This window comes from Temnothorax longispinosus, chromosome 8, assembly GCF_030848805.1.
Source record: "Temnothorax longispinosus isolate EJ_2023e chromosome 8, Tlon_JGU_v1, whole genome shotgun sequence".
NCBI classification, from domain to species: domain Eukaryota; kingdom Metazoa; phylum Arthropoda; class Insecta; order Hymenoptera; family Formicidae; genus Temnothorax; species Temnothorax longispinosus.
Window position 1 is genome coordinate 11,346,364 of NC_092365.1, and position 144,179 is coordinate 11,490,542.

General features: G+C 41.1%; 4 protein-coding genes and 2 pseudogenes across 4 annotated transcripts; 1 reads left to right on the forward strand and 5 right to left on the reverse strand.

The window, feature by feature from the left end:
- Positions 1–2,422: 2,422 nt before the first annotated feature.
- On the reverse strand, positions 2,423–3,236 carry LOC139818282 (uncharacterized; annotated as a pseudogene).
- Positions 3,237–17,412: 14,176 nt separating this feature from the next.
- On the forward strand, positions 17,413–80,548 carry LOC139818283 (putative macrophage stimulating 1-like protein). The gene is made up of 5 exons (XM_071786903.1): positions 17,413–17,569; positions 17,678–17,872; positions 79,751–79,981; positions 80,073–80,303; positions 80,385–80,548. Exons 1-5 carry the CDS (start codon positions 17,413–17,415, stop codon positions 80,546–80,548), a joined length of 978 nt encoding a protein of 325 aa, XP_071643004.1.
- On the reverse strand, positions 67,618–73,624 carry LOC139817375 (uncharacterized). Its single transcript, XM_071785414.1, has one exon. It carries the CDS (start codon positions 72,634–72,636, stop codon positions 71,386–71,388), a length of 1,251 nt encoding a protein of 416 aa, XP_071641515.1. The 5' UTR covers positions 72,637–73,624; the 3' UTR covers positions 67,618–71,385.
- On the reverse strand, positions 74,100–75,003 carry LOC139817755 (uncharacterized; annotated as a pseudogene).
- Positions 80,549–95,284: 14,736 nt separating the features above from the next.
- LOC139818284 (uncharacterized) lies at positions 95,285–96,109 on the reverse strand. Its single transcript, XM_071786905.1, has one exon. The coding sequence runs from the start codon at positions 96,107–96,109 to the stop codon at positions 95,285–95,287; it is 825 nt and encodes a 274-aa protein (XP_071643006.1).
- A 15,212-nt stretch (positions 96,110–111,321) lies between these two features.
- On the reverse strand, positions 111,322–112,758 carry LOC139818285 (uncharacterized). The gene is made up of 2 exons (XM_071786906.1): positions 112,663–112,758; positions 111,322–112,365 (listed from the first exon to the last, which is right to left on the reverse strand). Exons 1-2 carry the CDS (start codon positions 112,756–112,758, stop codon positions 111,322–111,324), a joined length of 1,140 nt encoding a protein of 379 aa, XP_071643007.1.
- Between the last annotated feature and the right edge of the window lie 31,421 nt (positions 112,759–144,179).

The following is a 144,179-nucleotide window of genomic DNA, read 5'->3' on the forward strand; positions in this document are numbered from 1 at the left end:
TTATGTCGAGTGTATGAGAATCGTGAGCGTTTTGCGTATAAGAATCGCCGTGCGTTCGGGATCCGGGGATTAAGGCGTGGGCGGATTGGCGTTATTGCGGGGTCGCGCTTAGAATCGAGATTGCGGGGCTCGCTTGAGAGCTTCGCTCGCGAAGGGAGCCTCGCGGGCGTGAACATCACGCACTTCACGCGTGCTGTAACGGCCGATCCGAGTACCGCGGTGATACCGGCCATTTGAGCGAGATCCGGCCTTGGTTTCCCGATACGATTTGTTCGTTACTGAATGAAATATATCTCGTTAATATTGTTTATCGTCGGGCTTTATTTTTGTGTGTTGCTTGCATCACGCTCCTTCTCCACCTCCATCCCTTTTACGCGGAGCTACGCCCTGAGCTTGTGGCGAGACTAAGGAGGAGAACGCTATCGAGACGTGGTGCGCGTCTATAATCGCAACTGGCGCCCAATCGAATGGTATCGCCCAAGACCTCAGATACGGGAATTACGGTAAGAGAAGTGACTTTGTTATCCCCTTGGAGCTATCGTCCGGTGGTCCGCGGATTAATTTGCAGCCGCGCCCCTTCGGCCAGCGAGACCGAGGGAAATCGGGTTGCAAGCTTATACGGAGTTTATACGAGAGCAACACAGCGGCCGTCCGAGTAAATCAGACAACGTCCAGCAATTTGAAAGCAGAAGCCGGCACGAGGCATGGATGTGTTCTCTCATCTATCCTCTTCAACAGTTACACGGAGTATATAATGAGAAAAATACTGGAGGAGTGGAAAAGAGAAATCTCCGTAGGGGGAAGGAAGATCAGCAACCTGAGGTACGCCGATGACACGCTGATCCTAGGTGCTAGTAAGCAAGAATTGGAGATCTTCATGGAGAAGCTTACACTGACAAGCAGGGAATACGGCCTGGAGATCAACAGACCTAAGACGAAAGTGATGATCATCGACAGGCAGAGAAACAATCAGCCCAATGTGAGGGAGGTAGCAGGCTTTGAGGTCGTTGAGAAATTCGTCTACTTGGGCTCCATAATATCCAATAAAAAAAATGTTCTGACGAAATTAGGAGAAGAGTGACCAGATCAGCCACCACAAAGCTTAGTCGAATATGGATCGGACCATCACCAAGAACATCAAGATAAAACTTGTCAACGCCCTCATCTTTCCCATTGCGACCTACGCAGCCGAAACCTGGACCATCCAACAGGCTGACAGGAAGAAAGTAGAGAGCCTCGAAATGTGGGTGTAAAGGCGCATCCTAAGGATCTCCTGGACTGAACACCGCACCAACATCTAGGTGCTGGAAGAATTGGGAATAAGAAAAAGACTTAGCACGTCTTTCCCCCAACCCCCTCTTCTCAGCTCGTCATCAATATCCGCCAACAGCAGCGTAAACACACTCGGGCTTAACGGGCACCCCTGTCTAACTCCCTTTCCTGTCCAAAACCTCTCTTCCCGCTCCTCTCCCACTCTCACCTTGCATACCGTCTCCCCCAATAGCTTCTTATATCTCCTTACTAAGCCTTCCCTCACTCTCCTTTTCCTAATCGCTTCCACCAGTATCTTCCTGTCCACTGAGTCAAACGCTGCCTTCAAGTCCACGAACAACACCACCATCTTCTCCTTCTTCCCATTTACCTGCCTTTTTATTAAGTAGTTCAATACATAGATGTTGTCCGTGGTCCCTACTCTTCTCCTAAATCCTGTCTGACTCGGCAGTAGCAAGCCCTTCCCTTTCACCTTCTTCATCAGTCTTTCCGCCAAAACAGCAGCGTACATCTTGTACGCTGTTTCTGCTAAAGTCACTCCTCTGTAGTCCTCCACTTTCTACCCCTTCCCCTTCTTTCCTATGGGCACTATAATTCCCTTCCTCCAATCTTCCGGCCAATCCTTTCCTTTCCACACCCTATTACACACCTTTCACAACCATTTCTTCACCACCTCTCCTCCAAATTTCCATACTTTATTTGGAATCCCACTACTTCCCACACCTTCTCTCACCTTATTTCCTCCTTCTCCTTCTCCTTCCCCCCTTCTTTCTTTGATTCCATCATCACTCTCCCTTCCACTCCTCCCAACAAATCTCTAAAATACCTATCCCATCTTGCATACTAACTCCCTCGTTCAATCTTCTTCTCCTCTTCCTTTCTCTATTCACCACCTTCCATACCTGCCCCTCTGTCCTGATTTTCTTTACCTCCAGTTCCCATCCTTCTACTTCCCTTCTTTTCTTCTCCTCACACAACTTGTTTTTTTTCCCTATAACTGTCCTCATATTCCCCCCTTTCCTTCTCCATTTTCTTAACATGAGTCTAACCTTTCTCTTCCCTTCCTTACATTCCTCATCTCACCAGCTCCTTTCTCCTCCCTTCTTTTCCTTCCCATTTACTTCCCCTAATGCCTTCCCTATCCTCCCTTTCAGCCCCTGCCACTTCTCTTCCACTCCTCCCCCCCCTGAAACGGATACAAATTTTTTGCGATCCTATCTCGTAATGCATGACCTTCTCTTCCCAATTCTTGTGCATTCATATCGTAATTAGCTGCTTCATGATTAACATTGCCAGCATGATCCATCACTGCTTGAAGCCCTTTATCTATAAACATGTCTCATATTTCTTGATTTTCTTTGTTATTTAAACATATGTTATGTAAAACGCATGCAGCAATTATTGTTGGTGCTATGAAGTTTGTTCGAGTCATGTCTAGATATTTTAGTTGCCTAAATCTTCCAAATAAAAGAGCAAAACAACGTTAAACTACTTGGCGAGACTTGGCATGGCAAGTATTGAAATGTTTTTGCCTTTTGGTAACATTTCTTCTCTCGATGTAGGGAGGTATACACCATTGCAAAACGGGATATGCTTTATCCCCCGATAATAAATTGCCTTTCATTAAAATAATTATTCGAATAATTCATTAATGCTTCGTATATTGGCGAATTTCGAAAAATCTTTATATCTGATACTCTGCTAGGATAACCCGCAAAGCAATCAAAAATTGACATTTTATTATCGCATATTACTTACAGAGTTATGGCATGAAAACATTTTCTGTTAATGTAAACATCCGGATTTACACTTGAAACCTTGATAGCAATATACGTTCCATCGATAGCATCGATTATGCCTTCTATTTCAGCAGAAGCTTGAAAAGATAGTGCGATGCGTTGTTCAACATTTGGCCAAAATATAATTTCTGGAAAAATCTCATTTAAAGCAGTCACAACCCGCATAAAAATAGCAGATAGTGTAAACTTTCCTGGGTCAAAACGACTGTGTTGAGTATTACGACGAAAAATAGAACCGCTAGGGCGAGATATATTGAAATGTATCGAGAACAACAGATCGCGTAGAATATCAATAGATCGCGGGATTTATGACTCCCCACCATTAGGGCCGCGTTTCTGTGGCGTCACGCACTTCTCATCTATCCACAAAAGCACACACTGCCTTTCAAGCGTGTCTCGAGGAAGGTCGTATTTCCGTTCTCGCAAGTATTCCACGTATTATTCTACAGCGCGCTCGCTGTCTTTTCTTGATTGTAATAAAGTACGATATTAATACACACGAGTGTCGTGATCTTTGCAATAAACCTTAGCCCCAAAAGACTGCCGACTGATCTGCAGAATAACAAAAATGTTAAACTACAAAATGAATATTTTGTATTTTTTATAACTTGTTTACTTACCGAAAACGGTCTGATGTTGCTAATAACCACAAAAAAAAACGAGTAATTGTCGTTTCGGATCTGTAGTTTGGTGTCCAGCTGCTCGAGCACTTTCTAATAGAGGAGCTATTCGATTTGGGAGCCATTGAAAACTTGTCACGGTTATTCTGAAGTGATTCTTTGAAATTCGGAAGCGATAAACATATCAACAATGCGATGAGGCCTGGTTGCCGGATTATTAATGCGGACTTTCAATCTGTGCAAATATAATACCATTTCTTCGTTGCTATCTTCTTCATCATTGCTGTCACTTACATCATAGAATATTAATTTGCTTAAATGACTGATCACAATTAAACCAGCGGCTTTTAAATTATCAAAGACATCATCAGCGAATAAATATATAAATATTTTTATTATTGCTAATATCAGTATTATCACATTATTAGTAATGTCACGTGAATCGCAATATTCGCAATCGACAATCGTTGCGTGACTTGCCGGGACTGCCGAGTGCCGACACTGCCGACTTGCCGTCTTGCCGAGTGACCCGAAAAACAAAACAAAATCAAACAGGCAGCGGCTGCCGACTTGTCACTCACCCGCGCTCCCTTGCCGCGGAGTGCGCACGCGTCATTCAACTTTTGACTTTGGGAAAACCTTCGGCCTAATGTTGGGCGAAGCCAAAGTCGAAGCCGAATGTTCGGTCAGACACTAGAATTATACTTTGGTGGTCCTTTGTGGATATTGTGGTGCCCCACTTTTTTGAAAAGCTCAGGAACATTTGGAAAATATAATTCTTTAAACAATTAATAAATTTTCTAATTGATAAATCTAATTTAAAAAACTAAGTTTTTTTTATAAAATTTTGTTCTATTTTTTTTATTAATAAATAATAAAATAGAAACAAAAAATGGGTCAATTTTCAAAAGTTGATTTTACACCTTTAGAGTGAATTCGGGCAGTAAAAAAAATCCACTAAAAAAAGACATTAAAAATGTAAAAACAATCCTCCACAAGTATATTTTACGCACGCACGCACGCACGCACGCACGCCAACACCTTGTTACGGCTCAATGCTCCATTTTTTTTCGTTTGTATATTATGTTTTTGTTGAGAAATAAAAACTTATTTGAACTGTACTTTCTAATTCTTTCTTTAGCTATTCAATAATTAATTGAAAAATAGAAACTTATTGAATAAGCCGCAGTTAAAATGTAGCTTAAGCTGAATTATTTCTATGTTTAGTATAATAATTATTATTATCTTTACAGAAAAAACACTCAAATTTGAGTATAAACACTCAATATTTGAGTGTTTTTTCCGTAAGGGTATAAATTCAACAATAATGAAAATCTCCACGGTAACTTGTGTTTAAAATTTATGGTTTGTTGTAACTTGCGTTTATAAGATTTGAATCCGAGATTTGGTTAACAATCAAATAATTAAATCGGAAATTTAGACAGCGTCAAACAAATTCGGATCCGAAGAAGATCCGGATCCGAACAAGAACTGAATCCAAACAAAATCTGGATTCGAACGAGATCCGGATCCGAACAAGAACCGAATCCGAACAAGATTCGGATCCGAACAAGTTCCGGATATTTGGACTTTCACTTGAATCGAATATTTTATCTCGGATCTATCTCTATCTTGGATATCCGGATATCCGAATATTTATATATCCGGGCATGATCGTCAGCCATAATGGAAACCGAATTATATGTGAGCCACTCTATTTTGTTTACATACCACCATCGAGAAATGCCCTTGAGTCGTTGCCTTTGTGAACGCGTCGCGCTTTGATCTGGTACCAATATGGCCGCTATTTTTCTCTCTGCGTTCCCGACAAACTACCAAGCTGCGTGCTGCTCTATGCGCAATTCGCCGATGTCGGGCCGAATTGTCAATGCCGCTGCTGTGTGATTCTCTCAATGCTGTATCAGATCTTTTGTTGTGTATCGCCACCGATTACTCGTTCTGCTGCTCGCTGATATGCAATGTCCAATGCAAAGCCGTGTTGTATGCTCGTTTCTTAAAATGCGCGTGTACTCTCGCTTCACACGACGCACGTAAATGCTGCGCCGCTGCTTCGTTGTATGAGTTCGCTTACGTGGATTTTTCGATGCTTCCATGCGACGCCATGTCCGACTTCGGTGCTTGCACGATTTTGTTCCTTGCTAAGTGCCGGAGATTCCGCTGAATCCAGCTCGAAGGATCATGTAATGTTTAGTGATCTGGATTGCCTGGAGATTGGTATTTTCTCTTGACGTTATCCATGCGGTTGTAAGTGACAACGCTTTTAAACAAGAAACAACCTTTATTGTAGTGTGCACGAGCGATGTGATCCACGCGAGAGCTTTACAGAATCTGAGGTCGATAATAAAGTCTACGCGACAAAAAATTAATTACGCCATTTATTGGGATTGCGCGAATTAAGAATTTCGCAATCACAATTATTCAGGCGACCGCGACATACAAGCTTACGAACTACAAGTTCAGAACAGTTAGTTAAGAATCATTTATCTAACTTTAGTTAGCTTTATGAAAATCAGAGATTTTTGAATAATTATTTTTTTTTAAATAACTCGATATTTTTAAGTTTTATATTAATAATTACGTGTTAAGGAAGTAATGGACCTTACCGACCTCGATAATTCTGAAAACTAAAACGTCGATAAGTTTCAAAATTAACGATAGCGCTGGTCTCGAGGAGGCGCTGTTAATGCTCGGTGGAGGTGCCGCTTTCTTCTCACTGGATACTATTGGATGTGTGTTTACGTACAAATCTTCTAAGGATTGAAGATTCGCTTTGCGTATATATTTGAGTTTACGGGAGGATCTTGACGATAGATAGAAAGACGGTGATACCGAGCTAGCATCTAGGCAGTGGAAAGTCTCGTTCCCAGCTATTATTGTATTGTACTGTATTGTATTGTATTGTATAGGCTTTATTTCGTATCCCCTCAGGGTTTGAAAGTTTTTCTCGAGGAACGGTCCCAAACCTCTTACACAATATCATACCTCCTCATACAAATACATGTGGCGTTTTTAAGGGACGTACCCAACCCTTTACATACATCCTTCCTGACCCGACCTGACCATTACGGCCCTTTACACTCTTTTTCTTTCCCTCCCTTCCTCACCCTCTACCCTTTTCCTTTTTTCTCTTAACTGCCCCCTTCCCCGCTCCTTCCATCCTATCTCATCTCCCATTCCTCCCTCTCCTCGCTCCATCTCCACTCTCTGTCGTTATCCGCTCTTTCCTCGCTCGACAGGCTCTCTGACTCCTAGCTGGATTCCTTCCTGCTCAGTCGCCTCTCAAACTTCTTCCTTCGCTTCCTGTCCAACTCCGCTTCGCCTCCTGCCAACTCCTCACCCTGCTCCAATTTACAAAATATTTATCAATCCTCTCCTTGCAACCCACTGTCCTCACCCCTTCCTTACTCCCTTTCCTTGCCCCCTTCTTTTTTATTCCTCTAGTTACATTTTTGCCTCCTCCCGCCACAAACCCCTTTAAAAAACTCTTCCTTCCCGTTCAGATTCCCTCCCAACCCCCGTCTCCTCTCCCCTCTGTCATTTCATCTTTAACCTGATCAACCAGCTCTTTCCAGTGCTATTCCTCTCAACGCCGCCTCGACGTCCCGCCGAGATGCCACCCCGCTTGGCACCTGATACCCGGCGCCGTCTCGGTCCTCCGCCACTCTTCCCGCCAAAGCTCATGTCTTTTATCACTTAACTTCCCCTCTCCCCTCCTCTCTACTTCTCCTCTACCCTCTGTGCGAGCGAGTGCATGTGTGTGACCCCTGCCTCTATCCTCCTTCTTCCCTGCTCTTCTCCTCTTCCCCCTCTCTTACTCTCTTCTCTCTATCCTTCATAATCGTTCTTATCCTTTCCAATTCCTCCCCCATCTCTCTCATCCCCCTTGCCAACTTCTCTATCCCTTCCATGTCCCCCTTCTATTCTACCGCTCGCCTTCCTTCTCTTTCTCCTTCTTCCTCGCTCCTTCCACCTTCACTTTCTTCCGCCTTTTCTTCGCTACCCTTCCCTCGTCCTCGCGCTCTCTGTTCTCACTGTCCACTACCTCGGTGCCCGACTATCTCTGCCTCGCCTCGTCAGTCTTCTTATCTCGTCCCTCTGCTCTCAGCTTCTGCCCTCGAGCCGCTTCTCCGTCCAAACTGTCCTTAGCCCCTGTCTCTTCACCTCCTTCCTCTCTACCACTTTACGTCTCCTCCACCCTCCGTATGCCTTTGAGTGCGTGTGTGCGTGCAACTCCTGCCTCTCTTCACCCTCTCTACCGCTCTTCTCCTCCTCCTCCCGCCTTCATATGTGTGTGCGTGCGTGTGTATGACTCCTGCCTTTCTCCTCCTTCTCCCCTACTTGCCTCTTTTCACCCTTTGCCTTCGCTCTGCTCTTGCCTGCTCCTTCGTTCCCTCTTCCTCTAGCCCTTTTCTTACTCTCCTTCGACTTCTACGATGCTTCATTCTGCTTTCGTTATACGCTATACTGCCACCATATGCTTTTGATCGACCCACCTCTTCGATCAATTAATCTCTGTCTCTCGCTTCACAAACATTTTCATGGTGGCGCGCGTTGTGTATCCGCCTTAATGCCGATCCGTTCCGTACGCCAGCCCCGTACTCACATCTCGCCGCTCCGCAGTGGTGCCAATATACTCTTTTGGAGCAGCTGACACTCCGCGCCGGCTCAGACCAAATCCGGATCTCTCCTCAGCCGATCTTCCTTCCGGTCACTGGGCCAACCACCACTCCACGCGTCACCACTCTGTTCCACCACCTTGCTCCGTGCCCTCGCTCCCGTTCCACCACCTTACCCTCTCTCTTCCCTGCCCTTTCATCTTCTTACTTGTGATCCTAACCTCAACGCACACTCTTGTTTTCTTCCGTCACCACTCTCCAATCCCTCCGTCCTCGGCTTCTCCACTTTCTCAGCTTCGTCCGCGCCTCCTCTACCTAATCCGCCACACTGCTTCATTTTCTCCTCCTTTGCATCCTCTCAAAGCCCCTTTCTCCTTCCTCTAACACTTCGAGCCAACCATCCACTTTCTTGTTATCTTTTACCTCCCCCCCGTTCCCAGCTAATAACGAGGCCCTTTTGGGTATTTCGCTACCCCCCCTCCCCTAGACATCTTTTCGAGGTTACAAAGGGGGTCTTCTCCCAGTTTGGGACGGAAGTAAGTATGTTACAATAAGATCTCGGCCCTGATCAAGCCGAAGCCTTTCTAAAGGCACGCTGCAAGGTAATAGAGTCTTGATTCGACTTTTTTCTCTTACATTACGCCGCAAGGTGATAGAGTCTTGATTCGACTCTTTTTTTCTTACATTTCGCCGCAAGATGATAGAGTCTTGATTCGACTCTTTTTCTCTTACATTTCGCCGCAAGGTAATAGAGTCTTTCATTCGACTATTTTTCTCTTACATTACGCCGCAAGGTGATAGAGTCTTGATTTGACTCACTTCTTCTTTTACATTACGCCGCAAGGCTCTAATTTGACTCTTTTTCTCTTACATTATGCCCAAAGGCTTGCCATTGACCTCCTTAACTGGAGCGAGGTGACAAAGTAATTGGACTTCTAACTTAATTTTCTTTTCAGCGAATTACTACGATATAGATATTGGACAACAGCGATATGTACAACAGCGATTATTTGTGTTAGAAATTCGTGAAGAAAAGGTTCCACGACGCGAAAACCAGAATTCAATTACTGTGTACTACACTCAGAGAATTAAATAATCGTACAATTTGTTCGAAAATTAACAAACGGGTAATTCGATGCTTTCAATCGGAATTATAAGAAGCTGGTCAAGATCAGAATAATGTCCAATTAATGATATCCGGATATCATTGATAACACAGGCCCACAAAGAAAGAAAAGTTGTCTGCGCCATAAACTAGACCATAGTATTCTCATGTATTTTTGTCTGCTAAAACCGATATATGACCTCTGTTTTGCCCCTATACGTCAGGATTTTTTTCTACAGCCAAAATACCTTAAAAAATCCATTAAATCGTAGATCCCACAACTTAACATCAAACTCCGTAGCTCACTCAACTCCAAACAGCCAAACTAAGAATGCCATAATCTTTTCATACTAATCTCGTAACCCTAGAACCCAATACCTGCAAGCCCCATAACCTCATGACCCTATAACACCATAACCCTGGGACAGAACGAGGGATATACGAACAAAATGATGAGTTTTACTCATTCGAATCAGAAGTCCTGAATCATATCCATGGAGTACCATTGAATTTATATATATGTGGCTATCCCATATATATTGTGCCTGGATGTCTAAGGGTGCCGGCCCCTGGAGGACGGAATTTCGGAAAACGGAATCTCGGAATCATTCTGATTAGTTAGTACTGTGCCCCATGGGGCTAACCAATCAGAATGATTCCGAGATTCCGTTTTCCGAAATTCCGTCCTGCATGGGACAGCACCCTAAGAATCCAAACAATATGTTTCTTCTTCTAATAACGGAATATCTGATTCCGTTATTGGAATTAAAAATCCTGCTGCCTCAGAGGATGCTGGAGATGGTGACAACTGCCTCAATCAAGGATGTGTAGAATGATCCATTTTCCGATCCTCTGAGTTAACGAAACCGGCAAACGCGCGCTGCCTTGTAGGGGGGCGTTAGGGTGTGAGGATGAAGTCGTAGTGTGTCTGACAACGAGTTGACTTTGTTCTCGTCAAAGTCGGAAAGCCCTTATACTTAGACCTAGGGAGGTATGAGGGTTATCACCCCTAGGACGACGGACTCACCTGCGATCGGAACAGGATCCCTAACGTGCTACACTTCCTCCATTTACATCTTGATTACTTCCCAGAAAATCTTGCGGATTACAGCGAAGAGCAAGGAGAACGATTTTATCAAGATATGAAAAAAATGGATCGTCGTTATCAGGGTAGATAGGATATAAATATGATGGCTGACTTCTGTTGGATGTTGAAGAAAGAAAGTGTTGTAAAAGGGAGGAAGCGTAAACGGAACCCACTCTACAGATCATTTGAAGATAAAAAGGTATGAAAACAGACGATCATGAGTTGTGCTGTCTAAAAGCTTTCCGAAATAGAATATTTGTTGCTCAAGGATTCCAGAGTTATGAATTTATAAAGTTATATTATGTATGTTATTGTATATCCTTCCTTCTGTCCGCATAACTCCCAGGGTCATGTGATTTTTGGGAGCCTGCTGTCTTGGCTCTCTCCTCCCCCAAGTCATGTAGTTATCGGGAGTCTGCTAGATTTCTAGATTTATGGAGTTATGGAGTTATGGAGTTGTGGGTTATAGGGTTACGGGTTTATGGGTTATGGGTTATGGGTTATAGGGTTTGCTGTTCAAGGATAACGGGGTTATAGAATTATAAAGTTTCCTGGTTCAAGGTTTAATGAAATTTCCAAGGTGTTTTTGGCGGTAGAAAAAAATCCTGACGTGTAGGGGCAAAGCTGAAGTCATATTTGGTTTCAGCAGGCGAAAATACATGGTCTAGTCCGTGGCGCAGACAACTTTTCTTTTTTTGTGGGCCTGTGAATTGGATATCATTGATCGGGCATTTTTATAATTTTAATTGAAAATATCGGATTAGCCGTTTGTTAATTTTCGAACAAATTATTTGATCATTTAGACCTGAATTTTTTTCTCAGTGTACGATTTTCTCTACATTATATTACCGAGATAATTTTTATTTTTATTCCATACATCCATACACACACGCATGCTCATTCCCACACTTAGAAATCTTAAATGTAAATTTATTTAATTTATTAAATGTATTTCTGGCAGGCAGGATATTGATTTGCCGTAGATTCTTCTCCATAAAAATTCTGCCCGAACATCTCCAAATTCTTGTAACACCCGCGGATCAAATCCTATTTATACAAACACTCACACTACAGTCTTCTAATGTATAAAATATTGTTTTTTTTTTATTATAATAAATGTATAATAATCTCAAAAGGATATCGACCTCTTATTAATTAATTTAAGACCTCACTCCTTATACCTAACTCTTTAAATTGCACAAGGTCCGATCACCAGTAATAGAGATTATATTCTTGACCGAAAACAGGACCACGAATGCATAAAAACTTACAGTAGGCATAATAGCATCCCTTCTGGACGTTGACTCACGACTTGAGTTTTCCCGAAAAGTGCAATCGACTCGAGGCACGCGCTCTTCCAGCATGCACCCGAGATAACATAAAATCTTGTTACGTTTTTTCCCCTCCTCTGGGTAGCTTTTCCTTCGCTATCCTTTAACCTTGTATTCCATAAATTCGGGTAACCTCCATTTAGACATGTAACAATTGGACACTGCTCGATTAGACACATAATATTGGACACGTAGTATTGGACACGTAGTATTGGATACGTAGTATTGGACACGTAGTATTGGACACGTAGTATTGGACACGTAGTATTGGACACGTAGTATTGGACATGTAACGATTGGACACGTTTTATTGGACATTGCACAATTGAACACTGCACGATTGGATACAGAACGACTGGACACCGTACGATTCGACACCGCACGATTGGACATCGCACGATTTGACACCGCACGATTGGACATCGCACGATTGGATATCGCACGATTGGACATCGCACGATTGAACACCGCACGATTGAACACCGCACGATTGAACACAGCTCTAACATTGTACGGTTCGCGTGATATTTGTGTATAGACAGTACACACGTAGGTGGGGGAGGGGCTACGCCTCTGCAAGCACTGGTGGGTGGGGGTAAACCTCGGTTCGCGTGATAAGTTGAAAACTCATGTGGAACCGATTGTGCGGTGTCCAATAAAACGTGTCCAATATTACGTTTCTAATCGAGCAGTGTCTAATCGTTATGTGTTCGTATGGGATACGCCCCATAAATTCCGGAGTTTTGGCGTAACAAACTTTTGAACAGACAATGACCGCCGACTAAAACCTTTTGAAGGTTACTCAGGGTTATGTTCTTGATAACATATGTTAAGATCAAAATCATCGGCGTGGTGTCTTCTAAAGTAAATAATTACCATTTTTAGTAAAGTACTCATAAGAATCGAACATATTAGATTCAGATTCAAATCCACATAAAAGTAATGCTCTTGATAGTCTTGATTTTTGAGGTATTTTTAAAGGGTTTGAATTTATTTTGTCTAGATGCGAGTCTACTTAAAAGTACCAATACTTGTAGTACTCGGAAGTACTCGAAATACTAACAAAGAAAAAACAAGGGCTAATAATCGAGCATATAGTAGATGTCAAATTTAAAAGTTTATTTTAATCTCAATAATACATATTACATTGGGACGTTTCGAAGTACACAGAGTCTTCTTCAGCCGACAAACAATGTTAGTTAAATAAATGAATATAAGTTTAAATATAATAAATTTAAAATAATATTAAAAAATAAACATAATAAATTAAAGATAATATTGTTGCGCCCGTGCTGGGACACCCGTTTGTGGGCTGAATTTGGCTCCGGAGAAGCTTTAAGCCGAAGCGCGATTCCTAACGACGGGATGTATTGTATGTATGTATGTTTTTATTTCATATCCCCTTAGGGTTCGAAAGGCGTTTTTGCTAAGGAACGTTCCCAAACCTTTTACAATTTCTCTACAACATCCTCTTCACCTACTTATTCTGACTTATACTAGTTAACCTAATGGTGTGGATGCGGGCTTCTGCCTCTGCGTCCGCCCACACCCACACCCGCCACTCGCACACACACACACCCTCTCCGCAAAAAGGGACTTCCGTTTCCTCTTGCTTCCGATTTTCAGATCAACCCGCTCCCATTTCCTTCTAATCGGCTTATCACACATTCTCTCCCTCATTTTCCTTCACCTCAATCACACTCCTCACCCTCCAGCCCTTCTATGTATTCCCTTCTGTTTCTGTCTTTCTCGATCTCCCTCATCCACCATTCTCCTTCCCCCCTCTCTCCCACTACCCATCTCCTTGCCTCCTGTCAACCCCTCCCTCGTCCCACTCCCTACACCGTTCCCATGTATGTTCCCATGTCTCCTCCTCTCCTTCGCACAATCTGCATATCCTTTTCTCCTCCTCCTCCCAGTGCCTTCCCTCCCTCATTTCATTCCCCAGTCTAAATCTCGCCACTCTGTTCCACCTGCTTTCCCCCCACCCTTTTTTTAAATACTCCGGTATCCCTTCCTCTTTCACTTCCTTGTACCATTTACTGTATCTGGACTCCTTTATTCTCTCCCATCTCTCCGCTCTTTGTACCTCTCTTTCCCACTTCACCATCTCCTCCAATCTTGCCTCTTCCCCACCCTTTCTTTCCCCCTCTCCTTCCTCCCACAAGCCTCTGTTGCTCAGATACTTCTTCCTGCCCTCTTCCCAATCCGAGAGCCTCCCTCTTCTCCTTGATCTCTCCTTCACTTCCTCCCAGCACCGTCTCGCCAGCTTACTTCCTCCACCCTCCTCCAGCTTTCTTCCAAACCCCCACACCCTCCTGCCTGCCCTGCCTCTTAGTTTTTCTCTCTGTAGCTCCTCCCTCACCAGGTACCCCGGCGTCCTCCTGTCTACTCCCAACACCCATCTCAAGTATCTTTCTTCCAGTCTCTCCATCCCCTCCCTTTCTTCCTCCCATATCCCATTACCGTCCAAACCAACTTGTTAAACAGCCAAAGCCTTCTTCCCCAATCCTTTCCGAATCTCCTCTTCCCTATCCCCCAGACTTGCCCCATAACCGCCGCCGCCTTCTTGACCCTTTCTTTCACGTGTGCCTCTTGCCCTCCATTCCTTTGCAACGTATATCCTAAGTATCGGCACTCTTTCACCTCCTCCACTTTTCTTCCTTTCCACCACCAGTCTCTTTTCACCATTCTTCCTCCTCCTTTTCTAAACCTCATGATCTTGGTTTTCTCCGCATTAAGCTCCAACCTCTTCTTATCCAGGTATCTCTCCAGCCTCTCCATCATACTTCTTATTTCATCCTCTCCCTCCGCCAGTAGCACCATGTCATCCGCATACTCTAAATCATACACTTTTCCTTCTCCCAACTTGATTCCTCCCCACTTGACCTTCTTCATCTCCTCCTCCAAGTCCGCCAACAATATAATAAACAGTAGCGGACTCAGCGGGCACCCCTGTCTTACCCCTCTTGCTGTCCAGAAACTCTCACCCAGTTCCTTACCCACTCTAACCCTACTTCTCGTCTCTCTCAGCACTTTCTCTATCCTTTCTACCAGACGCTTCCTAACCCCCCTCTCCCTCAACGCCCCAATCAACACCTCCCTATCCACCGAGTCAAAGGCCGCCTTTAGATCCACAAACAACGCCACCACCTTTCCCCCTTTTTTCTCCAGTTGTTTGTTCACTAGATAATTAAGCACATAAATGTTGTCCACCGTCCCCATTCCCTTCCTGAATCCCGTTTGACTCGGCGGAATGATCCCCTTACCCTCCACTTCCTCCCTCAGTCTTTCCGCTAACACCGCCACGTATATCTTATATAGGGTGGATAACAGGGTGACCCCTCTGTACTCTTCTACCCTCACCCCCTCTCCCTTCTTCGCTATGGGCACAATCACTCCCTCCTTCCAGCTCTCCGGCCACCCCCCTCCCCTCCAGACTTTATTGCAAAACCCTCTCACCCAATCCTCCAACTCTTCCCCCCCGTGCTTCCACACCTCACTCAGCATACCATCCACCCCTGCCGCCTTCTCCTCTTTCAATTTCTTTAGGGTCCTTCTCACTTCCCCCTTACTTATTTCCTCCTCGCCTCCTTCACCCTCCCGCCTCATTTCCCTTCCTCCTTTTGACAACCCTGCTTTCCACCCCCCCGAGCAGCCTCATGAAATGTTCCTTCCACTCCGCCATCTCTATCCCTTCCATCACTTTCCTCCTCTTCCTCCTCTCTCTATTAACTATCTCCCACACTTCACTTTCTCTGCTCACTTCCGCCGCCCTTTTTTCCCACCTTTTGTTCTCCTCCTTCTTTTTCCTCTTGCACAGCTCTCTGAACTCTTGCTTCGTTCTTTTGTATTCTTCTGCCCTCCCACCCTTCCTTCTCTACCTCCTCAATTCCCCTCTTGCCTCTCTCTTTTTCTCCAAACACTCTATATCCCACCAGCCCATTTTTCTCTTTTCCTTCTTATTCAGCTCCTCCTCTGTCTCTTTCATTGCTCCCTTCACCCTCCCCTCCACCTCCTCCCATTTTTTTTCTAGCCCCCTCTCCCCCAGCTTCACCCCCCCTAGCTTCCGCTTGAACATTTCTCTCCCTTCTTCGTTCCATACCCCCCTCCATACTCTTTCTCCACCTTTGTGCCCTTTCCCGCTTCTCCACTTTCCTTTCAGCCATACTTCCACCGGTTGGTGGTTGGAGTCCACCCTGTCCCCTATCCTCATCTTTTCTACTCTGTCCTTTGTCTCTCCCTCCCCAATTATATAATCAATCACTGTGCTCCCCCTTCCCCCAATATATGCAAACTCTCCCTCTTCGTCTCCTCTTATGTTCCCGTTGAAGATGCACCACCCTCTTTCCCCCAGAAAGTCCAGCATCAGCCTACCCTCCCTATTAATAATCCGGTTGTGATTGCGGAGCGCAGCGCAACATTTTGGGGGTTCGTCCGATTTGTTCGATCCGTCCGATCCGTGCGATCCCGGACGAGCCCCCAAAATGTTGCGCTGCGTTTCGCAATCACAAGACACTCGCGTTCGCGCCGCGCACTCTCGGACTCGCGTAAAAGAAACAACGCTTGATTACAAAAGGAACTCAAGGGTTTATTAAGAACTTTGTACAAGAATGCGACTCAGGTGGAAGACACGTCCGAACAATCGGAGTCTCCCCGTAAATCTAACGGTCGTTGTTGTTATCAACCGATCAATACATCTCATCGTTAGAAATCGCGCTTCGGCTTGAAGCTTTTCCGGAGCCAAATTCAGCCCACAAACGGGTGTCCCAGCACGGGCGCAACAATATAATAAAATATTAGAATTTGTATCGATGGCAAATAACAAAATCAATTGGAGTTACATCAAACATGAGAGCAGTAAACTAGTAAAATGTACACGATGTACATGTAAATATCTATTAGCAAAGTCAAATATAAAATTAATTGGTAAATCCGAAGCTGAAGTTATATCCATGATTTATTCTTTGTTTGATAGCGACAAAGACTCAAGTCAGTCGTGTTAACGACGCGTCAAGTTTTATTAATTTTATATTTCACTTCGCTCATAGATATTTACATATATACATCGTGTACATTTTACTAGTTTACTGCTCTCATGTTTGATGTGACTCCAATTGACTTTGTTATTTACCATTGATACAAATCCTATAAATTCTAATATTTTATTATACAATATTATCTTTAATTAATTATGTAACTTATATTCATTTATTTAATTGACATTGTTTGTTGGCTGAAGAAGGCTCTATGTTGTTCGAAACGTCCCGACATAGTATGTATTATTCAGATTAAAATAAACTTTTTTTGACATATACTATTACTCGATTATTGGCTGTTGTTGTTTTTTTCGTGGTTTAGACACACGAGTGAGATTTTTTATATTACTCGATATTTAATACTGCTTTTATTTTTCGAAGTAATCATAGAGAGTTTGAAACTACATATATCAATATGCAGTTTAAACTTACTTGTAAGGTCTTAATCCTATTATTAATAATATATTTTATTAAACTTGATTTGAGCTTAAATAAATTTTTACTTCTTTCACAGAATGTCGAATGGCAGGAACTGCTAATGATTACATAGGCACATTATCAACGACTCGCTCGGGCCGAACTTGTGCCAAATGGTTGAACAATTATGATTCTGAACAGATACAACGATCGAACACGTCATTGAAAAGAAGACTTCCTCTTAGGACTTTAAGATCGTTTCGTGCAAACTCTCGCTGGAAACATCATTTGACGACGAAACAACATATTTTATCAATACCATCGCAATCATTTATGAAACCATTATTATCAAATTTATTATCACGATCAGAATTTATAGTTGTCAAACCTGTTCATTTTGTCGACCGAGCCTATTTAAATGACAGTCTTTACCCCGAACGTAGTGTACGAGATGCCAATAATTATTGTAGAGATCCTTCGCGCAATATCGCTGGCACATGGTGTTATACAACTGATCCATTGGTACCGCAGGACCTATGTGATGTAAGGGATTGTGAAAAACCAGGTGAGGCTTTAATTATCGCGCAGCATAAGATTGTTTAGATTAAGAACAATGAAATATTTCTTTTTAATTGTAATAGATATACTCAAAAAAGAGAGGAGTATTCTAACAATAAGTATCAAGAGACACGGTAGAGTCTCGTGCCAAGTACGCGCGCAGCGCAAGACCGCCCGCCCATGTATCTTTATGACGAGTTGCGAGTATTCGATATTATCAGATCTCAATAACCGCTTAACCGATCAAGTAGACCCAACTGATAGCTTGAATTATGTGATAAAGGGTTTGAATTATGTGATAAAAGTGTTTTTTATTTTTTCTCTACGTGCCCTACGAGTAAAGATATTACGACGCAGTCTGAAGTGTTAAATTTTACACTTCAGATACGTCGTCATCGCCGTACGATTGCTTTTGCATCGATAGATGGTGTTTGAGAATATCTCGAGTGTCTTCTCCAATGACGTAATAGGGTAACAAAAAGGTTGTCCGCTACTTTAAAAGTGAATGGTATACATCAAAATAATAAAAAAAGTTCTTATTAACATAGGTCCACAAATGATTTCCTACCGAGTTATGGAAATTACAACTTTTTAGCTTAAATTCGATTTATTAATGAAAAGAATACGTTTCAAGTAATACGTACAAAAATTAAATAAAATGTTTAAAATGATATCCTTGCATGACAATAGGGAAGACCGCGGCTCGTTGGCACAGTTTTCGCAATTTCGGCATTTGAGTTTTTAAACAACTAATTTTCATGATTAAACAGTACGGTAAAAGTGCACAATAACGGACCCAGCCCCAATGACCTTGAACTTGACATATGTTGTCAAGGGCATGATCCTGATGAGTAACTTTTCCTTGTAACTTAATCGTCGCTCATTGTTTATTTAAAAATTGTGGACAAAAAAAGTTTGAGAAATTTCAAGTTTGTGTCAGTGCTAAAGGAAGTAATTTGCTGACATATACTGGCATAAATAGTACACATGTAAGCGGGGAAGGGGCTACAGAATTTTTTATCCCGAATTGCATAAGCCTCCTTATCTATTTGTGAATACTTTTGCTGTGTCGCTGATAATGATTGAGATGCGTGTTGCAACACTCGCTCCGTGCCGTCCGGATATTTATGCAATAAAACCGCATTTACGCCATATGTACTCGCATCCGTTGCTAGGATTAATAGTAATTTTCAAAATGTGCCAAAACGTTATCGCTTTTAAAGTTTTCCCTTGCTCGATTAAAAGCCTGTTTGCAGTCCTACTTCGTCCACTTGAATTTAATGCCGTTCTTTAAAAGCTCGTATAGTGGCTTAAAAATTGCGCTTGGCCCTTTTATAAATTGTCCGTAATAGTTTACTATACCCACGAAAACACGTACTTTGCTCACGCGTTTAAGTCTAGGCACATGTTTAATCGCTTGTATTATACTTGTGGGGTGCGTTCTGTTTCACGCATTGAGCGTATAAATCGCATTCAATGTGCTGCGCGCATTGATATCGTTCCGTTTCGTTAATGCGCATGATGCGCTCTTGAAAACGGAACGGCTTTTCATGCGTTTGATGCAAATAAAAAAATGTGCAAGTAGAAACTTGTGTGTGCACATTGCTTTCTTATAGTTTTTAAGTGTGCAAGTAGAAACTTGCACATTGCTTCTCATAATTTTTGAGTGTACAATTTATAAATGTGAACATTACTTCCTTACAATTTTCAAGTATGCAGATTATAAATTTGCACGTTGCTTAATCAACATTTTATTTCGCTCATGAAGCTTCCTCTTATGAGGAAGCCTATTTTTTATGTATAATTAATTTAGATATTTATTAATTTGGGTTCCTCATAAAGTACGTTTCGAGAACGTGTACTCGAAATCGCTGCAACAACCAAAATACCAATATCTGGAAAATTTATTGACATCGATCGACGAAATACACCTTCTTCAATAACAGTGACGTCATTCCACCGAGCGACGCGTGTCCAAACTCGATTTTCGTCTTCGATCACGTGGCGTGCGATAAGCAAGACGCTGTGAGAGAGTATTTCTCGATGGGCAGACACTCAAGCGTCGATTGCTTTTATCTCTGTCAGACGTACGCGAGAATACCTAAACATCTGATACATAACAACGCAAATCTGCTGATCCTGTTCAAACAGGATGGCACTAATTTAAAACACGTGTATAACGATCACGTAAATACCGACATGTACGATGAATTTTGCTCGTTGTGCCACGATTGTTGGCAATGTAAGTACGGATTCGTAGTGATAGACAAGGACAGTGCGCTTTCGAATGGCCGATACAGAAAAGGATTTAACATGTTCGCGATACCGCAAAAGCGGTCAGTCGTCGCCAATACCTCGTCGAAGGTGAAACATTAGCGTTAGAAATCGACACTCTGCTTTTTTTTTGCCCGTGATGACTGCGACCGTGATGATCGACAGGAGCGACAATATTTGTGAACGCGAGAAGATCGTAAAAGAGATTGCGAAAACGAGTGATACGATTTGCAAGCAACTTCGCGCTTTGAAGACCGGTAAGATCGAGAAGGACATTGAGTTGGACACGCACTTTAAGCCTCTTATCGGACCGCTGAAAGAGATCGTCGACAACTCGAGCTTGATCGCGGTGAAAAAAGAGGAGCCGACGGAAAGCGACGCTGACGCGGGAATCGAAACGCTATCCGTTCAACAGCGCGGGGAGGAGGAGGAGGAGGAAAAAGAAAACGATTAGACTCCTGGTGGGATCGCTTACCGACACCGCGTAAATTTACTAAGGCGAAACGATCGAAAACTCCACTGAATGAACTACCGATAACCTCTACACTGTCCGCGACGACGCGAACCGTACAACCTACAATGTCGGTGTTGTGTATTGAGGTGAGGCAGTAAGAGTAAGAATAACCAGTAGAACTTATTGTTAGTATAGACTTAACAACTTGAAAGTTTATTATAAAAAGACTTGTTACATTCGACACATGTGGTCGCCTGTGTAGTCGGAGCACCAGTAACGCACGGCTCGCTTGCAGGCACGCTCACGTATCGCGTGTACTACCCTTCTCGCTTACATCGTTCTATTTTGAATATACTAACCAAAATACACTATAATTCCTCTCTTTTTAGTTTTCGAGTTGGGGATTTTTCTTGCGCCGATTTTCTAATTTTTTTGAACGTCGTGGTTCGTTACCATCGTCAAGTTTTCGCTTTTTATTGATCGGAACATTTTTGGAATTATTAGATACCATCAGAGATGAGGGGAGAGATGACCAACGCTTCGAAAAATCCCGTCCACAAAGCTTAAGCCGCACTGCGCCATCTGTCTGAACTCAATACTTGCATGAAGCAATGTTAATAAAACAGACTACTGTGTTATCCGAATCGTGGATGTCAATTATATAATATATATTTTATATATAGATATATAGATTATGATTATAATTTATAATACTAATATTAAACAATAATAATAATAATAATATTATATTATTATATATTATTCTTTTTATAATTTGTATGATTCTAATAAGATAAGCTTATCGAAAAATGAATATCACATACGAGATTATATATTTCTTGCTTCCTCATAGAGGAACCTTTGATTGCGTATAAAGTTGGCTCTAATCAATCAAATTTAAAAAAATTATATATAAAATAGGGGTAGAAAAAACCGAAGAAAAGATTGTTTTTTGAGTTTTTGATGTCAATATGTTCAGAGTGTTTTAAAACGTCGAAAAATCGCTATTTTAAAAATGTCGGTATGTGTGTATGTATGTATGTGTGTATGTATGTGCCAAATTTACCAAATTTCTTATATCTCTATGGTTAAGCTTCGTGGACGGGATTTTTCGGAGCGTTGGTTATCTCTCCCCTCATCTCTGATACCATTTCCCCTTTTTTTGGGTGCGATACTGTATAGTCCAGTCAAAATACGGAAAAAGGGGGGGTATCTAGAAAAAATTGCAACACAAGGTTTTATTACGTCATTGTGTTCAGAAAAATATACTGAACAACATATTCAAATTCCGCCATTTTCCGCTATCCCTAAGTATGTTTTTTATTAACAATTTATAAACAAATTCGTTTTTCTCCACAAATACGATGAATTTTGAAATTTTTGTAGAGATCAAAGTTGTAGAACAGACAAATATCTACAAAAAATGTTCTTATGAATTTTTTGAAATATCTCATATTATTTGAGATATTTGCAACAAGAGCTACTAGGCTACGCGCGGAGCGGAGCGGAGAGTTCTAACAAACACACGGCAGTCTCTATATATATATATATCTAGTCTCTACTATTATATAAAGGGGAAAAGTTTGTACTGTTGTTCGGAGTAATCTTAGAAACTATTGGACCGATTTTGAAAGTATTGTATATGAAGTAGGGGTAGAATTTCCCAGGGAGTGCTATAGGGTGTATATTTTTTCGTTACCGATCTTCTGGAAACCGGTTTTTCTAATTTCTTCAATTTTTCGGGAAATAATTGATGGAACCTCAAAGAATTATATATGAAACAGGGGTAGAATTTTCCGGGGAGTGATATGAAGTGTATAATTTTTTGTTACCGATCTTTTTTGGAACCGGTATCCGAAATTTTTCCAATTTTTCGGGAAATAATTGACCGAATCTTAAAGAATTTTATATAAAACAGGGGTAGAATTTCCTAATAAAAAGGTTACCAATTTCTGTCTAAAAAAAATCTACGTAATTGTTCTGATTTCTGCAAATTTTGAGATTTTGAGCTAAATTTTTTTTTATGGATAGAATATTATTATATTGAATTTAGCGAGAATCGGTAAAAGGGTTGCCGATTTTTGCTCAAAAATTGTGTAAGTTATATATCGGGATTTAATAACGGATACTGATATTTCTAAATTTTATATTAAATATTGAGAATTGAGAATTGAGAATTGTTTACCCAGGCGTTTTTTCGGGAATTTTGAGATTGCTCGCTCGCGATGTACACAGAACCTCGATTTTTTAATTAAAAAACCAAGGAATAAAATCGGTAATCGGTAAGTGAAATATCGAGGTTCTGTATTGTTCGGGCGTCGCTTTACGACGGTCGCCCTGAATCTGGATTCCGCTCAGAGTTGAGCGAGAAGCGTGGATAACGCGAGTTGTAAATTCGCGGGAGGAATGAGGATTAAAGCACTCGTAACACAGATTGCACAAAGAAATATATAGTCTTTATTTCAAGAACGGAAAAGACTCGAGGGGGAACAACGGATCGTGCGCCGCGGATTCGGAAATCTTCTGAGTCGTTCGTACTTTTCTGCCAGATATCGCGAACGGAAATCTTGTCTCAGCTTCTCGCATCGAAGCCTCTCGCGTAGCGGAGATCTTGTACGCGTCGAACGGAAATCTTGAGCGCGCGGCAGACGAACGATCGCGAGCGGAGCACGACCGGAAGTTTTCGGACCCCTCGATAAGTAGCACACTTAAATTATAAGTAACTTTGATCAGCACTTTAGACGAAACGAGCGAGTAGCGATTCAAGTCGCGATTTAAGAGGAAGAGAGCCGTGCTGTCTTTAGACGAGGATTGATACGCGACGACTTTTGGCTATGAGTTCTAGCTCAAGACTTGAGGCTAGGAATCCTCAGCAACGACTGACTGTCCGGCGAGCGAATTCGCCGTTTACTCAAAAGGGTTGTTTTTCAGGAACGAACGCGCGATGAGAGCTGAATCGCTATTCGTCCGTATGGTCACATCACGCGTCAAAACAGCCGTTTCCGTGCTTCGACACAGAAGGGAGCACTCTCGTAACGCGTGATCGCGATCGATGGGCTTCGAGGGCGCGGGGATCGCGGGGAACGTATATTTCGCACAAGTTCGACCGAGCTCGAGCAACATAAACATCGGCATTTCTCGATGTTAAATATAATAATGTTTTCGAGCCGATGTTTCGCGTAGAAAAGTTCGACGGATCTCGAACATGTATACATCGCGAACGAGCAATCTCAAAATTCCCGAAAACACGCCCGGGTAAACCAAGGGATGATGTCGCTGATCGGTAAATGAAATATTGGAAAAGCGGAATTGACTCAATAGTGTGAAACTCGAGTAGAAAAAGACCGGTTACGATTTGAAATTAGAGGCATTTAGTTATAATTTAAATTACGAATATCAATTTCATCCGAGTGTAATAATTGGGAAAATGGATGTAATATGTGATCATTGTCAAGTAAAAAAGTTTAAAACCTAAGCACCTAAGATGTGTTATTCATGCAGGAAAGTTAAACTACCGTCTTTAAATCAACCGGCACACTCCTTATGTTTGTCCACAATAAGGATATTGAAACACAAATGAAGTCGTTTCAAGAAAAACGACTCTCGGGCGAAGCCCGGGTAACCAGCTAGTATACATATATGGGACAATCTACGTCACTTTTACCTCCACTCTGTCCAAAATTGGTATGGACGGATTTTAATGACTAAGGGCGGAAAATGTTCGTCTTGAAAAGAGCTTTCGAAAGCCGTGGCATATATGCGCAATTCAACATGGCGTCATGTTGAATCTGAAATTTTGAATTTATCCCTTTAAGCAGCCATAATTATGACGCCATGTTGAATTGTGCATATATGCCACACGCTTTTCGAAAGCTCTTTTCAAGACGAACATTTTCCGCCCTTAGTCATTATTTATCCGTCCATACCAATTTTGGACAGAGGGGGGGGGGGGTTAATGTGACGTGGATTGTCCCATATATGTATATATATATATGTGTGTGTGTGTGTGTGTGTGTGTGTGTGTGTGTGTGTGTGTGTGTGTGTGTGTGCGCGCGTGCGTGCGTGCGTGCGTGTGTGTGTGTGTGTGTGTGTGTGTGTGTGCGCGCGTGTGTACATAGACACATACTAGTATCGAGAACCAACTCAAGTTTCTTGTAGAACCTAGAGAACTAGCAGCGACCGGTAGAGACTGCCGTGTGCTTGTTAGAACTCTCCGCTCCGCTCCGCGCGTAGCCTAGTAGCTCTTGTTGCAAATATCTCAAATAATATAAAATATTTCAAAAAATTCATAAGAACATTTTTTGTAAATATTTGTCTGTTCTACAACTTTGATCTCTACAAAAATTTCAAAATTCATCGTATTTGTGGAGAAAAACGAATTTGTTTATAAATTGTTAATAAAAAACATACTTAGGGATAGCGGAAAATGGCGGAATTTGAATATGTTGTTCAGTATATTTTTCTGAACACAATGACGTAATAAAACCTTGTGTTGCAATTTTTTCTAGGTCTAATCGTATTTTGACTGGACTAGTACCTGCGCGTACCATTTGATTTACATGTCTTTTAGTTATATATTCGTCTTTCAATTTTACAGTGTAAGTCACAGGTAAAAGCTTCTTTTGATCTGCGCTTTCGTTCTATTTTCCGTGTCTCTACGAAAATCTTTTACGTAAGCAGTGTCTCTTTGATTGAAACTACACGTTTTAGATTTGCAACCTTTTTGATTAAATTGATTTTTCTCTACAGTACCTGTTACATCTGGTTTAAGTAAATCAAAACGTGTGTGCAGCTTTCTTTTGAACATTAACCATGCGGGAGTTTTACTAGTTGTACAATGTTCTGTATTCCTGTAATTGTTTAAAAATCTACTTATTGCAAATTGTAATTCGTGACCGTCTTTTACCATTTTATTAACTTTATCCTTGAAAGTATGTACGAAGTTTTCTGCAGCACCATTCGTTGCTGGATGGTATGGCGGAGTAAATGTGTGAGTTATTTTATGCCTTTTTAGAAAACCTTTGAATTCTACACTTGTCAATTGTGGACCATTATCACTAACTAAATGTTTTGGTAAACCGAATCTAAATTAGTTTACGAGAAGTCGTGTCTTTCTTCACGTTGATTATTTCTGGCCACTTCGAATGAGCATCTATAACTACCAAAAAATCAACATGAATACGCGTCCAAGGTGTACTTGGCCACTGCCATGGAGTTAATGTAGATTTCATAGGTTCCGGTCTTAATTCTAAACATACTTTGCATGTGTTTACCATCGATTCGATGTCTGAGTCTAAGTTTGGCCACCAAAAATAATTTCTTGCCAATTGTTTTATCTTGACCATGCCCATATGTGATGAATGTAGTTCTTTAAGTACATCGTCTTGTTTTTCTGGTATGATTACTCTGTATCCCCAGATCAAACACCCTTTCTCTACACTTAATTTGTTTCGTTTGTTATACAAATTTTTTTCTTTTGAAGATAATACGTCCGGTTTTAGCCATTCGTTTTTTAAAAACTTAACCACTTTTTTTAACAATGAATCTGTGGCTGTGTGAGATGCTACTAATGAAAAATCTATGGTTCGTGTACCATCTTTAATATAATTTATACAAGTAAATTCTGTCTCAAAAACTGACGTATTGTCTTTGATAGGTAATTTTGACAGCGCATCGAAATTGCCATTAGCTTTCGATTTCACTACTTTGATAGTATAGGTATAACCCAATAAAAAATACGTCTTTGTAATCTACTATGTAACATATTTGACATGTTCTTATTTCCAAAAATGAACTTTAGGGGCTCATGATCGGTCTTTAAGATAATGGAATTACTATAAATGTATTGGTAGAATTTTTTAAAACCAAAAATTATTGCACTTGCTTCTTTATCAATTATTATTGCCCTGTGCAGTTCACTTTTAGGAATTATTTTCGATGCAAACGCTATTGAGCGTTCAGTATTGTTCTCATAACGATGAGATAATATCGCAGATAGCCCGTATTGGCTCGCATCGCACGCCAATACAAGCTGCTTATCCGGATCGTAAATATCTAATACTCTGTCAGAAGAAATTTGCTTTTTTAGCCAATTAAAACCTTTTTCGCATGCTTCTGTCCAGTTCCATTTTCCGCTATTACAAAGATCGTATAAAAGTTTTACGTATTCTGATCTATTTGGTAAGAATTTCTCGTAAAATGTAACTAAACCCAAAAATGCTTTTAATTTTTTTTGTTTTTGCGGTCTTGTCGCTTTAGTAATTGCTTCTACTTTTGATGGACTTGTCCTTAAGTCTGATTCGTCGATTACATAGCCCAGTATTTTGATTTTATTTATGAAAAAATCGCATTTTGCTAAATTTACACGTAAATCCGCTTTTTCTAATCTGTCAAAAATTTCGTTTAACGTAGTAACGTAGTAACTTGTTCTTTGCCTGTACGTTCCGTGCAATATATGTTGTCTATGTAAATTTCAGTATTCTTAACTCCTCTTAAAATTTCTTCCAGTATGTCCTGACATTCAGCTGGACTAGATGCTACTCCTTCCCCTAATCTTGTGTACCTGTACAACCCGGTTTCAGTTATAATAGTTAATGCGTCCCTAGATTCTTCGTCTAATTCAAATTGCATGAATGCATGTTTTAAATCGATTTGCGACCATTTATTTTTTACTTTAAGTGTTGTAAAAATTTTTTCTTTAAGTGGTATTGGATGTCTTTTAATAATTAATTGTGGATTAACTGTCAACTTGAAATTTCCACAAATTCTTACTTCACCGTTTTTCTTTAATACCGGAAAAATGGGAGTTGCCCATTTGCTTACTGATACTGGTTCGAGGTTTCTTGCTTTTATTAATCGTTTGATTTCTGCTGATATTTTTGCTTCTAATGTGAATGGCACATGATAAGGCTTTGAATTGTCTTTAAAATATAGGCGAATTTTTCTACCTTTGTAACAGTCTTGTGTATCAGAAAACAAAGTAGGAAACTTTTCATTATTTGATTTTTAACATCATTACTTGTGATATTTAATACTGTACTCTCGATAGAGTTAAGATTAAATTTTAATGGCCATAAATCAAATGCCTTAAGCCACTGTCTGCCTATAAGTAAAGGACCTGGACCTTTCATAATGTAAATGTCAAGTATTCTTTCTTTACCTAAAAATTTTACTTCTAAATTTTTCAGCATCCCGATTGGATTTAATGAAATGTTGCCATAACTTGTAAGATCTACATCGCTTTTCCATAAGGGTACATTTGGAAAATGTTTTTCTTTAACATCATTCAGCATTGCTGCTACGTATGAGCCTGTATCAACTTCCAATCTGAAGTTTTTTTTATTGATTTGTACGTCCGCAAACATTGGTTCTGCGACCATTTTCAAACATTGCTTTATTAAAGATAGGATAAAAATCAGATGTGCTATCTGATTCCTCGTCGGAATTGGAAGAATTATTATTATTGTTACTCTTCATTAAATGAAATTTGTTTTTGTTGCTTTTGTTTAGCTCGTTATTTTTTGAAAAAATATTTTTGCCATGTTTAGAAATGCATGCTTTTTCCAAGTGACCCTGTTTTTTGCAAAAGTTACAAACTTTGTCTTTAAATTTACAATCATAAGTTATATGACTATTTCGCATACCGCAACAATAACATATACAACTTTTAATTTTACGTTGATTATAATTTTATCATTATTAATCATTATTCGCGCCCTTCGTCGTCTTCGTACCTTCTGCGATCGCTTGGTTACCTTTATTTGGTTGACGCTTTTTACCTCGTGGTTGCCTCTGGTTCTGCTGTCGCATCAGCTTAACTTCCGAGGAATTCGAAGGATTCGGCTTCTGTGCACTGGCTGCATTTTCCAACGCTGCTTCTCTTGTTAAGGCAATCTGCACTGCCTTCTCATAAGTCAGGTTTGTTTCGCTGAATAGTGCCACTCTTGTACCGTGCTCCGTGACTCCGCAAACCAGCGGATCACGAAGCGCATCGTTAAGCTCCGTGAAATTACAATTGATGGACAGTTCTTTGAGTCTCGCGACAAATTTGCTTATTGACTCCGTGTGAAGCTGCTTGGTTTGTTGAAACTTGCATCTTTTCATAGCAAAACTTTTCTTCGGGCACAAATGTTCTGTCATCATTTTTATTAATTTGTTAAACTTTTTGTCCTTTGGTTTAGCCGGTGCGCTCAATTCGCGAATTAATTTATATGTTTTGGCACCGCACTTAGTCAACAGTATTGCCACTTTCTTTGGCTCGGATGTTATATCGTTAGCGATGAAGAATAGTTCCAGCCGTTCGATGTATTTCTTCCAGCTGTCTTTATTCTTGTGGAATTCAAACTTCTTGTTCATATCGAGTTCTGTTTTGTTCATATCGTGTTATTGTATTGATGTAATACTGCTTCAGTATCTTCGCTTTTCGCCGTCTCGTTTTCTGATGACCTTACGTCTTCGTAGTGGTCTTGCACGGTCGTGTTGTCGTTTTTATTATCCGGCACTTTCGTTAGATTTTCCTTTAATTTTTTAGCTTTCACGTTTTGCTCCTTTCGTATCCGTGTTAGTTGTAAACTGCGTAGTTTACGTACAATTTCCCTAAGTTTTTCGATTCCAAGTAAAGGAATTGTTTCAGTCGCTTCAAAGTTGCACAGTATCTCGATTAATTCAACTTTTGATAAGCTCTGCACTGTTATTCTCGTCAAATCCATATAACTTGTATAAGTCCGACCAACTTATTTTGCATGTATGAAGTGGCAGAATATTTTTGTAACAAAGAGCTGTACTGCACGTTCCTTACGACGGTGCAATAAAACTGTAATGCATGCTCTTTTCGGCGATGGGAATGTGATTGGCATGCACTGTATAGCTGAAGAATGTGTCAAAGCTTAAGCGCGTCTCGTCCGAGCGTGCGAACTGCCACTTACGTAGTAGAGTCGTTCCGCTCCAAACACGTTTTTGCTTTTCGGCACTCCCTTTTACTTGCGGAAACTGCTCCGTGCCTTTCGACTTTTCCTCGTCGCCAGTTGTTGTGTATTGAGGTGGGGCAGTAAAAGTAAGAATGACCAGTAGAACTTAGTATAAACTTAACAACTTGAAAGTTTATTATAAAGAGACTTGTTACATTCGACACGTGTGGTCGCCTGTGTAGTCGGAGCACCAGTAACGCACGGCTCGCTTGCCGGCACGCTCACGTATCGCGTGTACTACCCTTCTCGTTCTATTTTGAATATACTAACCAAAATACACTACAAGTCGGAATTACCCGATGATGTTTTTAAAACCACGGACGATTCGACCGCGACGTCCGTTTGAAAGCAGTTGTAAACACCGGAAGGTCAGAAAACATTTTTTGAAACGTTGCAAGATCTTTTGGGTCCACTGGGCCGAGAGTACATCAGGGCTTTTCTGAGCGTCGATCGAAACATAGACACCGTATGTGGCGTTTATTTTAACAAGAATGGAATGATGCTCGGTAATAAACGTTTTGACGTGGACAACGTGGATAGCATAATTATCGACGGCGTACGATATATCGGCACACCCGGTCTTTACGAGTTGATCTTCAAGAAAATACCCGATGACGAGATCTACACGGAGGACACGATAAGCAAAAGTACAAAAACCTGCTATTGGCAACGAGTGCTCATAAATTCAGGCATGATCCTCGCGAGCGAGTACTGGCCAACAGGGAATACAAGTATAGATATGTAATCGCACCGTTGATACCTATCAAATCTAAGAAGAAAAAATCTGAAAAGGGATTATTCGCGCCTCGCGCGATGACGCTAACCGACAATAAGATCGACTATGTGCACTGGGACAACTTTAACGAGCTGGTGGATCGTCTGCGATTGCTCGACGCTTCGCGTCACGCTGGGAACAATGTCCACGACAATGAGATCATGTGATCAAGGAACTTTGCGAGGCTGGGTTTATTTATTATAAATTAAACGGCGCGACAGCGATCCGTTCAATCAGTGTCGAAATGACGATCAAAATGCGCCCGTACTCGCGTTTCAACAGAGGCTACCACTACATACTCACCGTCATCGATGTGCTGAGCAAGCACGCGTGGGCCGTGCCGCTCAAGGGTAAAAGCGGCAACGAGACAGCTGATGCTATCGCTGAGATAATTCGAGATAGCGTGAGGTGCCTTAGTAACTTACAAACCAATATGGGGAAAAAATTTTACAACACCGACGTGCAACGTCTCGTGAGAAAACACGGCATCAATCATTATTCCACGTATTCGGTGATGAAGGCATCGGTCGTCGAGCGATTCAATCGCACGTTAAAGAACGATATGTGGAAGATGTTTACGCTCAACGGAAATTACAAGTGGGTCGACGCGTTATCGCGACTCGTGTCGGATTACAACGCGCGCAAGCATCGAACGATCGGCATGCGACTTGTCGACGTTACCCCCGCGATCGCCGAAAGACTCTTGGCTACGGTGTACAGCGCGATAAAGATCGCGGATCCAGCAAAGTTCAAAGCAGGCGACTCGGTACGTGTCAGCAAATACAAGACAATTTTCGAGAAGGGTTACACGCCGAATTAGACCACCGAGATGTTTAAGATCGTTAAAGTGCAGCGTACCAATCCTGTAACCTATCTACTCGAGGACTATCATGGACAATCCGTCGCTGGAGCGTTCTACGAGCACGAGTTGCATCGCGCGACTTATCCTGACGTGTATCTCGTGGAGAAAGTACTGCGCAGGAAAAGTGACGAGGTTTACGTGAAATGGCTGGAATTCGATGGATTGCACAACTCTTGGATACACAAGGACAATGTGATTTAATTCGTGCAGATTGTATTTTTAAAACATATGAAAAAACTAAACTATGTAAAAAAATATTAAATACAAAATATCCAATATATAAAAATATATAATAAAAAAATATTTAAAATATAAAATACAAAAATGTGTGATTAATATTCCTTCCATTAATATATTCCTTCCATTAATATCTATATATATAAGTCACGTCTGTCTGTCTGTCTGTCTGTCTGTACGCGAACTACTCATTCGTTAGTAGACCGAATTTTTACCAAAAGTATATGACGTAGGGGTAGAATTTTCCGGGGATGAAAATGTTGCGGCCATTTTTTTGCTACCAATTTTCTGGAAACCGATTTTTCTAATTTTTCTAATTTTTTGGGAAATAATTGACCAAATTTAAAAGAATTATATATGAAACAGCGGTAGAATTTTTTGGGGAGTGCTATAAAGTGTACAATTTTTCGTTACCGATCTTTTTGGAAGCCGGTTACAAAATTTTTCCAATTTTTCGGAAATTAATTGACCGAATCTTAAAGAATTATATGAAGTAGGGGTAGAATTTTCCGGGGATTGCCATAAAGTGTATAATTTTTCGTTACCGATCTTTGGGAAAATCGGTATCAGAAAATTTTCCAATTTTTCGGAAATTAATTGACCGAATCTCAAACAATTGTATATGCTGATTTTTTTGAAACCGCGAGTTTAATTTTTCATTAGTGTACTGATTTTCTTGAAACGTTTCCGATTTTTGTTTAAAAAAATTACGTGATGTAAAAAAAATGTATATTAGAAGACGGTCAGGATGATCTATTCTAAGAGCAGCACTAAATTATGAAATAGAGGAAGCTGCAAAGGCAAAAAAAAAATAAATTTTTTTTTTATAATTTTTGGGAATTAAATCGTTCATAGGTCGATTAGTTTTAAATGAAATATGTTGTATGTAGGATTACCGATTTTCTGGAAACCAGTTTTTCTAATTTTTCGGGAAATAATTAACCGAATTTTAAAGAGTTATATATGAAACAGGGGTAGAATTTTCCGGGGAGTGCTATAAAGTGTATAATTTTTTGTTACCGATCTTTTTGGAAGCCGATATCAGAAATTTTTTAATTTTGTGGGGAATTAACCACAGTTACTTCAATTCGTGACTGTCGCGAGCAATTAAGATCGGTTTTTGGAAACCGGTTACGAAATTTTTTCAATTTCTCGGAAAATAATAAGTAGTTTGCGTCAGACAGACAGACATACAGACGTCAGGTACTTATATATATAGATAGGGGTAGAAAGAACTAAGGAATGTAATAGAATTAGAAAAATTGCTAATAATAAAGTGGTTTACGATTTCTGTTAAAAAAAAAATATATATATATACGTGATTGCTCCAATTTCCGCAAACTTTGAGATATCAAGCTGAATTCTTTTATGGATAATTTTTTTTAATGGATAATTTTTATGGATAATTTTTTGTTACCAATTTTTAGAAACTGGTTTGGAAGTTATTAAAATTTTGAGAAATAATAAGTATTAATTGACTAATTTTTTTTAAACCAATGCCAAAATTTTTAAAATTTTTAAAGGATTAGTTTAATTTTTTATTAATGGATAATTTTTTATTAATGGATCGATTTTCTTAAAACCGGTGCCAAAATTTTTCTAATTTTTTGTTGATGATTTTGATGAAATTGGTACCAAAAGATTACTAATTTTATGGAGATGGCTACTATGGGATTGAAAATTGGGTTTTATGAGGTTCTATTGGTGCTCCTAATTAATGAGTGAGTTTGGGGAGAGGGGAATAGATTTTGAGCCCGCGCGAGGCGCGGGCGAAAAATCTAGTCTATATATATAAGTCACGTCTGTCCGTCTGTCTGTCTGTACGCGAACTACTCATTCGTTAGTGGACCGAATTTTTACCAAAAGTATATGAAACAGGGGTAGAATTTTCCGGGGATGAAAATGTCGCGGCCATTTTTTTGCTACCAATTTTCTGAAAACCGATTTTTCTAATTCTTTTAATTTTTTGTAGAATTTTTCGGGGAGTGCTATAAAGTGTATAATTTTTCGTTACCGATCTTTTTGGAAGTCGGTTACAAAATGTTTTCAATTTTTCGGAAATTAATTGACCAAATCTCAAACAATTGTATATGAAGTAGAGGTAGAATTTTCTGGGGAGTGATATAAAGTGTATTATTTTTTGTTACCGATCTTTTTGGAAACCGGTTACAAAATTTTTCCAATTTCTCAAAAAATAATTGAATCTTAAAGAATTACATATGAAATAAAGGTAGAATTTCCCCGGAATTGCTATAAAGTGTATAATTTTTTGTTACCGATTTTTTTGGGAACCAGTTACAAATTTTTTGAAATCTTTTGGGAATTAATTGACCAAATCTTAAAGAATTATATATGAAATAGGAATCAAAATTTTTTTAATTTTTGGAGGATAAGTTTATTTTTTTATTAATGGATAATTTTTCATTATGGACGTTCACCGGCAAAATCGTTTTCTTAGAAATTTTCTTAAACTTTTAGTATATGTTTAATTAAACGCGTTTTATACGTAGGCGTTTTATTCAATGCCCCTTGCGGTACTAAAATTTGAGATATTCAGCTTGAAAGTTCCGATTTTTAACACGGGATCTCTATGTTGAGCTCTTTCGACACGGAAATTTTAATGAATAATAAGTACAGTTTTCTTAGAATTTTTTTGAAAAAATAGTATAAGATGCCTCATATTATTAGTAACGTGTGACAATAAAGTTCGATATAGCAAGCGCTTTTTATTTTTGAGAAATAATCGTCTAAAGAACACTATCGGACATAATTTTCGTCTGCTCGGAGGCAGGGAGAAGGAGATATCACTGCGAGACTTGGCAACGTTGCTACCGCTGCGACATATAGGTTAAGTAGAGAACGTCAAGATCTTATGGGCAACGTTATTTAAATCAAGTTATTTAATCTTTTTTCTTTATGATTCATTATTATTTACTTTTAGAATAAACAAGTAGGACGTACTCATTTATGATTGGTATTGGAGAAATGGAAACGGAACAAAAATTTGCCAGATCGAGTAAAGCTGCGCGGCTAGACGAGTTTCAGACTTTTGCGCACGGAAGTAGTTGCCAACCATATCATTACTCCGTGAGTCTGAGTTGAGCACAACTGCCACCGGAGAACGTCCTTAAGAATTGATTTTCTTGAAACCAGTGCCAAAATTTTTCTAATTTTTTGATGATTTCGAAAAAAGAAAATAAAATGGAAGAAAATGAAAGAGAGTTAATTGAAATATTTGACAATATGCTAATCTGCATCTATTATATTATCTATTATTTTTTATATTTTAAAAAAGAATTGGAAGAGATGTAGGTTAAAGTTTGAGGAGAAAGAATATCAAAGGTGCTCCTAATTAATGAGTGAGCTTGGGGAGAGGGGAATAGATTTTGAGCCCGCGCGAAGCGCGGGCGAAAAATCTAGTAATACATACGTTACATTACATACATACATATGTACATACATGCATATATACATACATAAATGATATTACATATATTGCATACATTGCATACATTGCATACGTTACATACATTAATCTTTATGTTTAATAGCTATCATTTCTTTCACGCGGGCACTTTGCAAGAGGCGTTTCCTGCCATATGGCGTAATCACCTTCACTGTTCCTAGGTACTGTGAAGTTAACCCTTTTCCACAGCTTCTTGAGTTTATCGCAAAACGCCTCTAAGTTCTCAGCGTTCATGTTACGACATCTCTTTGGAATTTTCATCGAAACTCTACTCATATACATTTCGATCTGTTACCGAAAGCTATTATTGTTCGTATCCACAGTTCTTCCCGCACACATGGGCTTCCGATCCCTCTTCGCAGAGGATACGTCGCCAGATTCCAGCGAGCGTCCTCCTTCAACGCGACCGCCCTAACACCATATAAGTTCGGCGATAGAGGTTCGCGACGATGAACACCACCGTCCGATTCCGATATAATTTTGTCACAATCTTAAAGATTCTTTTGCAGCAGTTAGATCACGTTATTGTAGGGGGAAGAATAATGTACTACTACTCGTTACTTCTTTTCGAGATTAACACACTTTCTTCTTCTTTTGCTTCCTTTCTTTCTTCCCGCCAACTGCCTACTGCCTACTCTCTTTACTTCCGCGCTACCAACCTAACATTTTACGATTCTCGACTCTTCTGCCATGCCAACTTAACATTCTTCAATCCTACCAACTCCTTACCAACATAATGCTCACAACTCGGCCATTCTGACATTAGCCCGGCCTCGGGCTTACCAGGATATACATATAATAACTTTGCTTAAAATACTTAACACTAACTCAAAACGCTTACATCTATTCTTATACGGATAGACAAATCATTATTCAGACGGAAACCACATACGGTCTCAAATTCGCTGCTTCCCATGTACCCATATACGGCTTCTGAGTTATTTGGTGTCCTTCGATATCCTTAACTACATACCGATCATTGCGCAACTTTTTAGATATTTTGTACGGGCCTTTGTAGGTCGGAATCAGCTTTTTAGATACACCCGCGTTACTTTTGAAATTTCGCACCATCACACGATCTCCAACTTCATACTGATGCGGCTCTTTTCTTTTGCGATCAAAGTGATCTTTGGCATACTTTTGACTAGTTTCAATTTCTTTCGCAGCGGTATCTCTAATCTTACTTAAATCTAGATTTCTATCATTTACATCATTTTCAATATATATTTTCTTACATAGTCAGTCACTTTACCACGCTGTGTAACTCCAAACAGCAATTTACTCGGAATCTCTTTGATAGTTTTGTGTATAGTATTATTTAAAGCATATTTGATTTCTTCTAACATTTTGTATCAGTGGTCACCCACCGAACTATCACTTATCTTTGCCAACATTGGAGTCACAACGCGATTTACACGCTCAATTTGTCCATTAGCTTGAGGGGAACCGGTCGCTATCTTAACATGCTTTATATCATTTTCTACAACAAATTTCTGCAACAAACTCACTGAATTCACTAGATGTGAACGCTGTTCCCCTATCTGAGACGATAACACTTGGTTTACAGTAATACGCAAAATACTGAGAAAAACAGACAATAACTTCTTTACTAGTAGTAGACTTAGTAGCATATAGTTTTACAAACTTAGTAAACGATTCAATTACTAAAAATATATACTGCTTAAACAAACGTTGCTCTACTGGACCATAATGGTCAATGTGTAACGTTGCAAAAGGAACATTCCCCTTTGGGATACAATGCAGAAATCCCTCCACTTTACCGCTACTCGGTGAGAATGCTATGCATTTAAGGCAATTTTGTATGTGATTCTCTATCTTTCTCTTCATATTTGGGAACCAATAGCTGCTTTTAATAATACTTCTTACTTTATCTAATCCTAAATGACCCATACTATCGTGGTATCTATATATCACATAGATTTCATACTCTCAGGAACATAAAACAACACGCCGTCTCCCATCTTTCGATATACAATACCATTTCTTAGCTCAAAATTGCGATCCTCCTTTTTCTCTAACTGTTCACGCAACTCTTTGATTTTAGCATCTTGACTTTGACAAACCGATAGATTAAACTCGAAGGAATTTTCTTCCGCTATAAGAACATCAGTTACTCTACTTAAAGCATCTACATGTTTCATTTTATCTCCACTTCGATGTTCAATAGTATAATCATAGTTTTGCAGTTCCAATGCCCATCTGGCAATTCGAGGGTTCAAATCTTTCTTATCTAGAGTGAGTTTTAACGCGTTACAATATGTAATTATCTTGAATTTTATGCCAAACAAATAATTGCGAAAACGTCTTAGCGCATAAATAATAGCCAGAGTTTCCAGCTCAAAACTGGTGGTACTTACTCTCCATGTCGGTCGTACGCTTTGAAAAATAAAAAATAGGATGTAACTTACGGTCCGCTTTCTTTTGTAATAACACCGCTCCAAATCCTATAGAGGTTGCATCGCAGTGCAACTCTGTACTATCTTTAGCATTATACACAGCCAATACAGGAGCTCTAACTAGCGCATCTTTCAAATCATTGAAAGACTTCAATTCTTGTTCTCCCATCTGAAAACTAGCATCCTTTTTTAGTAAGTCATACAATGGCTTCGCTCTAATCGAAAAGTTCTCTATATATTTGCGAAAATAAGAGCAAAGACCAACAAAAGAGTGAACCTTATGGACATCGCGAGGTATCGGGAAATCCACTACCCCTTGCACACCAGCTTTAGTCGGTCTTATGCCCTCGCTACTTACTGCATATCCTAAATAATCTACACTAGTATATAAAAACTTACACTTGTCTAATCTAAGTACAAGATGATTTTCGTTCAATATTTCAAAAACTTGACTTAACACTCGTATGTGATCTTCTAAAGTTACCGTAGCTATTATCACATCATCAATATATACGCTTACATCACCACTCTCGATTAATTTTTTGAAAGACTTATTTACATGCTTTTAAAATTTCTGTGAAGCCGGTTTTAATCCGAAGGGCATTTTTGTGAACTCAAATACTCCAAACGAAGTAACAAATGCAGTAAACTTCCTTGACTCCTCGTCATTTATATGGTAAAAACCATCCTTAAAATCTAAGATACTAAAATAGCGTTTATCTCCAACTATTTCTATCTGCTCTTCAATCACTGGTATTGGATGATTTTCACGCAAAATGACTTTATTTAAATGCCTGTAATCCACACACATACGAAGTTCACCGTTTTTCTTTCTAACTAAGACTATGGGAGAGACGTATTCCGACTCACTTTCTCTAATTACACCTTTCTGTAACAAATCATCCAAAATTTTCCTTAACTCTTTCTTTTCATGTTGCGACAATCTGCGCGGATTATAATGGAAAGGTTTAGTGTCACTAAGAACGAGTTTTAACTCCGTTTTAACTTTCGGCTCCACAGGTTTCTCGGCTTCCACATACTTATGCCGAAATCCTTCCTTTAGTTGCTCCTGATACTCAAATGGAATTTCCGGATTTATATTCAAATCGTTTACAATGTCTACTTTATCGCTAACTTCAATATTTAGAATTTCAGCTACAGCTGTATCATAGCCTATTTCGGATGGCTTAGTTAAACTCAAATTAAATACTTTTAAAACATTCCTACACAGTACAGCTGATACTCTCATAGTATTGTTAGGAACTACATACACAGCTAAATCTTTTTTCTCTACTCCATCTAAGCAAATATGTACTTTGACACTTCCCAATACATTCAACTTGCTATTATTAATACCGCAAAGTTCATCGGCAACATCCAACTCATTTATGCAATGACTAGGTAAATACTTTGCTTTTACAAACGTGACTGAACTCTCTGTATCTATCAACGTTTCTAACTGAAATGAACAATTTACTTTCAAATCACTTATCTTATACATTACGAGTTGTTTAAACTCTTCATCATGAGACAACGTTTTATGAACATAATTCACTGACCTTTGGTACAATCTTTTATTACGTGTCCCACTTCTCCACAATTGAAGCACGCTCCCTTCTCCTTTGGTGGCTGCTGACATTCCTTGGCCCAGTGCCCCATCTTGCCACAATTGTAACACCTGATTGTCTTTGGTTGCCCCTTACTGGTGTCCTTATCAGCTTTTTCAGACGAACTTGAAGTAGCCACCTTACTGCCCGTCTTCTGGCTCTGCACATTCCGTCCATTCCGATTCTTCCAATCCGAGATAGTGATTTTTTAAATGCCGCCAACAGCTCCGCTTTTGACTTGAAATGCTGTATTCTTGCTTGATTGCAGTTGTGTGTCCGCAATGTCGTCAATAATATAATCTATGAGTTCAGCATCTTCTACGGGCACATTATTGGCGAGTACAACTTTAGCATGATAATAGTCGCTAAAAGTCTTACTCGGTTTCCATCTTCTGTTCTAAAATTCTTTACGTAGCACCATCTTACTCGGCCGCAAATTAAACATGTCTGCCATTTTCTTCAATAAATTTTCTACGCTCATCTCGATATGCTCCGACGAGGAATGTTACCACTGTAACGCTTTGCCTTTTACTCTTGCACCAATAAGAATTTTGGCTGCGTTATCATCAAGTTGATTCGTCGTACACAGTAGTTTCATTTGACGTTCCCAATTGCAGAACAACGGCTTGACTCCATCGAAATCACACAGTAACTCGATCACCGATTTAACACCAATTTTGTGTGGTGCTTGTTGCGAGCTTGCAGTCGACCGCAGTGAGCCTCTCAATAGCTCATTTTCTCGCTCCGCCAATCTCAGCTCTCGCTCCATTATTGCTCTCTCTCTCTTCTCAACAGTGTAACCTCACGTGACAGCTCCTCCATCCCTAATGCAGATGCTCCTGCTGCCGCTTCCTGATCTTCTTCTTCCGTCTGGAGATTTCCCATCCACTCTCCTGTCGGATCAGTCGCATTTAACCTGCTCACCAGTTCCGCTTTTGTACCTGTGACCGGCAATCCTAATGCTACTAACTTTTCCTTCAGCTCCGCCACTTTAAAGCTCATCGGATTTTTCTCCATTTCTTTACTCGAACCTTCGCCCCTGCACGGCGTCTTATTGATATATCGATTTACACCCTGGCGTTACACCGCGTAATGTCACCGCCAGCACTACCCTGGTAACCATATCCGATAGAAAATGATTAAAAACGGCTATATCTGTATCGTTTTTAATCGTATCTTATTGGTTCTATCGTTGCATATTTAGAAGACAGATAAAACATTAATCGAATCGAACCGGTTTCTATCGTTTTAGGTCCAAATAAGAAAATAACTATACAAATTTTATAGTTATGAATCGTTTTCTATATGTACAATTATTGCCCGTCTGAATCAATCGTATATACACGATATAATATGTATCGTTATTTATGGTAATAATTTTACCGTATGCATTAATACGGATATATAAGAATAAAATGATAGACATCTTATCGATATTTATATGACTTAACCGAACCGATACATCTATCGTTTCTTATCAGGATTTTCTGACATACAACTTATCATCTTTTTTATGGCAGCAAATCGGTTCGTTTTCTATCGTATATTAATGATATAAATTGAATCGTTTGAAAACCTTCTACTTTGTATATGTTTGTATAAAGTTAAAACGATAGACATCTCGTCGATATTTATACGATTTAACCGAACCGATACATCTATCGTTTCTTATCAGGATTTTCCGACATACAACTTATCATTTTCTGTACGGCAGCAAATCGGTTCGTTTTCTATCGTATATTAATGATATAAATTGAATCGTTTGAAAACCTTCTACTTTGCATATGTTTTTATAAGGTTAAAATGATAGACATCTCGTCGATATTTATACGACTTAACCGAACCGACACATCTATCGTTTCTTATCAGGATTTTCCGACATACAACTTATCATCTTCTGTACGGCAGCAAATCGGTTCGTTTTCTATCGTATATTAATGATATAAATTGAATTGTTTGAAAACCTTCTACTTTGCATATGTTTTTATAAGGTTAATACGATAGACATCTCGTCGATATTTATACGACTTAACCGAACCGACACATCTATCGTTTCTTATCAGGATTTTCCGACTGACAATCATCTTCTGTACGGCAGCTAATCGTTATCTATCGTATATCAACGATATTAACCGAATTGTTTAGAAGCAGCAGACGGAAAAAATTTCTATGAAAATCATATTTTGTGAATACCCAGACAGCACCAAGTCCAAAATCGGGACATAACACGTCTTTTAGATGCTTTTTAGACGTCTTATGTCCCGCTTTTGGACATGCGTGCTGTCTGGGTATTCATAGAAATTTTTCGATTTTCATACATCTAATAATTCAGATATATGAAAAACTATGAATAACTACAATTTTTTATACTTTTTCACAGAAAGCTATGAATTTTTATGAAAAATTAAGTTGAATATACTAATTTCTACGCGTGCTGTTTTTACGCCAGAAGAGCTGAATCAATTTTGATACTTTTTTATAGAAAATTATGAAAAATAATTTTAACTATATGTTAGATAAACTTTCACGGAATTTTTAATAATAAATTTGTTTGAAGTTGAAAGAGAAAGAGAGAGAGAGAGAGAGGTTGTGTTGTTTTTTGCGGCCAACGTTGCGTCCCAGGCGGCGAGGCGCAAGTTTACCGCGCATGCTTGAGCATGTTGGGAGGGGCGCGCAGCCCGGGCGAGCGAGCATTCGTCTTCCGGACATCGTGCGTTACACATCCGTAGCAATCAGTTCTAATAAAATACGTAGTTGCGTCATTTTTTCGCCGTTTTCTTGTAATCGAGTTGTGAGGTAGCCGAGATCTGCCTCTCAGTGTGCAGCAGCCAATATACCGGTGGATCGTGTACACAGCAAATAAAGGACAACAACTATCGTCGCAGAAAGGAAGCCATTGCGATACGTCCTAGCGAGCCTGACCGGCACGTGGAAAGCTCAAGGAGAGCAGCCATTTTCTGGAACGTTCTCATGGTTTGATCATTGCAACTTTCAACCATTACCGTAATGTCAAAGCTACAATTATAAGGTACCGATTTTAATCTGTACGAGAGAGACAGTTAGACTCCCGTCTAACATATTACAAAGAATCTCCGATTCTTTAACATTAGACTCCGTCTAATACTGTACAAGAAATCCCCAATTAGTTAATCTATTAATCTTACATATCGAGTTAAATCGTAATACTGAGCTCAGTCTAAAAGTATATTAATTGACCGTTTTCTTCATAATAACAAACTGTAATTCTTTCTTTTGTGCGATTAATTCGTTATAATCAATTCTATAATATCTTTTGTAGTTAATTACGTTAACTTGCGTACATTCGTTACATTCACAACTAAATTAGAATGTTTTACTTGCGAAATACATATAAATCGTTTCAGGCGTTGTAATAACATTATCAAATAACCGTTTGCTTGCGTTGCGATAAAATCTCTTACTCAATTACTTTATATTCTCCTAGTGATTATTTTGCGAATTATTAATTATCTAATATTACGTTTATGCTGTGGTGAATTAATGTGTCAATCAAAGATTGAAGGCCTATTCCAAGTTTTAATTCAGTGAACTCAGTGAGAACCTTATTGCTTGTGTCTTTGTTGTTGCTCATGTTGTATGTATAGCTTGTGTTGTAGTAATCGCTCATGATGTAATCTATTTCCTTGCCGTAATTTAGACACGAGTTAGGTAATACTCAGTCAATATTCGAATTACAAATAATATTATTTACTAGACAGATGATAGTTATTCATGATTTCAACTAAAAGATTGATGCATTATTTCCCCGATTATAAAAATTATAGCTGAATTGATATTCTTGTTTTGAATTGATTTGTGTTTATGTTTCAAACGATCCTTTCTTTAAAAAAAGAACAACTAATTCTGAGCTTGACTACGTCAAGATAAATTATATGAGAACATAATATTACAATTCTTTTTATAACGAATCTTGTTATGTGATAAAGAAATACCTCAGTAAAAATTCAAAGTATATTCTGCCATATCTCAAAAGAAAGGACTGTTCTATACTAATAATTTTCTTTTGTCTTATACTTTGTACAGCTTATTTTCTTGTAAGATACCAAATTATTTTCTCTTGTATTGTAATTTTGTTCACGAATACTGGGAAGGTTTTAGGGCAGTTTCCCTTCCCCCATGCAACAAATGTTGGTATTCTTTGTATAGTTCTGCCCAATCTAAATTTTCTTAATTACATAAATCACGAAACGCAATCTCTCTCTCAATAAACGGATTCTTTTTATTTGTTCCTTCCTCAACAAATTCTCGAGATCAGGCTCGTGCGCGAGCTTGTGCAAACAAAATTAAACGCCAGTCTGTAATTAATCTTAATTTATTAGAAATATATTTTATATAAGTGTACAAATATGAAGAATTATGAACAAATACATTTTGTTTTTTTAACTGATAATTAAAGTGATATATTAATATATAGTTATAATGTTTTAAATTGGTTCGGCATTGTACAAAGAAATTTGTCACATTTTATTTCGACGACCACAAGTTTACGTTTTATCAGCTGAATCGGAATTATTTTTTCATCTTGTGCTTCGCTAGTAACTTGTAACATATGATTTATTCTTAATTGATTATAGACCGCAGGCATGGTTGTCAGAACTTTACAAACGACAAAGCAACATTTATTTACAATAATAAAACTTAATATTTCGATAATTGTATCATCGTCTAATTGTACTACAGAATCGTTGGTTTTAATAGTTTTACTGTACGCTGCAGTGTGGAGCACAATTCCGCTAAATATGCACCTTTCATATACATGTACCTCTTTATTATTCATGAAATTCTTATAATAGTTACTATGACACTTTAACAAGCTATAATATTTATCCGCATTTTGTACTAATTTTGGAGCACCTGAAAAGCACCTCCCAAGTATTTTGCAACGTGAGTTTCTGATAGAATACCGTAAATAAACGATTCACTAATTATATTAAAAACGATAGAAACTGATATATAGCTGATAAGATATTTACGATAGGATTCCAAGTATTTTGTAACGTAAGTTTCTGATAGAGTACCGTAAATAAACGATTCACTAACCATATTAAAAACGATAGAAACTGATGTGCAGCTGAGAAGACATTTACGATAAGATTCCAAGTATTTTGTAACGTGAGTTTCTGATAGAATACCGTAAATAAACGATTCACTAACCATATTAAAAACGATAGAAACTGATGTATAGCTGATAAGACATTTACGATAGGATCCCAAGTATTTTGTAACGTGAGTTTCTGATAGAGTACCGTAAATAAACGATTCACTAACCGTATTAAAAACGATAAGAAATTTTTTTATCGTTTTCTATCGGAGATGGTTACCAGGGTAGTGTCCTCTTACTATTGATGTATCGATGTATCGATATATCGATCCTCGCGACTTCTCGGGTAATATGGCTGCCGTACCGTCTCCCGGCATACACAATGGCCACGCTACTTTCGCGCCAACGTTCTCCAATATGGCTGACCACGCCCCAACGATGCCGACCTTGAGCCTCTTTCACACCGTAATTGTCTTCAAGCAATGCCACCGAGCAATGCACCACTCTCACCGCAACCGACAATGTCTCTCGAAAATCGTCACCGAACGATTTTGTTGCGCACTCGTCACCAAACGATATCTGCCGCGCAATCGTCACCCCAAATAATGTCTGCCGATCGTCACCGAACGATATCCGTTGGCAATCTTCACAATGCCAAACGAATCCGTGGCAATCGTCACCGAACGATATGCCGCCGCTCGTTATAAAAAAAAAAATCGTCACCGAACAATATCAGTAGTAATCGTCACCGAGCGATATACCGTCGCTCGTCACCAAACGACGCCGGTAAATCGTCACCGCACAATATCCGCGACAATCGTCACCAAACGATGTCCGTCTTGCTTCGCACACCGTCACTCGAGATGCCCGATCCAGTCGGATCCCGTATCCCACTTCTGTAGTGCGATTCTGTAACTCGTTATGCTGTCGTTATGTGTTTATAACGACAGTTGCGCAGGTATACTATATAAGAAAAAAGCTGCGCAACTGTCGTTATGAGCACATAACGACGCATAACGAGTTACAGAATCGCACTGCTGACATTGTAGGTGGAAGAATAATGTACTACTACTCGTTACTTCTTTTCGAGATTGACACACTTTATTCTCCTTGTGCTTCCTTCCTTTCTTCCCGCCAACTGCCTACTGCCTACTTTTTCTACTTCCGCGCTACCAACCTAACATTTTACGATTCTCGACTCTTCTGCCATGCCAACTTAAAATTCTTCAATCCTACCAACTCCTTACCAACATAATGCTCACATTACATTACGTTATACTACATACATACACACATACGTACACGTATATACATTATATTATAAAGGTATTCGATAATGTCCCCACGGCAACGTATCGGTTGAATCCGGTACGATATATCGCTTATCGTCGTACGGATTCAGGGCGATTTTCGTCTCGCGGATAGTGTACACTTCGTGTAATTTCGATCTTACGCATGACTGCGGTCGAGTCATTTCGATCTCATCGTTCAGACACCGCGTGTAGTCGTCGAACGTAATGGTACGCGCGATGACGTTTGCTTTTGACACCTTTCGCTTTTTTAGTGTCTCTTTTACCATTGACTCGTATCCGAATTCGTATCCGGAACGTCGTCGTCGGAGAGTACCCCTTCGATGTACAGAAAACTTTTGCAGGGTAGAGTGTACAGATCCTGTTGCTGTATCGGAATTCGTATTTTGTCGCTGTGTCTGAACGTTGTATTGGCATATGGATTGTGAGTCTCGATTTTGACGATGCGATCGTCGAAAATAGGCTCACCTCCGATACTCAGGATGTCGGCCACGATCGTTTCTCACGACAAATAGAGATCGTAGAAAAGCGACGTTTGCGGCGCTCAGTCCGTTTTCTTCCCTCTTCTCTCTCTGTCTACACGTTCCTTTCGTCGAAGCGTCGAACAATAACGTTCGCGGAACAACCGCGGATGTGGCTCTCGCGAACAACTCGTTCAAAACGAGCATTTTTCGCGCGCACACATATCCGTCCTCGATTTTTTTCTATTATCTTCTGCGCTGCACGTGTAGTCGAACCGTTATCTCCTTCCCGCGAAAGTCGACCAATCGTCCGATTTGATTCACGACGTGCAACGTTATATCAGTGACACTCCGCGCGATGACCGGAAGGTAAATGATCTACGTCGGAGTCTCCGACAGTTTATATCCCGGTGGAACGTTTGACGCGAATTTGTGTATTGTGTGTGCCGACTTCCCGTTGCTATAGGTTTCCGCGGTGATGTTGCATTTCACGCGAATGATATTCACGCGCATAATATTTACCGGTTTGTCGGACGCGTGCCAGTTTTTTCGGCTCATGTACGCGACGTGTCGAGAAACCTAACAAAAAGCCAATGTTGTTCGGTTTGGTGAAGTCAACTCTATAGGCGCACTTGATCTCGCTTCTCATGGTGTTCTCGTCAGCGCGCAGAATTATCGAGCGTTTGCTTTTCTCGTGTTCGTCATCGTTATCGTCCACGTATATGTAATCGTCTCTCTTCTTCTCGCTTTATACCATGCGAAGAAATCGTACGTTTCTTGCGGAGGATAGCAGTTCTGAGTTTGTACAATCCTTTGGGAAGAGCGATCACATCGTCGATGTCGAAGTGAAATCTATTGTTCGTGGAGTCAATGGCTGCATCCAGAAGCACGATCGCTCATTGAGCGCTCACAGGTAGCCGCTCAGTGAGCATTTTTGATGTGCTGGATATATGCTCACAACAGTTTACTATACGCATTTATATGACGTATAAGTTATAGATATTTATTTGCATTTATAATAGACATCTACGTCTCTAAAGATCTGCGTAAATATTAATTTCTATCTTTACTATCTGCCACCTGTAAAAATATACAAATGCTTTATCTAAATAATGTTTAACTACTTAATATGTTAATTTTTTGATTATTTGCAAAAAAGAATAACTTAACTTTCCAACTAAAAGATGAAAATTAACAACGGCACAAGAATTATTTTAGTCATTAACCTTTAGGGATATTAAATTGGTGCAAAGATTGGAGAGAGAGCGTAAAGTAAGCGGAGTGAGCGATAGAAAACCACGCTTACGAAAGTGGCGAGCGCTCACCGTGAGCAGCTCACAGATCGTTTGTATCCAGTAGATAGATCTAGGGGATATACTGAGCGCTCAATGAGCGCTCAGTGAGCGGTCGTGCTTCTGGATGCACCCAATGTTGGGTATCGTGTTGTACATCTCAAAATTCGCGAGACCAATCTCGCTCAGATCAAGAGCGGGAAAGTAGCTGGTTAAGAGGACGCTGCTTCTTCCGGTTAGCGAGAAAGTCAGCGACATAGCGAGATTGTTTCTCTCTCAGAGACGTTTCCAGTCGACCTCTCGGAGGAACCGCAGACACAATTGACCGCAGATGCTCTAATCAAACGTCTGATACGAATGACGGTTGTACACGATATTCGCGTCACTTCCGAGATATCGTTCAAGTTCCCTCGGGGGTCGAAGATTTCCAAAACTGTCAAAATAGATCGCGTTGTTTCCCCTCTTCGCATAGGCGACTCAGTGCGTACCCGAGCCCTCCGCGTCGTCGAGATTCACGATTTCGCTCTCGTCGCGACGCACCTTCGTCGGTAACGCGTCGCGAACACGCTTCTAAAGAAATAAGGTATGCGCGAAAGGCGCGCGGACCGATTCAATTGCTCGTTCGTCGTGACGCCAAACGGCAACAAATCGAGCGTCGTTGTCCTCGTCGTTAGCGTCTTTTTCGGTAAATTTTTTTTTACCCGTTTTCGTCCTTCTGGTCGTCACGCCGCGCCGCTACCATGTTTGTACGGCGCGAGATACAGTCCGCGACCCTCCAACGCGCGATTGTGACGTTGCAGTTCCTCGAACTGACGTCGAGCGGCCTTGCCGTCATTCACCGCCTTGGTCACGTCAGCCGCTCCACCGACTAGGGATACGAGCGCTCCCAATATCGGTAGAAAAGGTAGGAAGCCTCCGCGTTTCGCCACCGGGAAAACTTTCTTCCTCGTTACCGTTCTCTTATTCCTCTTTCTCATACCCATGCTGTTATAGTGATGTTAAGTTCAGAAGGTTGTCAACACTGGGGAACGCGCCAGTGCAATAAACGACACGATCGAGTTAGCTTGCTGTAACAAGTATATAAATAAATAGTTTTTTACCTAACTATACATATTTTTTACTACCGAATATAACATGGTATCAGGTGTGGTACAAATGGTCTTTTAATTAATATCTGATCGCAAAACTATTTGATATAAAACCACGAAAAATCTTATATATACATCGGTAAAATAAGGTCAGAGATCACCATGAGTGTTGACGATATGAACAAAATATTAATAGGGCAGTACAAAGGTTTACAAATGTTAACTCAACAAATGTCTCAAGTTCAAGCGTAACTAAACGATAGGAAGGATGGAGGAGGTTCAGTAGCGCAATCATCTAACCTCCAAGCGAGTGTACCGTGGATCCAGCCGTTAGAGATAGACAAAGGCGACGTCAGAGAAAATTTCGAGTTCTTCAAGGACAGTTGGAATAATTATGCAATTGCTACTGGAATGTCGACATGGCCAGTTACACAGGAAAAACAAAAAAATCAGCATCCTATTAGCCGCAATTGGGGTGCAAGCGATGAAAAAATATCTCAATTTCCAGTTAAGAGAAGAGGAAAAGGGTACTACCGAAAATATTATAAAACTCATTGAAGCAAGACTCACGACAGCCAACAAGAACGTTATCTATGACAGATATCTTTTTAACACAGCAATTCAACAACAGGACGAATCTTTTGACAACTACTTAATCAGACTAAAGAAACTGATTAAGAACTGTGAGTATGAACAATTTCAAGATGATTTGCTAAAAAATAGGATTGTCGTAGGCATTAAAGATAACGCTCTAAAACGTAAACTTATGTCAAAGACAGATTTAACTTTGAAAACAGCTACTGAAGTATGTAGAGTACACGAGATCACGGAGAAGCAAGTTAACTAAAGCAAGCTATGCAAATAGACAAGAAAGTATTATCGACAGTAAATAAAATAAATAAAGACAAAGGTGCTACAAATAAATCCAAGTTATGTCGGTACTGCGGCAATGCACATGCATTCGTAAAAGGCGCATGTCCAGCATTCGGTAAGACATGCAAATTCTGCAAAAAGAAAAATCACACGGAAAAAGTCTGTCGCAAGAAGAAGCAAAGTAATCCTAAAGATAACCAGGTCAACAAACTCGACTTAAAAATAGAAAATCAAAGTTCAGAGGACTTTAGTAGCAGCGACTCAGATACTGAACCGTTTCTGATAAAAAAAATATACGTCAACGATTCAGATCGGCTCGTTGGTTGCAAATATAAAATTCTACATCAACAATAAGTGGAAGAGGATAGCTTGCAAATTAGATACAGGAGCAAGATCATGCGTTATGGGCTACAAATACTACTGTAGCATCGTAGACAAATCTCACAGAAGAATTCAACAGCCTTCGTGCTTTCTGATAGATTTTGGTAAACACAACATCAAGATTCTAAGGGAAACCAGTCTCAAGTACACCCATAAAGGAAAGGAATATCGAATAAAATTACGAATCGTGGATGAAGACTGTGGCCCGCTTCTCTCAGTTCATGCTTGCATGGAGTTAAATCTCATAAAAATTTGCAATTCAGTCCAAATGCAGAATCTGAAGAAAAATGGTTGCGCAGAAACAGAAGCAATTGTCAATAAGTATCAAGACGTCTTCCAAGAATATGGCTTATTACCAGGGGTTACACAACTAGAGATTGACGAGACCGTGAAGCCAGTAATACAAAAACCACGAAGAATCCCTATGAGTTATCGAAAGGATCTAAAAAAAGAGTTGACACGTCTGGAAAATGATAGAATAATCGTCAAAGAGGAGCAACACACAGATTGGGTGAGTAATATTTTATTAGTGAAGAAACAGAAATCTTTTAGAATTTGCTTGGATCCAATACCGCTCAATAAAGCGTTGAAAAGGCCAAATCGCCAATTCACCACCCTTGATAAAATCCTTCCAGAACTTGGGAAGGCAAAGGTCTTTAGTACGGTTGACACGAAGAAAGAATTTGGCAAATCAAACTCTCTGGAGAAAGCAGTAAATTAACAACGTTTTGGACACCGTTTGGACGATATCGCTGGCTTCGTCTACCCTTCGGAATTTCGGTGGCTCCAGAAGTTTTTCAAGCAAAAATCCTCAAGATAATTCACGGGCTGGAAGGCATCAAAATATTAGCAGACGACGTTATTATTTATGGTAAAGGAAATACCATAGAGCTAGTTAAAGAAGATCATAATCGGAATCTAGAGAATCTTTTACAAAGGTTGCGTGTAAATAATTGCTAATTGAATAGATCAAAACTAAATCTGTGTCAGGTTTCTGTTAAATTTTTCGGACACATTCTGACCACGGAAGGTCTGAAACCTGACCCTGCGAAGGTCGACGCCATAAGAAAAATGCAAAACCCAGAGGACAAAAAAGACGTTGAAAAATTTGTCGGTCTAGTTAATTATCTCGGCAGATATATGCCTAATCTAAGCTCCAAACTACGTCGGCTACGGGAACTAACGTTGCAGCGTACACCCTGAACGTAGGCAGAAACTGAACAAAAAGAGTTTGATAGAATAAAGGAGATGGTCACAAATATCGTCACACTTAAGTACTTTAATGTAAACAAACCAGTCACAATACAATGCGACAGTAGCAGCTATGGTCTGGGAGCAGTACTTCTGCAGGACAACGAGGCAGTCACGTTCGCTTCCAGATCTTTAAATCAGAAAAAAACTACGCTATGATTGAGAAGGAATTTCTTTTGCGTGTATCAGATTGGACCAATACATAGCCGATAAATCGGGAACTGTCATCCAGACGGACCATAACCTCTCGTCAACATATCAAGAAAATCTCTTCTGAAAGCACCTAAGAGGCTCCAACTGATTTTTATGTATTTACAACGTTACGATTTGGAATTCCAATTTATAGAAGGAAAGAAAAACGTCATAGTAGATACGTTGTCTCGTGCACCTGTCAATCCCGAAGATCTCAACGTGGGTAAAGTTATAAGTCAAGAAGAGAAACTATTTAATCAGATAGGACGAGTTAACGTTATACAATGCCTCAACGTTTCAGATGAAGTCATCAATGAGATTAGAAAGAAAACAACTAAAGATGCATCTCTGCAAGTGTTAAAGACACACATACAGAAAGGATGGTCTAGATACATTCACGACGTCTCAGATGAAATCAAAGTGTATTTCAAATTCAAAAGCGAATTGTCGATACAGGACGATCTGATAGTTAGAAACAATAGAATCGTCATCCCGCCGAGTTTACGTTCAATTATGCTAAAAAAGTTCACGCAGCACATGGTGGAATAGAGGCGACTTTGAAATTAGCACGCGAAAACATATTCTGGCCAGGAATGAGTGAAGCCATTAAAGACAGCGTGAAAGAATGTGACATCTGCTTAGAATTTGCAGATAGACAATCGAATCCTCCTATACAAACACATGAAATACCCTCGCTCGGGTTCCAAATTATATCCATGGATCTATTATCAGCTACGTATAAAGGGAAGAAAAGAAACTTCTTGGTCACATTGGATTATTTCTCGGATTTTTTCGAATTGGACATAATCAAGGACTTTTCAGCAAAATCATTCATTGCCATCACAAAACAAAACTTTGCGAGACACGGAATACCGACTAAGATCATCAGCGACAACGGAACCAATTTTGATTCTTCTGAGTTTCGACAGTTTGCAAGATCCTGGGAGTTCTTCACGTGATATCATCTCCACATCATCAACAGGGCATCAACGGCAAAGCAGAGTCTGCGGTAAAAATCGCTAAGAACATTATTTAAAAATGCGAAAAAAGTGGAGAAGATCTGTGGTATGCAGTTCTACATTGGATAAATACTCCAAACAAAATGAACTCCAGCCCGGCTCAACGACTTTTCTCGCGAAGAACCAGATGTGGTGTTCCAACTCTATAATCCAATCTACAGCCAAAGATAGTGGAAGGAGTTCAAAAAAAGGTTTCTTCTAATAAGCAGCAAACCAAGCACTATTACGACAGAACAACGAGAAAGCTGCCGGAGTTGCAGGTCGAGCAACCAGTAATGGTTCAGTTAAAACCGAATAAAAATCATTGGTCCAAAGGTAAAGTTGATCACAGGATCTCCGATCGTTCATACATGGTAAATGTAAAGAATGCACTCTGCTGAAGAAATGTCGTACACATAAAACCACGACAAAACAGTGGTCAGCAGATACAGCACTCCTTAAATACAAACGCAATGATGCCTTCCGCAACATCAGAACCTGCAACAGAAGTTCAGTCACCACGCAAGCCGGTAGCTACTCCGTCAAAACCAATTAGTCAAGACGATGGCGGATTAAGGAGCGTCCAGTCTCCAACTAACAAGAGCAGCGTCATGCTTAGTACTGAGAATAAGAATATAAACATAGACAGTCCCAGGGAGTCAGCAGCGTCCAACGTCGAAGTCCCGTCGAGTAATGCAATCATCAACACGTCAACAAATATGGGAAAAGCACGTCCAAAAAGGAATGTGAAGCCTCCGACTCGATTGGCCGACTACGATACAAACTTATAATTTCAGTTTATAAATACATTCATATCTATTTAGTTTCATATTGTTTGAGTTCAATTCACATATATTCGTATAGATATTAGTTCCATTCAAGTTTATTTTCTTATATTCTCTTATTATAGTCTTATGTAAAAAAAAGAAAAAAAAGAGAACATGTTATAGTGATGTTAAGTTCAAAAGGTTGTCAACACTGGGGAACGCGCCAGTGCAATAAACGACACGATCGAGTTAGCTTGCTGTAACAAGTCTATAAATAAATAGTTTTTTACCTAACTATACATATTCTTTACTACCGAATATAACACATGCCAAATTTCGTTTTTGCTTTCATGGCAGCCCATACGGCGGTCGCGGCGACTTTCTCGCCAAGGATTGTGCCGCTCGCCGTGATACGCTTGCGCGCCTTTTTAGCTAGCGCTCAATCGGCGACGTGTCAATCGGCGAGGTCGCCGCTTTGCGAGTAAGCGATATCGTGCTCGCGACACGCCTCGTCCAACGGATTGATACCTCGATCACCGCGCGCTAGTCGCTTAGCGAGACGAGTACCCGGCCCGCAGAATCAATAGCCAGGTGTGTGTAATTCGACCGATGGCGGACCGTCTATGTGCGTTCTCTGCCACGGACGATTGTAATGTTCCAAACGCGGACGACAGTCCCGTACGTCAGAATCCGTCATCAAATAAATAAGCAATTTGTCCCACAGTCGATCGAGGTAGTCGGAAAAGTTGCGCAGCAGAAGGATTTTGGCACGAATTGCAGTTGCTCGGCGGACAGATCGAGAATATCGCGTTTATATTCCGTCAGTAAGGGAAACATCGCGATCACTGAGGGCGTAAACCGATCGAACGTACGTTTAAATAGGGCAAGTGTGCGCGCATGTGCGTAACAATACGATTTGTGAGACAACCGTCGATGATTGGGGTGTCGAATCTCGATTGCAAGACGCGACTGACGTCGGGTTTAATGTCGAGGGAGACGCGTCGACACGGTCTTCTGTTACCGATCGCGATACGTTGCATCTGCGGTCCTTCCAACTGCGGTAAGACAAACGTGTTGATAAGCCTTGAAACAAAAATTATGTGGGAACTTCAGCTCCCTATATGTAAAATCAACGTTTTCTCACCACTGAAAAAAAATCATCGACCATCGTGGGTAGGATTAGACAGTTTAAACATTCCTGCCTTCCCACGATCGCGCATATAAATCTAACCCATAAAACGCATTGTGTGTGTGTGTACTTTATTGCTAAAAAAATATAACGTTGATAAGAAATAAGTTCCTCTTCACGACGGTATCCTGTAATGCCTCCACGGTAGAGTGTCGTACGAGTCAGAAACGACGTATCGCTTGTCGTCGTACTGGCTGAGAGCGAGCTTCAACTCGGATACGGTGTACACCTCGTGTAACGTCGAACGAATACACGACTGACGCCTAGACTGCTCTATCGCGTCTCTCAGGCAACGCATGTAATCGTCGAACGTTATCGTTCTCGCAACCACGTTTGTCTTGACGCCCTTTATTTTTTTCGTGTCGCTCTTTCCCTCGACTCTCAAGCCATACATCTTTGTCTTCAGTCCAACGAATTCTGTCATGACCGCGCCGTCGTTCTCGTCCTTCATCAAACCGGGTATCTTGTTGTTGACGCGCGGCATGCGGTTCGCGTTGTTCTCGGGGTAGCCGCTCATGTCAAATTTCGCGATGTCGCGTTTCATATCCTCGTACGCGTCGTCGCACTCGAAAAAATATATGAGACTGTCGGTGTCCGTGTACATTATCTTAAACCTTTCGCGATGCAGCGGCACCATGTAGTCGTAATGAAAATCGTAGACGCGCGTCTTGGATATCTTGAGAATGCACATACCGACGTAGATGGGTTTGTTCAACCTCACCTTAAACCTGCGCAACTCGACGACGATCAGATCCTCCGCGAAGACGCTTCGACTGTAAAAATTCGGTTTTGCGATCATCGCCTCCGCGCCGTATCTCCCATCCCAACACGTCACGAGACGCACGTCGACGTAATCTCGCACGTTTTCTATAGTCTTACCGAATACCGCGTTGTTCATTAATTTGTACATTTTTCTTTCAAAATCGTTGCTAGCGCAAGTTCTGAATCCCGTATTAAGCTCTATGTATCCAAGCAAAGCCACGGAGATTGCGCGAATTGAAGCGCGCGATGAATCCTCGTGACGCGCAATCCGTATCGAACGCATTGCTGTAGATTACGGTAGTGCAGCACGTAGCGTGACTTATCACACAGAGTAGCGAGGAGTTTAGTGCACCGTTTCCCGAGAAGCTTATTGCGCGTCGGGCAGAACGGAAGGTCAGCGTGAGCGTCATGAAGTTCACGCGGATATGCAAGGTTGACCTTCAAAATGTAACCGATAGCGTCGTCGACCCATTGAAACTCCGCGTACGGCAACAGTTCGCACATCGCCCAGCCGTACAGATTATTCACGTCGAAGTACATGAGATACGTCGACGGTCGCGAAGAGTCGTGCGATCGCCTGTATTTGTTGTTGGCTTGCGCGTACCTGTTAAACCATTGACTCATACCGCCGCGTATACCGCGCTCCACGAACATTACCATGTCGATATCGGTGAGCAATTCGAATCGCACCCCCGTGTGCTTCACCATCGCGTCCCACATGTATCCCGGTAGAGTGTAGTAATGCGCGAGATCCAATCCATAAGTGTCGATACAGGTGTCGCAAAAATTTTCGAAGACATCCGCCAGGAGAAGCACGTCTGTTTTAAGATACAGATCGCTGTACACGCCGAGATTTCCCACACGAAAACAACGCCAGACATTTCGCGCGTGCTCGTAATCGCTATCGGTCGCGGTCTCGTCGGTCAACGAACTGTAAAAGGCCTCGTGCGGTGGTAATTCCGTCACCAGCAGCTTATCGAAGCCGTCAACGTACTCGTATGGAAATACGCCTTTACGCGTGAGCAGGTTGAAATCGCTTTCGCTCAGTTCCGAAAATTCCGAACGCGTGATTCTCAGCTTGTTCCTATCGAGATACGACGCCAATTTCTCGAGACTGGTGCTGAGAAATTTGAAGGAATCCACAAATCGCAACTTCGTGCAGTTTCCCCAGTTGGCGTCCCTAACATTCTTCGTGAACGATATGTACGTCTCTTTGGTGAGCGGTAATAAATCGATGCTACCTTCGAAGCTATTAGCTATATCCTTAATAATAAAATGAGCGTTGTATCCGGACAAATTGTGAAAGAAAACGGGAATAACGTACGAGTATCTGTAATTTAGATTGCAGCGCGGGACCTCTGTAACTTCCGGTCAAGTGACAGTGATCGCGCACGCGTCGATTCTCCGATTTGAACGGTCTCTCGCATATGTGGCAGCTCGTCGCGCTCCAAAAATTTTCTGTCTCGTCCGGCGTGAGTTCCGCTATAGTCACGTTCGTCGAGAGTATCGTCTTCGCGCGATGTGCGATAACTTTAAGGTTGTATGACCCGTAAGATCTCTGCCAAAAGTTTAAGAAACGTAACATAAAGCTAATTAACATATTTAAGACGATATTCTTTACTGGAAAGTAATATTTATATTAATATTTTATTAAAATAATGGTTGCCTGTGTTTTTAAGAGCTATAGAGACATTTTTATGCATATTTTCTCGTATGCAAACTTTTACTTTTAATGATTTTTAGAAAGACTGTACCTGACTTGCAACTGACACAAACGAAAATCTGAAAGTGTGAAAATCTTTAAAAAGTAACAAAACATAGTAATTACTGTTTAAAAATACTAATGAAATTATATTACGTTATTTATTTACGTCATTTATTAATAAATTAAATACAATAGCTCTCATAAAAAAGTATTTTGATCGCGACAACGTCGCATTTTCTGTAAGTTGGTAGCATTGATCTCACTCGACATCAGTTGCGTGAACGCGAAGTGTGTGCTCTGAGCACGTGTAATATACAGACGCAACGTTTGAGGTTAGTTTTCGCTTGCGCTACGAAAATGCCAAAAGTAAAACGTTACATGTGCCATGGAATTGTCACAATCATCTGGTGTGGTTTCGACTCGTGTCTTCAAATTACGTTTCCCAGTATTTGTCTGTGCTAACCGTTGATTGTACACTTTTTCAGTGACACCTTTTCCTTTCCACATGTAACGTTTTACTTTCGGCATTTTCGTAGCGCAAGCGAAAACTAACCTCAAACGATGCGTCAGTATATTACACGTGCTCAGAGCACACTTTCGATACCCAGGAGGCTCTATTGGAAAGAGCGTAACGGACCTCTGTAGTATTTGTTATCCTTTACGGAGAGTGACGGAGAGAGAGGTTCTAATGTGACGTCATAGTGCGCTGTTGCCGGATCTCTGTACTTACGAGTTCAGTGAGACCAAGCGAGACTGTTCTCTGTTTGGTTTTTATTCAATATTTCAGAAAATATCCTCGAAGTCATAATTTTTTTGGTTCTAATTTGTTTGTAAGATGTTTATTAATATTTCTGCAAAGTTTTAAAAGGATGCCATATTTTCTTTGATATTAATTTCTTAAATAAAGTTGAAAAAACAGTGAAACTTGATGAATTCCCATAAGAGCCCATGTTAAATTCAAATTGTTATAACTTTTGAACGGGCCTCGCAAACTTGTTTAAACTTGGCACAATGCTTTATTATTATAATACTCATCACCTGACAAAGTTTGAAGAATTTGGCATTTTTTCTTCTAAGGGGTCGTACAACCTTAAGCTCGTTGACGAACCGCAGTTCTCGCCGCGACGAAATCTGTACGCGGTTGCGATTTCGTACGCGCTGCACACATAGTATCCCACGCTGAACGCCTTGTGATGTTGATAGGCGTACCTCTTTACGTTATCTTTGTCTATCTTTTCTCTCTCCAACACGCATTCCAGATCGGCGTACACCACGAAGGAAAGTCGCTTCTTCCTACTGTGATCGCGAAAAAATAGCCACTTGTCGTCGTCGTTGTTCGGGAGAACGATAGCGCAGTCGTTCATTTTTTCGCAGTCGACGCTGTGAGCGGACAATTTCTCGCTCGAGTGAAAGTACTGTAGATATCTGGAAAAAAATATGTATCATTTTTTTTTCAGTCCACATACATCTGATTTGCACGACTCTTTTTTTATACTTACCAATCGCACATGTTTTTCATATTTTTGTTCCTGTTCAACTGAGACCCCACCAATCGCGACAGATTCTTTATCCACACGAAATCACCGACGTTCGAGTTGTTTCGCGAATCTAACAGATTCAACAGATTGACGTGACTATCCTTCTTATCGTCGGTCAGCCGCAAAGGAACGATTTCGTTTTCGTTCCGTTCCTTCCGCCAAGTGGTGAAAACATTGACGGACACGTCGTTGAGTTGTTCGAACCTCGAAATTTGCCTCAGAGTCATAGGAAACTCGATTCCGTTGAGATTCAGTATCGTCGAATAGTGGGGGTACGCGCTACTCCTGTCCGCGTTTCTTTCAACGGGATACAGAGCGGAGATTATCGCCCACGCGAAACACGCGTTGTCTGACGAACGCAGCGTGCATGGGATTGCACTTGTTCATGTTTACCATCAGGTTCAATATACGCGACAATGCCCAACCACTGTCGCGTTCCTGAAACTCATCCAGATCGCCAGAGTGGCATCGATCACGTATCTGTCGTACCACTCTCGCAAATCGGACATAGGAAAGAGCTGGCGATTTCTCGTGGCAACGTTTTTGACGGCGGTTTGAGCTCCCGCGACGAACTCGCCATTGAAAACCGTGTTGACCTTTAGGCACACGTGTCTCTCGTGATTGACGCGCACTTGTTCGAGAACCGTGTCCCTCGCGTCCTCGAGAAATAGTCAAGGATTGACATGATTTGAGTTTATCACCGCACCGGTCAGTACGTGATTGTCGAAAGCCGTCTCGATCTCCGTCCACGAAAATCCTTTGCTCGATTCACCGTGACCGTCACCCACCTGCGCGAAACGTTGACGCAGAGCGTTTCTCGCTTCTTCCAATCGCGCTACTCGAGCGATAAGAGAATTCAACGTTCCGGTGTATATCTCGGCCAAGGTTTTTCAGGTTATTCGGCATCTCTCTCGCAAGACGCGAGACGGTCGTCGCACCGTCATTCCCACTCGCGATACGCGTCCGGCAAATCGACGCGAGTCGTCCCGTGGCGAGTTTGACGAGATCGCGATCCTCCTCCTGCATATTTTTTGATCGCTCAAGGACGTTTCAACGCGTAATGACACGTGCTCAGCCACATGGTCCAATCGTTGCTGTCTAGAGGTATACTGAATTCTTCGACAAATCTCCTTGAATCTCTCGAAAGACGATTCTCTCTGATCTCCTTTCGAAAACTTCCTCGGAATTCCACGCATGTAAGACTTCGCTCTGGCGCTCTGAGCCACTACAGTCTTCATCCACATTTTCTTACGCGGAGACCGAAAACCGATCTCTCTTCTCAGACTGTACGTTGTCAGATTCTATCGAGCGTTCTCCTTTAACGCGATTGCTTCGCGTTCGTGGGAGATCGGCGATGAGGAGTCGTCGAATTCGACGCTGTCCGTGTCGGACAAAAACGACTCGCTGCAATATATCTCAAAATTGTCCGATAATGAGTCACTGTAAACTATCCAGGCCGGACAGAATTTCGAGATTGAGAGAGACCTCATCGTCCTCCTCCTTCTGATCCATCGTCGGCACTTATATAGCGTCGTCGGCACGCCAGATAACGACTCAACGCCTCTGACCTGCGTCGCGATATCTAGTTCAGCTTACATTTTTACAGACTTACTGAGATCTTCCACCCGCGTCGCGATTGGTCGGTGGCGATCGGAGAAAAAAAAGTAACGCATCGCTCGATACGTCGGTCAATCGCGCTTCGGTCGGGCGGTGACGCTTATTGCTTCTCGAGAGGACGAGGAGGGAAACGCACCGTTCATTTCCGCCCTTCTCGCCAATGTCGCTCGCGCGCGTAATTACGTGCGTGATTATTACCGTCGTAGCGGTAAATTGTAATTCGAATCAAGACGAGACTGTGATCCATTATCTGCAAAAATATGGCTATCTGGAAAACAACGGTGTACAGCGATTTTCATCATCCAACAACACTACGCAGGAGTTCTATCGAGCCATCTCGCTGTTTGAAGAATTCTATCAACTATCCGGCAACGGAATTAAACGAAGAGACGCTGAATCGAATGCGTAAACCGCGATGCGGCGTCGAGGACATTTCGGGGCGCACGTTCGCCCCGCTTTTGGACAAATGGCCGAGGAAACATCTCAGATAGAACTTCCACCTGACGAACGACAGGATCTTGAATACGGCCCGAGTCGCGTTCGATCTGTGGGCGGCGAATTCGTCGTTGACGTTCGAGAGCGATTTGCTAAATCCCGACATTCTGATATCGTTTTGTGAGGGACGTCACATGAAGCTAAACTCCCGACGAAACAAAATGTGTTCGGATTTGTTTGACGGTCACCCCACGGGGTGATCGCTCACGCGTTCTTTCTCACCGGAGAACCCAATTTCGTCTCAAAGGTGCACGTGGACAAAACAGAGACGTGGCACATACAGCTGAATAAGCATCCCCCGGGAAGGTACAATTTACTTTACACGCTGACGCACAAGATTGGTCACGCTTTAGGCTTGGCGCACAGCCCCCGCAAAGATTCGGTGATGCACGCAATTGTGCCTGATAATACATTCCTCGTTCAACTCAGTTTAGAAGACGTTCTTTCCATTCAACACCTGTACGGCGCTAAAAAAGACGCTAAATTTCCAAAATTAATGACCACTACACCGACGACTACCACAACGACGATGACGACGACTACGAAAGACGTCGAGACGGATCTGTGCATTTTGCGAAACGTGGATACCGTACTGATAATGAACGGTCGATTGCACATCTCGCACGAACGGTACATGTGGTCGATTGATATAGACGGAAAAACTTACAAGAAACCCTTGCTATTGACGGACTACATGAAATTTTTTCCTAAGAATTTCACGCGTCTAACGGCAGGGTATCAGGCGCCCTCGGGCAATATTGTGCTGTTCGCGGGCAATATGAGCTACTCCGCATGTAACGCTAGTGTCAACTTGGCCGAGACCTTACACAAATTTTGGAATTCCCGATGCGAACGCGAAGATCAACGCCGTGCTGAACACGAACGAAGGACGAACTTTCATCATGTACAACGATAATTTGGTGGGCAAGATAGACGATTGTTCAATGAATATCGTTAAGTTCTACCACATTGACATGATATTTCCGAAAATACCTTACAGCGTATCGTCGGCCTTTCAATACATCGACGGTAATCTATACTTCATCAGTAAAAACCGATTCTATAAATTCAACAAATTCACGAAAACCATAACGACATCCGGCAAATTTGATCTGGGGATCCTTGGTATTACCTGCCCGAGAGAGGGACTGATGATGCAACTGCGAGATCTATTGAATCGATTCGTTCAAATTGACGCGAGGGGGACGTCGAATAGAGAAGAGGAAAAATAGAACGATTCGACGTAACCCTCCCTTTTTGCGTGCCGCTCTTGAGAATATTAATGAAAGAAGAGTAATCGTAATTTATTTTTTCAAACTATCTTTCGCCTCGACTTCCCTCAAACGACTCATTCTCGTGTGATCCGTCAACCGCACCGCGACAACGGAGAAAAACATAAAGAAAGAGATGTGCTCGACGTTACACGCCCCGTATTTTGAACAGCTCCAATCCGACGATAATCTCGAGAACGGTGTCGGTAGCGCGAAAAAAAGAAGAAGAAGAGTCAACGAACAATCGACGGAATTAGAAACTCCGTTCGGGGCAACGTCGACTCCTGGAAAAACACGTAGTGAGTTTGCGACGATCCCGTATCGCTCGCCTACGATCTAAGAATAATTTTTTTTATCTCCAGTCACGACGACGACGACGTCAGTACTTCGAAACGCGACGTCGAACGTCATCCGGTGCGAATGTTGGAAAGAAGATACCTATTAACTAAGACGGGATACAATTTTATAGACGTCGGTATCACAGCCGTACTCCCGTGCTACGTGCACATCGTCATAGGGGATTGCCACGGCAAGGAGATCTCGCTCTCGCCTGAAACGTGGAAGGAACTCGTCGATCAAAAACGCGCGGTATTGTCCCACCTATAGCGCGGCAAGAACGAGCGCGCTTCACCACCGATGTGCATCGAAAACGGACATTTAACATTACGATTTGAAAAGATTAATAATCTGTCGACCCTACGCCTGGAAACATCCACGACTCGTCTGATCGTTTCGATGAACAGCGTGCTCCATATGTTCAACCTCGACCTTTGCGTCAATCGCCTCGTTGCGCGCGATAACCGGCATGATCGACGCGAAGTTGACGCGCTTCATCGTTATCGCGGCCACCGTGACGGATCCCGCAAATGTCCCGAGAGCGACACGCGAGAGCAAATTTTTCGATCACAATGACGTCGTTGATTGCGAGTTAGCCGCTCTGTGCTTCGGAAATACCGAGAAATTATTGTAAATCCCTAAGTGTTAAAAATAAAGAGAGAGAGAACCTACAAAACTTTGTCCGTTACTGTACTTTTTATCCTCTTCCTTTTCCCCGATATTCACTGTGTCTTTAAAGAATCGCCTACGAATAAGGAAAAGTAAGAAATAATAGCGTAGAGTAGAAAATAATTCGGATATATGTATATTTATTTGTCTCGAGATACATATACGTATTTCTTTATCTTATCTGTAATAAAAAAAAGTATGCGTATTTGCGCAATATAATTTTTTTTTTCAAACGTTGCTCTGGCCATTTTTGTAGACGACGTTCCGTGTCTTCTTCATAACCCCGGGAATCTTCTTCAAATCGTCCGTCGCTTGATCCAATAACTGGCGCAGTAACTGTCGCTTGCGATCCGTACGCGATAAAGTGGTCAAGATCTGAAATCACAATTTTGCGTATCTCCACCAATCACGCCTCTCCTTATTCGCGATATCCTTGACGTCGAAGACGTCCAGACGGATCAACTGCGATCCGATCTTCCCGGGCGACCTCACGGTAAGCATCCGTCGATCCTTCATCTTCGATATATACTGCGGTATGCAATGCATCATACAATCGAGATCGCGACTCGACTCCGTCAGGTCGAACAACGCGTCGAGCCCGTCGGTGCATACTGCCTCCTCCTCGTCCCGCTTCTCCACGCTGTACGAATGATTCGTCGAAATCGCGGCGAGGATAACGACAGGCAAACTTTTGACGTATCTGTCGTGATAGTTGATCCATTCGTAAAAGGTATCTTGTGTCATTAGATCACTCACTAATGACGAATACAACTTTGATGGAAGTCGATTGCAAATGAAATTATACATATCATTCTCTGAACAGATAGGATTCTCAGGACCTTCCTTCAGCCACAATTTATAGAGCTCTGTTAGCTCTTTATGTTGCAATCGGTTTGATTCTGATTCGTAGTCGTAAGATACTTCGAGACGCTTGCGAGCAACAGTCTCAAATTCCGCGACGCCAAACATTCAGGATTACAAATTTCGCGCAGCAGATCGAGCAAAGCGAAATTGACCGACTTGATATCCGTCGACGTGCGTTCGACTTTTACGACCTGATCCTCGAACGGCTCGTCCAACAACGACATCAGAACTTCTTTATCTTTCAGTTTACTCTCCATGGCACTCTTTCTCTTCATATATACGTACCGCCCGAGCTCAGACCATCAACGTTCTCGCACTTTCAAAATCTTCAAACTGGCAATCTAATTGCGCGAAGATTCGTGCTTTCTCGCGCTTATATATGTCCCGAGAACCACGCGCCTCCGATCTCGTCGCCCTATGAGCGATGGAAAATAGGGTCAGAGGTAACCGCGTCGTTTCCTTCCCGAGATCTTGAAAAACGAACGAAAATAGCCGCGACGGATGTATGCGGTTAATATGGCAGCAGATAACAACGCGTCCTAGAACGTCGTTTTCGAAAGTCATCCCCGTGACTGCTTTGACAAATAACCTCAACAACGACAACAACAACATACGACCACGCGTCTTGCGCGTACCGGACACGTGATAAAGAGATCTCCGACGACGACGACGACGACGATCGATCACCATGGGCCGACGATCGATTACCATCGTCGTTGTCTCGCTCGCTCGTGCCACCAGACGGGGATTCAACGACTTCGCCGTACCGTACAGCGAACAGTAGTTGTCGAAAGTTCCCGCGTTTCATTGCTATTGCGATCACCGTGACCCGTGACCCGCGAACGTCCCGATCCGAGAGCGATACGCGAAAACGACGAATTTTTCGTACCTTACAGCGAACAGTAGTTGTCGAACGTTCCCGCGCTTTATCGCTATCGCGACCACCGTGACCCGTGACCCGTGACCCGTAACCCGCGAACGCCCCAAGAGCGATACGCGAGAACGACGAATTTTTACAGTCAAAATGTCTTCGCGGAAAATAAGATCGCCGTCAAGTTTTGCCGACAAAGTCGAAGCGTCTTCGCGGAAAATAATATCGCCGTCGAGTTCCGCAGCCTTCAAGTGAAGTTGAGGAAACCCATCTACGCCGATATGTGAATATTTTTGAGTAAAAATAATGATATTTTTGTTTTTACTTTCTCTAATTTTTTGTTTATACTCAAAATTACATGTTATCAAAATAACCTACAGTTTTCGTGCAATGTTACATGAGGTAAACACCGTGTTCTAGTTAATTTCTACCTTATGGAGTTCTGTCGAAGGTCAGAGTGAGGAAGCGGAACGCATAGGGAATGTAGTAAGCGGTGGGCGAGGGGATGGCGTCGGCAGAGGGGCAGCGGACACGCGCGAGACGCGTGATCGCGACTACTTTCCTTCCTAGGGTGGAAAGTGAGGCGGTGCCCCTCTGCCGACGCCATCCCCTCGCCCACTGCTTACGGCATTCCACTTCCTCATCCCGCCCCCCGACAGGCACTCCGTGAGTTAGAACCCTCACAGCTATCCTACTGGCATACCATACGCGTTATCGACCGCGTAATCATTCTGTCGAACCTGGCTATATCACGTTTCATGTTCTCGTACGCATTGTCGTACTCGATATGATAAATTAGACTATTGGTGTCGGTGTACATAATTCTACACATGTCGCGGTACAGGGGAGACATGTACTCGTGGTGAAATTCGTATAGGCACACCTTCGACATGTCGAGGATGCATATGCCGACGTAGATCGGTTTGTCGAATTTTACCTGGAGTTTGCGCAGTTCAACGGCTACCAAATTTTCCGAAAACACGCTCCTGCTGTGGAAATTTGGTCGCGCAATCATTGCCCTCACGGCGTATCGTTCGTCCCACTTTGTCAATAATTTTACGTCAACGTGATTGCGTACATTTTCCATCGTTTTCCCGAAAACAGCATTATTCATCAATTTGTATAAATTTTTCTTGAACTCATTTTTGGCCAGTGTTCTAAATTTTGTATTGAGTTCAATGTAAGTGCGGAGCCACGCAGATTGAGCGAATTGCAATACGCGATGTATCTTTGTGACGCAAAGGCCGTGGTGCGTGCACTGCTGCAGGTTGCGATAATGGATGACATAACGCTTTTTATCGTACAGCGTGGCGAGAAGTTTGTCCTGCCATGCCGTTTGTCGGAAGGTTTATCGCGCGTCGGACAGAACGGTAGATCAGCGTGCGCGTCGTGTTTATTCTGCGGATACTCTAGATCGACCTCGAGAATATAACCCGTAGGCAAATCCGAAGCAATCGCACTAAAGTCGAAATTCGAAACGTCTTCGACCTATCGAAAATCTGCGTAGTGCAGTGGCTGACACATCGCCCAGCCGTACAAGTTATTTACATCGAAATACATCAGGTACGATGACGGTTTCGATGGATCGTACGACTGTATGTACTTGTTGTTGGCCCGCGCGTATCTGTTTGAACATTGATTCAGGCCACCGCGAATATCACGTTCGATAAACATGACCATGTCAATGTTAGTGAGCAGTTCAAAATTGACACGCGTATGTTTCAACATGGCGTCCCACATAAAACCTGGTAAAGTGTAGTAGTACGCGGGATCAAGTCCATAACTGGCGATACAACTGTCGCGGAAATTTTTAAAAACGTCAGCCAATAATAAGACATCGGTTTTGAGGTATAGATCGCTGTATTCGCCTAGGGTTCAAACGGAGAATCGTTGCCAAACGTTTGCGGCGTGCGCGTAATCGCTCTCGGATACGGTGTCACCGGTCAAGGAACTGTAAAATGAATCGCGCGGTGATAAACACGAGTCTTCCAGCTTGTTCACGCAATCCACGTATTCGTATAGAAAGACACCTTTTTGCGTCAATAATTCGAAATCGTGGTCGGATAACGCGAAAAATTTGGAACGTCTAATTTTTAATTTATTATTATCGAGGAAGGATGCCAATTTTACGAGACTCATGCTAAGAAATTTGTACGAATCGACGAATCTTAACTTTATGTCGCTTCGCGAATTTGATCTTTTGGCGGTATCTTTAACGTGTTTTGTGAATGAGATGTACTTTTCTTTTGTTATTGGTAGTACATCGATCGAGCTTGCAAACGCGGCAGCTATCTCCGTGATAATAAAATGCGCGTTGTAGCTCGATAAATTGTGGAAAATTACGGAAATGTAGTGAGAATCTTTATAATTTAGGTTGCAGTTTGAATGTGCGGGACCTCTATAACGACCGGTCAGGTGACAATGATCGCGTACGCGATTATCATCCGGCGCGAACGTTTTTTTGCAAATGTGTCAGTCTGTCGCGCTGTGAAATGTCTCCCACTCGTCTCGCGTTAAGGGGACTAGGCAGTCAGATTTGGTAAAAATGTAACCTTTTTTGGGAATTAATTACAAGGAAATGAATACAATTGTGACTAGTACTTTTAGGTAATGTTTACTAGTACCATAAACAGTAAGTAAAAAAATTTTTTTAAATAATATATATATATATATATATATATATTGGATTGTTTTCAGCATCAACACTATTCGTATTCAAACTGTGGTTTCGTATGTCTGTTTATTTTTGTTCATATTATTTTACAATGTCCGTTTTTGGCAAGGTGCACAGTAATGCGCTCGCGTTTCGCGTATTATTATTCGTATATAATATTCGTGTATCATATCTAATTATTCGTATATAATATATTCGGTCACGACAACGTCTTGAGGATGTGCCTCAGGTCGAGCCGATGTTTGCATGTAATAACGCGTAGGACACACGCACACGTCGCGACAACGCCTTGATGTCGACTCAGGATCACGATGACGTCTCGAGCTTATGCTCGGATCGCGATGACGCCTTTGAGACGACTCGGGTCGCGACCACGTTTTGTATAATGTGTAATAAATTGTGCGATCGTGCTTCCGCTATAACCGTGCTCTTTGATTGACTACTGCCAACTGACTCGAGTCGCGCTGGTCGCGCGCCACGATTCCCGCTATTTGTTAATAACTGTAAGATTCGCTCTATTGGTGGATCCTAAATCCGCCCTCTGATTCGCTTACATCCACCAATCGGCTTATATGTCAGTCACGACGACCTATTTTGTTGGAAACGAGACGGAGATAGCGGAAGCCACAGATCCCATATCACAGGCACCGAAGACGCTTGAAGTTACGCCGCCTTGTTGTTAATTATGTATATGTATGTATGTGTCTGCGTCGCTGCCCTTATATATTTATTTATCTTATTTATCTTATGGGCTACGTCGTGCACGACTTTCGTTTACCGGCGACACAACATGCTCCCCCCGTTGAGAGGGTAACGATCAACCTTATATAGCTATAACGCTCGCATCGAATTGATATATAAAAACGATAGCGAGTAACTTATTATTATCTCGCTTGACAATACATTAGTTCGCATAATTAATTTTCGATTGGCAAAGGACACAAAAGTTTAACCGCTCTTTTTAATTCTCCGGTGGCGGTTTTGACTGTGGCCGTTCGAGCTACTCCGTCTTCACCTGGGTGTAGTGTGGTGATTTTGCCTAGTACCCATTGTAAGCACGGCTGATTTTTTTCTTTCAGGAGCACGACGGTCCCTATGTTCAACTCTGGTCCATCTTTGGTCCATTTATGGCGTTTTTGAAGCTCGTTCAAATACTCGAGATTCCAACGAGCCCAGAAATCTTGCCGGACTTTCGTAATATGTTGCCATGTAGATAGTCGATTAGCTGGAACAGAAGATAGATCTCCCTCCGGGAGGGTGGTTAGCGGTTTGCCAATCAAATAATGAGCTGGTGTCAAGGCTAACGTGTCGTTCGGATCGGAAGAAAGAGAGGTAATAGGACGGGAATTTAAAATTCCTTCGATCTCGATTGTGAAAGTGTTTATCTCCTCAAATGTAAATAAAGAATCGCCAACAACGCGTCGAAAATGGTGTTTGAATAGCTTCACAGTCGATTCCCACAGACCGCCGAAATGCGGTGCTATTGGTGGTATGAAATGCCACTTGATGCGGCGTTCGCTTGAGAAATTATCTAATAAAATTTTATGTTTGTCTGAATTGAATAAAACGTATAGTTCTTTCAGCTGGTTATTTGCACCCACAAAGTTAGTTCCGTTGTCCGAATATATATGACTCGGTATTCCTCGTCTAGCAACGAATCGTCGTAATGCCGCGAGAAATCCGTCGGATGTCAAATCGCTTACCACTTCGAGGTGTATCGCCTTTATAGTCATGCATACGAATATGCATACGTATACTTTAATTCGCGTTTTATTTCGATATTTCTTTTCCTTTATATAAAAAGGGCCACAAAAATCAATTCCAGTATTTGTAAATGGTATCGCTTCGCGTACACGGACCGCCGGAAGATTACCCATTCTATATTCTATTGCCTTGGCGTCGAAACGAAAGCAACGCGTGCATGCACGTATCACTCTTCGCACCTGATTTCGACCGTCCATTATCCAAAATTTTTGTCGGAGAATATATAAGGTAGTCTGAATTCCCGTGTGGTAATGGACTTCATGAAATTCACGTATGATCTGATCGGTTAAGCGATGTCGATTCGGTAGCAAGATTGGATGCTTTCGTGAGAATGTCAGTTGTGATTTTTGTAGACGTCCTCCGACGCGAATTAAATCGTTTTTGTCTAAAAATGGGTTTAAACAAGCGAGTTTCCCTTGGTTTATTACGCGCTTATTCTTAAGGATTTTAATTTCATCTGAAAATTGCGTAGCTTGTAGAAGCCTTAAAATACGTATCTCCGCTTCATTAATTTCCTCCGCGCATAACGATCCAGTGTATTGATTATCAAGTCGAAAACGACGACAATACGCGATGATTCTACGCAATTTAGAGTAAGAGGAATATTTTTCAAATAATTCTAAACTATTGGATGTCACCGTTAAACACGTGTTTGTCTTTGTTTCGGGTATTTCGCTTAATCGTATCCTTTCGTTGGGCCACTTGCCCTCATTTTCACCCAGCCACGAAGGTCCAGTAAACCAGGTGTGGTTTTTTAAGAAGGCGTGGGGTAATTGACCCCTTGATATCGCATCCGCCGGATTGTCTTCCGACCTAACGTGTCGCCATTCGATCCCGCTGGTTAGTTCTTGTATTTCCGCGACTCGATTCGCCACGTAAGTCTTAAGTAAATGAGGTGACATCTTCAACCATTGCAGTACTGTGGTTGCATCGCACCATAAGGTTGTTTCATCGATATTAATACCTAATTCACTTATCGTCTCGCGGTATAATCGTGCTAGTAGTAATGCGCCGCAAAGTTCAAGTCGAGGAATAGTGATCAATTTCAATGGCGCGACTCTGGATTTAGCACATAGTAGTCTAGTGACTATTTTTCCGTTTTTTCCTATCGAACGTACGTAGAGACACGCGCCGTAACCGTTATTACTAGCGTCGCAAAAACCGTGTAGCTGCACGTTTTGATAATTATTTATCAATAATCTGCGTTCAAAGGAAACCGTATTTATTAATTCTAATTGCCGAGCAAATTCTGACCATTCTGTACATATATTTTGCGGAACCGACTCATCCCAATGTACTCCGCATCGCCATACATCTTGCATTATTTTCTTCGCATATAGAACGACGGGTCCCAATAATCCTAATGGATCGAAAATCTTCGCGATTTCGGCTAATATCCTTCGCTTCGTTAATCTTTCTGTAGGCTTGGTCGGTTGTGCTGAATAGCATATTGTATCGGTGCGCGTATTCCACATTATGCCTAACGTATTTAACGAGCGATCTATGTTTATCGTAAAATTCGTGTGTATCTCACTGTCAGCTAAATCCTTAATGACCTCTTTTTCATTAGAAGCCCACTGTCTAATTGTAAAACCACCCTGAGCTAACAAATTAATTATCTCGTCTCTGATTTCGCGAGCTTCCTCGACATTTTTGGCGCCAGATAATACGTTGTCTACATACATATGTTCTTTGAGGATTTTAGCCGCCTTAGGGTACGTATGACCTTCGTCTTTCGCGAGCTGTACTATAGAGCGGATTGCAAGAAATGGAGAAGAAGTGTTGCCGAATGTGAGTGTATTTAATAGCAATGTCGTTATCTCGCCGTTTCTACGCCAAAGAATTTTCTGATATCGTCGATCGTCTTTATGCAATAGGACTTGGCGATACATTTTCTCTATGTCGGCCGTAATGACAACTACGTATATACGGAATCTGATTAAATGTGCAAATAGTTTATTTTGTATCGTGGGTCCTGTCATTAATAGATCATTCAAAGATACGCCGTTGCTAGTTTTCGCGGACGCGTCAAATACCACTCGAACCTTAGTGGTGTGGCTTGATTCTTTAATCACTGCATGATGGGGCATGTAAAATCCGTCTTCCTCGGGAAATTCTATTATTGACATGTGCCCTAAATTTATATACTCTTCTATAACCCGTGTGTATTCCATCTTCAACGTGGCATTTGCATTAAGTTTACGCTCTAATGATATTAAGCGTTTAAGTGCGATAGTTCGCGACTCGCCGAGACATTGATTTTTCTCACGAAATGGCAAACGAACCACATATCGCCCGGTGCTATCGCGTTGCACGGTGTTTGAGAAGTGTTTTTCACATTTAATCTCTTCCTTAGATTTCGGTTTATGTGTCGCGATCTCCTCGATATTCCAAAATTTGCACAATTGAATTTCTAAAGCCGTTAAATGACATGTCATTTTCGTCGCGCCCTTTGTTGTCGCGCCGCCGGCAATCACCCATCCGAGACGCGTCTTTTGTAGATATAAGTCATGGCCTGCTTGTGAGATATTAATCTGACCGACGGAAAATAACGATAACGTTGTTCCCGAACCTATCAATAAATCAACCGGTCTCGGTAGATGAAAATCTATATCGGCTAATCTGATATTTGCGGGTATTTTAATCGACTCTCGGGGAAATATTTCAGATGGAATTAAATCTGTAATAGTCGGTATCGTTAAACATGTTAATTCTTTCCGGAACTCATCGATAGTCGATTGTATCGTAATTCTTACTAAACCTCGTGATTCGGTAATCGTGTCGTTAATCGCACCGACCGGTATTGAGTGTGCCATGACTCGCATTCCTAAACGTTTTACGACGGCTTCCGAAATGAAATTCGCGGTAGCGCACGTGTCTAGTAAAGCACGGACCTTGATGAGATTACTCTCACGATCCCGGATGTATACCATCGCACTCGTCAATAATTGTGGCGCTGATATGGGTAATATTGTCGCGAGGCTTATTGTTCTCTCCCCGTGCGAGTCGGTTAGTCATTCGGGATTGGCGGTCGCGGGCTTCGAAGCATCCTGTTTACTCGTGCTCGCATACTGATCGTAATGTAAGAGCGTGTTATGTCGTTTTTGACAAATAGTACAATTCGAGAACTTGCAAGGAGAGTCCCGGTGGGAACGTAAACAATTGTAACAAATTTTCGCGTTTCTTACTGTCTCGATGCGTTTAGGTACGGGCAATTTCTTGAATTTATCGCATAAGTAAAGTGGATGCTTCTTAGTTTTGCATACTATGCAGTTACGTGAAGAATTTATGAGTAAGGCTTGATTCGATGCATAACGCTTCTTTTTGCCTGGGGGCTCGCCTTTGCCCTTTTCCGTATCTCCTATCTTTGCTCTTTCCTTTCTCGACGCACAGACCGCGGACTTGTACAAGAATTCGTACAGTTGATCGAGTTTTGGAAATTCGTCTCTCTCTAAGCTGGCCTCCCATCTTTCTAAAGTGACCTTCGGTAATTTACTTTCTAAAATGTGAACGATCATTTCGGATCCAACGGTAACATTCAACGCCGCCAACGAAGCGACATGTTGTTGTGTATCGTCCGCAAGCTTGGATAAACCGTTCATCGTTTCCTTGTCTAACACGGGCGTATTCAATATTAGTGAAAGATGTCGTGAGATTAATACTCGCTTTACTTCATACGAGCGTTCTAATAATTCCCATGCGTTTACGTAGTTTATTCCATCGATAGCGAAAATTCTCACCTTATTAGCTGCATCATCAATCAACGCGGATTTTAAGTAGTGCAATTTATCCACATCAGATAAATCTGTTTGTGAGCCTATCATGTTACGAAACGCGTTTTTAAATGATAGCCAATTTTCGTATTTGCCATCGAACGTCGGCAACTGCGCCTCGGGTAATTTGATTCGCCTTTTTTTGACCGAACCGACGGCTCCTGTATTATCATTTCGCGTTTCGTCGTTTGCTATGCCGGCGTCCGCGTTCGTATTTTTTGCCGCGCCTAAAATGTTTTCTATCTTGCCCGCGAGAGAATAGAAACGTTCTTGAATGTGTGTAAATTCGTCCTGATGTCCTTCGTCAGGCTCTAATACCACGAGTTCGTCATTAAGATCTTCGAAATTCTGATATAATTCCGTTAGGCGGGCAATTCGCAATGTTAGTGTGGCGTTATCCACCTTACCCTTATCGAGAAGATTGCTTACGTTAGTAATCTGAGATTTTAGAGAGGTACGTTTTTGCATGAGAAGCTTGATTCTTTCCGACATTGTTAGGCGATTCGTATGAGGATTAGGAATGAACAACTTACGTTAGTTGACTATAAATACAGATGATGCGATATGCTGTTGCACCACTCTGGCAATTCCGGCCTGGTCGGCAAGCCCGGTCGCGTGAATACGTGGAAGCAGTCGTCTTCGATTGTCGCTTCGTTACGTTCTTGCTCATGAACCATACACCTCACAGGAGGCACCATGGATTGTTTTCAGCATCAACACTATTCGTATTCACACTGTGGTTTCGTATGTCTGTTTATTTTTGTTCATATTATTTTACAATGTCCGTTTTTGGCAAGGTGCACAGTAATGCGCTCGCGTTTCGCGTATTATTATTCGTATATAATATTCGTGTATCATATCTAATTATTCGTATATAATATATTCGGTCACGACAACGTCTTGAGGATGTGCCTCAGGTCGAGCCGATGTTTGCATGTAATAACGCGTAGGACACACGCACACGTCGCGACAACGCCTTGATGTCGACTCAGGATCACGATGACGTCTCGAGCTTATGCTCGGATCGCGATGACGCCTTTGAGACGACTCGGGTCGCGACCACGTTTTGTATAATGTGTAATAAATTGTGCGATCGTGCTTCCGCTATAACCGTGCTCTTTGATTGACTACTGCCAACTGACTCGAGTCGCGCTGGTCGCGCGCCACGATTCCCGCTATTTGTTAATAACTGTAAGATTCGCTCTATTGGTGGATCCTAAATCCGCCCTCTGATTCGCTTACATCCACCAATCGGCTTATATGTCAGTCACGACGACCTATTTTGTTGGAAACGAGACGGAGATAGCGGAAGCCACAGATCCCATATCACAGGCACCGAAGACGCTTGAAGTTACGCCGCCTTGTTGTTAATTATGTATATGTATGTATGTGTCTGCGTCGCTGCCCTTATATATTTATTTATCTTATTTATCTTATGGGCTACGTCGTGCACGACTTTCGTTTACCGGCGACACAACATATATATATATATATATATATATATGACAGCGCGCTACAGTTTTCTGATGCATAGGCGGTTTTTCTGGTGCCGTTGTAGTTTTGCAGTGATCCTGGCCATAAAAAATTTAATTGTACATTTTTCCTAGAAAATTTGGCACTCTATAAGACCCCATTCTGCACTGAACCTATTTAAAAAAGAAAAAAATCAAAATTAAAAAAATGGCAGCTGCAAATGTAAAAAAACGTGATTTTTCATTGAAAAGAAGGAGCTATTTTATTTTATTTTTTTTTTGTCAAAACAGAAGTTTTTACAGACTTCTGCGTAAGTTCAGGCCTTAACTAGACATGTTTTACATATGCTCAATTTTTTTTAAATCAATTTGAACCTCCGGCTTTTTGCAATTACTGCAAAACGAAAAGAAAAAAAGATTTAGAGAAAAACGCGTTTAAAGTTTTTAAAAACTTTTGAGTACAATAACTACTACATACCTCGCTTAAAAATTTCCAGCAGCGTAATAGGATGTTTCCAGATCTTCATCAGCATCAGCTTGTTGTTGTTCAACAATCCTTCTGTTGATTCGGCTCTCTTTTGACCTCCTTTTTTTGTCATTTTCAGCATCGTGCAGCCGCCGCTCGTCGTTCGCCGCGCACGCTGCCGCAGCGCGTTCTCCAACATGCATGTGTAAATGCTCCAAAAATAATAATAATAAATTTGAGCCATTATTAAATATACAAATTGACAAATATGTTGCAATTTCCACAATTTCGGTCCCGCTGAATGCCGCTTTTGGAGCTATTTTCTAGATCAAGTTGTTAAAACCTTCATTTGTGTTCTGCGTATATTTGCCGATACATCGCGTGAGTAGATCCTCGTTGCTTAAGTCTTTATAAATTGGTAATATTACTTTAAAAACATCATCGGAAAGTGCAGGTTTATGTTTGTAATTGTTTAATTTTTTTTCGGCCTTTGCTTTTTGCCAGGTACACCAGCTATCTGCTCCTTCCGGACAAAACTGATGTTGCGGGCAGGCGTCTGTCGAGCACTTATGATATAAAGTAGCCATAATCGCTTTCTTCATTTTTTTCAACATTTTCATTATTATTTCTTATAGCGTTACCATAGTATTTCGATAATTCTCCGATAACTTTGTCCGTCAATTTCCCTTTACCACCGAGTCCTTTAGTATTCTTTTTAACGTTACGCAGTCGAGTGCCCATTCTTTTTTGCACGTGTCCCACGCACTCCTTTTTTATAACTTGAAAGCCTTCGCCGTACGGTTTTTCATCTACAATTGTTTTAAATGTCTTGGAGTCTCCGTCTCCAATATAATATTTATATTTGACATTATATTTATCCTCGGATCTTTTAAACATATCAAGAATCGCATCCACTTCCATCTTGCCTGAAGAGCCTTCGTGATTCGCTTGGCACTCGTCTACATGATTATCTAGCCAATCCATATATTCGTCGGTACCACTGCGAGGTTCCCAAAGTTTACAGGCAGCACAATAACTTTATTTAAGACCAACATCAACGATTTTTCCGGTATAGTGTCCAATGAGAGATGCAATGCCGTGTAAAGATTGAAACCCTCGTTTTCTCCAGGTGCCGTCTCCAGAAACTACTAAGCTTTCCGCATTTTCAGATTGATGAATTTCTTGTGTTAGTCTTGCCGAAGTCATCGATAATTTAGCGATAGCCGCGGCGACATCGCGCATTTGCTTTACAAATACATCATATGTACGCCGAACCACGGGCCGGGGCAGATCCATAAGTCCGCAAAAAAGTTGTAAACCACTGTAACCGATACCTACACATCTCATAATTGCAATTAGTTTTGAATTAACTTCATACACAACATTACTGCCTATGAATGATGCAGTAGAAGAGTGAATAAATATGTCGCTGCATTTATTGCATGATATTTTAATTTGAAAACCAAGTCCGCGATACAGACACTTTTCAAACTTGACACTTTCCCCACATTTTTTACACATAACGAGTGAGGCAATAACATTAAAAACATTAAAAAAGTCTATTATTTCAAGTTCAAGATCAGAAGTAACTGCATAAAATAAATCAGCACTTTTTATTTTTTTGGATGACGAAGTTTCACCTTCCGCATTTTGGCTTTTCTTAACAAATTGATTGCCAAGAAACTTGCGTTTTTTTCGGCCTGCCTCCTCTGCATTTTCTATCATGTCTGGCTGTATCACTCATAATTAATAAGCCAAATTAAAGTGCAATGAAAAATAATATTTTTCTCAACGGCACACGTTTTACTTTGAATGCTCGATCGAAATTGAAGAACGCTGCTCCTAACACGTTTAGAATAACAATAACATTTCAGCATAGTAATATTAAATACACCAGTAAATAAGTCTGTGTGCGAATATTTGTATACATACTGAAAATACGATAGGCTAACTGTTTTTCACTTACTTTGAAATACGAGAAACCTCTGTCCCGCTCGACGCCACTCGTCTATTTACGTGCGCGCAGAAACGCTTTTTATGGAACGCTCGACCTTTTTGGCTGTCAAATCCTTAATTTTGCGAATTTTAACATGAACCAAACGGCATTTTACTCGGAAAGGATAGTACTTTCGAAAAATGCAATAAAAAAAAAATCGATTTTCTGACTGCCTAGTCCCCTTAAATTTACCATGCAAACATTATCGGACAAGATAGTCTTTACGCAATGCGCCAATCTTTTGAGATCCTCGGCGAACCACGCGACGCAATCATTATCGTGACGAAATCAATACGCTGATAACGTTTCATCATACGAGCATTGTAGTATACTAAATACCCGATGATGTTGATAGGCGTATGACGTGTGTTCCGTCTCCAGTTGTGCCTTCCTCAATGCACGCACTCCAAGTCGGCGTATACGACATATGGAAGTCGCTCTTTCCTGCTGTGATTCTTGAAGCTAAGCCACTTGTCGTCCTCGCTCGGTAGTCGGATGGCACAGTTGTTTACCTCTCGGCAGTCTGCCGTGTGAGACTGCAACTTATTGCTCGAACTAAAATAATGTAAACATCTGCAAAAAAACACAATTTTTGTAAATTTTTTATACAAGAAAATATATAATATTTTATATATTATTAAAAGAAGTATAGGTACTTACCGATCGTAAAAGTACTTTTTGTGTCTTTTCTTATTAATTTGCGAGTTCACGAGACGCGATAAATGCTTGACCCACGCGAAATGTCCCACATTGTCGTCTCGTGGGTCCTGCACGTACAGCAGATTCACGTGTTTATCACTCTTCCGGTCGGTAAGTCGTATTGGAAGAACGTTGGACGTCTTCTGTCCCTCGATGGTATACACATTGATGGATATATCGTTTAATTGTCCGAACTTTTTAATCATTAGAAATTTAATGTTTTGTAAATTCAGTACTGTTGTATAATGAGGGTATGAGAATTCCCGTTCTAAATGTCTTTCGACCAGATGTAAGGCGGCGACCACTGACCACGCAAAACACGCATTGTCCATAAATTGCACATTGATCACCGCTTTCTTCGTTTTAATTTCTTGAGACAATTTCAGGTGACACCCTGCGCGAAACGGATAGTACCTGTTGACGTTCACCGTCAAATTCGGAGGATTCGCGACAACGCCCACCCACTGTCGCGTTCCTGGAACTTCTCGAGGGACGCTAATGTGGGTTCAATAACGTGTCGCTCGTACTACTCGCGCAAGTTTGATGTACGACAGAGTTCTTTGTTTTTTTTGTGTTCAGACTCTTATTGGCACGTTTATCGCCCGCCACAAACTCCCCGTTGAACGCGGTGTTCACTTTGACACAGTTATGTGTTTTTATAATGTCTTGCACTTGCTCGAGCACTACGCTGCAGGCATCTTCCAAAAACTCGCGGTTCTATATAGTCTGCATTAATTACCGCGCCGATCATTATACGCGTTTCGAACGCGACACTGATCTCTCGCAAAACGAGTTTTGCCGCGCGCGTGTCGCCACTGCTACCGGTGTCCGCATAATTACCACCGCTATGGATAAAATGTTTTTCCAATCGTGTCTTTGCACCCTCGAGTCGCGCGATTTTGGCCACCAACGATTGCCTATGCCCGATCGAGAGCCGCGAACGTTTGGCACTACTGCGTGCCTCGAACTGCACAACGAATTCCGCGCATTGCAGCGCCCATGCTCATGTGAAAAATTCACCCAAGGTAGCGACTTGGTGGGATAGCTCCAATAGATTGCGTTTGGTTTGCTCGAATTGTTCCATGTTTTATCTATTTTGCACTATTTTTTTATTAAATTGTTTCACAGAGTTTTTTTACAGAGCATTTGCACGTGATAATGTTCAACCACAGAATAATAAAGAAACCGCAATACTTTTCGACCGATGTATCGCTGCACATATGCTCTCAAATCATACTACTACGGCTTGACGCGCTTCATCCCTCGTTATATACCCTTTGCTCTCTCTCTTTCTCTCTCTCTCTCTCTCTCTCTCTCTCTCTCTCTCTCTCGCTCCAAATCTTGCTCCATTGAATCTTAAAAGATCATTTCTTCTTTTGTTTAGCGCACTGCGTAGAAAGATTCTTTAGTATACGCGATAACACCCCTTTTTCCTAGAAAAATATGTTTATGGCGCCCGCGAAACATGTTTCGACAAGTTCGATGCGTCATCGATAAAACATGCTCCTACACGTTTGCTATCGAGTTAGTCTTACCATTATACGCCGCCTAGCGGCGTCGTTGCGAACGTACCCCGCGGCGCGACTGCGGACCGCCACGCGGACCCCGCGGCGCGACCGCGGACCCCCACGCGGACCCCGCGGCGCGAACGCGGGCCGCCACGCGGACCTCCCACGCTCTACTTGTGCACGTGAGTCATACACGTGAGTCATCCCGGTGATGTCATCGTAAGTCATACACGTAGTATGTCAAGGTCACCCCGCCCCCTTTCCCCGCGTAATCCGATACCCCCTGTAATCCGATACCCTTGAATACCCTTGTAATCTGATACCCCCCTCCTCCCTCCCCCCGCGTTATCCGATACCCCCTTGCCTTGCCCCGCTCACCTCCCCGCACGTTATCCGATACCTCCTTCCCTCCCTCACCCCCCTCGGAGTTCCCGGGTTAGAATCGGCCTAGTATAACTATTTTCTTACGGCTTTACGATTACAACTAAAACATTGTTACGTGCAATGGCCTTGATACCATGATATAGCTAAATATAACTGAGGCTTCCATTATTTGTATAAGGTCTAAATTACTTAAAGCAAGTTAAAAATTGATATGTAACAAAGGCTCATAAGATTAATAATCAATCGAAGAAAAGGAGCGTCATACATTCATTAAAGTTTGTATTAAGCATAATTTGATTCCTCCGCATCTTAGATTTCTTTCGGTTACGTCTGTACATTTATACCAGAATAATTATAGAAACAGATTAAAAAGGTCTAACCTTTTACATATCAAACGGGTCATGCGTTTAGAGTTGCGAGACGCTTATAAACATTCGTACTAACTACCTGTCAATTGTTCCTGGTTAATTAACTTCCAAATTATAACTGTTACAGTATGTCTACCCCGAACTCAACAGTTTCACCATTGCGTTAATTTTAGTTGCGTCATGTTTGTTGTAATATTCGTTGCATTTTACTTTCTCCGATTTTGACTTAAGTTTCTTTGTAATATTTGTAACGTCTAATTACCGATTTGACTTAAGTTTTTGCGACACTGAAGATGGTCCGATAAAGGTCCGAAACGTTTGTTATTATATGAATTAATACAGAACTTTTAACACTAACACCTTGTTACGGCTCGACGCTTTTTTTCTTCAATTGATTAGAAATTGATACTTATTAAACAACCAATTGTTTGTCTCTAAAGGCTATTAAATTATGTTATGCTACAATATCATTTTGTATGCAATAATTTAAATATCATTGAAATAGAGTGAAAGAAAAAAAAGTATTAAGAATATGGATTGTTTACTTCCAAAATATTAAAAATATAAAAGTTTATGTTTTCGTTAAAGTGCGTTTTTTTCTATTTTTAGAATTTTTAATTTATGCTTAGAAATTACAAAAATTGCAAAAATCACAGAAATAGTATAACTGATTGATGGTATAAATTCATATTCGTTCTATTAATCTCAAATAGAAGAATGTACATTTTTCGTAAAAGGACACGGCATTGGACGACGATTATATATTCTGCCAGAATATCGTACAGAAGGCATACATTTTTCATTAAAAGCATGGGAACCCGACCAGCCGGATTCCATAACGTTTGTGTTCACTGCCGATGACGGATTAAAATCTCGTTACATTCTTAAGATTGGAGCTTTAGATAATGAAAAAGTACTACTTTATTATCAATCGGAAGAAAAGGGTAATTTAAAATTATGTTGTAAGAATGAAAAAAATTTAAAAATTAATCTCTCTCTCTCTCTCTTTTTCTCTCTCTCTTAATCATTTATTAGACATAATTTTGGTGAAGAAGAAAACATTACCGCATTTATTATATCTTGGCAAGTGGAGTAGCTTTGTTATTCGCATACCCCGAGGACATGTTCTCCTTTATTATGAAGGAGCATCAAATCCGCTATTCGAATGGAAACATCCTGAACCAGACAAAGCATTCTTACCAATCTATTACTACTATAATAGTGAGAAAGGACACGCGATAGGAGTTGCTTTCGATTGTGCTTCAAGTATATTTTTCTATCCAAAATAAGAACTTGTAATTACTTTTAAAATCTTTTTTCGTTATCTTTTGTTCAATTATTATGCAGGATGCCATATAGAGAATACACAAACCGATCGCTATACTAGAATATTACCATTATCGACGTGGTCCAAAGAAGAAATAGTCAGACCTAATAAACTAATGTTGATGATCCGTGCCAAAGGTGTCATTCTAATACCATTACTTTTAATGCCTGCCACACCAGGGTGAGTAAAAATATTTATTTCACAAATCTTTTATTCTTATTTATAACGTATTATATTTTACAGATTTTATGTGCTTACACTAGGCGAACGAGGTCAATGGATATATTTTCTAAAAAATACATATCCTAGAGTAAGAGTTTATCACAAACAGAAAGCACCTAAGTTTATATTTAATACAAATTTCTGGACAAATATTACTATAAAGTAATCTAATTGAATATACATTTATATTTCATTGAATATAATTTAAATGTGTAACTGAAATAATTTATGGTTTTCTACGATTTCACCGAGAAGATGGTCTGAAAATATAATCCAAGTATTTTGCAATGAAACAAACGTCTTTTATTATGTGCATCGTCAACCGTTCATCTTTTATTTCTTCTCGCTCGCCGTGGATCCGAAAGGTTGGGCCACTTGGAGTGCGAATTGTATACCATCAGGTATTAACCGAAAGAGAGTATGAAAAAGATTGAGTTTTAGAAATAAACCCTCTAGCAAAAAACTTTATTCTAAATAATATTTACAGATCTAATGATGTTTATACATTAATATTATTTATTTATTAATGATTCTTATTAATATTTATTTATTATAAAGTACAAAAAGCAATAATCACTATTACATCGTGCTCTAACTGTTTATCTTGTATCTTATTGTTCAGTCATTTAATTGTGTACAGATATAGATGGACCTCCTTTAGATGGCGGATGGTCAGAATGGGGACCATGGACGTGTAGTGCTAGTTGCAACGGTGGCATAGGAACTAGAAGACGATATTGTAATTCACCGGAGCCTAATGTACGAGGAGAACCTTGTATAGGACCCAGTAGCATGACAGGTCGTTGCAATACGATTCTTTGTGGCGACATAACTGACGGTATGCCGACGTGGACCATTATTTACTTATAATACTAATATTTAATAGCGTTCTTATTTTTCTACAATTTAATGGAATATTTTGTTTTAGAATCCTATCTAAAAAAAGGCATGTAAAGTCGATATTTGAATCTATCAAAGTTATGTTGTCGCTTTTCCGCGATGCCGATTGGTTCTCTCGCTGCGCTTACTTCATGAGTAGCTGTCATCGTATATTTTGACAGTTGTATGTAATGTTAAACCTAAATAGCGCGCGCAAAGCGCGCGTTTATGATATCTAGTATATAAAAAAATTATTTTACTAAATTTTTCTGAACATGAAAGAATATACAGGATGTCTAATATATGTAGGGTAGGTAATCCAACAATCAACCGTGTAAATTTCAGAGACTTATATCTCTCTTAATTATTGAGTTGAAGATCTGTGTTTTTGCGTACAATTCATGAATTTAGTTGGCTACATACTGTATAAGATGACTCATAAGTTATTTTTAAAGTTTAGCCACAATTTCGATTTTTTTAAAACAATGTCAAATAGTTTATTATGTACACAATGAACCTAGACATTTTTTACAATAAACCACATGTTTTATACTGTGAATTGTTAGTGTTATTTTAGTTTTACTATGTTTTAAAATGTTTATTTAGGAAAGAGATAATTATAAGACATGATAAGTAAGGTGAGGATAGTATGACTTTAAATTAAAGTTCTAACTTAATTATGTTATGTTTTTATTATTTGAAACTTACAATCAAAATTATTATTTTTAATCAGACTTTTTCTCACTTAGATTATTATTTATTGTAGCAACTAGTCAGTTTAATAAGACTTATAACACATATATAATATTGTTGCGCCCGAGCCGAGACGCCCGGTAGAAACCCGGAAGGCAGTCGCAAAGCGCTGCCTGACGACGTGCTTGACGACGGGCCTGTCGTTGTTTGTTGACAGATGTCGGCATTCAGATTCTCCGCCGGGTCTTTGAGCCGAACAGACGTGTTCACGAGCTGACTGTATATTATCTCATTTCCGCATTAAACGAGTTCCTTTCTTACTGAGAGTCTTTATTCCCGGCAACGGGATCGCGCGCTGCGTTCGCGAGTGTGTCTGTGTGTTGTGAGTGCAGCGAACGCGCGGTTGAGCGCAACAATATAACTATAGTAAAAAACAGAATAGTTCATTGTAAACTATACAACATTTTTTACGATAATCTTCAAAAAATACGGTAAAATAATGCAACAAAAGAAAGTTGCTTACAAAATTATGAAGCCAAATATACACACAAAATTATAAAATAATAAAAAAAAAAATAGATATAACAACAAAAACATGAAAAATACGTAAAACTTACAAAAAAAACTTTATAACCTAAAAAGCGCAAAATGTGGCCACAAACGGCCGTCTTTCGCGCGATTTGCCGGCCAATTGGGGAGCCGAAAAAGGGTTCAAATGCGAGTCGTTGCATGACAACAAGTAAAATCTGGCAACATTACATTTATAAAATATCGCAATGGTTCATAGTGTACTACTGGTTCATTGTTGGACTACCTACCCTATATAAAATGCAAAGAAATTATGCAATTTGCAATATGCAACTACATGTCCTTTATAAAAAGCAACAATGTATTTTCTTTATATCAATTGATTCATCTTATTATTCTGTATATAAAAATGTCAAGTGCAGTTACCAAAAAATGAATAGTTTACGAGATATTTTATATTTTACGAGATATTTTATATTTTATGTCAAAATGTGCCAGAAACAAAATATGAAATATCTCGTAAACTAGTAATTTTTTTTATAACTTTACCTTAATATTTTTATATATAGAATAATTGGAAGATTCATATTATGCAAAAAAATCATATAATTCTATTTGAAAAATGAACGCGTGGTCGCCACGCGCGTTAGAAGTGAAACTTCTGAAGGCAAGGCTTTGCCATAACTTTTCTGAAATTAATACAAAAACAATACAACGGAATTACCCGAGAAAAAATAATTTTGACTAATTATATATAATCATACATTATTGTTTATATGATCAGATCCGAAAATTGGCCAGGTCTGACCATGCATGCTCATACAAAATCATATAGACGGTCATATCTATTCATATTTGACCATTAAAATATAAAAATATAAAATTTATTTTTCTCGTTAAAAATTATTTTATTGCCGAAAATCTTTATTATGTGCAAGCTTAATTAATTAAATTTATATTGTACTTGGAAAATTTGCTGACCACCGCTAGATTTGAACTTGGAACTTGGAACCCCTGAATCTTGAGTCAAGTCACCTTACGTACTGTGCTACAACGTTAATTAATAAAGACGTTTCGTATTGTACTACATATGTTACACTTATTGTTAGCAGATGTACGGAAGGTGTCAGACATAGATACTGTATAGTTTTCTAACAATATAATTTAATTCTACAAAAATATAACAAATAATTAGATTAAAAATTATATTTTTCCGTAGTTTTTTCCGTAGTAGTAGATTGTTTTGTGTGCCGCTGATTGATATTGGAACATGATTTTACCTGAGTTCATGCACTCGGTTCTTCTTGGGATAGTAAAACAACTTATTAAATTGTGATTTGATAAAAAAGGTCCTTGGAATATTAAAAAAAAAAGAGTAAAAATATTGATAATTTTATCACAAGTATACGATCACTTCAATCATTTTGTCGATTATCAAGACCTTTAACATATTATTAATTCCGGAACCGAAATCACATATTAAAGATAGTTGGTCCTTTGCGAGGTTTATCAATAATAAGAAAATCAACGATGACGAAATACTTATCTCATTAGACGTCACGGCATTATTCACGAACATCCCTAAAGATTTAGTTCTTAAGGGAATAGAAAAAAGGTGGAACCACATTTCTAAAAAGACTGACCTAAATTTACCACAGTTTTTACACGCAATTGACCTTATCTTATCGTCCACTAGTTTCAGCTTTAAGGTGGTATGTCCACCCAGCAAACGAAAAAAGATTGAAAAGAATTAAAACGGGATTGCCAGGAATTCAATTAAGGACTTTCCGAATTCCATTCTGTCCAAAAAAGAGATTGAAATAGTTTCAATATTATGGAATTCCTTATTTTGGAAAGAATTTATCTTTTTTGAATCCCATCCAATTCCGACACAAAAATATTATACCACTGAATGCCAGGTTAGGGATTGGAAAGTTTCGTGATGAATTCCATTGAATACCATTGATTCCATTAACGAAATAAATACCACTGAATGCCAGGTTAGGGATTGGAAAGTTTCGTGATGAATTCCATTGAATACCATTGATTCCGTTAACAAAATGAATACCATTGAACGCCAAACTAGGAATTAAAAATTTCCGTATTGAATTCCATTGAATTCCGTCTATTCTGACAATAAAATGAATACCATTGAATGCCAGGATAGGGATTGAAAAGTGTCCGTGTTGAACTCTGTGGCGGTACGCGCCAACAATAGTACACGCCCGCGCGGTATCTGCATTACCGGCAATTCGCGTCGACGCCGCTAGGCGTCGCATCGCCGGGGCATCTTCTCGAGTTCAAAGTTTCGTCTCGACCGCTATGTAAAGGGACCCCCTACGGTGCCTGACAGATCTTACAAATCTCATTTTCGGGCTAATTGCCCGTCGGCAGTAGTGCGTGTAATGCCCATAGACATACACAAAAGCTCACCGACGAACAACGGCGCTTGGTCGCCCAACGGAGGCGCGAGACGTTTCCTAAACCATCTAATGCCATGTAATTCCATAACCTTTACGGATTCCATAGGATTGGATGGAATTTAAAATTTCTTTTTTGGATTCCATGGGATTGGACCATCTCATTTCGAATCCCATCTAATTCCATCTAATTCCGCCAAAAAAGGGATTCAAAGATATTAAAAAATTTTAATATCTTTTAATTCTTTTGCGTTTGCTGGGCATATAACCTATGAAAACAGATCGATGCAGTTTTTTCAGTAAAAGTAATTAAGCAACTGACGAATCTTCATGCTAAATTTGAAATGGATTGACCGTGTAGTTTCCGAGATATTATTGTCTAAAAATATGCTTTTTTCCCTATCTTAAGCATTGCGTTTATGGCGGACGACGCGTGAGAGACCGTAATTTTGAGATAAATTGATGGTAGTAAATTATAGAAAAGACAGATCAGGTTGAAAATTAGAATAAAAACAGAGGAGTGTCTTCCGAATCATATGGTACCAAAGCCAACAATCTCAACCGTATAGAATGTTCACAAAATTAGTTAAAAGACATCGATTTCAGTCCATTCCTCACTGTGATCACAAACCTTCGGATATGTGGCAACGTCGCACTTTGAATTCATAACGCGAGTTGCATAGGTTAAAACGCGGTTGTTCGTTCATGATATAAAAGTAAATGTTGCACTTAAATAAAATTAACCTCTAAGTTTATTGCTCCGAACGATACACGTGCAACCATTTGTTTACATGAATGTTGCGACGTTGCCACATCTGAAGCTCTTCTGTACTACGCTAAGAAAATTGGACTATTTTCATTCGCCTCTTTTTTATTATTGATTATTTATTCGATTTGTGATATACAATCATTTTGAGAAATTCATTAATGAATTTAGTCGACTATGAAAGTGTATGAAATTAGAAGTTTTAAAATGAGGTTTATTTTGACCCACATAGTCGCGAATAAACCACCTTAACGGCGAATTTTATGAACAAATTTTCGGCAGCCCCATGGGATCTCCGTTATCGCCCGATGCTGCTGATATCGTTATGGACGACTTAGAGACGCATTGCCTAAGCCTTTTAAATTGTAATATCCCGATATTTATTAGATATGTGGATGACATATTCGCGGTGGTTCCCAAAAAAAGTGTGGGCTTAATATTAAAGATCTTCAACGGATATCATCCCAGACTTAGGTTCACTTATGAAATTGAAACAAATGCGTCACTCAATTTTCTTGACACGACTGTTATCAGGAACGGTAACAGACTGACAACTAATTGGTATCGCAAACCAACGTTCTCGGGACGGTACATAAATTTTCATTCTAACCATCCGTTAAAATATAAATTAAACACTATCACCAGTTTGGTTGACCGCGCCATATTACTCTCAGATGAAAAATTTCATGACGGCAATATTAAAATAGTCAAAGAAATTTTGTACAATAATAGCTTTCCTAAACCAATCGTTAATAAACACATCGCCAAGCGTCTAAACATTCTCAAAACACGCAACAATACACATAACACCTCGATTGACCATAATGCAACCTTCGATTTAAAAAACTGCATACCTTTACCTTATATCAAAAAGTTGAGTGATAGCATTTGTCGCACGTTAAAAGAAATCCGCATTACCACCTTATTTACAGTCCCTAAAAAACTCGATTGCCTAATAAGACGAGGTAAGGATAGAATTGACAACCTTAAAAAAACCGACACAGTATACAAGATAAACTGCAGGGATTGCAAGGCTACGTATATTGGGCAGACTAAGAGACATTTGTGCACGCGCCTCAGGGAACACCAGGGCGATATCAGAAAGCACACTAGTAATCATTCCGTAGTGAGCGAACACAGAATGTCTTATGGGCATGATTTTGACTGGGGGAAGCCAGAAATATTACACCAAGAAAGACATACTAGAAAGAGGGAATTAGCGGAGATGTTTTTTATTAAAAAATTTGACGGCACTATCAATTTACAAAAGGACACGGAGAATCTTAACGTTCTCTACGAACATATCATAAAAGAATTATAACTCCTTCCCCTTCTTCGCTACTTCCCTCTCTACGTCCTAGCTTATTACTACGGCAACTGTTTGTTTTTATATTGTCAAGTTCGTCAGTCTAAATTTTACCACCGCACGGCTCTGACATGACACAAACATCTAACGAAGTATGCCGTTTAACGAATATTTTATATTGTATTGTTTGATCCTGACGCACAAATATGTAAGTTTCTAATTGTATAATTACGGATTTTTGATTGTCTTTTACTTATTGCGGAGTACTGAAATATGTCGTTTAGTTTCTAGATTCGGCGTAGTTAGGGCATTATGCCTGACGAATATATTTGTGAGAGAGCGCTTGAAAAGGACCGGATCCACGGTCGAAACGTAGCGTTGTAAATCAATAAAATTTGGCCAGTTGGGTCGCTCGCAATATCTCTGTTAATATTATTAATTTTATAATGCATCCAAAAATTACAATTTTTTGTTATTTTATTCTCTTATAGCTCTTATTGATCATTTGCCTAATGAATATTTTCAGCACTGGATGATGTTAGTTATAGCATTGTTTAATTTACTTCAAAATCAAATTACACAGTTTGATCTTAAACAATCAGATATTTTACTTAAATTATTTGTAAAACAATTTGAAAAACTGTACGGTAACAGAGAATTAACGTGTAATACTCATCAACTTATACATTTGACACTATGCGCCGAAAGATGGGGTCCATTATGGGCGACGTCAGCTTTTCCTTCGAGAATCATAACGGATTTATTGCAAAATGTGTGCATGGTAATAAACATTTGGGTCAAGAAATTGTCAATAATCTAGTTATTGCTCAAGGAATACTAATTTTGAAAAGTCCGTGCCATTGAACGGGAACGTAATGCTAATAATGTAATGTACAATGGAATATGAGATCACAAAGCTATGAGCTTTTAGGTAAATACATAACAAATATAGAATTCAATAATATTGAACGTCATTTGCTTACATACGAAGGTTTTGATATATATATCATATAGTCATACATGAATTCATATACAGTCAGGTATGAGTCAGACTTGATTAGGTCTAATCATATATGAATCTGTACCTACTCATACGAATTAGAATATATTAGTCATATCAGCATAGAAATGGTCAGATCTAAATACGCACAATTATATATGGATATATATTTAGTTATATATAAATTTACATATAGTCAGGTGCGAGTTCATATTAGCCAGTCATGATTAAATAGAATCATACATAGATTTAAATATAGTCATATATGAATTCATATACAGTCTGGTATGAGTCAGGCTTGATTAGGTCTAATCATATATGAATCTGTACCTACTCATACGAATTAGAATATATTAGTCATATCAGCATGGGAATGGTCAGATCTAATCATATATGGATCCATATATAATCATACAAGGAGCAAGATGTAAATATACATGATCATAAATATACTCATATATATTCATTTATGATTCTATACATAATCATATACAATTATATATGATTAGTCAAAATTATTTTTTCTCGGGTAGTCACTCCAAGCCGCCCGCAACTCGAAAATATAGTGTTACACGCAGTTCTCACTATATCCGTCTCGCCAGTGTTGTACGCCTGTTGGTCGAATTTTCGTGACACTATTTCGTATCGCACAATCGAACTTACTACCGTGCCAAAGAAACTTCATTTTGTACGTCTATTGGTCAAATTTTCGTTACACTTTTTGTGTCGCGAAATTCGTGTCGCATAATCAAACTTACTACCGTGCCAGGCCAGAAGAAGGACCGTCTCGCCAACGCCGTACGCCTATTGGTCAAATTTTCGTTACACTATTCGTGTCGCTTTTCCGTGTCGCATAATCAAACTTACTACCGTGCCAGGCCAGAAGAAGAACCGTCTCGCCAACGCCGTACGCCTATTGGTCAAATTTTTGTTACACTTTTCGTGTCGCGAATCAAACTCACTACCGTGCCTAAAGAAGTTTCACTTCAAAAATGGCGATCGAGGACCTTCATGTGATCTTAAAAAATCGATTTTTTTGAAAATTTGTTTTATCATTATTTATCCTTCTTGATATCCTATAACTTTTGTTTAATATATATGTTTTTCCATCTATATGGATAAAACAAATGTCCGGACTGACTGACTGACTCATTGATGCCCAACCCCTAAACATAGAAACATGAAATTCGGGGAGTATATTTCTTCCACGACGAAAGCACATTAAAAAGGGATTTTTAGAAATTTGACTCCCAAGGGTGTGAAAAAAAGTAAAAAGTGTTTTTACGGATTCTGCTTGATGAGAGGCCTGAGAGCCTGATGAGATATTGTCTTGGTTTTTGCTTACAAAGATTACCCATACAAATGTTTGAAAACGTAATTCAGGATTTTAGATAGCGTAGCGAAACACTGGTATCAAGCTAGTCTTCCATATTTTTTGATATTAGTCTAGAGCAATTAAAATGGGATTCCTTGTATATATGTAATTATTTATTTTTCGTAATTATTTTTATACCATATAAGAGAAATGTTATATCCTGTGAACTCTACTATTTTTCTTTCCAATTTTCCTATCACTATTTCCTATTTTTTTCTTTATATTTGTTTACGTGACTAAACAAGATCGAGAAATCAAGAGGAAACTTCCACAAACAGACAAGACATATGCGATTGCGTTTTTATAAACTTTGTTTGATCTACGACTATAAACCTGGCGATATGGCGCTGTAACCGTTATAAGCACATAACGGAAATTTCTATTTGAACCGATAATAAAGATATAAGACTATGCGTTGTCTGTTAATATCAATCAATCACGTTTATTGTTTCCCTCTCGGGATTACAAGGCGTTTTATAAGGACGTACCCAACCTTTTACATATATACTCATACGCCATTCTAAGTCACTTTACATCGGCGTTTTGAAGGGACGTACCCAACCCTGTACACTTTATCCCTCCTGTCCCGACCTGGCCTTTGGCCTTAAACATTCTCAAACCCTCCCTCCCCTGCTCGTCCTTAACCTTCTTTTCTGTTTAGGCCTAAGGCTTAGCCCTCCTCGACTTCCCTCTTCCTGTTCCTTCTGGTTTCCTTCCTTCCTTCCTGTTCATCCGGTCTCTTTTTCTACTTCCTTTTACCTCCTTCCTTAAATATCTCAATTTCCTGCTCGCTAAATTTCTGCAATGGACTACATAGCCTCTCTTTGTCTCACTCATCTTCCACTCTCACTCACCCTCGCACACACACATACCCTCTTTCTTTCTCTCTCTCCTTTTTTCACGCACCCTTCTATACTGTTTCTTTATTATCCTTCTCTACCTTGCCATTTCTGTTCAACTGAACCACACATTCTACGCTTCTCGATCCAGCCTGCTCACTCATACCATCCTCTCCTTCTTTTACGTAATTATAAACTCCTTTGCCTATAAGCTTCATAGCGCCTCTACATGTTCATAACCTGCTTAAACTTCTCTTCATCTCACTCTCTGTCTCGCTCTCACTCTCTCTTTCATACACACACGTACTCTTTCTCTCACTCTCTCTCTCTCTCTCTCTCTCTCTCTCTTTCTTTTTCACACACCCCCGTATCCTTATGCTATTTCCTTCGGCCTTCCTTCACTGCACGGCTCTCTTTCGCCTACTCCAACTTCTCACTCTTCTCCATCTTTCCTCTTCCTCGCTCCATTCCCTCTGCTTCTTGTCGCTTCCTTCCTCTCGTTTCTTCTGTCTCCGTTAGCTCCCTTCCTACTTCTTCTTTGGTGTATTACTGCTCATCTCGACCTTCCTTCACATGCGCCCTCTACTCCCTCCTCTCACTGCTTTCCTCGCCGCTGCCACCTGTCTCTCGTTCCTGCCTCACTCTGCGCCTGCGCTTGCCGTGCTCTCCAATCCCGCGTCCCAGTGCTGCGTCTCGACGCCCCGCAGTGGCGCCAACCCACTCTTTTGGAGGGGCCAGCGCCCCGCGCCGTCTCGACCGCAGCTGGATACGTCTCCTCAGCTCTCTATCCATTGTCATCCTCGTTCTCACCTCAGCGCCATCTCCTTTCACTGCTTTGCTTCGGTGCTCTCTTTTCCGGTGCCGTTTCCATCAGCATGCTTGCGCATTCTTCCTTCCCTGTCGTTCTGCTCCGTTCCTGCCGATACGCGCGCCGCGCAGTGTCCCGCCGGGTCGCAGTGGCGCCAACCCACTCTTTTGGAGAGGCCGGCACCCTGCCCCCGGCTCCTCACTCGCGCCGCCACGATTCTCTTTTCTGCGCCATCTGCGTTGCTTCCTCTTCCTTTCTTCGTTTCCTGTCCCCCTTCTCACTCCTCTCCCTCTCCTCTTGTCTTCCCCTCTTATCTTTCCTCTTCACGACTTAACCTCACTTTCCTGGGCTCTGCTCCATCTCGTTTTACTCCGCTTCTTTATCTTTTTCAGGCCTCCCTTCATGTTCTCGCATTCCTTCGCCTTTCCTTTACTTATCACTGTTCTCTCCTTCCATTCCTTGCTTTCTTTTCCACGATCCTTCTATCTTTCCTCCTCCTCCTCGTCAGGTGACCGTCCGCCTCTCCTACCCAACCGGAAGCCGCGTTGTCTGTTAATACAAAAACAGAGTCGCGAGATAAACCAGACCCAGAACTCTATAAATAAAAAGAAATCGGCGATAATAAAAAAATGGATGAGTCACTGGAAGATAGCTTGAATCCCCAAAGTAGGACGGTGGAGGCCTTACGACGAGACTCGCCAATGGATAGACGAAAACTCAAATCCCGGGTGAAAAACACACAGAACAAAAAGCTTTAATAGACGTCCATCATGGAGATTTAAAACCTTTATTAGACATCCATGTAACTTTTCATGGATGTCTACTGGACATCCATAGTTCCGCATTACCTCCATTTAATCTCTATTAAACGTATTGATAGATATATATTTTAGACGTCATATAGATCAATCATAGATGTTTCATGGAGCTTCGATAGATAATCAAAATATGTTAACTAAACCTTTTATAGATTCTTTACGAATATGCGCCTTGTTTACCCTTATGGCAAAATACATTTAACTTTTGGTGTTAACCGTAAAAAAGAACACCAAAAAAACCCTTAACCCTCAGGGTACGGACTGGGTTAGCGTAACCCGAGCGAATTTTGAAAGTAGCGCCATTTTAAAGAAAGTGAATGAGGAGGGTCCGTACCGGGGGGGGAGAAATCTTTGAGGTAGCTACTATGTGAGCGCTAAGGGGCAGCGTCAGTCTACGCTTGGTGCTCAAGTTATACGATTTCGAAAATTAAACTCGAGTAGTCTACACCCAGTCCGTACGGAACGTTACAAAATCCGTGTTTTTCAAACAAAAAAAACTTGTGTTTTTCGAGTATTTGCTGCAGTAGAGTATTCTGGTATGTATAATTTACTATTTTTAATATACTTTTGTGCATTCTAACTTTTTTTTTTTTTTTTTTTTTACGCTGGAGAAATTTTCCACCACCGGGTCCGGCGGAGAAAGCCGGGACAACCAGTCACGACGCCCGATCAGGGAGCGCCCGCAGCAACCAGTTGCGGACCCTAAGGTCCGGTCAGGGATGTTACGCAGCGGGCAACCAGTCACGAGCGCCGATCGGAGATTTACGTCCCGCCCCCGCGGGAACCCGGTAACCCCCCTTTCGGGGGGAAGACCTCCCACCCCCGGGGTGGGGCGGGGGAGTGTCGGATTCTACGGCCGCGCCCGTTCGATAAAGCGTGCACGGCCATAGCCTACCGACTAAAACTCCAGCGAGTCGACCCTCCTTTGCGCTATATGGGGGAGCCCTACGAAACGCAATGATTACAGCCGCGAGCTCCCCCACGCGTTCGCTTCTAGCAAGAAATCTAACTTGTGGCGGTTGAGTGGTCGCTGCATTCAACCGTCACCCCTCCCTCCGGGGTTGCCATTACCGAGGCAATGGCAGCGGACGAGAGACGACCCCGGTCTCTCGCCCGCCCCCCGGGCGAAAAGAGAGCGGCGTGCCGCGTCTCCTCTCCCCCCTCGCGCCCCTATAGGGGGTAGCCGGGCGCCGCCCCACGGTTGACGAGACCCGTCGGAGCCCCGCCACCGCGAGTCCGGCACCCTGCCCTCGCGGGCCGAGAGGAGCGCCCGTGGCGGAAACTCCGTGGAGAATCCGCCCGAGCCCCCCCCCCCCCGGCACGCTCCCTCCACCGACTTCTCGGCGCCGGCAACTTCGGGAGGGGGGGAGTGCCTCCACCTCCGTAGAGGTTTCGGAGACACGCTCCCCCCACCCGACACCCACTCCCACTCTCTTTTAACGCGCCGCTTGACGGCGCCGGGGCTAATTGCCCCGTTGTTGTCCTCCTGTCGAAGGGTGACGGATCTTTTCTACAATCCGCCCCCTCAATCACTGTCCGATTGAGGAGGGGCGGCTTCTCCCCTCCTCACCCGCTCATCCGCCTTCTTCTTTCGCAAGACCACGCTAGCAAAGGAGGTGAAAGCCCTCCAATTATCTCTCCCTTCCTCTTCCGGCCTGACCAATTTGGCCACGACTGCCGGGAGGGAGAGATCCCCTCCTAACTGTGCCCGGAGGGCACGGCGCTCTTCTGTCCATTCCGGACAGATCTCCAGAGTATGTTGCGCCGTGTCCGCCCCCTCCGGGCAGTACCAGCAGCACGTGGTGCGCTCCTTCCCAATACTGTGCAGATATTTGCCGAAGCAACCGTGCCCCGACAGGATCTGCACAGCATGGAAGGTCAAGTCGTGTGACTTGACACCCTGCACCCACTCCTCAAATACTGGCCGGACAGCCTCGGCGACTCTCCTTCCGTGCTTGTGGCGGGGGTCCGCCACCCAATCCTTCCATCTGACCCTCAATGCCGCCGTGGCTTGGGCTCTCAGCGCCACCCTCATTTGCGGGGTAATTACCCCCATCCTGCCGCGGATCACGTGTACGCTATCATACACTTCCGCGTACGATTGCGCGAGCAGGTGGACTGGGGGAATACCCGCGAGGATGGTCGCCCCCACGTGGGCGACGGTCCTGTACGCCCTCGCCACCCTGAGGGCGATCACGCGTTGCGCGCGTTCCAACTTGGCCCTCAGAGTGCGCGAGCTCTCCGCCTTGGCCCACCACACGGGCGCGGCGTACATAAGGATGGAATGGACCGTCGCCGTGTAGAGGCGACGCACTCGACCTCCAGCCCCCCCCCCGAGGTTTGGCAGTAGCCTGGACAGGTTGTTTGCGACCTGCCCGGCCCTCGGGGCTACGCTGCCGACGTGCGCGCCGAAGTCCCTTTCCGTGTCCAGCCACATACCCAGATATTTCATCTGAGGAGTGGTCGGGATCTTCGCTCCTCCCACGCGGAGGCTGAGTCCCGCAGGCGGTGGCCCCTGTTTCATCGGCCTTTTCCTATCGTAGAAGAGGGTCGCCTGCGTTTTCTGTGGGGCCACCTTGAAACCCAGCCTCTTTATGGAGCGCACCATGCTCGCTGCCGCCACATTTGCCAGCCTGAATAGCTCCCGCCATCCCCTCCCGCTGACTCCCAGGTATATGTCGTCCGCATATCCCGAGAGCCAGCATCCTGTGGGGAGGGGTGTCCCGAGGACCAGGTCGTACGCGATGATCCACAGCAGGGGTCCTAAAACTGACCCCTGCGGGACCCCGCACTCCATTAACCTGACCCTCAGGACTCCGTCCCGGTCCGTGTACGTCAGTCCCCTCTCAACGAAGTAGTCGCTGACGACCATCACTAGGTACAAGGGGACCCCGAAATCTAACAGGGCCCCCATTATAATCGGCCAAGAGAGGGAGTTGAAGGCGTTCCTAACATCGTAGCCTATATCCATGACAACTCCCCCCCCCGGCTATCTCGGCCTCCGTCCGGGCGAGGACGCGCTTGATTGCGTTCACCGTCGATCTCCCGGCACGGAAGCCGAATTGGTCGTCAGAGAGACCTCTCCCCTCCTTTTGGGACAAGTGCTGGACGAGGCGTTCCGCGATGACTCGCTCCAGAATCTTCCCCACCTCGTCCAGCAGGCACACGGGCCGGTAGGAGGAGGGCATGTCCGGTGGTTTGCCCTCCTTCGGCAGGAGCACCAGGCTGGCCTCCTTCCATTTTTTGGGGAAACGACCGGTCTTTAGTCATGCGGTAAACACCTTTCGCATCTTGCCGGTCATTTCCCCTGCGACCAAGGGCCATGCTCGCCCGGGGATCCCGTCGGGACCGGGGGTTTTGCCCCTTTTTACCCGCTTTAGCGCCCTCGATAGCTCCTCCTCTGTGACCCCCCATTCTTCCCTCCATTCCGGCTCCGCTGCCGGGATGCCTATTTCTCCCTCGTTGCATCGGGGGAAGAGGGTGTCGACGACCTTCTCGACAAATGGGGGGTCAAGCGTCTCCGTTAGTGGGAACGCCCAGGGTCTAAGCTTGGTTTGTACCAACTTGTACGGGCGCCCCCACGGATCCTCGTCCACGCCATCGAGGAGCTCGTCCCAGGCAAGCCCCTTGGCCTTGTGGATGGCTTTGGAGAGGTTCTGGCGGGCGGCTCGCCAGGCCTCTCCTGCCTCCTCTTCTGTCGGGCTGTTTCTGCCTTGACGGGCCCTCTGCCACGTCCTTCTGGCCCTTACCGAGGAGCGCCTTAAGGTGGTCAGCTCCTCGTTCCACCAATACACGCTTTTTCTAGGGGGGAGCGGATGGAGCCGGGGCATGGCCGCGTTGCATACCTTGACCATCGTGTCGACGAGCACCCCGGCCTCCCGATCCACCCCCTCCCTTTCTATGGCTTCCTCTCCTTCCTTGCCCCAGTTAAGGGCCAGGGCCGCTGCGACAAACTTGTCCGCGTCCATCTTTTTTATGGCCCATCTCCGTCTGGACCTCGCAGCCCTGCGACGGCGGGCTAGCACCTCTAGGGGGACGACCCGGATTGACCACTCGATATATCGGTCCGATAAGGTCTCCAGGTTCGTCATTACCCCCCAGTTGCAAATGTCACGGGCCACAGGGGGGGGGTGGCCCAAGTTAGGTTGTGACCGAACGATGCATAATCGGGCCACGGGGTACGTTATTTTGTCCTATTAGTCATCACTCGGTTTAACCTTTATATACCGAGAAGGTAGGTATTCGTAATGAAAATCAGCCAAAATGTGAACAATTTGTTTAAACAATTTTATTTTTTCAATCCCGCCACAACTGCTCGATAAGCATCGCTTGGGCTCTGGATACCGCTAGGTATGACCTCAATCGGCCAGCCAGAGATGCCTGTTATCCGGACAGCTGCTTGATCAGGTAATATCTCCTTAACCCGTTGACTTTTCAGATTCCCGCCACGGTTGCCTCCTCTGGGATGCTCTGCCAGTCACCTCCACTATCGATCATTCATCTACCTCATCCGTGGAACCATGATAGCCGGACAACCGCTTGATCGGCTAAGTCCCGACATTAATCTAAGTAAAACGCTATTAATTCTCTTTTATTTTCAGGTTTCGTCGACAGCTGCTTCATCACCATCGCCGATGCCGTGGATCACCGCTGCTCACCGATGTCCAGGATCAACGCGTCTGGGAGATAGCCGGACAACCAGGTAAGTACGAGAACTGTCCGCGTAACTACAACTAATATCAACTCTTTTCAGGTTTCCGCCACGGTTTCCTCATCAATGGCCTCCTCCGAAGTAGAATCTGTAATGACCTTGAAGATCGGACCACGCTATCACCAAGATGGCCGGACAGCCGCTTGTTCAGGTAAGTTTCCAGGTAAGTAATTGATATTTTCGTCTGGATTTTTGCAAATAACGATTGCTTTTATTGTTAATTTTTGTTGCACAATGTTGGTGGTTCACAATTAACGATTGCCACACAAGATGGCGGTCGCACGCCTCGCTGAGTGCGATTTCGCGATTCAAGTACGCGAAAACCCGTACGTCTTTCGTATCGACGTCACGTAACGCTGTTGGCGGGCGTTCCCGTTTGTTTCGGACACTGTGGTAGACTTAATTAATCGTATTCCGTTTCGCGTTCGCGAATATTCTAACGACACTCCGGGATAATACGCGCGAGGTTGCTACCATAAACGTTGCTCTCTCGGGCTCCCTACCACCGAGGTTTTTCCCCTTCCATGGGGTCTCGGCCGCTTTCTCCTCTCTGGAAATTTCCATACTACGCCTTAACAATAGGTGTTTACGCGCTTCGGCACACCAGGTGTGCGCCAGATGTTCGCGATGGAAATTTCCAACGCTAGTACACTATATGCGTCGCGCTCTTTCGACTTCCGGGTAGCAACAATTCAACTTTTACAATATTGACCTTTGAACGACGCCGACCTGTGCGCAAGGTCCATTCGATGTCCCTGATCTCGATTCCGCGTCGACTTCCTGGAGAAGACGTCCAGGTCGCGTTTAAAACGTCCGCCAATGGCGGCGACCTATCTGCCTACTCTCTAGGCCCGTACCGATCGTATTCCGGCCCCACTTCCTGTAGCCGACGTCTAGAAAGACTAGTTGTCCGGACTGTCCGGACAACCCCCTGTTAGGACGACGCGAGTTAATCAGGCTCAGGCCGAGTCCCGCCGCCCAGGCCTCGGTGACGGGGCCCCTCCAGTTCGCTGGCGGGGGACAATTCCACAACGCGGATCTCGCGTTAAAGTCCCCCGCCACGATCACCCGCCCCGACGAACAGCCGCGAACGCAATTCTCCAACTCTGCCAACAGCTGCTCGTATTGGGGGCGGGTCCAGCTGGAAGGGGCATACACCGCCACCACGGAGATGGGCCCGCAGTCGACCGCGACATAACCCGTGCCGACCTTTCTCGTCGTGCACGATGGCGATGTCTCCGTCGCCCTCCATGATATCGCGACGGAGCCCCCGCGATCCTCCACCCAGTTTCCTCGGGGGACGCAGTAAGGCTCCGCCGCGATTCCCAAGTCACACCCGCACTCTGCCAGGGTCTGGCAAAAGAGATCCTGGGCCGCGCGGGCGTGGTTCAAATTAGACTGCAGGATCCGAAGGGACATAACCAATGTATCCTGGTCCTAAGTCCTCCGATCCTTCCTCTACGCTGGCGGTCTCTGCCTGCGGAGAGGTATCTCCCGTTCCCTCTTGATCCACCTTCGCCATTTCTGCGATTTCCTCCTTATCCGTTATCTTGAGTGGATCTGGCGAAAGGGTTTCCGCTTCCTCCTGCAAGTCCATAGGCACCGTGGTGTCTGTTGGCTTATCCAGGGCCTTATCTCCCTCTTTCTTCCTCTTCGGGGGCCTTTGTTCTTTCGGTGGCTCCTCTTGAGTCACCACCCCAATTATCCTGAGAGCATCAGACTTGACGAGTATTTTTGTGCCCTCCGGTTTTCTCTTTTGAAGCCTTTTGCCCTTGGGAGGGTCCTGTGTGATCACCTCTCCGGCTATCAATTTGTTCCCGTCTCTAACCTCGAAGTTCCTAACCTCCAGGTTTGACGTTACTTTGGGCTTCTTCCCACTACTTTTGTTTTTCGTGGGTTCCTCTTCCTTTTTTCCTGCCTCTTCTGTCTTTCCCCTCTTTCCCGGCTTGCATCCCTTGCAGGTGGGTCCCCCAACGCGGTGATCGTGAGGGAGCCCTTTATCCTTGCACACGGTGCATCGCACGGGAACCCGACACTCTCTGGCCGGGTGACCGAGTTCCCAGCACCTGTAACAATCCCCGGTTCGATCTTTTTCGCTGCTGCATTGAGCGCGCGTGTGTCCCACCTCCATGCATTTATAGCACTGAAGTGGCCGTTTGTCTAGTAACTGCACTTTCGTGGGCGACCACCCCAGTGCTATTTTTCCCTCTTTCACAAGGCTGTTGGCCACTGCCAACGGACAGTTCACCACTGCGGAACACAGTCCGTTGTTCATTTTCCTTATGGGTCCAACCTTGAAGTTGATGAGGCCGGTATTTCCTCTCCTCGCCAAGGCCTCACCAATCTCCTCTTCACTCATTGATTCCTCAAATCCGACAAGTCTTATGTCAGCCGTTATCATCGGTCGGCTCACTCTCACTCCCTCTCTGCCGGCTAGTATCTCACTTATTTTACCGGCAAGGGCATCAGCTTTTCCGGCGTTGCCTTGCCCCGCTATCTCAAGGCTCATTGCCCCAGTGGCGGTACGCCTGACATTTGAGAGTTTTGTTATTCCCAGACTCTCCAGTTGTATCTTCCTCCTAACCTCTCCCATGCACTCCGCGTACTCCCCTTCGGGGCAGGTCAAAGTGATTGCTGCTGTGCACGGTACTCTCCTTTTTTTTCCTTTCTGTGAGGGTGCAGGGGGCGGTTGTGTGTTTTTGCCCCCTGACTTTCCCCCCTATCCCGTCTTCTTCTCGGCATCCTTCTTCCCGGTATTCCTATCCGTTGATTTCCGTGATTGGGCCCGGGTCTGGGGTTTGGCCTGTGTTGGCTTCCCCCCGCTTTATCTGCCTCTGGCTTTTACCTGGGTCCATTCCTTCTGTTTCGATGGCCCAGCGGTGGCGACCTGTGTTGTCTCGTTTTTTGCCCGTGAATGCACATCCCCCGCTTTCTTTATGGGAGCGGGGGCGGGCGATGACGTGGGCTCGGGAGTCGCTTTCCGTCCTAGTACCTGCGACCAGGGGTCTCTGCTCCCGGTCGATGTGGGATTGGACGGCGCTGGGTCCCCTTTCCGTCCTGGTACCTGCGACCGGTGGCCTTTGCCCTCGGTCGATGTGGGATCGGACGGTGCGGGATCCTCCTCTCGTCCTTCTCGTCCTAGTACCTGCAATCGGGGGCCTTTGCCCCCGGTCGATGTGGGATCGGACGTTATCTTCCCCTTTGCACCCTTTTCCGGGGGGGGAGATCCTCTGATCTTTGTTTTCCTTCTTCCTTGGGATTAGTTGGATCAGATCTGCTCGTAGCTTCTCTTCCATTTTTCCCACTGTTTTCCTCACGCAGGTGACCAGCATAGTTGCCAGTCTACTCTCCATGCTGGGCGCGTTGTTCGCCTCCACATGGGGGGTTGGCTCCGCTGGTGCTACAGGTGGCCTCGCAGAGTCTATGATCGCCTGTTTCCCCTGTATGGGAGGTCTCTTGGCCTCTGGCATTCCCTCCCTTCGTATTTCCTCCAAGATTCTATTCCTCGAGTTCTTGGTCGTTCCCTCCTTTCCCGCCACGGGCTCCACTTCCATCTCCATTTCCATCTTTTCGTTGAATCCCGTGCGTTCCACCTTCTTTCTCTCATAAGCATCTTCCTCGGAAGATGATAACGATTGAGTCAGGGGTAAAAGTTGTTTCCTTTTGCCACCTCTCTCTCTTATGTGCGCCGCTCGTATCTTCATGTCCCTCTCTGCTTTCAGTACTGTGACTTGTTCCTGCAGTTCTTGCAGCTGTCGTTGCATCTGCAAGTTTTGGACTTTGACCTGATTAAGGGTCAACAGATCTTCCTCCTGGGCCGCTAGCTTTTCGCGAAGCAGTTCCATTTCGGCGTCTCTTTCCCGTCCGGTAATGGGATGCTCGTATCTTTCTACGAGCAGAGTCAGGGCGGCTTTGATTGTGCCCGCAGATTCATTGAGTCTGCCCTTGTGCTCTCCTTTTATCGTGTTGGCCTTTTCCAGCACCAAGTCAACGCCGTTGACTGCCTCCATTATCACTACCGGCAGGATTTCCGCCGGAGCGTCTATCAGCTCTTGCATAGCCAGCTTCTCCTCAATCCGCCTATTATGGGAGAGGGTCGCCGAGACTGTTGCATCCCTCAGGATTTTTATCTCCTGAGCCTTTTCGGTTAACTCCTTGCACGCCTTCTGGAGCTGTTTTAGGTAATAGCTCCCAGTTTCTGCTGGGCGGCATCGTCCTCCTTCTTTTCTGGTACGCGACGACAGGGATGGGCAATCGTCCTTCACGCCCAGCTGTTTTATTGTAGCCTCTGTTTCCGCCATCATACTCCTGACTTGACTCAGCTCTTCCTTTTCCACACGCGTGGGTCTTTCCTCTTCCTTATTCACTATGATGACGTCTGTCTCGTCCTCGGGCTCGGTTTCGGTTACCTCCGAATCCCGATCCGTATCCCTCTTCGATCGTGGATGCGAACGTGTGTGGGACCCTTCCTCAGAATCAGAGCTTGGAATGTTTCTGCCTCTGTGTTTCCTGCCATCAAGACTGGTCGCTCTTTTTGATCCGTCCTTCTTTCCGGGGGCGTCATTTCCCTTTCTTTGGGCTTGTTTCCCCTTTCCCTTACTAGGGGCTTTGATAGTACCACTCCTTGTGGTCATGCCCTCCTTATGTGCATTCTAACCTCAAAATGATGCTTTGTAGCATACCAGCATAACGTATCCGTGCATGCAATTTTTGTTATTTATTTATATTATACTAATCAACAACATCCAAAAGAACTATTTTTACTTTAAGATATTTTTTTGCGTTATTACGATAAATCAAGCAAGTAACGTTATATCGCTATCGCAAACAAACGGGTATTTTCATAGTTAAAAAAAATATACTTTTTGATATGGATCAAAAAACGAATTCAGCCATTTCAAAGAACAACTTTTTAGCTTTCAAATGCGACTTAAAAAATGTCGATATCTTTTTTTTCATAAAGTTATGCAATTTAAAAGAAAAAATGAATTTTTATGAAAATTGTTTGAGAATAGTTTACATTTTCAAATGTATCTTTGTTTAAACAAATAATGTAATAAATCTATCAACGCCATTGTATTTTTGAGAAAATTTCCGATCCAAAGAAAAAAAAATTTGTTTCAATTGATAAATTACAGCCCGATATATACAGTCAATCAAAGTCGCCGGGTTAGGCTAACCCATGTCCGTACGGAACGTAACTTTTTTATAGTCCGTACCCTGAGGGTTAAAGTTGAGTGTGATTTCGGACCGCCAATAGAAGGTTAACCTTCAAATAATGATTAATCCTTCAATTAATGGTTAATTTAATCCTTAAAAATGACGGTATAAACCCTAAAAACCCTTAAATGAAAGTAATACTCAAAAAGAGTGTAAACCCCATATTTGAATGTTCTCAATTTGCTTTCAATAATATCCCAGACAGCACAAAATATTTTTGAAATATTTTTGAAATATTTATAAGAAAGATTAAAATATTTTTAAAATATTCATTTAAAAAATTAAATTATTTTAAAAATATTTTGTAAATATTTTAAAGGAATCCTATAGTGGCAGTAATTACCAACATTTTTTTATTGGAAGATACACATCTCACGCACGCACGCACGCACGCACGCACGCAATTAAAAATCATGTATAAGCCCGGGAAAAAAGAATTAGATCTACCGAGATATGACCAGATCGGGTTTATCAGATCTGGCTAGATATAATTTGATGCAAATTGTCTTATCTGGCCAGATCTGAACAGATATAACCAGATCTGACCAGATATAATTTGATCTGCCAAAATATAAATATTTACCGAATGTATTCAGATCTGTTCAGATATAATTAAAAATTATGAAGGGATGTAAAATGCTATAAAACCATAAATATATCCAATTCAAAATTGTGTGCCACTTTATTATAATCGTGGACTCCGATACACCTGATATAAGTTGTACCGTACACTTGATTTATATACCGTTCTTATAACATCGATTGTCATATTTTAAATACGAGAAACGAATCTCATTGAATGCCATCTATCGGATGATCCGACATTTGCATGTATAACCAGTAAATAATTTTTATTAATTAAAGTAAAAAATGTAAAGTCTCTAATCCCACACAGAACTTAATATTTAATAGATATATCTATTAAATATCCCCAATGTATATCCATGATATCCACGAGATCTAATAGATATCCATTAAATATCCATGGGGATATCCATTAAATATCTAGTGGATATTTATATAAATAACTACTGCACGTCTCGTAGATATTGATTAGATATCTGCGTAGATTTGGTATCCACCAAATGTCTTATATACGGCCCTCCCCAAACTCACTTATTAATTAGGAGCACCTTTCATATTCTTTTTCCTCAAACTCTAACTTACATCTTCGAATTCTTTTTTAATTCCCAAAAATTTGAAAAAATTTCGTAACCGGTTTTCCAAAAGATCGGTAACGAAAAATTATACACTTTATAGCAAACCCCAGGAAATTCTACCTTTATTTCATATACAATTTTTTGAAATTTGATCAATTAACTACTGAGAAATTTAAAAAATTTCGTAACCGGTTTCCACAAAAATCGGTAACGAAATATTATCTATAAAAATTATCCATAAAAAAAATTCAGCTTGATATCTCAAAATTTACGGAAATTGGAGCAGAAATCGGAAACCCTTTTATTATTAGCAATTTTTCTATAAACTCATTGTAGCCTTCATTAAAAAATTAGAAAATTTTGAAACCGGTTTCCAAAAAATCGATTATGAAAAATTATACACGTCTTTGCCATCTCCAAAAAATTATAAAATTTTAATTATAAAATTATACAAATTTGGGCATTGTTTTTAAGAAGGTAACAAAAAATTATTTCTAAAAAAATTCAGCTAATATCTCAAAATTTGAAGAAATTAGAACAATCACGTACATTTTTTTAAACAAAAATCGGAAACCCTTTTAGAAAAATTGGAAAAACTTCGTAACCGGTTTCAAAAATCAATTTATTAATAAAAAATTATCCATTAATAAAAAATTGAACTTATCCTCCAAAAATTAAAAAAATTTTGACACGATTTTTATTTCATATATAATTTTTTAAAATTTGGTCAATCAATTCCCGAAAAATTGGAAAAAATTTGTAACCGGTTCTCCAAAAAATCGGTAACGAAAAATTGTACACTTTATAGCAATCCCGGGGAAATTCTACCTTTATTTCATAATGTAATTTTTTAAGATTCAATTATTTCTTGAGAAATTGGAAAAATTTCGTAACCGATTTGCAAAAAGATCGGTAACGAAAAATAATACACTTTATAGCACTCCCCAGAAAATTTTACTTCTACTTCATATACAATTGTTTGAGATTCAGTCAATTAATTTCCGAAAAATTGGAAAATGTTCTGATACCGATTACATTTATTTACTATTAATTAAAAAATATAAATATTATTGAAAGCAATTTTATTTTGTGTGTCAAGAGTTAGCATACATACCTTTTTTTTGTCTCTCTCTCTCTCTCTCTTTTCCCCTTTTCTCTCTCTCTCTCTCTCTCTCTCTCTCTTTTTTATAATGTTCTCTTTTTGTCTTTTCCTTGCGATTTGTCTTTGATCGATTGCATAAAAAACTGTATCTTTTCTGTATGCTAACTCTTGACACACAAAATACAATTGCTCGCGACAGTCACGAATTAAAGTGACTGGTTTATCAATTGACATATAAAATGTGAAAGTAGCAACTTATCCTACATATCTTATAGGCAATAATCATTAGTTGATCTTTCAAAACCCAGATTTTTTAAATAATCATTAATTTTATCATTCCAACATTTAGATGACTGTTTTAACCCATATAGTGATTTGAGTAGCTTGAGTATATGACCATTCTTACATTTAATGCCTTTGGGTGGATAAATATAAATGTCTTCTTTTAATTCCCCATTCAAGAAAGCTGTCTTAATATCTAGTTGTATAAAATGATGTTTCCTTTGATTTCCTATAGCTAATAAAGTTCTTATAGTGGACATTCTTGCAACAAGTGAATATAATTCATCAAAATTGAATGTTTCCTTTTGCGCAAAACCTCTTACTACTAATCTAGCATTGTACTGATCTCGCTTATCCTTTTCGAGTGGTTTGTATGCATATACCCATTTTGTATCCAATATTTCCGCATCTTTAGGTTTAACTACTGATTTCCATGTATTCGCCTTAACTATAGATTCTATTTCCCTATTCATTGCTCCTTCCCACAAATTTCGATCTGCTCTATCCTTTAATTCATCATAACTATTCGGAACATTTTCTACAAAGGATACAGCATTATAAGCCATATACATCTCGTAATCATCAAATTTCGTTGGAAATCTTGTATTTCTTTTACTTTTAACCTTTTCTTGTGTCTCTAACCCTTTAGCTTTTAATTTTTCATTTTCTGAATCTTCAGTTTCTAATTCCTCACTTTCTGACTCTGTATCACTTTTACTATCTATATTTTTACTACCTACATCATTATCTCCGTTGTCGTTATTTTCTACATCTACTCCTACGCTCCTATGATTTTGTTTATAATAGAACACGTTTTCGTTGAATGTTACATTTTTGGAAGTTTGAACCTTCTCCTTTTCAATATTCCATATTCTATAACCATTGTTAACATATCCAATCATTATACATTTTTCAGTTTTCTTATCAAACTTATTTCTAAATTGATCCTGTACATATGAATACCCTACTGTTCCAAAAACTCTCAAATTTGTAACATCAGGTTTCCTATCGTACCATACCTCAGCAGGAGTGATTAACTCTAGATTTGCACTTGGACTACGATTTAAAATATACGCCGCTGTTCTTATTGCTTCATTCCAAAACTGTTTCGGTACCTTTGAATCATTTATCATCGATCTAGCTTTTTCTACTAAACTACGATTAAATCGTTCGGCTTTACCATTATGTTGAGGAGTATATGGTATTGTATAATCCATAAAAGTGCCATTTTCTTTACAATAATGTATCATTTCTTTTGATACATACTCCCCACCATTATCACATCGCAAAACTGATACTCGTTTATTAAATTTAGCTTGTACCATTTGTATATGTTCTTTAAATTTACTAAATACTTCACCTTTGTTTTTAATCATGTATACACAAACGAAATTTGAGTAATCGTCTATAAACGAAACGAAATATCTATCTTCATCATGTGATATTGGATTTATCAGTCCACAAACATCAGAATGTATTATTTCTAGAATACTTTTACTTTTCTGCTTTTTTCCAAACTGTAACTTCGTCATTTTACCATTTACACATGACTCACAAAACTCTACTTTACTTGGTTTTAGATTTTTAATGCCATCAACCATATTCTTATCTATTAATACTTTTAAACTTGAGTATCCTATGTGACCATATCTCTTATGCCATAATTTAGTCTCTTCATTTTCCTTATTAATATATAAACATTTATTTTTAAAAACTTTAAAAAATATTTCATATAGATTATTTCTATTACCTAAGCCTATTATTCTCTTTCCATCAAACAACTTTACTTTACCTTTTTCAAATATTACACTTATATTAAACATTTCTAGTCTTCTAACTGACAATAGATTTTTCTTCAAATTCGAGACATAAAAAACGTTTTTGATAGTGCATTTGATTTTGTTACCATTTACACAACTTTGGACATTAATATTTCTACACCTATTGCTTTTAAATAACTTTTGTCTTTGGCAACTGCTATCTTTATTGGTTCATTTAATTTCATAAAATCACTAAAATATTCTTTGTTGTTTACTAAATGATCAGTACATCCCGAATCAACGAAGAACGAAATATCATCATTACTTACTGCCTCTGTGTTACTATCTCTGTTACTCAAAAAGCATATACTATCTTCACGCGTATTATCCGCTGCGGCATAATGTCCTCTTCTTTGTTGGTTATAATTAGCATGTCTATAATTCGACTGGTTGTTCCATCCTCGATAGCCTCTACCTCCTCTGTTTGTATGGTGGGATTCTCTTCTGTTTTGTAGTCCCCTAAATGTGTTGCCTTGATAATTCGGTTGATCTTGAGATGGCTTTTTACAATGTTTCTTGATATGTCCAGTTTCACCGCAATTGTAACATCGTATTGACTTGTTGGTATTGAATGCAGCTGGCTTCGTTGGTTCACTCTGGCCGTCATCTTTTTCTCTCTTCTTCTCAGAATCTATCCTTAACCTTGTCTTCACATAATTCATGTCCAATGTCTCCATCGCCATATTTTCAAGGACCGTCATTACTGTTTCATATGACTTTGGTAATGCGAGTAGTAACGTACAAATAGCATCCTCTTCCTTTATTTCAGCACCTGATGATTTCAGCTGGCACAGAACATGATCATATTTTGATAGAAAATCCTCTAACTTCTCTCCTTCATTCATTTTCTTTGACATTAATTTTCTTCGAAGGAATAATTTTTCGGATAGACTTCTTTTCTCGTGTACATCTTGCAGACTTTTCCACATATCATACGCTGTTGTCTTGTCTCGTATGATATCTATTTGCGTATCATCTATACATTGTACAAGTATAGATTTACACCTATTCTCTTTCTTTCTTGCTTCTTCCTTTTGCTGCTGAGTCTCATAGTTCTCATCGCTATATCTAACGGCTATTATCTCTTTTACATTTTTCTCAATCAATATTGTTTTAACTCTAAACTTCCAGGCTTCATAATTTTCGCCGTTCAGAGGATCAATGTTGTAGAAATTACTCTTACTTATATTCTGAGCCATTTTAGATATCGTACTTAACCTCGATGATATGTATCTTCCGTATTCTCTGCAATTCTGTAGCCTGGGCCCATAACCTGTTATTGGAAAGGTTTCCGCAATTTTCTTGATGAGACTTTTGTATTCTTTTGTATAATAGATACTATTTATTTGGTCTTTTATACAATATGCTGAGACCACAACGTAACGTGACTTTTCAGTATCTAATTTCTTAACGGAAGAGAACGACCAGACAGAAGTACCAATTGTATAAGAATAAAAAGCGCGAAAACTTAGAACTAGGATTATATACATGGATAGATAGAATACTATATAAGAATAACACTATAGAACCATGACTATATAGATAAAAGACCAGAATGACATTACTTTCTTAACAGAAATGGCATAGCCCGCACAACTGACTACACGAGTACATACCGAGCGACGAGGGGAAATGGCATAGCCCGCACAACTGATTACACGAGTACATGTCGAGCGACGAGAGGAAATAGCATAGCCCGCACAACTGACTATAACACGAGTACACGCCGAGCAACGAGAGAAAATGGCATCAGACATAGCCCGCACGACGCACGAACGAAACCGAACTTTTTTTTATCGCCAGCGGGAAAGTCACGTCTTGCACGTTATAAAAACAAGCGCCGGTCTAGGTGACGCACCACGTGACGGCCTCGTAAGCGAGATTCCCCAATCGCAGAGCTTAAGGTGCCTTTTTACACTGACGCTCGACGCTCATTTTCAGCAAGCAAAAATCTTCAAAAATAATATCTTTTATTTATATATGTATCCATAAAACATTACTTAAAGATATTACTTGAAAATAATGAATATTTTACGTATTTCAAAGTTTATGTTTGATTACACCTTCGACGTGCCCGGGTGTGAAGTGGACCTCGCTTTAAGCATGATCGGAGGGGCTTCGTCCCCCCCCTGCACCCCCCTCATGCGCGTGGACCTCGCTTTATAACTTATAAAGCACATGCATGAAGGAGGGTGCAACAAAAGAGCAGTATGTCATTAGTGTCCGCAGTGTGGACATGATACCGGTTTCCAAAAAGATCGGTAACAAAAAATTATACACTTTATGGCACTCCCCGGAAAATTCTACCCCTGTTTTATATACAATTCTTTAAAATTCGGTCAATTATTTCTCGAAAAATTAGAAAAATAAAAAAAACCGGTTTCCAGAAAATCGGTAACAAAAACTATACACTCTATAACACTCCCCTGGAAATTCTACCCCTATTTCATATACTTTTGGTAAAAATTCGATCCATTGATTTCCGAGATCATCGAACACAAACAATCAAACCGACAAACTCTGTCTCTTTATAATAATAGTATAGATAACTAACTTTTTTGTTTATAAAAAAATACTTTTCTTCTGCAAATTATATCTTTATTATAATTTATTTTTATATAATTATATCAAATTATATCAATAATTATATTAAAGATATTTAATTGAATATCTTTAATTTGCCATGTATAAATATATAAATTCATATTTATATTTTTAATTATATCACATTAGACAAATATCGATCATCGAACATTTAATTTATTATAGTTAAACATGGCCAGATATCGTCAGACCTGAACAGTTTTCGATTAAACACAACCTCAGTTTGACTTATATCTGAACATATAAAGTCAGATGTAATGTATTTTGAATCGCATTCGAGTATAGATATGGTTATATCTAAAGATACACTTAGATCTGGACTGTTTCGATGAAATTCAATCACAGAGTAGATATGGTCCGATCTGAGCTGTCAAAGATCAGATTACACCCCATATATAATTATATAAAGTTATATATGAACATATATGACTAGATATGCGCAGACATGAGGAGTCCTGAGCATATCTGACCAAGAAAAATTTGATCTGATCAGATCTAATCCTTTTTTCCCGGGAGTTTATTTCTGTAGAATTGTGATGTAGAAATATAATAATAATAATAATATAATAATAATAATAATAATAATAATAATAATAATAATAATAATAATAATAATAATAATAATGATAATAATGATAATGATGATAATGATGATAATGATGATAATGATGATAATGATGATAATGATGATAATGATGATAATGATGATAACGATGATAACGATGATAACGATGATAACGATAATAACGATAATAATGATAATAATAATAATAATAATAATAATAATAATAATAATAATAATAATAATTATTATTATTATTATTATTATTATTATTATTATTATTATTATTATTATTATTATTATTATTATTATTATTATTATTATTATTATTATTATTATTATTATTATTATTATTATTATTATTATTATATAACTAGCTTGATACACTCGTGCTTTGCTACGGTATGCGAAGCATTCTATAATTTACCCCCGAATTTAGATTTGCCCCTTTAGGGGTTAATTAGGGCAAAATTTTTAATTATGTTTTTAAGCACTTGTATGGGCAACCTTTGTAAGCAAAAACCAAGTTGATATCTCATCGGGCCTAAGAGATATTAAAAAAGTCGTGAAAACACATTTTATTTCTTTTCACCCCCTTAGGGGTCAAATTTCTAAAAATTCCTTCTTAGTGAGTGCTTACGTCATGGAAGAAATATACTCCTCGAATTTCATGTTTCTAGGTTTAGAGGTTTGGGCTGGGCGTTGATGAGTGTTTGGGATTGCAAAGATAACTCGATACTTTTATATGTACGTCTTTACTCAGAGACAGTTTACACTCGACTCGACTCGACATAGGCGACATAGGCGTCGTCACTCTAAACAAAAAACGATCGCCCGCGCTGGGCTCGCGCCTATCACGTGAAAGCGCGTCGTCCGGCAAAAGCGCCCCTATTCTTGTGTCGCGGGTTTTACAAATTGAAATTATACATTATGGTGTATTCTCATAAAACTAGTAAAAGAGATAAATGCTCGACGGAAGCTTTAACATACAACTTTAACATACCGCCCACCAAGATTAGTCTACTGATCTTTCTTATATATTGTATCGTTTATAGGTAGTTTACAAAGTTTAGTTATCGCGCGTTTAGAGATACCAGTGGCCGTGCGTACGCTTGCGACCCGCACCAAGTTGTCTTTACCAGCGTGAATTTTACCACGCAACCAATTTTCCACCTCAAGGGAGGAAGGTTTTCTTCCTTCAATAGTACAAGATCATTGACTTTCAAGTTTTCTTGTCGCGTTTTCCATTTAACACGACATTAAAGATTGGCCACATACTCGGCCGCCCACCGTTTCCAAAAGTCCTGGACGGAACGCTGGATCAACTCCTATCTGTCTAGACGATTAATTTTCGTCCGTTAAGTCATCTTCGGGAAGGCTGTTTAAGGTAAGGGTCCTCCAATGAGGAAATGTCCTGGCGTCAAAGGTTGCAAGTCAGACGGATTTGATGACAAAGGCGATAGCGGCCTCGAATTCAAACAAGCCTCTATTTGTACTAGTGCTGTAGTCAGTTCTTCAAAGGTAAATAAGGTATTACCCATCACTCGCTTTAAATGGTATTTACAGGATTTTACTCCTGCTTCCCATAAGCCACCTAGGTGTGGTGAATATGGAGGAATAAAGCACTATTCAATGCCTTTTTCTTGTAAAGCGTCGCCGACGGATCCCTTTATTGAAGTCTGAATAAAGGTATAGAGTTCCTCCAATTCTCGTTTAGCGCCCACAAAATTCGTAGCGTTGTCACTGCAAATTTTGCTGGGTAATCCTCGTCGCCCGATAAATTTGCGTAAAGCTGCCAAAAACGCTGCGGTTGATAACTCGGTTGTTGCCTCTAGATAGAGCCTATAGAATAGCCTTTGTGGCAAAACTTATAAATAAGGCCACGTAAGATTTACATGTCTTCCGACCACGTCCCTTGTTGACAAGCGTGATGATTGGACCAGCAAAATCAATACCGGTAATAGCGAATGCTCGGGAAGGTTTGATTCTGTCACCAGGTAAGGATCCCATTGCTTGAGTTAATCTCTTTGGATTGTTTCTGACGCACCAGACGCACGAACGACAGACTTGACGTACCAAAATTTTTGCGTTTAATGGCCAATATTGCTGACGTATTGATGCCAATAGTAATTGCTGACTAGCATGTAGCAGAGTACGATGCTCTTTCTCAATTAGCAAGCGTGTGATTTTACATTGCGCGAAAAGCAAAATCGGATGTTTCCTTTGGAAATTCCAAGGAGCCTCTTGAAGCCTCCTGATAAAACTCTCTTCATCCTGGAAAGCTTGCAGTTGATGCAACTGACTTGATCGATGCAGTTCACGTCTATCTTGCAGACTTTTCAAATCCTTTTGAAAGTAGATGCGTTGAGAATATTTGATTATCTCGCGTCTGGCTAGGTTCAACTCTCGCAGAGTTAATCTGGTTAAGATTCTATCCTTGCGATTGCAGGCAATTAGATATAAACCTGAAGCAAGTGATCGCTCAATTTTTGTCAATGTCGAACAATCCCTGACGAGTTTGTGGATGACATCATCAGATGCGGATGATTGCTGTGTATGCAGATGGCAAACTTGTGACTCTTTCTTGGACTCATTTTCGGCGTCATAGAGTTCTTCTTTGGTAAGCTCTCGGTTGTGGTCTGTGTTTCTCTCCAATTGATGTGTATCAGATAGCCATTTTGGGCCGTTCCACCACAAGTGATTGTCCTTCAGTTGTGCAAGAGTGGCTTTTCGCGATATTAGATCTGCAGGATTCTCCGAACCCTTGACGTGTTTCCAATTGGTCGCGGATAAAATCTCGATGATTTCATTTACGCGATTATATACGAAAGGCTTCCAACGTGCTATGTTACCACGAAGCCAGTACAGCACGACCTTGGAATCTGACTACGCGTGTATTTCGTCAATTTTTATGCGAATCGCTCGCTTTACACTCGCTATTAATCTCGCTAACAACAATGCGCTACATAATTCTAACCTAGGTATCGTCTGCCTTTTTAAAGGGGTGACTCTAACATTTGAATATAATAGTTTAATTGTTATTTCTCCGGAAGTCTCGTTTATTGATTGTATATAGATACATGCACCATATGCGCTTTCAGACGCATCGCAAAAGCCCTGAATTACAAATCGACTTGCTTCTTGTGTGCTAATGACTATCCGAGGTATTCGTAACATATTCACCTTTTTCAAATTCTCTTGGAAGCTCTTCGACTTATTCTTGAACGCTTCTGGAAGTGAATCATCCCAGTCCAGCTTTGTTTTCCAAAGCTCTTGCATTAAAACCTTAGCTACTGTTAATATGTATGTAACTTTATTGTGTATCCCCGTAGAGTTTACAATCTACACGGCGTTTTTAAGAGAAACGTACCCAAACCTCTTACAAAAACTCATCCCCTTCATCTTGGTCATTTTACGACCTTACAATTTATCTTATTTTCTCACCTTCCTCCTTTTCCTTCGCCCCTTTGGTTGTCCGCTTCCGCTTCATCCGCCTCTGCGTCCCTCTTCCTCTCTCCCTTCTGTCTAGGTTCCCTCCTTTCGTCCCACTCTTTCTTCTTCCTGGCCTCTTTGACGTCTTCCAAGCCCAACAGAAGCTTCTCCTCCATCTCTCTCAAACTCTTCACCTCTTCAGATCTCCTTGTCCTCCTGCTTTTTTCCATTCTCTTTTCCACAACCTCCCCTTCTTTCTCCCTTTCTCTCTCCCCCATTCCTTCTCCTTGCTCCTCTAACTCCCCTTTTCCTTCCATTCTTTCTCCCTCTATTTCCATCATCGATTTCTCTGCTCCTTTCTTCTCATCCAAAACCCTCCCTACCGCTTCCTGCCAACATCCTCCTCCAGATTTCCATCTTCTACATTCTTCCCATACATGTTCCCACGTTTCTTCCCTGTATTCACACACCCTACACTTCTTCTTCTCTTCCTCTTCCCAGTACCTACTTTCTCTCATCTCATTCCCTAATCTAAACCTCGCCACCCTTCTCCATCTGTTCTCCCCCCATCCCTTCTTCAAATATCCCGGAATACCCCCTCTTTTTATCAGCTTGTACCACTTATTATAATCTGATTTCTCTATCCTCTCCCATTTCTCTTTCCTTTGCGTCTCCCTATTCCCTCCAAATAGCTTATGGTACCATTTGTCTCCCTCTTCTCTCAGCCTTTCCAGTTTTTTTAACCCCACTCTTCTTTCTTCAAAGAAACTTTCTCACTCTCGTTTCCAGCTTGACCCAACTTTCCCTTCTTTCTCCCTTCCCTTCATCTCTTCTTAACTAGCCTCGTCAGCTCACTTCCTTTTCCCTCCTCTAACTTTTTCTCAAATCTTTATGCCCTTATCTCCACCCTCCCTCTTAGCTTCTCTCTCTGCAGCTCTTCCCTGACCAAATACCACGGTGTTCTTCCATCTACTCCCAAGACCCATCTGATATACCTTTCCTCCAACCTTTCCATTCCTTCCCTCTCTCTTCATCCCCATATTTCTGCTCCATATCCCATAACCGTCCACACCAGTCTATCAAACAACCACAATCTTTTTCCCCAGTCTTTCCCAAATCTCTTCTTCCCTATCCCCCAAACCTTACCCATCACCACGGCCGCCTTCTTGATCTTTTCCCTTATCTGCGCTTCCTGTCCTCCGTTTCTTTGGAACACGTAACCTAAATACCGAAATTCCCTTACCTCTCCTATTTCTTTACTTTCCCATCGCCATCTTCTTTTACAATCCCTCCCTCCTCCTTTCCTAAACCTCATTATTTTCGTTTTATCTACATTCAGTTCTAATCTCTTCCTACCTAAGTAATCCATAATAAGTGGTACAGCCCTTCCAATCTTTCTAGCATGCTCCTCATTTGATCCTCGTCTTCTGTGATTAACACCACATCATCAGCATACGACAAAGTATACACCCTCTTACCTCCCAGCATTATCCCACTCCATTTAACTCTACCCATTTCCTCTTCCATATCCGCTAGCATCACGTTGAACAGTAACGAGCTCAGTGGATACCCCTGTCTTACTCCCCTCCCCGTCCAGAACACTTCTCCCATTTCGCTTTCCCCCCCTTACCCTACTTTTTGTCTCCCTTAGAATCTCCTCCGTCCTTCTCACTAACCCTTCCCTTATTCCCATTTCTCTCATAACTTTTATTAGTACCCCTCTATCTACCGAATCAAAAGCCGCCTTAAGATCTACGAAACATGCTATTAGTTTTCCCCCTTCTCCAACCTTCTTTTCACCAAGTAGTTTAACACATAAATGTTATCTATGATTTTCATTCCTCTCCTAAATCCTGTCTGGTTTTGTGATACTATTCTCTTCGTCTCCAGCTCTTCTCTTAGCCTCTCCGCCAGAATGGCCGTGTACACGTTATATAGCGACGGCATTATTGTCACCCCTCTATACTCCTCCGCCCTTTTTTCTTCCCCTTTCTTTACAATAGGCGCAATTATCCCCTCCTTCCAATTTTCTGGCCAACCTCCTCCCTTCCAAATCCTGTTGATGAACTTCCATGCCCATTTCTCCAACTCGCTCCCACCGCGCTTCCATACCTCGCTTGGTATCCCATCTCTTCCCATTGCTTTTCCGTCCTTTAGCTTCCTTATTACCCTTCTTATTTCTTCTAAACTAATCTCCTCTTTCTCCTCTCCTTCCTTTTCCTCCCTCCCATCTTCTTTCCCCCTCCTTACCCTCCCCTCCACTCCTCCAAACAAATTCATAAAGTGCTCTTTCCATTCTTCTTCCTCTATCCCTTCCTCAATCCCCCCTTTTTCTTCTCTCCTTATTTACTATCTCCCATGTCTCCGACTCCCTCCTCGGTTCTTCCGCTTTCCTCTCCCATCTCAGATTCTCTTCTTTCTTCTTCCTTTTACATAACTCCTTAAACTCCTTCTTTTTTTCTTTATATGCAAGGAAGGGCTGAAGAAAGAGGATGTGGTAGTTTTGATAGAAACGTGGATTGGAGAAAAGGGTTGGGAAAGAATAAGAGGAAGATTGCCAAAAGGATTCGAATGGGGAGTGCAATGGGCGAAGAAAAAGAATAAAAAAGGGAGAGCAATAGGAGGGATGGTAATGGGAATGAGAAAAGGGATAAAAGAGAAGGGAACGGAAATAGAAACGGACAGAGAGAGGTTAATTGCGGGAAAGGTTAAGATAGGTGGTGAGAAATGGAATATTGTAGGGGTATATGCAAAGAAGGAAGGAATGGAAGAGATCCTGCAGGAGTTGGGACACATAATGGAAAGTAAAGAAGAAGGAAGGTTTACGATAATTGGGGGAAATTTTAATGCAAGGACTGGACGGAAAGGGGGAAATATAGAGAAAAAGAGGGGGGAAGGGGGGAGGGGGGGAAGAAAGTCGAAGGATAGAAAGATGGATAAAGAGGGGAGGTTGCTGATAAATTTCTTGAAGGAAAGAGGATGGAAAATTTTCAACGGGAGTGTGAAAGGAGACGAGGAGGGGGAATTTCCTTTCACGGGTAGAAGAGGGGACACGGTGATTGACTATGTAATAGGGGAAGGAGAAGTAAGAGAGAAGATCGAAAGCATGAAGGTGGGGGATAGAGTAGACTCGGACCATCATCCCTTAGAAATAGTAGTAAGAAGAGGGAGCAAGGAGAAAGGCAGAGGAAGAGGATGGAAAAAGAGAAGCAGGGGGGTGTGGAACGAGGAAAAAATAAAGGTGTTCATAGAAAAAATAGGAGAAGTGGAAGAAAAAGTAGAAGAGTTAAACAAGGAGTGAGAAGAAATAGAAACAAGAATAGTAGAGGCGATAAAAGGGGTAGAAGAGGAGCTGAAGGGAAACAAGAAGTAGAAGTTTGGGTGGTGGGATGGGGAGTGCGGAGAAGCGAAGAAAGAAGCGAGAAGAAAACTGAGGGAATGGAGAAAAAGCTACTGTTGTAATACAGGACTGATTAAACCTAGCGGGTCAAACAACTTGCTAATCGCAGATAATATTTCACGCTTTGTGGATGCACGTTCTATTATTGGCGTCGTAGACTGAAATTCGTCTAAAGTAGTATTCCATTCAAGTTCTAATGTCCTAATGACATCGTTCGCGTCAATATTCAAATCCAAACTTGACTCTCTCAAATCTATAGGTACTTCTATCAAGACATCTTCTGAATTGGAGCACCACTTATGTGCCGTGAATCCGCTTTCTTGCAATAGAAAAGTTAATTGCTTTTGTAAAGTACGCGCTTCCTCAATGGTATTCGTTCCAGAAATTACATCATCGACGTATGTATTCTCTAACAATGTAAGCGACGCAAGGGGATAACGCTTGATATCTTCCTTTGCCAATTTTATCAGACTTTTAATCGCTAAAAATGCTGCGCAAGCTTCTCTGTATGTAACGGTGTTTAAACAATATGCCTTTATGATCTCTTCGCAAGAAAATGGCCATAAAATGCGTTGAAAATCGCGATCGTCTTCGTGAACTAACTGGTTGAAGTTTGGAACGTTCCTGGAGCGATTTTTTAAAACCGATTTGTTCCATTTTCCCTTTCGCACAGAGTTAGTTCTAAGCGTCAGACAAACAACAAAAAATAGTAGGAGCGAATACACGCGTCGGAAAGCACCCTTACACACGATAAACTACCCTTCAGACCACTGAAAAAATTCTTGCATCTCTAAAACCGATTTGTTCCACTTCCCCTTTCGCACAGAGTTAGTTCTAAACGTCAGACAAACAACAAAAAATAGTAGGAGCGAATACACGCGTCGGAAGGCACCCTTACACACGATAAACTACCCTTCAGACGACTAAAAAAATTCTTGCGTCTCTAAAACCGATTTGTTCCATTTCTCCTTTGGCACAGAGCAACTTCTAAATGCCACACACAAAGTACATAAAAGACCGAACCGATACACCCTGCGCAAGACACCTTTATGCTCAAAAAACTTACCCCCGGACCACTTTAAATATTCTGGCTACGTCGAAAATGATTTGTTCCATTTCTCCTTTGGCACAGAGCAACTTCTAAGTGCCACACACAAAATACATAAAAGACCGAACCGATACACTCTGCGGAAGACACCCTTATGCTCAAGAGACCTCCCCCCGGATCACTTTAAATATTCTGGCTACGCCGAAAATGATTTGTTCCATTTCTCCTTTGACACAGAGCAACTTCTAAGTGCCACACACAAAGTACATAAAAGACCGAACCGATACACTCTGCGGAAGACACCCTTCTGCTCAAAAAACCTACCCCCGGACCACTTTAAATATTCTGGCTACGCCGAAAATGATTTGTTCCATTTCTCGTGTGTAAGGGTGCCTTCCGACGCGTGTATTCGCTTCTACTATTTTTTGTTGTTTGTCTGACGCTTAGAACTAACTCTGTGCGAAAGGGGAAATGGAACAAATCGGTTTTAAAAAATCGCTTCAGGAACGTTCCAAACTTCAACCAGCTCATATTCGCATAAATTTAATGTAACGTTTGCGCATTACTTTGTTGCCTTTAAGCATGCGTTCCAATTGATTTAATCTTTTAAGAGCTATCTCTCTATTGTTACCAATAGGCATGTTTACATCGCGAAATGGCAATCTTACTATAAATCTACCATCTTCAGCTCGCGTAGTAGTTTGTTCGAAATATTGCTCGCATTTCCTATCATCGATCGATATCACTCGTGTATTGTCATTGTCATAATGTTCTAATTTCCAGAATTTTTCCAGATTTTCGTTTAGTATTTCGCAAGATTTTAGTGAACAAATCAGTGAGCTCATCGTGTTTTGCTCCAAGTTCCAGTCTTCTTTTGATGGCATTGATCCTGCTACTATCCATCCGAATTTAGTGTTCTCCAAAATTAATTGATCTTTGAGTTTTATTTTACCCGTCTCTAACAAATCAAAGAAGAATTCCGCTCCAATTAGCATGTCTATCGGACCAATTTTATTAAACTTGAAATCAGCCAACTCAATATTGCTAGGTATTTCTAGTTTGTCCTGATCTATTGTTATCGATGGCAAGTTTTTCGTGATTTTGGGGACAATTAAACATTGTGCGTTGATCTGGAAATCGAAACACTTTGACTTGATATAAACGTCGCAAATATAATGAATTTTATTTTCTATCTCGTTTAGACCGGTAACGATCTCTGAACCTTTTTGTCGCTTTAACGCTAACTTATTGCATGTTGCTTGAGTAATAAAGTTTGTTTCGCTCGCACTATCGAGAAGCACGCGAATCAATGCTTTTGAACCATTACGCTGAATCGTTTCTACTATTGCGGTAGCCATAAGAACTCGACGTCTTTTGACATTGCTTGAAACGTGATAAACCGCTACATTGCTAATTGATTGATTGCTGTTCGTTTCGCCTTGAGTTTCTGTACCTTCTAATTTTGTCTTGACTTTGTTACCTTGCGGTTGGTGACATGGCGTATTGTGTTTCTCGGCACATTCTTTACAAAGACCTCTTTTGAACGTTTTTACATAGTAATCGTCTTTCAGGCAATTTATGCACAACTTCAATCGTCTGACCTCCTTGATGCGGTTGGATACTGGTAATTCTAGAAATTTCTCATAGAAATATGTATAATGTGCTCCATTGCAAAAATAGCACTTACCTGAATTCAAAGAAGCGGTTAAAGACGCTGTCTTTTGATTTGCAGCACCCTTATTTAAGGAATGCGGTTTCGAAAATGTCGCAGAGGATCCCTTGCCGCGCTGGTCATTTTCCTTTAGTTTCTCGCTTTTATCGACTGACCGTGACTCGATACGCTCTAGAGTTTGGCATTTTTTTCTAAAAAATTCCAACATGTTGGCTAATTTCACGCCTTCATTTGACTCTATTTCTTCCTCCCATGCTCGAAGAGTTCTTATGTCGAATCTAGTTTCCATCATGTGCATGATAAGTTCGTCTCATGTATCGATAGGTGAACCTAAAACCTTTAACATACGCAGATGCCTGGAAGTATAGTCAATTAATTCTCGTAGTGCTCTTGCGGACTCTTTTGCTACTGTTGGCATTGAAAATAAACATTGAATATGTTTTTTCTTAAGCGACCTTGAATCGTCGTATCGCTGTTGCAATAATTCTCATGCGGCTATGTAATTTTGATCAGTTAATTCAATTGACTCGATAATCTTTGCGGCGTCGCTCGAAATCGACAAAACCAAGTATTGAAATTTCTCGATATTAGACAAATGCGGCTTGTCATATATAATTGAACGAAAGCTATCTGCAAAACATTTCCATTCTTCGATTTTTCTATCGAAACGCGGAAGCTTAATAGTAGGCAACTTAACCCTAGCATCTATGTTGACAGGTGTCGCGGCGTTAGCTACACGATTGAGAATTTCCATTTGACGCGAAAGAATAGCCGCTAGCGTTTCGTTTTCTACCGGTGTCGGTGTCATGGTCGATGCATTGTCTTGAGCACCGCACCCTATACGTATTTGCGTGATCGCGTCCGTATTCCGCGATGCAGCGCCTTCCGTAGAAGTCTGCTTTATGAATCGTTTTAATATAGCTTTTACTTCAAAATATTTCTCTTCGAAGAGTTCTTCTTCCGCTATATCGTCTGCGGTGAGCCCTCCTAGGCTCTCTAGCAACTGCTTTTGAGTGGTCTCGAAACCGTGATATACCTCCTCTAATTTTTCTAGTCTCGTCTCAGCTTGCTCTGACATTGTTGTTCTCGTGTTGTTCTTTTGCTGACTCATTTTACTCGTTAAACTCGTTTGCTAAATACGTGGATCCTGTAATCCGGCTCGAAGGACCAATGTTTGGGATTGCAAAGATAACTCGATACTTTTATATGTACGTCTTTACTCAGAGACAGTTTACACTCGACTCGACTCGTCGACATCGGCGTCGTCACTCTCAACAAAAAACGATCGCCCGCGCTGGGCTCGCGCCTATCACGTGAAAGCGCGTCGTCCGGCAGGAGCGCCCCTATTTTCGTGTCGCGGGTTTTACAAATCGAAATTATAGATTATGGTGTGTTCTCATAAAACTAGTAAAAGAGATAAATGCTCGACGGAAGCTCTAACATACAACTCTAACAATGAGTCAGTTGCAACATTGAATTATACACATACCCAGATAGCCAAACCTGAGCAGCAGATTTTAAGCAGAGTCTGCATTAAATTTTTGGTATCAGAAAGGCAACAAATTGCACGCGGAAACTGCTCTATTAGATGATGTCAATCTGTAGCCAGAAATGCGACAGAGCCTGCTGACAGGCAATGTGAGCAGATTGGCAGCAGATACCGCGCAGAGCCTGCACACATACTTGGCAGCAGATTGACAACAAAGATTGAGCAGAGCCTGCGCGTATGATTTGAGAACAGAGTGGCAGCAAAAACCGAACAGATCCTTTCCGTGATAGTTTGCAACGACGCTACTGAGCGGCGCATAATGGTAAGACTAACTCGTAAGTAAATTTTAGTTGAGGGCTAATATAAGCAGGCCTCCTGCGAAGCAAAATCATAACATCCACGAGACATATCTTTGTCAGCAATACAACGCAAGGCTCAACCAAAATTGCTGCAATGATATAGATATGCAAAATAATATTTTCTAAAGTAAGATGTAAAGTATGTTATGTGTAATGTATATTTTTTAAATATTAAAAAAATCTTTCAAACGTGAAACAATTATTGCTGATTGGGTTAAACATATATATTTTATTTTTCGAAGCAATATTTCTAATAGAGATTTTACAAATATTATTGTATATATTTATTTGCAATCTTTTAAAAATATTTTCGAAAATATTTTTCTGACATAATCCGGCGGACATAGAAACATTTAAAAAATATTTAAAAAATATTTTGTGCTGTATGGGTATGGATAAAGTCTGCTCGGTTTTTGCTGCCAATCTGTTCTTAGGTCGAGCGCGCAGGCTCTGCTCGGTCTTTGCTGCCAATCTGCTGCCAGGTTTTGTATGCAGGCTCTGCGCGGTTTCTGTTGGCAATCTGCTTACATTGCCTGTCAGCAGGCTCTGTCGACAGAATACGAGCTTAATGCGGACACAGATGGCTATAGTTTTGGTGTGGGATTTTGATCAAATTTGCTGCCAATCTGCGCGCATTCTGCTAACATTTTGCTATCTGGTTATATATATATATATATATATATATATATATATATCGCTGCCGCGAGGGAAGAACACCGCGTATAAGTCGCGCCGCGCCTCGCCATTATATTGTACGTTCGATCGTCTCGATCGTTCAAAGGACTGCTACTCGTTGTGCGCTCTGCGCTACGAACACGTGCGACTGCATTAAAACGCCTTCCGTGCGTTTAAACAAGTGCAAGCTAAACGTGCGCTGCCGAATTGCCATCGCCTCCGCAATCGCCCGAACATATTCGCGTCGCAAATTATCCGTGCGCCACGCCAGCCGCTGATCACGTGCGCGCCAAGTGTCGCGCTCACTCGCAACGAGTGCGTTCACTCTAACTGTTATATACTGCAGACTCATTAAAGACTTTGTGAATCCGTTAAATCAAGTGTCCGTTTTATCATTGCACCTCGGATCCCTGTCGGGGTCGACCCGGCATCTTACGCCAATTGGCGATCCGGAGTTACGCCCGGAAAGCAAATTCGCCAACAACTACTTATTGTTCAATAGTATATATTCGTAAAATATGGACTTGGTTAGTGGAGCGTGTGTGTTGTGCATGCGTGTGAGAGTTGCGGATAAATTAGGCGAGAGTTTAGAGGGAAATAGGAGGTAAGGTAGGCGCTAAACCGATAGAAAGGTAGGAAAAATAACTTAAATTTAGGCTAGGATAATAGATGTAGTAGAGAAATATTAAATTGTGAAAGAAAAGAGCGCTAAATGTTTTAGAGAGAGGGAGAGGTTAGGTGAGAGAAGGCGGGAGAATAACGTTGTGCGTTCCAAAAGGGAGCGAGATTTGCGTTACGCATAGAGTAGGTAGCGACATTAGACGGAACAGTCTAGGCATATAGGCAGCGGTTAAGGAGATTGACTAGAAGCAGAGCGTGAACGAGTGACGTACAGGATGGAGGGAAAGGCAGGCGAGAGTGTGAAGGTAGTAAAAAGGAATAAAGATGTGAATTTGGCTACAAATTTGGATAGTTTAAGTAGTAAGAAAACGGGTAAAGAAATTTTTGCCACACCAAAAAAAGAAAAAAGAGGAAAAGGAAGACTTACAAAGGAGGAGTTAAGAATGAGAAAAAGATCGAGCTCGACCAGCATACTGGAGTATGTGGGAAGTGAAAATAGTATGGCATGTGAGTTAGCGAAAGCTAAGAGGAAAAGAGAGGAGAAAGAGACTATCGAAGATCGAACGAAGGAGTGAAAACATAACGAAAGAGGCGACCGGCGGCAAAATGGAGGAGTTCGTGGGAAAGGTGGCGGAGATGGTTAGAAAGAGAAAAAGAAATATAAAGAAAAAAAAGGAAAAGAAAAATAATCTAGTGATCAGAGGATTACATAAAGAGGAAAACAAGAGCTTAATAGACACAGCGGAGACGTTTCTTGAGAGGGAATTTGGTGCAAAAGCGGGAGTAAAGAAGATGCGGTCGACAGGCAAAGAAGGAAGAGAGTTAGTAATAGTTGAAATGGACTGCTGGGAATCAAAGGATAATATCATGAAGGAGAAGAAGAAGCTGGGAAGTAAGAAAATTTTCATTGATCACGACCTGATTTTTGAGGACAGAGAAGTGCAAAGACGGATAAAAGAACGGGCATGGAAAGAGAAAACAGAAGGAAAATGGGTGAAAATAGGTTATAGGAAGCTAGAGGTACAAGGTAGGAAGTATGTATGGAGCGAGGAAGGAAATAAGTTAAAAACTTCTTTTCTTCGTCAGTGAAATTTAATAAGCGGTATTATTTGACCAAACTGACATTGCGTATAATGTCGTAATTACATTAAGTCAATCCTCGACGTTTCAACATTCGTTTTGTGTTCTTATCCAGAGTAATAAACCTACAAAGTCATGTTACATAATAATATATCGCAACGAGGAACAAAGGGCGTAGGAACGGAAAATATATACCTATCTCATATTAGTCGCACGTAAATTTCTTGCAGTTTAACACTTTATCAGATTTCGATGTTGTCTAATTATTAAAATGAAGGAGCCGCGATCCATCCTGAATTAACAATGCGATGTAGCACAGGGTTAAGAGGTAACCGGGACGGAGACGTGTGAGAGCAGTCATTCCGAGTCAGAGGACGGCATCGAACTACTTAAAAATACAGAATACACGAGTGGGTCGCAGAAGAAAAACAAACAAAGAGAGAAATGTTATGTAGCACTTATAATTCGGTCATATAGCGGATTAAGATTCTCGGTGTCTTTTTTTAGATTGATCGTATTGTTACGCTCGTCGCGCGTTTACGTCTCACTCTCGCACTCACTCACGCGCGACGCGTATTCCAGCACTCTCACAAATAAAACAAGGCTCGTTATTTATAGAAAAGGAACTCGTTTAATATTGTAACTCGTTTGTATAAGAAGCTCGGGAAAACACGTCCGAACATGACGGATTCCCAGAGTATAATCTGACAGTCAATGATTGTAAACAACGCAGCCGTGTGTGTATGTGTGTGTCGCTAAGGACGATTCGCAACTTCTGCTACGGGGCGACCCGCATGAGCGCACGGCACGGGGGTACAGCACGGGCGTAACAGTATTATTATGTTTTTTGATATAAAACATTTCCGCTATCTCTCTCTTTCTCACATTTTTCTCCTTATGCAAAACTTCGGCAATGCACCATTTGAAATCGTGCCCGTGTGTTACATATGTATAAGCCCTAAAATGTATGTGAGCGAGTAAGCGTGAGATGGCGTTGCTAAAGTAACGGACATAGCATTAACACACGAGACAGCGAGCAGTGAACGTCCGAATAAAGAACGAGTATTCAATTACGTATAGTGTTGTTAATAAGTTACCCCGGCCATCCCAAGTATAACATTGGCGACGAGGAAAAACTAATAAGGACGTCATGGCAGGCGAGTCGAGTATTGCAGCGTTTAATCCGAACGAGGATCAACACGGCATATATCCGAGATGGGAGAGATGGCTCAGAGGCTTCGAGCTTTTTCTGCTGAGTAAAAATATAATCGAGACGCAGAGGAAGAAAGCTATGCTTTTACATCATGGCGGGATGAATCTACAAGACATATTCTACGCTATTCCAGACTGCGACGTGGTGATAGGAAACGAGGATCCATACGAAAAGACTAAGAAAGTGCTAACGGATTACTTCAGGCCAAAATTGAACACGACGTACGAGCGACACCTTTTTAGAAATATGGCGCAGAAAGAAGACGAAACGGTCGGTCAATTTGTAACACGGTTGCGTCAGCAAGCAAAGTATTGCAAATTCGCTTCTATGGACACAGAAATTTGCGATCAAATTATTGAGAAAGGTCGTTCAATGGAAGTGAGGAAGCGTATATTAAAAAAAGGTGACATCGAGTTAAAAGAGGCGATGGAAATTGCACAGGCGTTCGAGACAGCATTGGTCCAGACTAAGGCTATAGGAAATAACGTAGTGGCACGGATTACAACAAAAAAGGAGAACGCACGAGAAAAATCAGACAGTTCCAGTTCCAGTGGTATTAAGTGCTACAGATGTGGTTATCGAGGACATGCACAATCAGACGAGAAGTGTCCGGCTAGAAACAAGGAGTGTACGAAGTGCTGTAAAAAGGGTTATTTCGCAGCGATGAGTGTAATAAATAGTGCAAACGCTATTGTGGTTTATGGAAAGAATTTAGAAGATCATAATCGGAAACTTCAGAAAGTACTTGATAGACTCTTAGAGAAGGGCTTGACACTTAATAAAAATAAATGCGTTTTTGCGGTTAAGGAGATTGAATTTTTGGGATTTATAGTAAACGGGTCAGGTACCGATTAATGCGATCGAAAGTTGAGTCAGTACAGAACTTCAGAGAACCCGAAACGCCAGAAGAAGTCAGAAGTTTTCTGGGGTTGGTCAATTTTTGCGCAGCGTTTATTCCAAATATGGCGACAATTAGCGAACCTTTAAGAAGGCTTACACGAAAGAGCGAACCATTCGTGTGGAGTGAACCACATAAAATCGCATTTCAGACGCTGAAAAATAAGCTGACGGATGCAGAAACGCTAGGTATTTATAATCCGGATGCGAGAACTAAAGTAGTTGCAGATGCTAGCCCGGTAGGCATAGTTGTGTTTTAGCACAAAAACAGGATCGACAATGGCGAATTATAAGCTTTGCGAGTCGAAGTTTAACTGATTATGAGAGAAGATATTCACAGACGGAAAAAAAAGCTTTAGCACTTGTCCATGCGTCTGAAAGATTTAAATATTGGCTTTTTTGGTATTAAGTTTGAATTGGTCACAGACCATAAAGCCTTAGAATGTATATTTGCATCAAGATCAAAGCCATGCAGCCGCATAGAGAGGTGGGTGCTAAGACTTCAAATGTTCAAATACAAAGTGATATACGAAAGTGGAAAAAGTAATATTGCAGATCCGTTATCTCGTTTATTAAAAATAGGTAATAACGAGGGGGAGAAAAGTAAGTGTGAGGATGAATTGTTTATCGCGTAGGTTGCAAAAGAGAGCAATGTCTATCGAAGAAGTGGAAGTAGAATCGCGCGAAGATTCGTGATTAGGTGAAGTTAGGCAAGCGATTGCGACAGGAAACTGGGAGTCATTATCCAGTACGCGGATAAAAGCAATTAAAGACGAACTTTGTGTGTACAATAATGTTGTGTTACAATAATGTTGTGGGGAACGAGAATTGTCGTACCTGAAAAGCTAAAGAAGCGAGTATTATCAATAGCGCATGAGGGACATCCAGGTATTGTTGCGATGAAGGATAGGCTAAGAAGTAAGGTTTGGTGGGCAGGAATCGATAAAGATGCGGAAAACTTTGTAAAAACGTGTGAGAGCTGCCAAATAGTGCAAAAGACAGCTAATATCTCACCGTTGAAACCAAACGCGCTGCCGGATAGTTCGTGGGAATGTTTAGCGATGGATCTCCTTGAACCTTTACCTTCCGGAGATTTCATATTCGTGATTATTGATTATTACAGTAAGTTCTATGAAATAGAGATAATGCAATCAATTACGTCGGCAGCAATTATTGATAGATTGAAACATATATTCGCGAGGTATGGTTATCCGAATAGGTTAATATCTGATAACGGAAAACAATTAGTGAACGAAGAAATGAGGGAATACACGTCTAGGTGCGGTATTAAACTTGTTCATGTAGCGCCGTATTGGCCCCAAGCGAATGGGGAAGTCGAAAGACAAAATCGCAGTCTTCTTAAACGCATAAAAATTGCACAGCTCGAACGAAAAGACTGGAAACAAGAGATATTAGACTATCTGCTTATGTATCGCTCATCTCCACAAGCATCGACAGGGGTTTCGTCAGCGGAACTAATGTTCGGTCGAAAGATAAAAACTAAAATGCCAGAATTGCGAGTGATCAGAAATAATCTAGATGAAGCTATTAGAGATAGGGATGCTTGGAAAAAGCTTAAAAGTAAAGAGCGATATGATTTGCGAAATAATGCAAAAAAAAGTGAGTTTAAATTAGGTGACACTGTTTTACTAAAAACGATAAAGCGGGATAAATTAAGTCCGGAGTATGGAAGCGTTAAGTACGAGGTAGTTGATCCAGCCGGTGATAATGTAACGATTAAAAATGCGGATGGAAAAATGTTTAAACGAAATGTAGCGCATGTCAAGAAATTTAATCGTGCAGGGCCTAGCGAATCCGACGAAGATGTTGAAATAATATCGGAGCAAAATGTCAAGGTAAAAACCGAATCGGAGTCGCAGGATGATTCTGTTGTTGCAACGAAGTCAGAACCAAGTGCTGATCTTAATGTAACGCAAAGTAGGCCTGCACGAGACAGAAAGTTACCAAATCACCTAAAGGATTATATAATGGAGTAGGTTTCAAGCAACGTGCAATTGTATTACTTATTACCAAAGACTTTTGTACGTCAAGACACAACTGTAATATAGATTGTAAGGTAAACGTTTATTCTGAGAAAGGGGAGGATGTTACATATGTATAAGCCCTAAAATGTATGTGAGCGAGTAAGCGTGAGATGGCGTTGCTAGAGTAACGGACATAGCATTAACACACGAGACAGCGAGCAGTGAATGTCCGAATAAAGAACGAGTATTCAATTACGTATAGTGTTGTTAATAAGTTACCCCGGCCATCCCAAGTATAACACCGTGCATCAATCGGTGTTTGCTGAAGAAAATAAGCTAATAAAAAAGAAAAATTTCTAGATGGCTGCCAAGTTAGGAAAAGAGAATTAGCAAGTTATATGGTATTCAAGATGACAACAGGCAAACAACACGAATGGAGGTCGGAAAAGTGAAGCAGCTGAAGAATGAAAGTAGGCGAAAGATAATTTTTTGGAATATAGCGGGTATCGAAAGGCAGGACAAAGATTTTTGGAATTACATAGTAGGTTTCGATTATATTGGGTTATGTGAAACATGGTTAGAGGATAAGGATTGGGATAGAATTAAAGATAGACTGCCAGAAACGCACAGCTGGAAAAATATTAACGCTGTAAGGAAAAGGAGGAAGGGTAGATCGAAGGGAGGTTTACTAATAGGTATTAGAAAAGATTGGGGGTCAGAAGTGGAGAAAAATAAAAGTGTAATGATTGCAGAAAGTATTGCGCAAACGAGAATAGTAAAAGAGGAAAAAGGACTAAATATTTTTACAGTATATAATGTAGAAGCAAAGAAAGATGTTGAAGAGATAATGGCGAAAATAATAGAGGAGATGCGAAGGAGAGGATATTATTATAGGGAGCGATTTTAATATTAGAATAGGAAACTTAGGAGGGTGTAGGAAGGATGACTTTAAAAAGGAGAGTAAAGATAAAGTCATAGGAAATGGCGGCAGAAGTTGATAAATGAAAAAGGATGGTATTTTTTGAATGGATGTACAGAGGGGGATTGGGATGGGGAATATACGTATGTGGGTGCGAGAAGGTGCTTGGTAATCGATTATACAATTGTAAATGATAGTGCGCAAGAACGAGTGTTGGAATTTAGAATAGGGGACAGGGTGGACTCGGATCATTTGCCTTTGACCTTGTTAGTGGAGGAAGAGGAGAATACAAGACAAATAGAGGGGTGGATAGAAGAGGAAGAAGAGGAACAGAATATGTCAAAGAAGATCATATGTTGGAACGAAGAGGCAAGGAAATTATACAGGGAAAAGACGGAGGTATGGAATGAAAACGAGAACCAAGAAATAGAGTCGGTGGATAGGAAATGAAAGAAAATAAAAAATTGGATCCTTGGAGCTTTAGTTTATAAGGAAGTCAAGATAAAGAAGAGAAGGAAAATAGGGCACAAAGATTGGTGGAATAAGAGCTGCACCAGAAAGAAGAGGGAGGTGAAAAGAAAGTACAGAAGATGGAGAAGTGGAAAGGGAAGTACGGAAGACTATTTGGAAGGAAAGAAATGCCTGAAGGGGTGGTTAGAGAAAAAAAGGATAGAGAAGAGAGAAAGGGAAAAAGAGGAATTAAGAAAACTGAAGGACGAAAAGAAAATTTGGAACTACATAAACAGTCGAAGAAAGAAGAAAGAATGGAAAGAGAATAATATTCCGAAAGAGAACTGGAGAAGTTACTTCATGGAGTTGTTAGGTGGGACCGAGATGGAAGTAAGGAAAGTGCGTGACATGGGAACAGAAGAAATAAATAAGGAACAGGTTCAAGATACAGAAAGGGAGTTGCAAGAAGAGGAGATAGTGAGGGCAGTCAGGCACATGAAGTTAGGCAAAGCTGCAGGTGTCGATGGAATTCCAATGGAAGCATGGCGGTATGGTGGCGCAACAGTAAAAAGAGGTCTAACTGATCTGTTGAAGCTCATTTGAAAGGAAGGTAAAATTCCGACTGAATGGCGAACAAGTTGTCCCCTTATATAAAAGGGGGGATAAAGAGAGAACAGACAACTATCGAGGGATCTCTCTGCTGTGCACTGCATACAAGTTATATGCGGAAATACTAAAGAACAGATTAGAGGAAACAATGGAGAAGAAAGGAATGATACCTGACAGCCAAGCCGGCTTTAGGAAAGGGAGGTCTACGATGGACAACATATTTATCTTGAGCCATATAGTGCAAAGGAAGAGGGAGAAAGGTATGGCATTTGGGAAAGACAAGATTTTCGCAATATTTGTGGATCTAAAGGCAGCATTTGACAACGTAGACAGAGGAATTCTATGGAAGATAATAGAAGAGAAAGAGGTGGAACGCAGTTTAATAAACAAGATAAAAGAAATTTACAAAGAGACGGAGGTGACAATAAGGACAAAGGATGGGTTCACAAGGTGCTTCAAGACGAAGAAAGGTGTAAGGCAGGGCTGTGTGATGAGTTCCGCCCTGTTCAATTTATACATTGCGGACATTGATAAAGCTTTAGAAAACCGTGGCATAGGAGGGGTAGAGCTAGGAGGAGTGAGAGTGTGGTCATTAGCATACGCGGATGATATGGTTTTGGTAGCGAAAAATAGAGAGGCTTTACTAGATATGATGAGCATGTTAAAAAGATTTTTAAAAAAAAGGAAACTAGAATTAAGTACAGAAAAAAATAAAGTTGGTATTTAATTTGAGTAAAGGTAAAAAAGGCAGGAAGACGTGGAAATGGGACGATAAAATAATAGAGGAAGTAGAAATGTTCAAATATCTGGGATTCACGTTTAATAGGAAAAGTAATTATGGCGATCATATAAAAGAACTGAAAAAGAAAGGAAGGATCGCTGCAAATAGGGTCTGAGGTTTAGGAGAAAGATTATGCAAAGATGATTTTAATAGGAGATGGACGCTTTTTAAATACCTAGTGAAAAGTGTGATGGAATACGTAGCAGAGATATGGGGGTGGAGTGAAAAAAAGAAGTTGGAAAAAGTCATGTTGGATTATGTAAGATGGGTATTAAGACTAGATTTTTGCACACCGAGGCACCGAGGTATGTAATACTAAGAGAACTAGGATTAGAGAAACTTAAAATCTGTTGGGGTATAAGAGCCATGAGGTTCGAGAAAAGAAGCAGAGAGAAAAAAGATGGAAGTTTAGTAAAGGCATGTTGGGATAAAAAGGACACAAGGGATAAAAAGAAAAAGGATTTATATAATTAGGAACGGGAAAGGTTTTATAATAGCAATGGTTGGAGCTCTGAAGTAATAAAAGAATTAAATAATGAAGGTAAAAATACTGAAGGCTTAGTAAGAATAAGGGAACAGGATATTCAAGGGCAAATAATAAACAGTAAAATAGTAGAGGCAAGGTATAATACAAGATACAAAGATATAGAGGTGACAAACAAAACGCCGAGTTATTTATTAAAAGCGAACTTGGATAAAGTGAAAACAGGAGACGAGATTAGAGCGATGGTAAAATTAAGGTGCGGTAATTTTGAGGACGCAAGTAAATACTGGCTTGACGAAGAAGATACGAAGTGTAGATTCTGTAAGTCAGGTAGGGACAATTTAGAGCATTATATAAGCGAGTGCAAGATCACAAGTATGTGGTTTGAGAATTTAGGTAGGAATAACGGAGAACGATTAGAGAATATATGCGATGACAAATTTAGAATAGAAAAAGGAAAGGTGCTAAATAGATTATGGAAAAGGAGAGAGGAATGCTACAAAAAAGATAACGATTGTAAATAATGTAAATCATAATGTATTGCGGCTTGTTTGTAAAGAAGAATGTTGTTTGATGCGTGGATGGATGTGTGAGTTAAGTGGAATTGTAAACCAAGTCCTTTCTTGGCGTATAGCTGAAATAAAGACATATATATGTTCAATGAATTTTTTTCTTAGACGTTGTCTAATAGGCGAAAAAATTTATTGAAAATCTTGTAGTCCTCATTTTGCGCAGGCTCTATTTCGGAAACGCTACATTTATTATAGAAACGCTCTTACATGGATATAGTACTTGTAAAGATCTGCTAAAAAACGAGCCGCCATCAAAAATAAAAAGGTCGAAGTTTGACCCTTCGCGAATTGGCGTGGGATGCCCCATATATAAGTATCAAAGATTTATTAACGTCTTGACGAATAAAGAACCAAAACCAATGGTCGAATCGTCACGATGATTATTTGCCAATTATAGCCGGATGAAATAAAAGCTTAATTGTTTATTGAAGTGAAACTTCTTTAGGCACGGTAGTGAGTTCGATTCGCGACACGAAAAGTGTAACGAAAATTTGACCAATAGGCGTACGGCGTTGGCGAGACAGTGTCAGACTAGAGTCAAGCTCAACAGGGTCTTCTTTCCCCGCTAATTTTTCCAAGCCCGTTCCCTTGGCAGTGGTTTCGCTAGATAGTAGATAGGGACAGTGGGAATCTCGTTAATCCATTCATGCGCGTCATTAATTAGATGACGAGGCATTTGGCTATTTACATCACGTCCTTTTGGCGCGTCTTACCGCTTCGGGGCAGTGCGGTTCCTGATAACAACGGGTCCCGGCTCGAGCGACCCTGCAGGTTGACTATTGGATCGCTCATCTGCGCAACGGGTTACCCAATAACAAGGATACGTCGAGATCCAGCATAACTTTCGTTCTTTATTATCACCTATCTTATAGTAACTGGCCTATCTAGCACTCTTGGCAAGTCCTCCCGCAGGAGGGAAACCCATCTGACTGATCTGCCGCGGGATTCCTGCGTACGGGCTGGAAAAATTATTTAAGCAGAATCCCCTACTTGGGGAAACGGAACTTGGCCGGCTTAGTGTGTTGCCGTTACCGCGGGGAGCCACGTGGAGGCGTCCGCCCGTGTGCCGGGGCGGTTTGGTCACACGGCTCTGCCGCCGCTCAGTGCTCATCCGAGCGACTCGCATCACTGATGTCCACGGCAAAAGTGCCGGCATAGATTAAAATCGGGAGTGTAGAATGCTCCCGAATAAATAAATAAATAAGTAAAATATTGGGTGGATCAGGTCCCAGACCGTCGTTTATGTATAAAATTACATCAGTGAGCTAGTGCCAAGAGTTTTTAATCTGCAGCATCGCTGCTGTTGAGGCGCAAAGGCGCGTTATAATCCATAAACATATGGAAGAGTTCCACTGAGCTCCTGAGTGCTTGAAGTGTTAGCGTTCTCAGCGAGCCTCTGTCTTTTATTCCCAATTTACGAAGACAGGTAACAGTGTCTTTGGGCATTGCTCCTCTTGTCCCGATAACTATCGGGAGGATCATACAGTCTTTTGCCCCTAATTGGGCTTTAAGCGGGCCTATGAGGGACGCATATTTGGCGAGCTTGTCCCTCTTGCCTCTCTCTAAGAGATCGCCATCCTCATGGCAGATTGTTACATCAGCCACAAAGACCCTTTCCCGATACTGTATGATCAGGTCTGGTTGGAGATTTCTCAGATGAGGGTCCTGTAGTCGAGCTTCTTTCGTTATCGTCATTCCACGTTGCCCCAAAACGTGGCGCTCTATGAAGTCTCGAATATCATTGTGGCGTTTAATACGACCAGACTTGGTGTACACGCACTGCCCCAGTATATGACCCAGTGTCTCGGGTTGAGCCTTGCACTTACGGAACATGACGCCGCTGTTCTTAGTGGCTCTGTTCAGCGACATCTTGTTTGCCGCGACATTGGCTCTCAACTTAAGAGCCGTAATATACCTGGAAGGTTTCAACAGGTTAGGCCGGTATAACCATTCATTACCCACCTTATCGTCTTTATAGGCTGGCACACCCTTGCCTTGGGACGATAACTCCGCCCATTTGTGCCATTCATTCGCTTTGGCCTTATTTTTATAGCCGTCGATCTGTTTGATCGACTCTAGGGGCCAGCCCAGTTTGGCCACGTGCGCCAAGCGCTTTAATTTGTTCTCTAACCTCGACGCCACTACTAAGGCTTGGATCGCCGGATCGCTGTTATTCAGAAAGCGAAAACCAGCTTTTAACATTGCGGACGTTACAACAATACCAAGCTTGGGAAAACCCATGCCGCCATCGCGCTTAAACGCGTATAGCAGACCATCTGCTGTAGACATTGGAAGGTGCAGATAGTCTTTCACCGCCGTCCTTAGTGTTTGGTCCAGTTCACTTAATTCTGTGGCACTTACTGTGCCCGCGGTGAAGGCATACAAGAAGTGCGGCAAAACATACCGCGCCAAAAGTTCAACTTTCTGATGTGGCTTCAGGGGTAGCTTTTTAATTCTTGGGAGCGTGTCCCTTAGCCGCGCAATTGCGTGCTTGGTAACTACTCCTTCCCACGGAGTAACCTGAATGCCTAGGTATTGCATTGACTGAGCAGGGCCTCAATAGGCGATCATCTCGCCATTGCTGTGTATTTCTGGATCCACCATATACCAATTAGTTTTGGTGGTAACAATACCAAAAGCAACGCACTTCCCAATTGATAGTGATATTCCCCATTGTGAAAGGAAGCCGACGAGCTCATCCATAAGCCGACTCGCCGCTTCTCTAGTGTTTGCAATGAGTATTATATCGTCGGCAAAGGCCAGGCACGACATACTCAGGCCGTCCTTGATTTGGAAGCCTTCCATTCTTTCAAGTTTGTCTATAATCAAATCCATGCAGACGTTGAAAATAAGCGGAGACAGAGGGCCTCCTTACTTGACTCCTCTTCTCAATTCAATGTCGAACGTTTCGTCACGACATTTCATGGTGGTTTTGGCTCCTTTATACGAATCCATTATCAATGCCACCACCTCCTCCGGCAGCCCTTTTCCGAGTAAGGCGTACCTGATAACAGGGTGCGGGAGGCTATCAAACGCCTTGGCTATGTCCACCTGAGTGGCTACAATTCCTTTATCTTTCTTTGCTAGTGCGAGAACTTCGTTCAGCAAGTTGATGTTATTATAACATCCCATCTCCGGCACAAAGCCTTTTTGCTGTGCATTCAGGTGAACCACTTTCCTTAGACGCTGATCCATGATACCCCAATATGATCTGCTTAATATTGAGGAGATAGTAATCGGCCTGTAATTGGCCGCTACTGAGGGGTCCTTTCCCTCTTTGAGCAATAGTGTTGTTCTATTGCAGCGCCACACGCTCGGTTGTTTCAATGCCAGCATGATTACATTAAAAATTGCGTGGAGGATATAGCCTCCCTCGTTTCTCATCAGATCTCCCTTGCGGAGTCCGTCAGGCCCGGCTGCCACCCTCAGCCGTGTAGCCTTGAAACGCTTCAAAATCTTCTCCTCTGCTGGATTATACGGCACCGTGGCCTCTCGTTCTTCCCGGCCAATATCACATCGACCCGGGCTTCCCCATAGCTCTCCGTAGAGCTTCTTGACGCTCTCAACTGTTGGACTCACTGAAACGCCTGAATCCAGCGTCTGGACATCCATACCCTCTCTTACCATCTTAGCGAGGATAGCGGGGTTGTTCCTATACAACTCTTGTGTACGAGCATAAGCTCGGGCTTTGCGTTCAACTTCTTCCCGAAAGTCTTTTCCTCCGACTCCGGTGTCTTCGGGAATTACCGCCTGTTTTCCCCGACTCCGGAGCACGGAACAAACTGATCGCCAGCTCATAGGCTGCGTCTACCTCCTCTTGTGTTATTGCCTGACCTTCACTTTTTGCCGTTAGGAGCTGGATAATGTGTTGTTGTAATTCCAGCGATTCCTTGGGCTCACTACTCTTGAGCTCCTTAAGCACCGCCTCAATGCAGGCTTGCCTCCAGTGTGCAGTTGACGTTGATTCGTCAAAGCTATATATATCGCACGGTATCTCCTCCGCATCTAAGAAGACATCCTCGGATCTACAAAGACATCATCGACCTCTGGCGGTGCACCATCCGCTTGTCGGTCCTCCTCGCTGAAGGGTTCTTGACTCTCGAGGCGCTGCTCTTTCCACCTTTTATAGCACGCCTCACTCCTTTTGTCCCTTATTTGTTTCAAGGTTTTCTCCGGCATAAGCAAGGCCATAGCCTTTGCTATATTCGTCTCATCCTTGAGCTCTACCTCGAGCTCGAGCATCCTACTCACATCTTCGGCAGAGAAAACTCTACCTCTCCTCGGCTCCATCACCTTCGGAGCAGCTTGCTCCGATCTCACTCGGTTTCTTGCCACTGGGTGTACCAGCCTCTGATGCTGTGACAGGCCTCGTTGTGTGGTGAAGTTCCTGTCACAGTCAGGGCAGACGAACCGGCCCTGCTCTACGGTTCGCTGCCCATCACCTGCCCTGGCTGCTGGGCATTTTGGAAGGTGGCATGCGGCCGCCCGATACGACGCGTATGACTTGCCACATCGTTCGCATTTGTACCTGATGCTCAGGTGAGGGTGCACTTCCTCTATATGCCGGGCCTCATCTTTGACAGTAAGAGCCATATACTCGCCTGCTCCAGTTGCGGCGCAATTTTCGCATCCCCTTCGACTGAAGGGGAGCGATAGTTCACAGACCTGTATTTCTTGCCTTGGTTGTCTTCGAATAGCCCCCTGGCCGTGCTCCAGGGGAATGGGGCCATGTTCCCCGTCGTCCGAGGCTTCGTCTTGATTTTTGCCAGCGTTTACCAGTAAGCCGACAGGGGTTGCTAGCCCACAGCCAGCTGTGTTGCCCTGACGGGAATGAAACCCGCTGGCACCGGTATCCCGGCCGAGAGCCCAGGGTATGCTCCCGTTATTAACCTGACGGGAATGAAACCCGCTGGCACCAGTCGAGACTGGCCAAGAGCCCAGGGCATGCTCCCGCTGTTGCCCTGACGGGAATGAACCCGCTGGCGCCGGTCGAGACCGGCCGAAAGCCCAGGGCATGCTCCCGAGTCGCCTGAACCCCGTTAACTCCCCGGCAAGCCGGGTACCCAGCGGACACCATCGTGGAGGTGGGGCAGACTTGGGGCGCAGACGACAGGCTGCGCCCCCTTGTGAACGAGCAACCATGACTCTCACCTACAAAACGCTCAAAGCGAAAAGCCCCCGGGACGGCCCAGTGTCCACGGGGGCGGCGTATTGCTTTGTCCTTAAAGCAAAAAGCCCCCGGGACCTATGGTCACCAGGGGCTCAAACCTCTCCAAAATCTCAAAAAAGCAAAAAGCCCCCGGGATCGGCCTTAAGAGAGTCATAGTTACTCCCGCCGTTTACCCGCGCTTGCTTGAATTTCTTCACGTTGACATTCAGAGCACTGGGCAGAAATCACATTGCGTCAACACCCGCGAGGGCCATCGCAATGCTTTGTTTTAATTAGACAGTCGGATTCCCCTAGTCCGTGCCAGTTCTGAGCTGAGCGTTGAATGGCGGCCGAAGAGGACGACCACAACGGCTCGCGCCGCCACGGAAGCCTCGCAGCAAGGAAGATCCGCGGGAGGCCAAGATGATTTTAATAGGAGATGGACGCTCTTTAAGTACCTAGTGAAAAGTGTAATGGAATACGTAGCAGAGATATGGGGGTGGAGTGAAAAAAAGAAGTTGGAAAAAGTCATGTTGGATTATGTAAGATGGGTATTTAGACTAGATTTTTGCACACCGAGGTATGTAATACTAAGGGAACTAGGATTAAAGAAACTAAAAATTTGTTGGGGTGGATAAAAAAAAAGGATTTATATAATTTGGAACAAGAAAGATTTTATAATAATAATAGTTGGAGCTCTAAAGTAATAAAAGAATTAAATAATAAAGGTAAAAATACTTAAGGCTTAGTAAGAATAAGGTAACAGGACATTCAAGGGTAAATAATAAACAGTAAAATAGCAGAGGCAAGGTATAATACAAGGTACAAAGAGATAGAGGCGAGAAACAAAACACCTAGTTATTTATTAAAAGCAAACTTGGATAAAGTAAAAATGGGAGATGAGATTAGAGCGATGGTAAAATTAAGGTGCGGCAATTTAGAGGACACAAATAAATATTGGCTGGACGAAGAAGATACGAAGTGTAGATTCTGCAATACAGGTAGGGGCAACTTAGAGCATTATATAAGCGAATGCAATATCACAAGTATGTGGTTTGAGAATCTAGGTAGGAATAACAAAGAGATATTAGTGAACATATGCGATGACAAATTTAGAATGGAAAAAGGAAAGGTGTTAAATAGATTATGGAAAAAGAAAGAGGAATGCTATAAAAAAGATAGGATAAAGGAAAAGAAAAAAGAGAAAGAGATAAGTTAGGAAGGAGCGTGAGTAGGGACAGTAATGGAATAGTTATTTGTGTAACAAGTGCGGGAAGTTGAGAAGTGGACACGGGTGCGGAGTGGACGATCACCCGCACGCGTGTCCACGTCTCAACCCGCACGTGTTACACACCCTATTTTATATTACAAAGTGCGTGGAAAGTGGCCCATGGCGCGCCCGTAACGGGCCACTTTCCACGCACGTGTTATGTAAAATAAATATTCAAACATTTCTAAAAATTGGTTTATAACAAATATGAAATTAACTTACACTAATTAAATATACACTAACAATATTAAACGACTATTACATTACAAATCTAGTCTTCAATATTTTATCAAATATTATTGAATATTTAATGATCAATATTGAATATTTGATAACATGAGTAGCGAAACTTGGAAAAATAATTTTATTTCATCATATAATGCAAAAAAAGATTTATATGTCTTATTTTTTATTAAAATATAAATAAAAATTTAATTAAAAGTTGTAACTAATAATTATTTATTTCTATGTATATATTAGACAGATAAATGTAAATACAAATATTTTATTATATTAATATTTAAATATTAATATTTAATTAATTGGTTAATTCAATTTCTTGTTTAATAAGTGAGCGAATGTAGTACTAAATGTACCTATTGTATAATATTTTAATTTTCAAAACAATTGCCAAATTACAAACAGGAATTTTGTTGTGACTTTTACAGTTATAAAGTAACTATTTCATGGAAATGGAAGCCTAAGAAAATTAATGTTGTAACGCAATTATTATGCTCAAATCATAAAATCATAAAATCTTTATATTATCCATGTCTGCCAATACAATATAATTTTTTATTCATATTGCATTCTACAGGGTGAATTTTAATGGATGTCCCATCCTTTTACCATCAATACTTCATCGAGCATCCTTTTTTTGATAAAGAGCACTTCACTTATATAGAATATGTTAAACTTTACGTCTTCGTTACAAAATAGAAAATTTTTTTATATATATAGAAAGAAAATTGAGACAAATTGGCAGATGACAATTGTGAATGGGACATCCATTAAAATTCACCCTGTATATAATGGCAATGTTATTATATTTGATAGGCGAATCAAAATAGCCTCAAATCAATATCGAAATGATGAAATATTGATGTTTTAACAGAAAATACATAATTTGTCTGTTTAGAGTCTGGCGCGATAAATGTGTGTCACAAATAATCTCTTCTTTTAAAAAATGTCATAAAGCACAAACATCGAAATAAGCTTCAAACGAGCGTTATTTCGATATAATGTAATATCGATAATTTCGACGTCAATTAGACGTTGATTCGATAGCTCATTTCTCGCTGGGGTCTAGATATACGCCGTGTGTGTACAACCGCGAATCCGAAAAAATCAGTTCTCCGGTCACCCAACCGACGCATAATGGTACCCACATAGCTAAATATATCTGAGATATAGCCAGATATATTTATGCCTACAATTTTAAGTCAAATCTGAGATATCTTATTTTCAGATATTCACAGAATATCTGCGGGACATCATTACTCCATATCACATTGTATCTTTGAAAGAGATCTCTACAACATTTGCATTTGAATATGTAGCCGATTCACATTTAGCTCTTATATTTTATAAAGATCAACTCAAGTTTATTCGTAGCTAATAAAACAATCCGAGAGAACTTGGACATTGTACCGATTCATGCCGGCGAAAGCTACACGCCGCGAAGAAACTTAGAAAATTTTCACTCGGGCGACGCCGGAGGTAACTACCGCGGCGCGAAAGCAACTCGCCGCAAGGGGACTTAGAAAACTTTTCCTCAAGCAACGCCGGAAGTAATGACCGCGGCACGAAAGCATCACGCCGCAAGGGGACTTAGAAAACTTTTCCTCAAGCAACGCCGGAAGTAATGACCGCGGCACAAAAGCATCACGCCGCAAGGGGACTTAGAACATTTTTGCTCGGGCGAGCGCTCGTAACATGCGCTGCCGCGACGAGGCTACATGCGCCAGTACCTTCTTGTAATAAAAAATTCTTACGCGCTAGAATAAAAGGCGAGAGACTGTGAGATACTTGGCTGTAATATTTCTCGTGATACTTCCGAAATATCATACAGTGCAGAAATGGCAAAATGCAAAATATTGGAATAGTATCGAAGCATAATTTTGAATTTATTGCGAAAAAAACCTCGGTAATTCTATAGAATAGGGCCCTTTCCGAATTTTGATATTTTTTTGCGGCTCTCTTGGTAAAAACCTTTATTGTGACTCCGACAGTGATAATCAATCGGGGGAGCCCGAAAAATATGTAGTATTATATAAGTATTTAAGTGTTTAAAGTGCGTCAACTAACCTATGTAGGTTAGTGTGACGCGCTTTAAAAGTATTTAAATGTATAAATTTAATTTTAACTTTAAACACTTAAATACTTTTAAAGCGCGTCACTAATCTATACGCCGAAGGCGTGATCGGTTTCAAAGTGTATGCGTAAACTATTTCGACATATATATTAATCATTTATGCCTTCCAATACTCAAAATAGCTGCTATATTTTCCAAATTTTTTTTGTTAATAACTTTTTAACGAATAACGAGCGCGGGCTGAAATTTTTTGAAGGTCACTCAGGAGGGTGACCTTGACAACATAATAAAATATGAAGGTCATCCAAGGTGATCCCCCCCATCTATACAATTACCAAAAATAAAATAAAAATAGGTAAAAAAATAGATAGGGTGCATATTTTTCGGGCTCCCCCAATTGATTATCACTGTCGGAGTCACAACAAAGGTTTTTACCAAGAGAGCCGCAAGAAAATATCAAAATTCGGAAAGGGCCCTATTCTATAAAATTACCAGAACTTCTTTTACATCTGAAGACAGACTAGAACTACTAGAACTGATGACATAAAAATAAATTTTTTTTAACTCTTAAGAATCATTTTAGAACAAAGAATAAATACGAAAAAAGAATTAATTTCATAAATCAAGAACTTAAAAAAAAATCCTTTTTCTTCTTGCTATTTAAGTTGTATATAACATATCTGCTTTTAAATGCGGCATAGAAATCCGATGTATATGCAGAATCAGATATCATATCTGAGATAAAATTATCATGGCTTTTTATAATCTTGCAGATGTCTCTGAGATATTCTCATGATATCTCGACAAGTGTTGCACAATCAGATATTCCATTATTTAGATATCTTCCACGTATCTTGGTGATATATTCTGCTATGTGGGTAAGACCAACTCGTAAGTAATTGTTGGGAGCGAATATAAGCAATTCTGACGAAGCAAAATTGCAACATCCACGAGTCTTTGAACCCGGCTCCTCTTTTAAATTTAGAGAAATAATATTTTTGAGATGTTGATTCAACGTTTATGTGCTTTATAGCATCCTATTTGTATGTAATTGACATGTATAGAAATAAAAAACATCAAATGAATATGCAGGCAAATATCTAGTCAATGTCCATTGGACGTGCATTAGTTATCTGTATAAATATCCAGTAAATATGCTATGGATATCCTATGGATATTTATTAAATCTTGTATTGCGGACATATGAATATCTATGAGATGTCTAATAGATGTCTCGTAGATATCATGGATATACATGAAAATATCCATTAGATATCTATTAGATATTATGTTTTGTGTGGGTATATGTACATTATATACAAATAGAACCCCATAAAGCACATAAACGTTGAATCAACATCTTAAAAATATTATTTCTCTAAATTTAAGAGAGGAGCCAAGTCCGAAAACCCGCGGATGTCATGTCGCAATTTTGTTTCGCCGGGGACCTGCTTATATTCGCTCTCAACAGAAATTTATTTACGAGTAGGTCTTACCATTATGCGCCGCTTAGCGGCGTCGTTACAAATTAGTAAATATCTGTGATAGACATGTGGTAGATACTTGGTGGACATGTCCACACAGAGCATAATATTTAATAGATATCCACTGGATATCTACATATCCATATAAGTCCATATCTATGGTGGATATTTAATAGATATTTATTAAATGTAAAAATATCCATATCTATCAAATAGCCACCAGGGATATCCATTAAATATTTACGTGTGATCCACATATCCATATCTATCAAATAGCCACCAGGGATATCCATTAGATATCCACGTGTTATCCACATATTCATTTCTATGGAATTATCGCGGAGATATTTTATTATAAATAAATTATTAATTAAAACAATAAAAATTAATTCTAGCCTCGGCTAGAACTCTCGGTCAACGCGGTTATTTGTGCGTAAAAAAATCAAAATTTATTTATTAATTCTTCTTACATCTTCGTCCGGACGAATTTTGATTTATCACGCACAAATAACGCATGTTATTTGGCTAGATTTAATTTTTATTGTTAATTATCGAGAGTTCTACTTAATTACTTGATATTAATTAGAAATTTGCTGAATATATAGTTATTTCAATTTTAATTACTATTCGATATTTTACATATTGTATTACGTACGTATGTAATACGTATAAGTTCCAGTCTACAATAGGCGTTTTAAGCCCTAAGCTCTAAAAAATTGACCAATCACAGTCAATTATTCTCCTTAAATTCAACTGTGATTGAACAATTTCTTAGGGCTTAGAGCTTAAAACACCTATTATAGACTGGGACTAATACGTACCCAGACAGCACGTATGTCTAAAAGACGTCGTAAAGACATCTTTTAAACATCTTTTAGACATGCGTGCTATCTGGGTATACAGCTGTAACCTACATCTTCGAATTTTTTTTTAATAAATAATAAATAATAGATAACATTATAAATGCAGATTAGCATATTGTCAAATATTTAAAAAATGTAATCCCCTATACTGAAGCCTTTAAATTTTATTTTTGCCGCGCCTTGCGCGTTTTCACCTTCCGCTGACCCGCCATTATTGACTCTCTTTCATTTTCTTTCATTTTATTTTCTTTCATTTTATTTTCTTTCTGTTCCTTCTTTTTTCTATTTTGTTTAAAAATTCCACCGGGTTTAGTTTTACATTTGCTGCCTTTCTGTTCTAATATCAATTTATTTATTCTTTTTTTTTGCTCGCGCTTCGCGCGCTTTCACCCTCTAAAAAATTATCCATTAATAAAAAATTTATTCTCCAAAAATTAAAAAAAATTTGGCACTGGTTTCAAGAAAATCGGTCCATTAATACTTATTATTTCTCAAAAAATTTGAAAAATTATGAAACTGCAATGGTTTCCAAAAAATTGGCAACAAAAAATTATCGATAAAAAAAAATTCAGTTTGTGTTCGCGAAATCGCTGATTAATCCCGGCAATGGAAGCGGGATAAGAAGGACGCGCGTGGAAGGTTTTATATCTCGTTGAATTATAATGTAACTCAGAGCACAGTCTGAGCCGTCTTTAATGAGCAATAATGTTACAATCTGACCTGAGAAACGATGAGCTGTCTTTGAACGAGAAGTCGGTTTGATTGTTTGAATACTTGAGAGGCAATTATATTAATCGCCCTGCTCGTGATGTGTAGCCCGTGAGCCGGTGAGACACGTGGCGGTACTCGCGCACATGTGAGCTTGAGTCGTCGTGTCGATGCACCAGAGCTGAATGAGCGGTCTCTTTCACTGTTTACGAGTGGATCTCAGCAGCTTTAGTCACTGCGTTAGGCACTTTGATGCCGAGTCACTGACTTGAATCGCACAGAGCACATGAGACACGTCTGGTCACAGAGCGGCCATTTTTGACTTTGTCTATCGCGAGGAAGAAGCTGGCGATGAGCGCGCCAGTGCTTGCGCTAGTTGCCACGTGGAGCTAGCATGTCGATACCCGATCGATGCTGCCATCTGATGGGATGGCGCACCGTGATAACGGAATCTCGAACAGTTTGATATCTCAAAATTTGCGGAAATTGGAGCAACACGTACATTTTTTTTAAACAAAAATTGGAAACCCTTTTATTATTAGCTATTTTTCTAATTCTATTACATTCTTTAGTTCTTTCTACCCCAATTTTATATATATTTCTTTAAGATTCAGTCAATTATTTCCCGATAAATTGAAAAAATTTCTAAACCGGTTTCCAAAAAGATCGATAACGAAAAATTATACACATCATGGCAATCCCCGGAAAATTCTACCCCTACTTTATATACAATTCTTTGAAATTCGGTATTAACAAAAGTCATATACTTATACAATTCTTTGAAATTCGGTCCATTAACGAATGTCATATACAATTCTTTGAAATTTGGTCCATGAACGAATGAGTAGTTCGCGGACAGACAGATAAACAAACAGACAGACAAACAGTCGGGTTTTATATATTATAGTATGATATGATATCCACACGTTATCCACATATCCATATCTCTCAAATAGCCACCAGGGATATCCATTAAATATTCACGTGTCATCCACATATCCATATCCACCAAGTATCTACCACATGTCTACCACAGATATTTACTAGTTCGTAACGACGCCGCTAAGCGGCGCATAATGGTAAGACCAACTCGTAAGTAAATTTCTGTTGGAAGCGACTATAAGCAGGTCCCCGGCGAAGCAAAATCGCGACATCCGCGGGTCTTCGGACCCGGCTCCTCTTTTAAATCTAGAGGAATAATATTTTTGAGATGTTGATTCAACGTT

What these genes read in the sequence shown, in the direction of transcription:
- LOC139818283 (XM_071786903.1), top strand. Translation starts at nt 17,413, where the DNA reads ATGGCAGGAACTGCTAATGATTACATAGGCACATTATCAACGACTCGC. An exon ending in TAGGACTTTAAGATCGTTTC is followed by an intron (nt 17,570 to 17,677) that starts GTGCAAACTCTC and finishes TATCACGATCAG; the next exon opens with AATTTATAGTTGTCAAACCT. An exon ending in TTATCAATCGGAAGAAAAGG is followed by an intron (nt 79,982 to 80,072) that starts GTAATTTAAAAT and finishes ATCATTTATTAG; the next exon opens with ACATAATTTTGGTGAAGAAG.
- LOC139817375 (XM_071785414.1), bottom strand. Translation starts at nt 72,636, where the DNA reads ATGTCGGAAAGAATCAAGCTTCTCATGCAAAAACGTACCTCTCTAAAA.
- LOC139818284 (XM_071786905.1), bottom strand. Translation starts at nt 96,109, where the DNA reads ATGACGAACCTGGAGACCTTATCGGACCGATATATCGAGTGGTCAATC.
- LOC139818285 (XM_071786906.1), bottom strand. Translation starts at nt 112,758, where the DNA reads ATGCAAGAGCTTTGGAAAACAAAGCTGGACTGGGATGATTCACTTCCA. An exon ending in TCCAAGAGAATTTGAAAAAG is followed by an intron (nt 112,366 to 112,662) that starts GTGAATATGTTA and finishes ATACACGCGTAG; the next exon opens with TCAGATTCCAAGGTCGTGCT.